The 144179-nt window shown below is 43.3% G+C and overlaps 1 protein-coding gene across 1 annotated transcript; it reads left to right on the top strand.

Annotated features, from left to right (window-relative positions):
* The first annotated feature begins 24185 nt into the window (after positions 1–24185).
* Positions 24186–129441, top strand: CALB1 (calbindin 1). Its single transcript, XM_069731589.1, has 11 exons — positions 24186–24371; positions 24605–24681; positions 31402–31476; positions 71405–71485; positions 85799–85855; positions 101138–101215; positions 111242–111297; positions 118038–118077; positions 118503–118556; positions 121641–121712; positions 126482–129441. Exons 1-11 carry the CDS (start codon positions 24293–24295, stop codon positions 126593–126595), a joined length of 783 nt encoding a protein of 260 aa, XP_069587690.1. The 5' UTR covers positions 24186–24292; the 3' UTR covers positions 126596–129441.
* The last annotated feature ends 14738 nt before the right edge of the window (positions 129442–144179 follow it).

Raw genomic sequence — 144179 nt, 5'->3', positions numbered from 1 at the left:
GTAGGCAGGGTAGTCACCTTCCTAGGGCGCTACCTTCTGCCTCCCTGAGGGGGGGAGCTCTTTGGGGAAAAAAAGTGACATGGCTGAATGCATGCAGCTGCCCGGCGCCTTCCTCTGGCCGCGGACACTCAGCACAGTAATGGCCGGGGCGTGGGCATACATGGGAGCAGTGTCACTCACACTGCTCACCCCCTTTCTCTCTGCCTGAATCTCAGCTGTCCCTCCATCCCTGCACTTAATTGTGCTTGCTTCTGTAAGATGTGAATACAATTGATATCAGTACTGCCCGGGACAGGAGCAGAGGAGCTGTAATCAGCCCTGCAGGAAAGTCCAGCAGAATGCAGGTCACTTCTGACCCGTGCTCTGCTGGAGACAGTGACGTAAGGGATGTCGGATGGCGCTATACGGTGACATCATTGCGCCATCCAGCGTCTACTGCTGTACCGGAAAGAAGAGGAGACGGCGACCGCGGTATACAGTGAGCCTGGATTAGGTGACTATAAGCCTTTTTGTTTTTTAGATATTTTGCCAATGATTGGGGGACATAAGAAGGTCTGGATGTGGGGGACATAGGAGGGGCTGGCTATGGTGGACATAAGAGGGTCTGGCTATGGGGGACATATGAAGGGCTGGCTGTGGGGGACATAGGAGGGGCTGGCTATGGTGGACATAAGAGGGTCTGGCTATGGGGGACATATGAAGGGCTGGCTGTGAGGGACATATGAGGGGCTGTCTGTGAGGGGCATATGACATATGAGGGTCTGTCTGTGGGGGACATAAGAGGGTCTGGCTATGGGGGACATATGAAGGGCTGGCTGTGGGGGACATATGAGGGGCTGGCTGTGAGGGACATATGAGGGGCTGTCTGTGAGGGGCATATGACATATGAGGGTCTGTCTGTGGGGGACATATGAGGGGCTGTCTGTGGGGGACATATGAGAGGCTGGCTGTGGTAATAAAAGAATAGTAGGAAATATAAATGGACACTCCCAATAATATCGATCCTACAAAAAACATGCAGTTTAGGTCCACAATATTATAATTAAAATTATTTTATTAAGTAATGAAGCATACAAAATATATCACAAAACGTGTATAAGCAAAGTAAAAAAAAAAAAAAAAAACAGAAAAAGGCTCAGGTATGAAGGAGATATACAAATCACCAAAGAAACCACTGGAGCACTAAGCAGTGGAGGACATGATTTTGGGAGGGGGGCCTTTAACTCTTGCAGTTTTGTTTGTATGGCGATGTAGATTTTAAGCAAGAGTTATGTTGCTTGAAGACGAAGGACCACAGTATGTCTGTGCCTGGTGTGTCACTGAGGAGGGTGATGCTTATGTAGAGGAGGTAACTCTGTCTCTCTCCCTCTTTCTCTCACCGGATGAATGAAGGCAACATCACCCACTCTCCCGTCCTGTTATAATCACTGCCCTAAAACATTTTAATTATTGCTTGTATAGTGATGAATGCTTTATTGTATTTTTTGAACTTGCCATTGTATATCTTGTACCAGGTGCAATTTTATCATGGCTATAAAGAGTTAACATTAGCACTAACCTCTAAGCCCAAGGGAAGGGCAATCCTTCAGCCATGGTTCCCTAGAGGTTTCCTCCACAGGGGTTTTTCCCTCTCCTGAGTGCTATAGGATTACTCTATGTGAGTCGGAGGTTTGCCAAGTTTAGTACCCTTATTGCTTTTGCCGGGACTTCTAGTTTAGAAGTTTACAAAAGTGATTTATTAAAAAAAAAGGCTAATAGTGTCAAATGTGACTTGGAGCTTATAACCCATCACAGCTTTGAGGTTTAGGAGTCAGGTGGAAGTTGCAGATAAATTAAGGTGGACTCATTTTAACTAATAGAAGGTGTAAAACCTCATGGTGGTGAAAAAGCTCGGATATGGTGGCCAGCCTCAAGGATGTTGTAATGGCAACGTCAATCAGGGGTGGTCATGGTGGTTAAGCACAGGAGTTAGGATAATAGGGTCATTGGTGCCCTGAAAGTTTACTGGCTCTGCTTGAATGGCAAGCCAGTGCGTGCCGCCCCTTTATGGCTGTCTGTCCTGGTGCTGTATGTCAGACAGCTGGGGTTATCACATGACGTGTGAATCCCAATGTACTAGCACTCCACCTGACTCCTACTGTGATTGTTTTAATCCTGTGATTTAACCCCTTAACGACCGCCAATATTCCTTTCAACAGTTAAGGGTACTTATGCCTCAGGGCCGCTGCTATGTGCCCAAAACAGTGGCTTTCCCCCATATACGGGGTATTGGCATACTCAGGAGAAATTGCGCAACAAATTTTGTGGTCCTTTTTTTTTCCTGATACCCTTGTGAAAATAAAAAAAATGGTTCCAAATCAAATTTTTGGTGAAAAAAAGTAACATTTTCATTTTTTCCATCCACATTGCTTTAGTTCTCATGAAGCACCTGAAGGGTTAATAAACTTCTTGCGTGTGGTTTTGAGCACCTTGAGGAGTGCAGTTTTTAGAATGGTGTTACCTTTGGGTATTTTCTGATATATTGACCCCCCAAGCTCACTTCAAATGTGAGGTGGTCCCTAAAGAAATGGTTTGGTAAATTTTGTTGGAAAAATGAGAAATCACTGGTCAACTTTTAACCCTTATAACGTTCTAACAAAAAGAAATTATGCTACCAAAATTGTGCTGATGTAAAGTAGACATGTGGGATATGTTATCTATTAACTAATTTGTGCGTCACCACTCTTTGATTTAACCCCTTAGTGACAGAGCCAATTTGGTACTTAATGACCGAGCCAATTTTTGCAATTCTGACCACTGTCACTTTATGAGGTTATAACTCTGGAACGCTTCAACGGATCCCGCTGATTCTGAGATTGTTTTTTCGTGACATATTGTACTTCATGTTAGTGGTAACATTTCTTCGATATTACTTGCGATTATTTATGAAAAAAATGGAAATATGGCGAAAATTTTTAAAATTTTGCAATTTTCAAAATTTGTTTTTTTATGCCCTTAAATCAGAGAGATATGTCACAAAAAATAGTTAATAAATAACATTTCCCACATGTCTACTTTACATCAGCACAATTTTGGAAACAAAATTTTTTTTTGTTAGGGAGTTATAAGGGTTAAAAGTTGACCAGCAATTTCTCATTTTTACAACACCTTTTTTTTTTAGGGACCACATCACATTTGAAGTCATTTTGAGGGGTCTATATGATAGAAAATAACGAAGTGTGACACCATTCTAAAAACTACACCCCACGAGGTTCTCAAAACCACATTCAAGAAGTTTATTAACCCTTTACGTGCTTCACAGGAACTGAAACAATGTGGAAGGAAAAAATGAACATTTAACTTTTTTTTGCAAACATTTTAATTCAGAACCATTTTTCTTATTTTAACAAGTGTAAAAACAGAAATGTAACCATAAATTTTGTTATGCAATTTCTCCTGAATACACCAATACCCCATATGTTGGGGTAAACCACTGTTTGGGCGCACCGCAGAACTTGGAAGTGAAGGAGCGCCGTTTGACTTTTTCAATGCAGAATTGGCTGGAATTGAGATCGGACGCCATGTCACGTTTAGAGAGCCCCTGATGTGCCTAAACAGTGGAAACCCCCCACAAGTGACACCATTTTGTAAACTAGACCCCTTAAGGAACTTATCTAGATGTGTGGTGAGCACTTTGAACCCCCATGTGCTTCACAGAAGTTTATAACGTTGAGCCGTGAAAATAAAAAATCACATTTTTTCTACAAAAATTATCTTTTTGCCCCCAAATTTTTATTTTCACAAGGGTAACAGGAGAAATTAGACCACAAAAGTTGTAGTGCAATTTCTCCTGAGTACGTCGATACCCAATATGTGGGGGTAAACCACTGTTTAGGCGCACCGCAGAGCTTGGAAGAGAAGGAGTGTCGTTTTACTTTTTCAATGTAGAATTGTCTGGAATTGAGATTGGACAGCATGTCGCGTTTGGAGAGCCCCTGATGTGCCTAAACAGTGGAAACCCCCCACAAGTGACCCCATTTTAGAAACTAGACCCCCCAAGGAACTTATCTAGATGTTTGGGCGCACGGCAGAGCTCGGAAGGGAAGGAGCGCCGTTTTGGAATGCAGACTTAGATAGAATGGTCTGTGGGCGTTATGTTGCGTTTGCAGAGCCCCTGATGTACCTAAACAGTAGTAACCCCCCACAAGTGACCCCATTTTGGAAACTAGACCCCCCAAGGAAATTATCTAGATGTGTGGTGAGAACTTTGAATGCCCAAGTGCTTCACAGAAGTTTAGAATGCAGAGTCGTGAAAATAAAAAAATATTTTTTTTTCCACAAAAAAGATATTTTAGCCCCCAAGTTTTTATTTTCACAAAAGTAACAGGAGAAATTGGACCCCAAAAGTTGTTGTCCAATTTATCCCGAGTACGCTGATGCCCCATATGTGGGGGTTACCCACTGTTTGGGCGCACGGCAGAGCTCAGAATGGAGGGAGCACCATTTGACTTTTTGAGCGCAAAATTGGCTGTCGTGTTTAGAGACCCCCTGATGTAACTAAACAGTGTAAACCCCCTAATTCTAGCTCCAACCCTAACCCCAACACACCCCTAACCCTAATCCCAACCCAATCCATAATCCTAATCACTAACCCTATCGATAATCACAACCCTTACCCCAAAACAACCCTAATGTCAACCCTAACCATAACCCTAATCAAAACCCTAAATCCAACACAACCCTAATCCTAATCTCAACCCTAACCTCAAACCTAACCCTAATCCCAATACACCCCTAATCACAACCCTAACCTTAACCCTAATCCCAAACCTAACCCTAATCCCAAGCGTAACCCTAATGCCAACCCTAACCCTAATACCAACTCTAATCCAAACCCTAAACCTAATCCCAAATCTAACCCTAACTTTAGCCCCAACCCTAACCCTAAAGCTACTTTCACACTTGCGTCGTTTGGCATCCATCGCAATCCGTCGTTTTGGACAAAAAACGGATCCTCCAAATGTGCCCGCAGGATGCGTTTTTTGCCCATAGACTTGTATTGCTGATGGATCGTGACGGATGGCCACACGTCGCGTCCGTCGTGCACTGGATCAGTTGTGTTTTGGCGGACCGTCGGCACAAAAAAGTTCAATGTAACGTTTTTTTGTATGTCGCGTCCGCCATTTCTGACGGCACATGCGTGGCCGTAACTCCGTCCCCTCCTCCCCAGGACATAGATTGGGCAGCGGATGCGTTGAAAAACTACATCCGCTGCCCACGTTGTGCACAATTTTCACAACATGCGTCGGTATGTCGGGCCGACGCATTGCGACGGCCCCGTACCGACGTAAGTGTGAAAGAACCCTAACCCTGACTTTAGCCCCAACCCTAGCCTTAGCCCTAACCCTAGCCCTAGCCCTAACCCTAGCCCTAACCCTAACCTTAACCCTAACCCTAACCCTAGCCCTAACCCTAGCCCTAACCCTAACCCTAGCCCTAACCCTAACCCTAATTTTAGCCCCAACTGCTGTTCTCCTGCCGGCCGGCAGATGGAGACAGATGGCGGGCGCCATTTTCTTTTGCCGGCGGCCAGGAGGAGCAGCAGGAGGACCCAGGGACACAGGTGAGTATGGCAGGGTCCCCGAATCCCCCTATTTCTCTGTCCTCTGATGTGCGATCACATCAGAGGACAGAGAATTACACTTTGACTTTTTTTTTTTTTTGCGGTCGCCGGTAAACAGTTAATTACCGGCGATCGCAAAACAGGGGTCGGTAAAACCGACCCCGATCATGCTCTTTGGGGTCTCGGCTACCCCCGGCAGCCGAGACCCCAAAGATTCTCCCGGGGCCGGCCGGCGGGCGCACTGCGCATGCGCCCGCCATTTTGAAGATGGCGACGCCCACCGGGAGCCACAAGGAGCACCGGGGGAGATAGGTGAGTATCGGGGGGCTATCTGGGACCCCCTTTCTCTGTCCTCTGATGTGCGATCACATCGGAGGACAGAGAAATTAAAAAGAGATCGCGTTTTTTTTTTTTTTTTTTTGCGATCGCCGGTAAACGGTTAATTACCGGCGATCGCAAATGCGGGGTCGGTACAAAACCCCCCGAATCATGTTCTTGGGGTCTCGGCTACCCCCGGCAGCCGAGACCCCAGAGAAAATCCGACTCTGGGGGGCGCTATTCACTTTTTCCACAGCGCCGTTAATTAACGGCGCTGTGGTTTAAGTACCCTTAGCGGCCGCCGTTAAAAGGCGTATCGGCGGTCGCTAAGGGGTTAAGGGTACAAAAAATAAAAGTTTGAAAATTGAAAATTTTTTGCCAAATTTCCATTTTTTTCATAAATAAACGCAAGTTATATCGAAGAAATTTTACCACTAACATGAAGTACAATATGTCACAAAAAAACAGTCTCAGAATCAGTGGGATATGTTGAAGCATTCCTGATCTATAACCTCATAAAGTGACAGAGGTCAGAATTGTAAAAAATTGGCTTGATCATTAAGTACCAAATTGGCTCTGTCACTAAGGGGTTAAATAAAGCTGTGGCCATTTTGACAACTAAAACAGCGTGTTTCGTGTATTTATTCCAGTGTCTAGGTTTACTATAGTTATGGTTGTTTAAAGATGGAGTGGGGGGTCCGTCCCATATCCAAAAGTCATGTAAACAGGATCAGGGAAAACTAAGCCTTAAGAAATGGCATTAGCCCCATAATTGGTAAAGACATAAAGTGATTGGTGCAAATAAAGTGCAGCACAATTGCCCAGAAGTGTCACTATAAAGTCACCAGCTCAGCCCTAAGCTAAATGTAACAAACATGCTTCCATAGAAGTAGCAGATAATACTAACTCCCTAATATATGAAAGCATGCATTGTGTAAGGTAAAGCATGGGCTAAGTCACATAAGAGGCATTATCAGGACAAAGGCCAGCTTACCCATAACATTGCCTGTGTGATGTGCAGTGCAGCCCCAGTGGGGTATCACCAAGACTTAATACTTGGTGGCATAACCCTTGTTGGCAAGCACAGCAGTCAGACATTTTTTGTAGTTGATAATGAGGTTTGCACACATGTCAGGATGGATTTTGGTCCACTCCTCTTTGCAGATCATCTCTAAATCATTAAGATTTTGAGGCTGTTGCTTGGCAACTCGGAGTTCCATCTCCCTCCATAAGTCTTCTATGGGATTAAGGTCTAGAGACTGTCTAGGTTACTCCATGACCCTAATGTGCTTCTTTTTGAGCCACTCCTTGGTTGACTTGGTTGTATGTTTTGGGTCACTGTCTTGCTGGAAGACCCAGCCACGACCCATTTTTAATGTCCTGGAGGAGGGAAGGAGGTTGTCACTCAGGATTTTATGTTACATGGCTCCATGCATTCTCCCATTGATGCAGTTAAGTAGTCATGTGCCCTCAGCAGAGAAACATCCCCAAAACATAATGTTTCCACCTCCATGCTTGACAGTGGGAATGGTGTTCTTTGGGTCATAGGCAGCATTTCTCTTCCTCCAAACATGGCAAGTTGAATTAATGCCAAAGACTTCAATTTCTGTCTCATCCGACCACAGCACCTTCTCCCAATCACTCACAGAATCATCCAGGTGTTCACTGGCAAACTTCAGACGGGCCTGCCCATGTGCCTTCTTGAGCAGGAGGACCTTGCGGGCACTGCAGAATTTTAAACCTTTACGGCGTAATGTGTTAGCAATGGTTTTCTTGGTGACTGTGGTCCCAGCTGCCTTGAGATCATTAAGAAGTTCTCCCTGTGTAGTTTTAGGCTGATCTTGCACCTTCCTCATGATCGCAAGGATACCCCACGAGGTGAGATTTTGCATAGTGCCCCATATCGATGTCGATTGACAGTCATTTTGTATTTTTTCCATTTTCTTACTATTGCACCAACAGTTGTCTCCTGACATCCTTATAAAGTTCTTTGGTCTTGCCCATGTTGTAGAGGTTAGAGTCTGACTGATTAATTGAGTCTACAGAAAAGAGTCTTATATAAAGGCGACTATGTAAGACAGCTGTTTTTAATGCCGGTAACGAGTTGATTAGGAGCATCTAACTGGTCTGTAGGAGGCATAACTCTTAGGGTATGTGTCCACGTGCAGTAAACGCTGCGTGTTTGACGCTGCATAGGGACGCAGCGTCAGACACGCAGCGTCCAGATGTTACAGCATAGTGGAGGGGATTTAATGAAATCCCGTCTCCACTATGCGTGGTAACACGCACGCGGCGGCCCTGCGACTCCGGACATGCTGCGCGTCTTTTCAGATCGCAGCATGTCCGTATATCTTGCGGCGACGCTGCGTCGCCGCAAGATATAGCACAGGGCCCTATGGTGGGGAGCGATGATGCCGGATGTGTGCTGTGAATACATCCGGCATCTGAGCGTCCCAGAAAGGGGGCGGGGCTTACCGCAGAGCGGGTTTGCCGCTCCGACGATACCGCCGGCCATCCTGAACGTGGACACGCAGCCTTAATGGTTAGTAGGGGATCAAATACTTATTTCTCACTGCAAAATGCAAATAAATGTATATTGTTGATGCAATGTGATTTTCTGGGTTTTATTTTTGATATTCTACCTCTCAATGTTAAAATTAACCTAACTTTAAAATTACAGACTGTTCATGTCTTTGTCAGTGGGCAAACTTACAAAATCAGCAAGGGATCAAATACTTATTTCCTTCACTGTATATACTGTATATATCTTGAAGAATATTTCCTTATGTGTAAGTTACATAGAGAATAGTGATGAGCGAATATACTCGTTACTCGAGATTTCTCGAGCATGCTCGGGGGTCCTACGAGTATTTTTTAGTGCTCGGAGATTTCGTTTTTGTTGCCGCAGCTGAATGATTTACATCTGTTAGCCAGCTTGATTACACGTGGGGATTCCCTAGCAACCAGGCAACCCCCACATGTACTTATTCTGGCTAACAGATGTAAATCATTCAGCTGCGGCAAAAAAAAAGAAATCTCCGAGCAGTGCACTAAAAAATACTCGGAGGTCAAACGATCATGCTCGGGAAATCTCAAGTAACGAGTATATTCGCACATCACTAATAGAGAATTGTGCTATCTAAAAGTTCATGTTAAAATCGCACTGCAGTTTGATCACATTCGCATGTAAATCAGATACTCGGTGTTAAAAATTAGATAGAACTAAAATCGCATGACCCTCATCCCACTTTTCTGGACCGAAATCAGACCTTTTTTTTTCACGGTGATGGGTATGAGCCCTAACAGTGTAAATTTGGCGTGCCGCCCTCTCAATAGCTCAACACACAGCCATTAATGTCTAAATCGCTGGCAACAAAAGTGAGTACACCGTTATACAAGCTGTACACTGACTACTTTACTTTGTGTCAAAGTTTCACATCTTCAGTGTTGTCCCATGAAAAGATATCATAAAATATTTACAAAAATGTGAGGGGTGTACTCACTTTCGTGATATACTCTTTGTGCCCATACACTTTTGCAAGACTTTTATTGGATTTTGCCTTTCACCGCGAGAAGACTCAGTGGATGAAACAAAATCTGCTTCTGTTCCTTATTAAGAAACATTGTGATGCCAATTATCAGAAAACAATGACGACATGAACAATAGTAGTAAAATGAAGTAGTGGATTATCTATACATAAACTGGTTGTCTGCTTTGACTAATCACTTTAATTGTCTGATACAATAAGATGAAGAATGTGAGGTTGTGTCCTGTTGCTGACAACTCCAAGGAGCTTAATTATTGTACGGCGCCAACTGAGGGCAAATGAAGCATTACATGTGCCCAATTTAGGTAAATAGACAGCACTTACATCTTTTATACTTAAATGAGAAATTTCACTGTGATTTTCAGTGATTCCTGATGTATCTAATGTGCCTGATCGCAACCGTTCCAGCAACACAACATGTCGGGCAAAGCGAACACGGCAAGAAATGCCAAGCGTTCTAAAGTTCAATATTGAAATTCCACCTTGGAATCCGCCATAACTGGCAATTTACCGTATTCGTTTTCTTCAGTGTGCTTCATGCGGGGATGATTCGCCATTCTATCGCTTTCCTACAGTTGTAGTATAATTGGGAGTGATCAGCGCATCCTAAATACATTGTTAATAGAACGCAAAAGCGAGGTTCACGGGACGTTTTAACCACGTCAGTGAATTTGCAGGGGTTTCCGCTAGACGACACACAGAAAAGCTGGATTATTTTTCATCAATGTCCACATATGTGAGATAGGCAAAAAAAAATCACACAGCCGACCACCTTTTTTGTGCCCACCTCAAAAAGGGAGACACTGCCGAAAATGAGGTCCGAGAAGTTAAAGTGACTCTGTCTGCTTCATTCTACTCAGTGATATCCATTTTTGGTTATCAACTCAGTCAATCTCTTGAATGGGCAATTTCTACCCACGAAATGGACTAAAATAAGGTATGTCTGTTTTTTTATTTTTTTTGAGGACCACCGGTTATCAATGAAAAGAACATTTTTATAATATATTGTGTCAGGTGCTGTCAATGGAAGATATGGACAACACAGGTCCAGCAAACATTGCTGAGTGATTAAGGTCTTGCATGTGGTTTGAGCTCAGCATGAGAAGTGAAATGTTAGAAATGACTGAGCACAAAAACACAGGAGACGCTGAGACCTTGTGCTGTCCAGATTATGGGATTTGCAAGGCTATTGAATTAGTGTGTAATCCATTAGTAACATGAGCAGTCATTGCAGATAACTGGATATATTGTAGCATGCTCTTACACGGGTGTTCCCACCTATGAATATCATTGCATATCACTAGTATATTATTATTTATTATTATAGCGCCATTTATTCCATGGCGCTTTACATGTGAGGAGGGGTATACATAAGAAAAACAAGTACAATAATCTTGAACAATACAAGTCACAACTGGTACAGGAGGAGAGAGGACCCTGCCCGCGAGGGCTCACAATCTACAAGGGATGGGTGAGGATACAGTAGGTGAGGGTAGAGCTGGTCATGCAGCGGTTTGGTGGATCGGTGGTAACTAGTGTTGAGCATTCCGATACCGCTATTATCGGGTATCGGCCGATACTTGCGGTATCGGAATTCCGATACCGAGATCCGATATTTCTGTGATATCGGGTATCGGTATCGAATCAATAGGGATGTGTAAAATAAAGAATTAAAATAAAAAATATTGATATGCTCACCTCTCCGGCGGCCCCTGGACTTCACACTGCTAACCGGGAGGCTTCTTTGTTTAAAAAGCGCGCCTTTCGGACCTGTGAATGACGTCCCGGCTTCTGATTGGTCGCGTGCCGCCCATGTGACCGGCACGCGACCAATCAGAGGCCGCGACGTCATTCGCAGGTCCTCAATTCCTAGAATTAGCAGTTTTGTGAATGAGAATGACGTCGGTCACATGGGCGGCACGCGGCCAATCAGAAGCCGCGACGTCATTCTCATTCACAAAACTGCTAATTCTAGGAATTGAGGACCTGCGAATGACGTCGCGGCCTCTGATTGGTCGCGTGCCGGTCACATGGGCGGCACGCGACCAATCAGAAGCCGGGACGTCATTCACAGGTCCGAAAGGCACGCTTTTTAAACAAAGAAGCCTCCCGGTTAGCAGCGTGAAGTCCAGGGGCCGCCGGAGAGGTGAGCATATCAATATTTTTTATTTTAATTCTTTATTTTACACATCCCTATGGATCCCAGGGCCTGAAGGAGAATTTCCTCTCCTTCAGACCCTGGGAACCATGAGAATACCTTCCGATACTTGATGTCCCATTGACTTGTATTGGTATCGGATATCGGTATCGGCGATATCTGATATTTTTCGGGTATCGGCCGATACTATCCGATACCGATACTTTCAAGTATCGGACGGTATCGCTCAACACTAGTGGTAACTGCAGGTTGTAGGCTTGTCTGAAGAGGTGGGTCTTCAGGTTCTTTTTGAAGGTTTCGATGGTAGGCGAGAGTCTGATATGTTGGGGTAGAGAGTTCCAGAGTAAGGGTGATACGCGAGAGAAATCTTGTATACGATTATGGGAAGAGGAGATAAGAGGGGAGTAGAGAAGGAGATCTTGTGAGGATCGAAGGTTGCATGCAGGAAAGTACCGGGAGACGAGGTCACAGATGTATGGAGGAGACAGGTTGTGGATGGCTTTGTATGTCATGGTTAGGCTTTTGTAGTGGAGTCTCTGGGCAATAGGGAACCAGTGAAGGGATTGACAGAGGGGAGAGGCCGGGGAATAAGGGGGGGACAGGTGGATTAGTCGGGCAGCTGAGTTTAGAATAGATTGGAGGAGTGCAAGAGTGTTCGAGGGGAGGCCACAGAGCAGGAGGTTATAGTAGTCAAGGCGAGAGATGATGAGGGCATGCACTAGGGTTTTTGCAGATTCTTGGTTTAGGAGTGTACGGATCCGTGAAATATTTTTGATCAGTGTCAAGGATTACCCCGAGGCAGCGAGCTTGTGGGACTGGGTAGAGTGGGCAGCCATTTACTGTAATGGATAGGTTCATTGGGGGGGGGGTTGCGTGAGATGGGGGAAAGACAATGAATTCTGTTTTGTCCATGTTAAGTTTTAGAAATCTAGTGGAGAAGAAGGATGAAATAGCGGATAGACATTGAGGGATTCTGGTTAGTAGAGGGGTGATATCTGGTCCAGAGATGTAGATCTGTGTCATCAGCATAGAGATGATACTGAAAACCGTGAGATTCTATGAGCTGTCCCAGGCCAAAGGTGTAAATGGAGAAGAGCTGGGGCCCTAGAACTGAACCTTGTGGGACTCCGACAGATAGGGGGCGAGGTGAGGGGGTGATGTGTGAGTATATATGAGTCTGACAACTTATCAGCATATATTGCAGCCTGCTCTTACATGGGTGTTCCCACCTATGAATATTATTGCACCACCCAAACTGTATGGGCCACATAATACTAGAGCTCAGACTCTAAAGCCAGAAATAACGATGCCTCGAAAGTAAAGGTACCCAGGCTCGGACTGGCCCATAAGGTAACAGGGGAACTCCCTGGTGGGCCCCTGTGCAGACCCGGGGCCCCAACACTAGACATGAGCAAATTTGCTCAGGCTCCCTCTTATTCGGCAAGCTATAGCGCTTGCCAAATAAGCTGCAGAGGGAACTCGGCTTCCTGGATCAGCTGATCGGCGCCGCAGCTGCATATGTCACAGCTGTGTGATTAAAAATGGCGAGTATATGACCAGGGGCATGGGACTTGTATTTAAGTGCCACTCCAGCAGTGAAAAAAAACAAAACGCTGGAGTGGTGCTTTAAAAATAAATCTCCCTCCTTGAAAATCGGAGTGCACTTGGATGTCATCTAAATGCCGACCTATGTTTTCCACGGACCCATAGACATGAATGAGTGAGTGTTATCCGCTTATCGGACAGAACTTGTGTATGCTGCGAAAATCGAATATATGTTCAGCTCTGTAAAATAACATGGCGACGAGTGCTATCTGTCAAAACAATGGATAGCCTCATCCAGTTATCATGGTCGTGTGTACGAGCCCTAACAGTGATATTGTAATGTCAGGGGGGCACGAACAAGCAGATTCACTTTGTTCAGGCGTTTAGATACAGGGATAGGGGCAACAAGTTGAACCTTCCCCCCTGCTCCACTTTGCTAATGCTAATCATGGGAATGCCCAAGTAACAGTACCAGTCACAAGTGTGCCCAGATATTAATTTCCAACCTTGTATTGTCTTGTCGGAGACAGTAAAGTCAGCCATGGTGGTGCTAAGGGGTATTATATATAGTAGATCCTTAGCAGCATTGCTAACTATAGCCACGTCCATTTTGTAGTAAGTAATTGTATTATGGAGGCTTTAGGATTCAGCGAGATGGTAATAAGGAGAGGAGGCCATGTCAAACTTGGTAAACTAATACATTGGAGAGCAAGCTGAAGACCTAATGAGGGTCTCACAAAGTATGGACCCACCTAGGACATAATGGTGCAGCCACACATGGGTCCAATACCTAAGGGGGTCAATTCTACCCCCAACGCTGCAAGCAGCTTCCATCACAAGCACACTATTGGACTACAAAGGGCCCATATATGTTTTTTGCGCAGGGGTCCTCTACTGTCTGTGTCCACCCCTGCCTACAATAGACTGTGGTCTACATCCCGTCACATACATAAGAACAGGACACAAGGATGTGACTAAAAATGGAGGCAACTTTTATTATACTAGCTATGAGTATTTCTGTTAACGATATGGTCTCATCATCACTTGTTAAATATCTGACCAATAATACATAGTAACATAGTAACATAGTAACATAGTTAGTAAGGCCGAAAAAAGACATTTGTCCATCCAGTTCAGCCTATATTCCATCATAATAAATTCCCAGATCTACGTCCTTCTACAGAACCTAATTGTATGATACAATATTGTTCTGCTCCAGGAAGACATCCAGGCCTCTCTTGAACCCCTCGACTGAGTTCGCCATCACCACCTCCTCAGGCAAGCAATTCCAGATTCTCACTGCCCTAACAGTAAAGAATCCTCTTCTATGTTGGTGGAAAAACCTTCTCTCCTCCAGACGCAAAGAATGCCCCCTTGTGCCCGTCACCTTCCTTGGTATAAACAGATCCTCAGCGAGATATTTGTATTGTCCCCTTATATACTTATACATGGTTATTAGATCGCCCCTCAGTCGTCTTTTTTCTAGACTAAATAATCCTAATTTCGCTAATCTATCTGGGTATTGTAGTTCTCCCATCCCCTTTATTAATTTTGTTGCCCTCCTTTGTACTCTCTCTAGTTCCATTATATCCTTCCTGAGCACCGGTGCCCAAAACTGGACACAGTACTCCATGTGCGGTCTAACTAGGGATTTGTACAGAGGCAGTATAATGCTCTCATCATGTGTATCCAGACCTCTTTTAATGCACCCCATGATCCTGTTTGCCTTGGCAGCTGCTGCCTGGCACTGGCTGCTCCAGGTAAGTTTATCATTAACTAGGATCCCCAAGTCCTTCTCCCTGTCAAATTTACCCAGTGGTTTCCCGTTCAGTGTGTAATGGTGATATTGATTCCCTCTTCCCATGTGTATAACCTTACATTTATCATTGTTAAACCTCATCTGCCACCTTTCAGCCCAAGTTTCCAACTTATCCAGATCCATCTGTAGCAGAATACTATCTTCTCTTGTATTAACTGCTTTACATAGTTTTGTATCATCTGCAAATATCGATATTTTACTGTGTAAACCTTCTACCAGATCATTAATGAATATGTTGAAGAGAACAGGTCCCAATACTGACCCCTGCGGTACCCCACTGGTCACAGCGACCCAGTTAGAGACTATACCATTTATAACCACCCTCTGCTTTCTATCACTAAGCCAGTTACTAACCCATTTACACACATTTTCCCCCAGACCAAGCATTCTCATTTTGTGTACCAACCTCTTGTGCGGCACGGTATCAAACGCTTTGGAAAAATCGAGATATACCACGTCCAATGACTCACCGTGGTCCAGTCTATAGCTTACCTCTTCATAAAAACTGATTAGATTGGTTTGACAGGAGCGATTTCTCATAAACCCATGCTGATATGGAGTTAAACAGTTATTCTCATTGAGATAATCCAGAATAACATCCCTCAGAAACCCTTCAAATATTTTACCAACAATAGAGGTTAGACTTACTGGCCTATAATTTCCAGGTTCACTTTTAGAGCCCTTTTTGAATATTGGCACCACATTTGCTATGCGCCAGTCCTGCGGAACAGACCCTGTCGCTATAGAGTCACTAAAAATAAGAAATAATGGTTTATCTATTACATTACTTAGTTCTCTTAGTACTCGTGGGTGTATGCCATCCGGACCCGGAGATTTATCTATTTTAATCTTATTTAGCCGGTTTCGCACCTCTTCTTGGGTTAGATTGGTGACCCTTAATATAGGGTTTTCATTGTTTCTTGGGATTTCACCTAGCATTTCATTTTCCACTGTGAATACCGTGGAGAAGAAGGTGTTTAATATGTTAGCTTTTTCCTCGTCATCTACAACCATTCTTTCCTCACTATTTTTTAAGGGGCCTACATTTTCAGTTTTTATTCTTTTACTATTGATATAGTTGAAGAACAGTTTGGGATTAGTTTTACTCTCCTTAGCAATGTGCTTCTCTGTTTCCTTTTTGGCAGCTTTAATTAGTTTTTTAGATAAAGTATTTTTCTCCCTATAGTTTTTTAGAGCTTCAATGGTGCCATCCTGCTTTAGTAGTGCAAATGCTTTCTTTTTACTGTTAATTGCCTGTCTTACTTCTTTGTTTAGCCACATTGGGTTTTTCCTATTTCTAGTCCTTTTATTCCCACAAGGTATAAACCGCTTACACTGCCTATTTAGGATGTTCTTAAACATTTCCCATTTATTATCTGTATTCTCATTTCTGAGGATATTGTCCCAGTCTACCAGATTAAGGGCATCTCTAAGCTGTTCAAACTTTGCCTTCCTAAAGTTCAATGTTTTTGTGACTCCCTGACAAGTCCCCCTAGTGAAAGACAGGTGAAACTGCACAATATTGTGGTCGCTATTTCCTAAATGCCCAACCACCTGCAGATTTGTTATTCTGTCAGGTCTATTAGATAGTATTAGGTCTAAAAGTGCTGCTCCTCTGGTTGGATTCTGCACCAATTGTGAAAGATAATTTTTCTTGGTTATTAGCAGAAACCTGTTGCCTTTATGGGTTTCACAGGTTTCTGTTTCCCAGTTAATATCCGGGTAGTTAAAGTCCCCCATAACCAGGACCTCATTATGGGTTGCAGCTTCATCTATCTGCTTTAGAAGTAGACTTTCCATGCTTTCTGTTATATTTGGGGGTTTGTAACAGACCCCAATGAGAATTTTGTTACCATTTTTCCCTCCATGAATTTCAACCCATATGGACTCGACATCCTCATTCCCTTCGCTAATATCCTCCCTTAAAGTGGACTTTAGACAAGACTTTACATAGAGACAAACCCCTCCTCCTCTCCGATTTTTACGATCCTTTCTAAACAGACTGTAACCCTGTAAGTTAACTGCCCAGTCATAGCTTTCATCTAACCATGTCTCGGTTATTCCCACTATGTCAAAGTTACCTGTAGATATTTCTGCTTCTAGTTCTTCCATCTTGTTTGTCAGGCTTCTGGCGTTTGCGAGCATGCAGTTTAGAGGATTTTGTTTTGTTCCAATCTCCTCACTGTGGATTGTTTTAGAAATGTTCTTACCTCCCTTCTGAGTATGTTTTCCTGGGTCGTCTTTGTTCGAGTCTAATGTTTTTCTTCCCGTCCCCTCTTCTTCTAGTTTAACGCCCTCCTGATGAGTGTAGCGAGTCTTCTGGCGAATGTGTGTTTCCCAGGTTTGTTGAGGTGTAGTCCGTCTCTGGCGAGGAGTCCATCATACCAGTAATTCACACCGTGGTCCAGGAATCCAAATCCTTGTTGTCTGCACCATCGTCTTAGCCAGTTGTTTGCATCAAGGATCCTGTTCCATCTCCTGGTGCCATGCCCGTCTACTGGAAGGATAGAAGAAAAAACTACCTGTGCATCCAGTTCCTTTACTTTCTTCCCCAACTCTTCAAAGTCCTTGCAGATTGTCGGTAGGTCCTTCCTTGCCGTGTCATTGGTGCCAACATGTATCAGAAGAAATGGGTGGACGTCCTTGGAGCTGAAGAGCTTTGGTATCCTATCGGTCACATCCTTGATCATCGCACCTGGAAGGCAGCATACTTCTCTTGCAGTTATGTCCGGTCTGCAGATGGCTGCTTCGGTGCCTCTCAGTAGTGAGTCTCCCACCACCACCACTCTTCGTTGCTTCTTGGCTGTACTTTTTGCTGTCACTTGTTGCTGTGTGCCCTTTTCTTTTTTGCTTGCTGGTATTGCTTCATTCTTAGGTGTGCCATCTTCATCCTCTACAAAGATTTGATATCGGTTCTTCAGTTGTGTGGTTGGTGATTTCTCCATGGTCTTCTTGCTTCTTTTGGTCACATGCTTCCACTCATCTGCTTTTGGAGGTTCTCTGACACTTTTTGCACCTTCTGTGACCAGTAGAGATGCTTCTGTTCTGTCTAGAAAGTCTTCATTCTCTTTGATGAGTTTCAAAGTTGCTATTCTTTCTTCCAGACCCCGCACCTTTTCTTCTAAAAGGGCCACTAGTCTACACTTCTGACAGGTGAAATTGGATTCTTCTTCTGGTCGATCTGTGAACATGTAGCACATGCTGCAGCTCACCATGTAGGTTGTCACATCTGCCATGTTGCTCCTAGATCCTGCTGACTTGCTGTGTGTTTTCCTTCTTGTGTAATCTACTCAGCCAAGCTCTCTTGCAATAATGTCCTACAGGCAAAAATTCACGCGCCGTAAGGCGCGCGGTTTGGTGATGCTTTCGAAGCAGCTGGTCCCGGCTGTATCCAACGATCTTCTAGCTTAGGGAGACTTCGCTTCTCCCAGAAGGCACCTGGAATATGCAAATTAGCCTCCTGAAGCTTGAATCCCTGGTTTGGTGATGCTTTCGAAGCAGCTGGTCCCGGCTGTATCCAACGATCTTCTAGCTTAGGGAGACTTCGCTTCTCCCAGAAGGCACCTGGAATATGCAAATTAGCCTCCTGAAGCTTGAATCCCTGGTTTGGTGATGCTTTCGAAGCAGCTGGTCCCGGCTGTATCCAACGATCTTCTAGCTTAGGGAGACTTCGCTTCTCCCAGAAGGCACCTGGAATATGCAAATTAGCCTCCTGAAGCTTGAATCCCTGGTTTGGTGATGCTTTCGAAGCAGCTGGTCCCGGCTGTATCCAACGATCTTCTAGCTTAGGGAGACTTCGCTTCTCCCAGAAGGCACCTGGAATATGCAAATTAGCCTCCTGAAGCTTGAATCCCTGGTTTGGTGATGCTTTCGAAGCAGCTGGTCCCGGCTTTATCCAACGATCTTCTAGCTTAGGGAGACTTCGCTTCTCCCAGAAGGCACCTGGAATATGCAAATTAGCCTCCTGAAGCTTGAATCCCTGGTTTGGTGATGCTTTCGAAGCAGCTGGTCCCGGCTGTATCCAACGATCTTCTAGCTTAGGGAGACTTCGCTTCTCCCAGAAGGCACCTGGAATATGCAAATTAGCCTCCTGAAGCTTGAATCCCTGGTTTGGTGATGCTTTCGAAGCAGCTGGTCCCGGCTGTATCCAACGATCTTCTAGCTTAGGGAGACTTCGCTTCTCCCAGAAGGCACCTGGAATATGCAAATTAGCCTCCTGAAGCTTGAATCCCTGGTTTGGTGATGCTTTCGAAGCAGCTGGTCCCGGCTGTATCCAACGATCTTCTAGCTTAGGGAGACTTCGCTTCTCCCAGAAGGCACCTGGAATATGCAAATTAGCCTCCTGAAGCTTGAATCCCTGGTTTGGTGATGCTTTCGAAGCAGCTGGTCCCGGCTGTATCCAACGATCTTCTAGCTTAGGGAGACTTCGCTTCTCCCAGAAGGCACCTGGAATATGCAAATTAGCCTCCTGAAGCTTGAATCCCTGGCACACAGGGCCTCATTTATGGAAAGTGTCTAAAAGGAACATTGGCTTTGTTGCCCATAGCAACCAATCACAGCGCAGCTTTCATTTCATAAACTGATCTGGTAACATGAAAGCTGCTCTGTGATTGGTTGCTATGCAAAGTGTAACAAAGAGTTTTCCATTTTGAGAGAGAAAAAAAAGAGAAAGGGAGCGTTCTCTGTGTAAAACCGCAGGGCGATTGGGGAGGTGATAGGATGTGAACCGCTCCCCTGGCGGAGTTCTGTGCCACCATCTCTGATATGTGTGCGAGACCAAACAATGGAAGGCTGCTGCTCCGGCTGCTGTAATCGCACCCAGCCGGTGGCGAGAAAGATCGAGGTTATAGGGAAGAAACAGTGGTAGTGTCCGGGCGCTGCCGGGGATGCCACAATGAACCAGATGTTGAAGAAACAAATTTGTGTTAAAAACAATGCGTTTCGGGCAACCTGAAGATGGAGTTGATTCAACTCCGAAACGCGTTGTTTTTAACATAACTTTGTTTCTTCACAATCTGGTTCATCGTGACATCCTCAGCAGCGCCCGCACGCTACCACCGTCTCTTCAACCTCACTGTTCCATTTAGACACTGTTGTAATAGTGAAAAAACTATAGGGCAGATTTATCAAAAAGTCCAATTTTTCATTTATCGCTTTTTACCATGATTTAGAGGCCTCTCTCCTACACCTTCCTGTCTTCCTACATTACTGTCTTTTTGTGATATTTAAATGTATTATTTATCTACACTTTTATTTTTCTTGATATTTTTATTACACAGTTTGTATATCGGACCAAAATGTTATTAATTATTGAACTGTACAATTAATAAAAATTGTCACAGCAATCAGCACCATACTGAATGTCAGAGTCCTCCTCTACCTTAAATGGGTCAGGACCATACATGAACCCCACTGCCCAGGAGTGCCCTAGTCATCACGAGAGGTAGTACAAATGAAGACTTTGCGTTATCTGTATTTCCATTAAAGTGTCTACTGTTATCACAGAAATCATCAGAGGTAGATGTACTTTGTGCAGTTATAAAGATTAATGAGACGAGGATTTAAAGTCACTGGTGATATGTTCATGGAAAAACAATAAAACGAAGAGGTTAAAGTTTGTGGTATAATTACTTTTTTCCAGACAGTCAGCAACCTTCACATGACAGTCAGCGATCCAGGAAAATAAGAGTAACCCAACCTGCAATATACGGGATCATTCATTCATAACTCTGCGCTCACAAGTTCATGTTGAAGAACAGGTTTTTCCAGCACTGTGTATTTTACTGCAATGTGCCGGCATGGAAATACTCAGAGCGCTGCCAGCATCCACTGGAGACATATATACGCTATATACTCAGCTTTATGTGTAATATCGCTCTTTCTACCAGGGGGAGGCGTTTGGTATCAGGGCTACGTTTCTGGGGTTCCATTTACAATAAAGGGAAACGGTCAGGGGATTTACTCCTGTCAAGTATTAGGACTAGAGATGAGAGGATCGATCTGGGGAAAATTAAGCTCGAGTCGAATTTCTGGTTTTATGCAAATGTAAACATTTTGAGATTTGATGCGCAGTTCGCAAAAAATGAAAAAACTTGCCCGGCTCCATTTCGCACACTGCTGAAGCTTCAGAGAGCGGGCTATTTGCATTGCCACGCGTGCCTCCCTATAATGCCCTGCAGGTATGACATCTATGATTATTATACCCTGTGCAATGGTGGTCAGTGCCTGGGACATCACAGATCAGCGGCTCCCAGTAAAGTACAGTTTCTATGGCAGAGTCCCTTTCCATCTCCAGAGTCACTGGGTAAATCTCTCTCTCCTGCAGAGTGTAAGCGCTCGGGATCTATTTCCTGTAGAGTGTAAGCTCTTATGGTCAGTGAGGTTCTCCCTCTCTGTCTCCTATAGAGTGTAAGTTTGTATAGTCAGCAGGGTCCTCTCTCTCTACAGTAGAGTGTAAGCTCTTATGGTCAGCAGGGTCCTCTCTCTCTCTACAGTAGAGTGTAAGCTCTTATGGTCAGTGAGGTTCTCCCTCTCTGTCTCCTATAGAGTGTAAGTTTGTATAGTCAGCAGGGTTCTCTCTCTCTCCTGTAGAGTGTAAGCTCTTATGGTCAGCAGGGTCCTGTCTCATGTCTCCTATAGAGTGTAAGCTCTTATGGTCAGTGAGGTTCTCCCTCTCTGTCTCCTGTAGATTGTAAGCTCTTATGATCAGCTGGGTCCTCTCTCTCTCTCCTGTAGAGTGTAAGCTCTTATGGTCAGCAGGGTCCTGTCTCATGTCTCCTATAGAGTATAAGCTCTTATGGTCAGTGAGGTTCTCCCTCTCTGTCTCCTGTAGAGTGTAATCTCTCATAGTCAGCAGGGTCCTCTCTCTACAGTAGAGTGTAAGCTCTTATGGTCAGCAGGGTCCTGTCTCATGTCTCACTCTGTTAGTCTCTAATATCTATTATTGATTTTTTTTGATGATATTCTAATTTTGTGAGATGCACATGTACGTATATATATATATATATATATATATATATATATATATATATATACAGTATACACTACCGTTCAAAAGTTTAGGGTCACCCAGACAATTTTGTGTTTTCCATGAAAACGCATACTTTTACTAATCAAATGAGTTGCCAAATGAATTGGGAATCTAGTCCAGACATTGACAGGGTTCGAAAAAAAGATTTTTATTTGAAATAAAAATTCCAGCATTGCTAACCTTTGGCATTCTAGCAGTTAATTTGCTGAGGTAATCTGGAGAACTGTCACCCTATGCTTCCAGAAGCCCTTCCCACAAGTTGGTTTGGCTTGATGGGCACTTTTTGCACCATATGGTCAAGCTGCTCCCACAACAGCTCAATGGGGTTGAGATCTGGTGACTGCGCTGGCCACTCCATTACAGATAGAATAACAGCTGCCTGCTTCTTCCCTAAATAATTCTTGCATAATTTTGAGGTGTGCTTTAGGTCATTGTCCTGTTGTAGGATGAAATTGGCTCCAATCAAGCGCTGTCCACAGGGTATGACATGGTGTTGCAAAATGGAGTGATAGCCTTCCTTATTCAATATCCCTTTTACCTTGTTCATATCTCCCACTTTACCAGCACCAAAGCAACCCCAGACCATCACATTACCTCCACCATGCTTGACAGATGGCGTGAGGCACTGTTCCAGCATCTTTTCAGTTGTTCTGCGTCTCACAAATGTTCTTCTGTGTGATCCAAATGCTTCAAACTTGGATTTGTCTGTCCATAACACTTTTTTCCAATCTTCTTCTGTCCAATGTCTGTGTTTTGTTCTTTTGCCCATATTAATCTTTTCCTTTTATTAGCCAGTCTCAGATATGGCTTTTTCTTTGCCACTTTGCCCTGAAGGCCAGCATCCCGGAGTCATCTCTTCACTGAAGACGTTGACACTGGCGTTTTGCGTGTACTATTTAATGAAGCTGCCAGTTAAGGACCTGTGAGGCATCGATTGCTCAAACTACGGACTCTAATGTACGTGTCTTGTTGCTCAGTTGTGCAGCGCGGCCTCCCACTTCTCTCTCTACTCTGGTTAGAGCCTGTTTGTGCTCTCCTCTGAAGGGAGTAGTACACACCATTGTAAGAAATCTTCAGTTTCTTGGCAATTTCTTGCATGGAATAGCCTTCACTTCTAAGAACAAGAATAGACTGTTGAGTTTCACATGAAAGTTCCTTTTTTCTGGCCATTTTGAGAGTTTAATGGAACCAACAAATGTAATTCTCCAGAGTCTCAACTAGCTCAAAGGAAGGTCAGGTTTATAGGTTCTCTAATCAGCCAAACTGGTTTCGGCTGTGCTAACATACTTGCACAAGGGTTCTCAAGGGTATTCTAACCATCCATTAGCCTTCTTACACAGTTAGCAAACACAAAGTACCATAAGAACACTGGAGTGATGGTTGTTAGAAATTGGCCTCTATACACCTATGAAGATATTGCATTACAAACCAGACGTTTGCAGCTAGAATAGTCATTTATCACATTAACAATCTATAGAGTGAATTTCTGAATCATTTAATCTTAGCTTCACTGGAAAATCTGCTTTTCTTTCAAAAATAAGGACATTTCTAAGTGACCCTAAACTTTTGAATGGTAGTGTCTACACACAGTTAACTGGAAATATATAGAATGTGCTGTATAGAGACACACACATTATATGTATCATTCTATATATTTTCAATCTTGTGTGTTTTGTGTTTATATATACACACATGCACACACTGTTCACTGTATGTATGTTCATGTATATTTATATATATATTTATGCATCTATATACACACACATTAGCATTATATATATCACTCTATTTAGCTCCAGTTAATCATGTGTGCATGTGTATATATAGAGAAAATAAGCATTTCTTTTATTTGCAATTATGACCATCACTGATCAGATAGCCAATAAGTGTCAGAACTGCATAGCAATTAATGTGAGTGAGCTTAGTTCTTCTATAAATTCTATATGATTTGTAATTTTCCATGAAGTTGTGAAAAGTTTCTCTTGGGTGAACCTTCCCTTTAGGGTCACCACAGGCAGGCAGAGTAAGGTGGAGGCTAGAGAGGAAAGGTGAAGTAGACATAAACCTGTCAGAGGAGTGGAATCAGGGAGTTTGGGGCGTTGCAGGAGGAGGGTTTCCTTTGGAGCCAGTCCTATATACACTGCTGGGTGCAGCTCCCACCACGAGTCACTCAGCCTGCACTTCAGCACCAAGGACAGCAGCCTCCCCAGCAGCAGCAGCCTCCTCCCCAGCAGCAGCAGCCTCCCCAGCAGCAGCAGCAGCACAGTGCACCATGGCAGAGACTCACCTCCAAGGAGTGGAAATCTCAGCCACACAGTTCCTGGAAATCTGGCATCACTATGATAAAGATGGTGAATATCTTCTACTCTTTACATGATAGCCTCTGCCTTTGTAACCATTTCACTGCCAGAGTGATCCAAAGCCCTGGCAAAGAAAAGGTTAAAGCTCTTTTTTCTTCTCACTGCTGTCATTTCCAGGCTGACTTCTGCCTTACTGGACTAATAACATCTAGTTAATATTTTTTTTTTCTATCCCTCTCAGTGCACTGGAGTGGATTTCATTGTGTGTTGGTATCTGTTTGCAGGCAATGGATTCATTGAAGGGAAAGAGCTGCAGAACTTTATTCAGGAGCTCCAGCAAGCCAGGAAGAAGGCTGGACTGGTATGTGTCTGCGTAATATACATTCGTGTAGCTGTACTGAAATGTGGATCCTTCCTTCTGATTAGTCAGGGATGTTATAAAGTGTTAGGGATTGCAGGTGCAGCAGATGCCCTGATGCCTAATGTCACCCTCCAAAACTGTCCACATCGATTTAAGTTGAACTGCAGGATCTACTTAAAGTATCACTTATCACTAGAATCCATCCTCCAGAGCTGGTGGAGGCGACACAGGAGCAGCCTGGAAATCTAATGATCTGGTGCAAAAAAAATAAATACTTTGCTCTGAAATGATTATTAGTTGGCCTGCAAGGACACTCACTGGTGATGATAATATTTCGTTACCAAAGAATTTATTTTAATTACTGACTGTAGACACAGACACTATTAGGGCGAGGAGGGCGAGGAGGGCGAGGAGGGCGAGGAGGGCTCAGGAGTCTGATCCCTGTGAGATGGTATTTTTAGCTGTGGCTTTTGATGCATTGTAAATCTGCAGAGAGAATGGCATGACTTTCACGACTGCTCTGTGCACCCATGTCCCCCATGTGTCCATGGGCTGGAGACAATGTTTGCGCTAAGTTACATTATTAAACTCACTTTATTTAGCTTCGGATAATTGTTTTGATTCGTTTCGTAGGTTTAAACAGATTTAGTCACTATTAGTAAATGAATTACATGATATGTTGTTAACTGATACAGACAGATAGACAGACTGATGGAAAAGAAAGAAAGAAAGAAAGAAAGAAAGAAAGAAAGAAAGAAAGAAAGAAAGAAAGAAAGAAAGAAAGATAGAAAGAAAGAAAGAAAGAAAGGAAAGAAAAATATGTGATATAGAAATAGATACATAGAAGAAAAATTTGTAATGAATATTGGGTGGAAAGCAAGGAACACCAATTAGATGTGTCAATACAGTGCTCCCACTTTCTTGTACACTTTATTTGGACTGCTACCTGCATTTTAGATAGATAGATTGATAATATATATATATAGACACTATAGATATATAATATAGATAGATGATAGATAGATAGATAAATAAATCGATATATAGATAATATAGATAGATAAATAATATAGATGGATAAATAATATAGATATATAGATAATATAGTTAGATAATATAGATAGATAGATAGGTAATATAGATAGATAGATAAGATAGATAGATAGATAGATAATATAGATGGATAAATAATATAGATATATAGATAATATAGATAGATAATATAGATAGATAGATAGATAGATAGATAGATAGATAATATAGATGGATAAATAATATAGATATATAGATAATATAGTTAGATAATATAGATAGATGATAGTTAGATAGATAGATAGATAGATAGATAGATAGATAGATAGATAGATAATATAGATAGATGATAGATAGATAGATAGATAGATAGATAATATAGATAGATAGATAGATAGATGATAGATAATAGATAGATAGATAGATAGATAGATAGATAGATAGATATGATAGATAGATGGATAGATAATAGATAGATATATAATATAGACAGATAGATGTGGATAGATTCAGAGAGAGAGATGTTATATATTATAGAAAATGTAACATGCTATCAGTCGGTGTTTGTTTCCTTTTATTTGATACAAGTTATAATCTGTTGTTGTGAAAACATTCCGCATTCTTTGTACATTCTACATTCTTTCCTTTATCATTATCTGATCTTGGGAATTGCTGCTGGGGGAAGACCAGGTTTAATTTTTGTCTTACAGGTTGGCGCGTCTTCATACAGAATAGTAGGTGTCCTCTGCCAATTGAGCCCTCTGTATACTTATGTATAAATACAATATTCCTCCTGTCAATGAGATTATCACTTAGAGGGGGATGGGAGGCTCCACAGTAGCGTATATTATTAATAAAACTAGAAATTCTCAATGACTGTATTTCAGTTGACACGAGTTCTAGCACATGTAATGCAGCATTTAGAAATGACGGACATATGTGGACACTTTCATGTTTCTCGTCTTCTAACTCTTCTCCTGGGACTTCCACCAAATATTACAACGACTAAGGAATATTTGTAATGAAAGTTACTTCCTCAAACTTCTGCGAAATTATTTGTGTAGCTCATGTGAAGGATTTTGCACGTTGAGGACCATTAAACTGTTCATTTAGATTCTAGGACTGTGACTGATACATATAGATCAGACATATTCAAGTACCAGATATGTACGGTAGATGGGTGACCCTGGTCTTCAGGGTGTTCAGTCTTTATTCTTTAGGCTCCCTTATTAGCTTGTGTTTGCTAATTTCTACTCTTGTAGGGGATCCATTGTAGATTAACTTTATTTAAAGCTGACTATGAATTGGGAGCCTTTTTAGGAATGTAATTCAATTGTCTATTTCTGGTCATTGTCTCCTGATCCTCTCACTCGTCCTTTCTTTACCTATTCGTCTTTGATGAGGATCAAATAATCTAATCATCAAGAAGTCTTTCTCATTTCATCACACTCTCATGTTTTTGGCTTGTACTATTTCCTACCAGTCTTTTACTTTTCCCTTCCCCATGTCTTTCCTATCCCATTCTACTCAATATATTCCCTCTAGCCTCCTTCTTGTCTTTCATTTTTTATTTTCCGTATCTTCTTTTTCTTCTTCTCATTTATCCTTCTTCTTTCCCTCCCTTACATACTATACTCTCCGCTCTCTTATCCATATTGTAGTCTCTCATCTACACCCCACCTTCCTCTTATTTGCCCTTCCTTCTTCGATGAATTCCCCTTCCCCCATTCATCCCTCTGCTTGTCTTCCAGGCCATCTCTTTTCTTCTCTCCCTTTCGTTTCCCACATGTATCTCCCTTATGATTCCCGCTGCTCTCCGTTTCCTCACCTCTACTTTCCTTCTATTATCTCATTTCTTTACTTTCTCCACTCCTTTTCCTTGTCTTTCCACTAACTCCCATCAATCCTCCTTTCATCCTTTACTATATTATCTCCATCCCCTTTTCTTCTCCCAACCTTCCTTCTTTCTCCTCCTCTTTAATGTATTTTTCCATTTTTCTTATTTCCTACATCCTGTCCCATTTCCACTTTGCTTTCTACCTCTGTCTTTTAATTGTGTCCTGTTCTCCATTTGCCGTCTCTTTTTCCAGTTGGTGCTTCCTCTCCACACCTTTCCTTCATTATGTTTCCCATTCCTCTCCACATTCATCCATTCTAGTTCTCTATCTTCATCCTTTGTCAAAGTCTTTTTAATATTGCCATTCTTTCCCTGTAATTTCTCCTTTCATTCCTATTCTACTTTTTTCATTTTTTCCTACCTTTGACCCCATTCCTCATGTTTCCACTGCTGCATCCATCATCACATATTCATCGTAAACTGTCATTCAGCATCTAGATAGAGGCCAATACAATAACCACAAAACATTGTTACACATTATCTGGTAACTATAACCAGTGCCCTTATTGGAAATTTCTGAGACATTTATGCAAAAACTGGATAAACTGAATCTAGCGTCTCATCTAATATATAATTGCCTAGAATACTACTTCCTGCAATTTGTGCCAACTTCCTGTCCGGAGCTAATGTCCGGAGCTAATGTCCGGAGCTAATGTCCGGAGATAAGTGACGTCAACAGTGTCCAGTGTCTGATTGGTTGCCGCCTGCTGTGAGCGACCAATAAGAAACGTGCCGTACTGTGACACACTCCGCCCGCCATTTTGGTGTGATTTTTGAATTTTTACCTCACAGCAAGTTTCTACTGCGTGGAGGCGGGCCCAGTGACGTTGCTCTTCAAGCTCCTGCCGAATTTCGTCAAAAAAATGATAATACCATTTACCAAAACTATATATATTTAGTTGTGAAGTGGTTCAGTGACATTTTCACACCAATTTTGAACTTTTGTTTGGTGTTTTCTCCATATACTGCCTATTATTTTTGTTCTTTCTTACTATTATTTATTAATTGTATTATTCTTACATTTGAATAAATAAAGTATATATGGATTCTAGACTCCCGATTCTTTAGAATCGGGCTGCCATCTAGTATAACAAATAATCCATGAAGAAATGAATGCTAAATCAGCAGTGCAAAACTACAGAATTCAAGGAAGAACTGAGGCTCATTTCCATCATCTTAAAATGAGAACCAATATGACTATCCATCTCATCTTGAAATCTTCTGCTCTGTACATGTCTCATACAATTGTTCCTGCACTTAGAAGTTCTTCAGAACATTGGCCGTTACAGGAAGGAATCTTGAGCTTTCATCTGTCCATGAATTACAATTTTTTTTTATCTTTTATGGTTTGGCGTTGACAATTTCCTGACCTTGTAGAAGAAAAGTTTGCTGCATTGAAAGTTTCTTGGCAATTTCTCTTATAAAATGAAGGTCACAAAATACAGTCACAATCCTGCAATACTTTCCAGTCTAAAATTGGACTGCCCGAGGGGACCGGAAATACTCTGTGCATTAAAGATCACAACCCTGATATTACGTTTGATAGCCAATGCCATTATATACTTGACTTCAGTTAAAAATTGTAATATACAGGGTGGGCCATGTATATGGATACACCTAAATAAAATAGGAATGGTTGGTGATATCGATTTCCTGTTTCAAACTTTTCAAGATGGGTGGTGACCATGGTGGCCACTTTGAAGTCGGCCATTTTAGATCCATCTTTATTTTTTCGAATGGGAAGAGGGTCATGCGACACATCAAACTTATTGAGAATTTTTGTTTTGCCCATTCTGCAAATTCAGCACGCTGATCTGGGCCATCCTCGTTGAGATGCAGTAGCTGGATTTTGTAACGGTGCCATTTGTGAATGGCTAATATCCGCCGAAGGGATGTTTGACTGATGCCAGATCGGCACGCTGAATTTGCCAAATGGGCAAAGCAAAAAATTGAACAGGACCCTCAGTTTACACAGAACATTATGTTCAGTGATGAGGCAAACTTTTTTGGGTTGGCCATTTATATGGATACACCTAAATAACATGGGAATGGTGACAGTTTCTTGCGTAGGGTGTCTTGCATTGAAATCTGCTGCAATGACATCAACACAATTTCTATCCGCTCCTCACGTGTTAACCTCTTCGACATGTCAATGGCTGTAAACAAAGAGAAACTTGTAAATAACTCATGGAAGAATAAAGTTACATTAAAGCCAAGCACACCATTGTTTTTCTTGTGAAATTCTCAATAAGTTTGATGTGTCACATGACCCTCTTCCCATTGGAGAAAATAAAGTTGGATCCAAAATGGACAACTTCAAAATGGCCACCTTAGGCTGGTTTCACATTTGCGTTTTTTGCCGCTGCGTTTTAGCGCAAAAAAAGCATGCTTTTTTTTCCTATACTTAACATTAAAAACGCATGCGTTTTTTGCATCTGTTTTGCCGCGTTTTGCCGCCGTATGCGTCTTTTCTATGCATGCGTTTTGTTGCAGAAATGCAACATGTAGTAATTTTTAGCGGTGTTTTTTAGGGTTAGGGTTAGGATCCCTTAGGGTTAGGGTTAGGTTTAGGATCCCTTAGGGTTAGGGTTAGGATCCCTTAGGGTTAGGGTTAGGATCCCTTAGGTTAGGGTTAGGATCCCTTAGGGTTAAGGTTAGGGTCCCTTAGGGTTAGGGTTAGGATCCCTAGAGAAGCTGGCTGGTGGTGGTGCCGGATTAGTCTCTGGCTATGGTCCTTGACTGGATTCTTCGCCTCTCTGAGGCGCTGGAGCATTTCAGAGATAAATACACCAGGCTGCAATTGTGCATTCAGGCTCTGACTAGTGCTGGCCATGGTTCGAGTAGCATGAATTAGATCTCAGGTTACCTTTAAATAAGGTTATCTCTGATATAAAGCAAGATATATTGTGGACTCACTTTGTCCCTTCAAATTTGCAGGTCTAAGCCAAAGAGTTTAAGGATTTGAACTCCTCATTACTGGGAATACCCAGCACAGTTCCACCATTAGTCTCTAGCAGACAAATGGTTGCACACAATAGACCATTTCACCGTCCCCTTGTAGCATATTGAACTCATCGTTGGACAAGCAGAGGTCAAGTTTGGGAAGTTTTTGTATACAGGCACAAAGTCTGCACTAGCAGAAAAAAAAGGATGAGGTCAAAAATAAGGTATACTGAATGGATGATCACCTCAGCAAAGTGTACCTTAAGTAGGAACCTTAGGAACTCAAGAAATGGGGGATAAAGAAAGGTTCTCAATAAGCTAGGCATTTGTGTCATATGGTCCTTTAAGAATCCGTTAGCATGCATGCGCGTGTAACAAACTGGCTTAGGAACTAGTAGGACTGGACTTCAGTGGTGCCAATCTGGATTTTGGGCACATATGCCCCAAGCAGAGGAGCAGCAAAGGAGAGCAGAGTGGTCGGCACAGAGGTTCAGAACTGGAATGTGGTAATGGTTGGGTATCAAGAACATCAGTTAGAAGCCCAAGTAAATCTAAATTACATAACCCAAAATCAACTGACAGTTAAAGTAAAGAACTCCCTAACAGTTACCATAGTACTCAATAATGGGCAGCAAAAATTATTTATTCAGTAAATAATTTGTAGTAATATTCATTGGGAAATGTTTTTTCTGGGGCAGACTGGGGATTTCATGGCGTACTCGTGTTGTCTTGGCATGACTAGTGATTTAGAAACAACATTTATTGTACACTAACATCAGAGATCCTCTACTATATCAGTGCAGTTGACTTGCACTTCATTGAATTCGCAATAATGTTTTGTTTTATAGGAATTATCAGATGAAATGAAAGCCTTTGTGGAGCAATATGGGCACAACAGTGATGGGAAGATCGGCATAGTAGAGGTAAGCTCTAATTTTTTCCACTTTTTTCCACATACACCATGGACTAAGCAGCTGTAAATGTACAGGAAGGGGCCCCAAATCAAAGAACCACCTTGACAGAATGCAGCATTAGTGCTGCACAATGTGGCTCTTTTAGTTAAACTTTAGATAAAAACACCGCGGTAGGTGGGGAGGGGTGACAGGTTCCCTGTAAGTAAATGCTCGGAAATATCATACACTGAGAAAGAAGGGCTCAATAAGAAATTCTTACAATTGCCCCTCTTTCTCTCCTAATATAATACTGAATCTTGTGCAGCCATGACCAAGTGAAATGCCCCAGTCCTTACTTCAGATTGAATTAATGAGTTTTCTGCATTGCAAGACAAAGTAGTCCACTTCCAGAATCTACATGTGGGGGAATCTCTGCCTGGAATACTCATATCACGAGCCTAAGGCAGTTGCACGTACTGCCCCTATAGTTGGCCAAGAGTGCCATGGACGGTTCAGCAACATTGTACATCCCCATACAACTTCTATGTCTCTTATCAATTTCAATGGTGTATTTAGGCAAAACCATGACCTCAGGGCTCAGAATATGCTTTTGTATGGTACTGCAGCAGGAAAAATGTAGTATTTAATGGTGCACATTAAAGCAAATTTAGAACCATGTAAACTTGATCTCATTGATTGAGTGCTCCAGCCCTGAAGTCCTCCATGTTGCCATTGAATCCTCTACCTCTTTCCACTATAGCTTTTATTTTTATAACATCCATTTGCTTCATAGAATTTATGGATGAGGGTTGTTAAAGGGTACCTATTGATTTTAACAATTTGTTATAAGTTTTTATCAGTAGGGGTCTGGACTTTAATACTGCCACTGTAAGGGTGCACTGTACGTGTAAACTTGGCAGCTTTTGATAATGGCCTCCACAGACAAACTTTGTGAAAGCCACTCCACTTACCTAGGATTTTGACTTATAATAGGGTCTCCTGGTTTGTGTCAATGGAATAGCTGCCAGTCGATTAAATGAGCTGGCAGAGAAAGGTGTAAACCAGAAAGGGATGATACAGGACAAAATTTGGTAAAAGGGATGAGATCAGGGAGGTAGCCAGAGACAGAATGCTCAGGCAGGTACATTCAATCCAATGTTAGCAATGCTAATCAAGCAACCAAGGACAGGTATCAGGCAACAGGAGAACTAACCAGTGTAAGTATGTACTAAAAACTAGCAACTCTCAGCAGTATCTGGGAGGTTAAGTAGGGTGTGGTGCTGCTTGGCCACAACAGGGAGCTAATTACTCCTGCTGAGTTGCTGGACACTAAGGCAGGCTTCACACTAGCGTTCGGCAGGGCTGCAGATGAAAGCCTTCTTCCTCCGTGAACCCCCGCCCACTGCCGCTCCTCTTCCTTCAGCTCCGCCTATGTCTGCATGCGTTCTGCGTACCCTATCTTTAACATTGGGTACGCAGGCCATGCGGATGTATGTGAATGCCTCCGCTTGCGTCATCTTGACGCTGCGCTGACCTGCGTCAAATGCAACATTTTAGGATTTTGTTGCTGTCAGCGCAGCTTGAAAACGACGCATGCAGAGGCATTCGCATACATCCGCATGGCCTGCGTACCCAATGTTAAAGATAGGGTACGCAGAACGCATGCCGACATAGGCGGAGCTGAATGAAGAGGAGCGGCGGTGGGCGGGGCTTCACACTGAACGCTAGTGTGAAACTAGCCTAAGTGGCACCACTGGACTCAACTACACATAATCTCTGACTAGACAAAGCCTGCCCAGCCTAGTGGTAATGGCCATGATGTCTCCTCCATCACCAGCGCTGCCCACGGAATGAACAAGCCAGCGCCGAATGACAGAAGCAGACCTAGCAGGAGAAGGTCCAGGTGTAGATGTGACTCCCACTAATCACTAAATGTAAAGGTAGAAGGGCTCAAGCGGAGCATTATGCAGCTTCATTTGTGATCAGCTCTCTTCTACTCTCTTCAGAGAGACGATTTGCATGGATCCATGAAAAAGCTAAAGAGAAATGAGGGGACTCAGTTGAGTGGTTGTGATTCTTCATTTTAGAGATTGTCAGGGTCTCGTCACCCTGACCCCCACCCATCAAAACTTCTCACATTTCACTATAGCATGGTAAAAGTATTTTAAAATGATAAGTATACTGTACTTCAACATATGTGAAGTGGATGAAGCTGTTAGGTACGTGCTAACCAGGACATATAGATATTCACATGGCCTTATAGCACTAAATAGAGGCACATAATAGGATTTGTCACCCTCCGTTACCTTATCTATTAATGGCTTCCAAGTCACAATAGAAAATAGTTTACAAACATTGCACACAGAAAAAGGGACATGAAAAGTGAGATACGGTAATTCAGATTTAATATAAAGATGCTGAACCGTGCTGTAGATTTGTGAATGTACAGGACCGGACTGGCCCACCAGAGTAGACGAGAATCCTCCATTGGGTTCAGGTTCTGATACATTACATTAGTGGACAATGAATACAATAGAGAACTACAGGTCCAGCAGAAGATAACCCCATTATTAGTTGACTTTGAGGTTAATTAATGTCCATAAGATCTATTTGTCTATTTTGTATGTGATGATTCAGAAATAACCCATTGACCTTACTGGTGATATGTCCTGTGTCGGATGGAGAACATATATATGTATATATATATGTATATATATATATATACCATGGTGGGGGTTCTTGTCCAAATCTTGCATCAGAGTCCATCGGACTCTATTAACGCCACTGCCTGTGTGTGTAATAATATTAGAAGAAAAAAGTCATAGGCGTGGAACTGAATGCCAGACGCTGCCGAGGGAAGGATGAATGGGTACAAAATACAAAGGATGATATACTGCTAAAATATATGAAACAACAAGTTTTGGTGCATTGATAACAGTAACGATCATAAAGAAATAAAACTGGAAGTTCTCTGTGCAGCTCAGAAAACCATTAAAGTATATAGTGAGGGACTTGTAATAACTGGATGCAGTGAAATGATAACAGATAACACTGTATAACAACTATGTATATGAATGTAGATAGCAATCATCAGCCAGACTACATAGCAAGCACTAATTCTACCCAGAAGCCTATGACAGACACTAGTGTTCTCTGGAATTGTACCTGTTATTTAGAGTCATATGTATACATTTAAAAATAGTCTTATAAGGATTTTCCATTAAAAAAAAAGGTACCGGGGGATAAATATGATAAAATAATGAAAGAAGCAGTTCTACCATGTTTGATACTATAACAGTCCAATGTCACTTTTCTGGTGCTTCCATTGCTGCTCCAGTTCCTTTTTTCCTTAACCAATGACATGCCATCCACACAAGTGACTACTGCAGCCAATCACTTGTGTCGTACACCACCAAAGCCTGTAACTGGCTACAGTGGTCATGTTCATCTAGTCAAAGGCAGATCTAGGTTTTCCAGCACCACGGGCAAAAATTAAGTTTGATGCTCCCCCCGCCTTTTCCCGCTCAAGCGGTTTGACTAGTCATTATGTGACCATCCATATGCGATTTGCACACTTGGGGCAGAGACAGACAGCCGTATTTCTCATGCGAGAATGTAAGTATGATAATCGCACGTGATTGGCCATGTGATGACTGCTCGAACCAGCGAGCAGAGCTGAATCCTGACAGGGAATATATTACACGCTGTTTAGGATTAAGCATGCTACAGTGCTTCATTTTGTAATGAAAAGGGTTGTCCAGGTTTGTGATGAAAGTCTGCAGTCACTTAGAGTAACTGCAGACTTCTGAATTCTCATAGTGCATACACTGCAAGCAGTAACAATTTGCTGGTGTCAGGGCCGGGAACATGACCGCAAGTTTGCGATATGACTACTCCCCGCTAGATTTCGACTAGACTGTTTCTGGCCTCATGCAATACATTTGCGGCGGCAAGAGTGGACAGTCATGTGAGTGCAAGTATGTGATTTCCACACTTCCGGCAACATTCCAATATGACGTGTCAGCCTCACTCAATTCACTTGTATTGAGTGAGGCCACACGTCAGCACATGACACTTTGCATGCAAATAGCATACTTGCGGTTTCGTGACCTTTCGCTCTCATCAGAGAATCCTGATAGCCTGCAGTGCGCAAGCTGTGAGTATTCAAAGTCTGCTGTCATTTCATCATTGGACAACACCTTTATGTACTTAACATAAACTTTATTAATATAGTCATGTATCACATAATCTTGAAGGTTATGGATTGTTATATATGTTCAGGATCAGAACTAATAACATCACAAGAACTCATCACCAGAACCACCATCAGTACAGAAATACATCACCAGAGACACCAGCAGTTCAGAAACACAGCATAACAACCCTCATCTGTTTAGAAATACATCACCAGAAACATCAGCAGTACATAAATACATCACTAGAACCCCAATCAGTACATAAATTCATCACCAGAACCACCATCAGTACATTAATATATCACCACTACAGTACAGTAATACATCACTAGAACCCCATCTGTGCAGAAACACTGCATCACTGCATCACACTAGTACTGAATCAACAGAACTATCAGAAGTACAGAAATACATCACAAGAACCACCATCAGTACATGAATAAATTGCCATAACCACTATCAGTGCATGAATATATCACCATAACCAGCAGCATTGCAGAAATATATAACCAGAACCACCATCAATACATAAATACATCACCAGAACGACCATCAGTACATCATGAGGACCACCACTCGTATAATACTTCAGCACCATAACCACAATCAGTACAAAAATACATTACCAGAACAACAATCATTACATGAATAAATCACCTGAACAACAATCAAGTTATGAATGTATCACCAGAATCACTATTTGCACATTACTTGTAATGTCAGGTCAGCCCTACATATATTTGTGTCACATGAACCTACAACTCCCAGTATGTCCCCTGAATGACGTGAGAACATTTGATTGTTGGGAGTTGGCATGCTACTTCTTCTGTGAGTCAGCTGTCAGCTTGATAGCTGGCTCAGAGAATGGCTGAATCCCATTACAGGGGAGTGGCAAAATTCAGTTGTTGGGGAGACACCTTGGACTGCTGCATCATACTACCCAATGGAGGCCCCCTGACGACTGCGGCCCGGGCAAGTGCCCCGTGTGTAACACCCAGATATAACTCAGATGTGGCAAAAATGCAGAGTGGCAGTATTGGAGTATCAGGAGATTTAATTAGTAAATACTGAATCTTTTCTTATTTTATCACACCTCACCATCCGTTTTTTTAAAAACTCCTTTAAGTCTTTTTGTTGTTCTGAAAATACAATGCAAATCGTAATTATTTGACGTTCATTTCCTTTTGAAGGTGGCCCAGATTAGCTGAAGGGGATTCATGATGGGGGCTGCCGCTTACTGTTTACAGAGAATGCAAATTTAATGTTGGGGATCGAACAACTTTGATCTAGAAGAAACTTTGATTTAGAAGAAGTCCAAATTCTGCCCAATTAAGTCCTGTGCGACTTTCCCAATGTTAGGTGTGTGTGATGCTTTAGCACAACTCTTACTGAAAACACATCGATATGTTTTTAATGAACTGGATCTGCAGCAAAGCACAGAGCCGCAATGACTTCGAGCAATGGAGTTTATATATGGATTCTACATGCCCTATGTAAAAAGAATTCTAGGAATAATACCGGAAAATATAGGCGCATCGCCAAATGTATTCTCGAAATTATATTATTATATCACACAGCAATATCAGATGTAAAATCCATCCATATCCTGCGCTGTAACTACAGAATGCTTGACAAGGTGCATCAATATTGCATATACATGTACATTGCAGGTCTCATGCATAATGTATGAGCTCATATTAAGGCAATGCGTCTGTATTTACATGACGTCCATCTCTCCTAATGAGCACTATAATATATAACGATTTTTATTATTTAACATACAATGCCTGCAAGCTAGTTTATATAATCCGGTTTTCTGTGGAGCCCTTACATTTAATGTAAATGTATACAAAAAATAACAGGAATAAAAATATTACAGGACCATAATATTTCAGATTGAGGGTACCCTTCTCAGTGGTCAAGTGCAGATCCCCTCCGTACTGGGACTGGGGGGTGTATCAAGAAGGATTCCCACCCAGCACTTACCATTTATATTAATTCTGTCTTCTTATGTGTTAGAGGGCCCTTCAAGCCCCCTCAGGTATTAGTGACCTTTTGCAACTACACCTTTACCTATACTTATGACTGGGACCCCTGATAAACTCATTGTACGAAAGAAACGAAGATTCAGGGCCTGATTCTTCATTTCTGTATTTTTTTAAGGGAATCTGTCAACAGGATTTCTCTCTCCAAACTATTTATATCTGCATGTAGGCTTGCAAAGACAAGTCCAGCAATATCTTTTCATGATCAGACCATTCCTTCATTACTGAGAAATCACTGTTTGTATTGATATGCAAATGAACCTGAAGTGCTATGGTAGATCTAAAGCCTCTGTCACTCCAGCTCTATTCCTTCTCTACTACTTGACTGTCGTCTTGTTTGCCTGAAGTCACGCAGCATAGAAGCAGCAGCTGTGGGCTGAGAATAGAGCTGGAATGACAGAGGCTTCAGATCTGCAAATAGTCTTTCAGCCTCTTTTACATATCAGTTCAAACGTATCTTGGGGTATTTGTTGATGTTTTTTGTGCCAAATTTTTCAAAACGGTTCATGAATTTGGTGCACAATAAAAATGTTCCTGTTCTACTAAAATGTCGCAAACTTTGAGCAAAAAAATAACTAAGTTAGACATAAAATGAGTCCGTGAGGGAATGGAGTAAATTTGCATACCTTTTAAAAAGTCACAATTGGTGAATCAAACAGAAAGATGTGGATATTACAAATAAAGAAGAGGAAAAATAACAGGAAAACACATACTGTGTAATGTGCAAGCCTTGAGCAGGAGGCAGAATAGAGAGGAAACAAGTGGAGAGTGTGACCTGAACGCGGGAAGTATGATAGTGGAGAGCGCAACCCGAGGGCGGGAAGTATGGTAGTGGAGAGCGCAACCCGAGCGTGGGAAGTATGATAGTGGAGAGCGCAACCCGAGGGCGGGAAGTATGATAGTGGAGAGCGCAACCTGAGCATGGGAAGTATGATAGTGGAGAGAGCGACCTGAACGCGGGGAGTATGATATTGGAGAGCGCAACCCGAGCATGGGAAGTATGATAGTGGAGAGTGTGACCTTAACACGGGAAGTATGATAGTGGAGAACGCGACCTGAATGTGGGAAGTATAATAGTGGAGAGTGCAACCCGAGTGCGAGAAGTATGATAGTGGAGAGCACAACCCGAGTGCGGGAAGTATGATAGTGCAGAATGCGACCTGAATGTGGGAAGTATGATAGTGGAGAGTGTGACCTGAACATGGGGAATATGATAGTGGAGAGCACGACCTGAATGCAGGAAGTATGATAGTGGATAGTGTTACCTGAACGCGGGAAGTATGATAGTGGATAGCGCAACCCGAGGGCAGGAAGTATGATAGTGGAGAGCGCAACCCGAGCGTGGGAAGTGTGATAGTGGAGAGAGCGACATGAACGCGGGGAGTATGATATTGGAGAGCGCAACCCGAGTGCAGGAAGTATGATAGTGGAGAGTGTGACCTGAATGCAGGGAGTGTGATAGTGGAGAGAGCGATATGAACACGGGGAATATGATAGTGGAGATCGCGACCTGAATGCAGGACGTATGATAGTGGAGAGTGTGACCTGAACGTGGGAAGTATGATAGTGGAGAGAGCGACCTGAACGCGGGGAGTATGATAGTGGAGAGTGCAACCCGAGCGCGAGAAGTATAATAGTGGAGAGCGCAACCAGAGTGCGGGAAGTATGATAGTGGAGAACGCGACCTGAATGCGGGAAGTATGATAGTGGAGAGCGCAACCCGAGTGCGTGAAGTATGATAGTGCAGAACGCGACCTGAATGTGGGAAGTATGATAGTGGAGAGAGTGACCTGAACATGGGGAATATGATAGTGGAGAGCGCGACCTGAATGCAGGAAGTATGATAGTGGAGAGCGCGACCTGAATGTGGGTAGTATGATAGTGGAGAGCGCGACCTGAATGTGGGTAGTATGATAGTGGAGAGCGCGACCTGAATGCGGGAAATATGATAGTGGAGAGCGCGACCTGAACGCGGGAAGTATGATAGAGGAGAGCGCAACCTGAATGCGGGAAGTATGTTAGTGGAGAGCGCGACCTGAATGTGGGAAGTATGATAGTGGAGAGCGCGACCTGAATGTGGGAAGTATGATAGTGGAGAGCGCGACCTGAACGCGGAAAGTATGATAGTGGAGAGCGCGACCTGAACGCGGAAAGTATGATAGTGGAGAGCTCGACCTGAATGTGGGAAGTATGATAGTGGAGAGTGCAACCTGAATGCGGAAAGTATGATAGTGGAGAGCGCGACCTGAATGCGAGAAGTATGATAGTGAACAGCGCAACCTGAATGCGGGAAGTATGATAGTGGAGAGCGTGACCTGAATGCGGGAAGTATGATAGTGGTGTTAATACAAGTGAGATCGCTTACCTGGGCTGGTTGCGCTAATGTAATAGAGTGCAGGGTTGAGTATGTCACCACGGAACAGACAGACCAACTGTTGAAGGGGATTTATTAACAGGGGTAAAATTCTCCTCGCAGGGAGTAAACAGGGGGTTAATAGAGACAAATCAAACAGTAAACAGTTAAGCGGAATCAAAAGAGTTAACGAGTGTTCTTGTAACTTATCAGCCCAGGGAGGTCCTGACTGGAGGGTCCTATTTCCAACGTGGGTACATTCACCAGCAGGGCTTGAGGTCCTGGTCTCTTCTCTGTCTCCTGGAAACTCTGGGGTTAAGTCTCTGCAGCCTGTTCTTCTCAAAGTGAAACTGGAACCAGGAAATAGCACAGTCTTGTAATGATGTCACACACACACTGGGCAGTTACTTATCACACTCAGGGATCTTTGCTTGTCACTGCGGTCACCAGGGCTGCACTCGAGTCACTGTCTCTGCACTGTCAGGGGAAGAGTCTTCTCAGATTATGGAGGCTTCCAAGTCCCCACTCTCACTCCAGCCTTAGTGCCCTCACGGGGAGCACTCTGTCATGGGGAGTGCGGTGCTGCAGCCTGCTTTCTTTCTGGCACGCTGTCCCCTCCGTCTGCCGCGCTCTGCTCTCCCGCACTTTTCTGACCACACCTACGTCTCTTCCTCCCTGCCCCAGCCATCACATGGTCCCTTATGTCCAGAGCAGAAAGTCTTCCCCCCGACAACCCAGCTGTCTGACTAAGTGGTTCCAGGTAAGGAGCAGGGACAGCAACCTCCTTACACTAAGTAGACACAAAACTAGTAGAAACTTTGCAGGTAGATGAGATCTTTGTCTCCAGTTTGTCGCTCGCCCGAGACGTATGGAGATGCGCTTGACCGGCGCAACCACGCATCTATGTGGATAAAAAGAAAGATGGAGATTCCGGAGGCGCTTCCGTCTAGCAGGCAGGATCCCAATGTCTCATGTCATGTTCAGACCGTACCTCCAGCTGTTAGCTAGAATGGAGAAAGCCTTTCAGATCACTGGTTGAGACCACGGTGCATCAAAAAATGTTGGAACTGTTTATTCCAAAAGGTTGTAGATACCAAAGATATACTGGATACCAAAAGAGGAGATTACATTAATAAAATATTAATAAAATGACAAAAAATAAACACTAAGGGAATCTTGTGAGAAGCGATTATATCTAGGAAGTAGGCTGGCTGGCCACTGTTGGGGATCTTTTTTTTTTATAGGGCTAAATATAGATCATTTTTGCAATTGGATTTCATTAAAAAAAAAATTGTGCCATTTGGTTTTTACAGGCTCTTTGTTTCCTTGATGCTGCCTGTGGTCAAATCTCAGATGAGAGGAGCTGAGGAAAAGAGAGATAAGAATTACAAGTTTTCCTTTCAGACTTAGCCCACTGATGGATTCACAGTTAACTTATTCTGTATCCAGTAGTGATGAGCAAGTATCCTTGTTGCTCGGGTTTTCCTGAGCATGCTCGGGTGTCCTCCGAATATTTTGGCATGCTCGGAGATTTATTTTTTGTCGATGCAGCTGCATGATTTGCGGCTGCTAGACAGCCTGAATACATGTGGGGATTACCTGTTTGTTAGGGAATCCCCATATGTATTCAAGCTGTCTAGCAGCCGCAAATCATGCAGCTGTGTCGACAAAAACTAAATCTCCGTACACGCCAAAATACTCAAAGACCACCCAAGCATGCTCAGGAAATCCTGAGCAACGAGTATACTCGTTTATCACTAGTATCCAGCAATAGACTGTATAACACAATGGCTGTAGAATAAAAAAAAATACAAAAATATTGAAAAAATATTTTTTTAACCCAAAATACATTAATTTACACACACGCAAAAAAGAAAAATTGTCACCCAAGGAGGATAGTCCCTTTAATTTGGAGATGTACGCAGGGATCAGTTTATGCATGGCCTTCAAAGTCGTTGTTAGCAATATTTATGTAGAGCATTATAATAAAGAGCTCATGATAAAATACTACAACGCCTGATAATGCATGCACACATTCATTCGTACTTAATACTTGACAGTTCTTATTGTGCAGACTTATCAAGCTATTAATCATTTTGACATGCCAACTTTCCTATCGATTGTTACTGAGGAGCCTGTAATTGGACTGCTGCGGGGAGCGTGATGGAGCCCTAGCAGAACATGTTATCTCTTCCCCATGGTCTATGAATCTTGTACTAGGGAAGATGCTTCACCCTGTGCCAGATCTGCTTAACAGCATTGCTGGAGACATCTGAATATCACATTTGTATCTGTCGGCTAAATGTTTCATTCATTTTAAGATGGCCACATATAGAAAGATCCAGCTGCTCGTCCAGCGAGCCAAGTGATCAGATCTATGTCCATTTTGTAGCTCATTTGTTTAGGCAGGATGCTTAAGTGGCATGGAACCTGAAGAGTGGCACCTTGGCTTCTGGGTCCACTGTGAGTGCTATGTTGTGGGTCTGTACAAATTGGAACATCTGCATAAGAGCCACAGTACAGGCCCCATGCCGCGGCAACCCCTTCCAAGAAGAGCGGATTTGGGTTGAGATACAAACGGTCTCCAGATCTGCCATTATTTGTCCAAATGAAATAAATACGATGCATCAGAGATAAGAAAATAAGACACAGCCAGTATCTATCAGTGTACAATTCTTGTCTGGTTCTCAGATGCCCATTCACAATGTATTACAACCACAAAGATAAGGAAAGTAGGGATGGCTTCTTACATTACATTACCTAAGAAAGAAGATATTTGAGTTATTGAGAATTATAGGCCAGTAAGTCTAACCTCTATTGTTGGTAAAATATTTGAAGGGTTTCTGAGGGATGTTATTCTGGATTATCTCAATGAGAATAACTGTTTAACTCCATATCAGCATGGGTTTATGAGAAATCGCTCCTGTCAAACCAATCTAATCAGTTTTTATGAAGAGGTAAGCTATAGACTGGACCACGGTGAGTCATTGGACGTGGTATATCTCGATTTTTCCAAAGCGTTTGATACCGTGCCGCACAAGAGGTTGGTACACAAAATGAGAATGCTTGGTCTGGGGGAAAATGTGTGTAAATGGGTTAGTAACTGGCTTAGTGATAGAAAGCAGAGGGTGGTTATAAATGGTATAGTCTCTAACTGGGTCGCTGTGACCAGTGGGGTACCGCAGGGGTCAGTATTGGGACCTGTTCTCTTCAACATATTCATTAATGATCTGGTAGAAGGTTTACACAGTAAAATATCGATATTTGCAGATGATACAAAACTATGTAAAGCAGTTAATACAAGAGAAGATAGTATTCTGCTACAGATGGATCTGGATAAGTTGGAAACTTGGGCTGAAAGGTGGCAGATGAGGTTTAACAATGATAAATGTAAGGTTATACACATGGGAAGAGGGAATCAATATCACCATTACACACTGAACGGGAAACCACTGGGTAAATCTGACAGGGAGAAGGACTTGGGGATCCTAGTTAATGATAAACTTACCTGGAGCAGCCAGTGCCAGGCAGCAGCTGCCAAGGCAAACAGGATCATGGGGTGCATTAAGAGAGGTCTGGATACACATGATGAGAGCATTATACTGCCTCTGTACAAATCCCTAGTTAGACCGCACATGGAGTACTGTGTCCAGTTTTGGGCACCGGTGCTCAGGAAGGATATAATGGAACTAGAGAGAGTACAAAGGAGGGCAACAAAATTAATAAAGGGGATGGGAGAACTACAATACCCAGATAGATTAGCGAAATTAGGATTATTTAGTCTAGAAAAAAGACGACTGAGGGGCGATCTAATAACCATGTATAAGTATATAAGGGGACAATACAAATATCTCGCTGAGGATCTGTTTATACCAAGGAAGGTGACGGGCACAAGGGGGCATTCTTTGCGTCTGGAGGAGAGAAGGTTTTTCCACCAACATAGAAGAGGATTCTTTACTGTTAGGGCAGTGAGAATCTGGAATTGCTTGCCTGAGGAGGTGGTGATGGCGAACTCAGTCGAGGGGTTCAAGAGAGGCCTGGATGTCTTCCTGGAGCAGAACAATATTGTATCATACAATTATTAGGTTCTGTAGAAGGACGTAGATCTGGGGATTTATTATGATGGAATATAGGCTGAACTGGATGGACAAATGTCTTTTTTCGGCCTTACTAACTATGTTACTATGTTACTATGTTATGAGTTGGGAATAACAAAGTCGTAAGTTATGGATTCTGCCAAACCTACAGTTCTTACTGTTGTTACATGGATAAAATGTGTTCCGGCAGTGTATGTAGGGTCATCTATAAAAGAGCATCTATGTTAGCAAAAAAATTGTCACTTAGCCTTCTCATTGCCTCCAAATATTGGGGTACATGGTTCAAAAAAAAAAAAAAAAATTCCGTTATAGGTCCAACTTTTGTTAAATGTGCTGATTTGTAACAATAGGAAAATGTTTGCCAACTCTATAGGGGAGAGTAATTATCTTAGGTGTGACTATATCAGTTGTAACACTGATGACATGGTCTTTGTATCTAAAGGCATTGAGTGCCAAGATCTTGTATATGAGAAAGGTTTTGAAAGGGTTGTCTAGTAGTTTAAAATTGAAGACCAGGATACGTGATTAAAAGATATTTTTCAAATTAAAAAAAATATGACCCCAAGCACATTGTACACATATAAAATAGCAAACAGCAGTTACTCACCTTATTCCAGGTGTTGTTTCTTTTTACAGGCTGCAGCTGTGACATAATGACTACAGGTCACATTGCTCATTGCTGCTGCAGCCAATCGCTTCTGATGTAGATGGCACAATCCACTGAGCTGATTGATTGGCTGCAGCAGTGATGTGACCTGTAGTTGTGATCCCTTGGCCCAGGGAAGGTGAACACCTTTTTAGGATATGTGCACATGATGTCTTGACGAAGCCGGTGCTACTGCTGGAGCTTCCCTAGGCGAAACTAGTTCAGGAAAAAGCTGGTAGTCTTCAGTTGTGCATTCATTTTCTGCTATTTAAACTATAACTAGTAACGTAAGACTGAATGCGTGTAAGGCAAGTCATTTTTACATTGCAGTATTTTCATTTTTTGCAGCAGTTTTGCAGCGCTTTTTCAGGTGGATGTCACAGTCATGTGCACATACCTTTTCTCTCGGTGATGTAGCAGAAGAGCCCAGCGCAGCCAACAAAGGAATAGTGAAGAATAGTGCAGTTTCTCTCTGTACAGATGTTGCATTAAAAATATAGTTTGCATGGTTGTTCCTGATGCCGGTCTACTCTTCCTACTTGAATTCTCCAGGTTAATTTTTATTAAAGCTGGCTTCACATGACCTAGATTCTCGGTCCCTGTACAGAGCACCATTCCTGGAATGATCATGGGTCTCCTGACCTACTCGAAAGCCTCATAGGGTTATATAAGGCTCTTGAGTTCAGGTCAGGTAACCAAGTGGATATCACAGTCTGTCCAGGGAGCATGAGACTTGGATGCATGTACCCAGCCTTAGAGTTATGTTATAGAATCATAGAATGTTAGGGTTGGAAGGGACCTCCAGGGTCATTGTGTCCAACCCCCTGCTCAATGCAGGATTCACTAAACCATCTCAGACAGATGTCTGTGCAGCCTCTGCCTGAAGACTTCCATTGAAGGAGAACTCACCACCTCTTGTGGCAGCCTGTTCCACTCATTGATCACCCTCCCCTTCAAAAAGTTTTTTCTAATATCTAACCGGTATCTTCTCCCTTTCAGTTTTATTCCATTGCTTCTCCTGTTTCCATGTGCAAATGAGAATAATGATGATCCCTCCACACTGACAGCCCTTCAGATATTTGTAGACAGCTATTACATCTCCTCTTAGTCTTTTTTGCAAGCTAAACATTCCCAGATTCTTTAACCATTTCTTGTAGGACATTGTTTACAGTCCGCTCACTATCCTGGTAGCTCTTCTCCGAACTTGCTCCAGTTAATTGTTTTAGTATTCTGATAATCCTCTGTATCCCACTAGTTTAGTAGTCTGTAGATATAATTATTCTCTTACTGCTGTAATATAAATCAGTTCTCCGTGCACTGTGCCTGTGATCGACTTATATTTCTAGAAAGTGAAGGATCAGGGGACGCAGAGCTTCTGGGTGAGGGAGGGGTCACCAGTCTAAACCAATGATAAAACAGGGCTGTGTCTCAGATCTCAGATTCCCTGTAAACACTGGATCTAAAGTCTGGGCACAGATCACACCATTATCCTCATTTATTTCAAGTAAAGCTGTAGGCAAACCTAAAGTTACCCATTTCTATCCCCTGAATGTTTAAAGGGAATGTGTCATCAGAAATGACCTATTGTTTAAATCTGGTTTATGTGTTAAATGTATAGGTAAAATATTTTGGCAATCCCCTATCTTTAATATTAAAGCTTCTACTGAGCACATGAGAGGGAGCAGGTGAGCTGTGACATCGCCTATTGTGATTGGTGGATCCTGTGTTATCAGCTGTGTATAGAGGTGTTACCTCTCTGTGTATTCTCTGTTTTAAATGATTAAATCAGACTTCTTCAAAACTCTTTCAGTATCCAGTGTGAGAATTGCAAGATTATATTTTTATTTAGTTTTTACTTATTTTTTTTAATAAAGAACATGAAGTCAAATAAAAAACCTCAAAATTTAAAAATAATATACATTTAAAGCAAAAAACCCAATTAAACCCATAGGTCATTTTTAATGACACATTCACTCTAATTGTCCTGCCTGTTAGGTGTGTAAACTGTGGAAATAAAAAGGATCCGCTCTACCTACCTCTACCTTCTCTATCCTATGAGAAACCATGCTTGGTCAATTATCTGTCATCAAAACTTTGTATTATAGTGCACCCCCTGTGCCGTCCAGTGGATAAGTGTCAGCAATACATGTTTCCTGTGTGTAGTAAAATACTTACGAGTGGCCGTCTTCTACCGATTCTGTGCCGCACCGGTCCCTTGTGATGGTAGTTCTGGCTGGAAGTCACAGCTAACGATTCGATCTCTCTTGATGTATCTCTGAGATTCTTGCTCTGACTCTCATAGAGTTACATTGAAAAGTGACTTCAGGTCATGACCGCTCAGCAAACACTGGAGTGATCAGACCAGTTACAATACCAGTCACTAGTGATGAGCGAGGATACTCGTTGCTTGGGTTTTCCCGAGCACGCTCGGGTGACCTCCAAGTATTTTGGCGTGCTCGGACTCGGAGATTTAGTTTTCGTCACCTCAGCTGCATGATTTATGGCTGCTAGACAGGCTGAATACATGTGAGGAATGCCTGTTTGTTACTGAATTCCCACATGTATTCAGGCTGTCCAGCAGCCGCAAATCATGCAGCTGAGGTGACGAAAACTAAATCTCCGAGCATGCCAAAATACTCGGAGATCACCCAAGCATGCTCGGGGAGACCCGAGCAACAATGTTACTCGCCCATCACTATCAGTCACGTTGTGCAGCGGAGGACCAGAATGGGTGACCAGTAAATATTTTGCGGCCTAAACTGTGGTAAAATAAAAAAAAAAACAGAGTAATACCTTAAATATGCTAGAAGCGTTACTTAAGGCTCCTTGAATTCAGTGCAGAATCCATACCATGAGAAACCTACCTGCCAGGTGACTTTTGGATCCCTTAGACTTGAGGTCCTAGCTGCTACTTTCACCTCTGACTCCCCTATAAATTGGAAGGTAGTTGCCGATCTCATCTGGCACAAAGCGGTCACAGATCGCTCCTCCTGGTGATTCAGTTTCTGTGATTCGATTCTGCTCTACTTTGTTGACAGGGCGTAACTGCAGAAATCATGCTGACTGACAGCCTGCTCCCTGCTGCCCAACAGCGGGGAGCCGTCCGCAGTCACACCCCATAGCTAGAACAGCCCGTTGACGTGGAGACAACTTGGTGCCGGTTTCAGGTTTAGATTTTAGACCCATATTAAAACTAATAAATAGTACTTAATTAATAGTACTTAATAAAGCATTTGTTTAAAAGCCCCCCGTTTGGAGGGTAGGAGAAGAAGAAGCTGTTCTGGGCAAAAAAAAAAAAGAACTTTTCTCAGTATTACCTTTACTTGAAACCCTTGCGGAAATGCAAAAAACTTTCCAAACCAACATCCAAGGCTTTTGTATTGTTATTTCTTTTTCTTCTTACATTTTGGCAGGACATGGTATATGTGATCTTCAGAAATAACGGTGTGCTAGAAATCATTTATTAAAGGTCAGAATAACAGCCGTGCCTGGAGGGTAATTAGAAAGGCTCCCTGTTAAGATCCGGTGCTCACAAATTAGGAGTAAAAGACTAAGGATCCAATGAATTTTTTTTCTTTTTGCACCTCTTTTGTCTACTTTTTGGAGTTTTGTTCACCAGTTTTTCATTCAAGTCTTATTCTTCATTTAACGTGTGCCTTTTAAAATCTACTTTATGTTTTTTTTTGCCTGGATTCTTATGTTTGTCTTTGAGGGTGAAGTTCCAGATGTTTCAGCTGTTTCATCAATTCTGATTTATTTATTTATTTTTTTAAATTGGCACAAAACGTACTCCAGTAACCTCCTGGAGTGATTGTATGTACACCAGACAGATAATTTTGGTGCAAATGTTGTGCCATTTAAATGGAACCTGCAACTTTTTTGTGCTAAAATGTCACACTACTGGTTAAATATAAAATTAAAGAATTTTTTTTTTTTTTTTTTAATTCATGAAATTTTGAAAGTTTTAAAAAGAAAAGTGACTTAAAAAAAATCACAAATGATGAATCGGGTCCCAAGTGGTAAATGGTTAAGTGAGTGCAGAAATCCAGGCTTCCCTCACAGCTATTGAAGCTTAAAATTGAATGAATTTGTAAGAAGTTCATTATATAGTCGGCAGTAATCTTTCTGGGACGCTGCGCTCTACAAGAAATCATCCTCGTTTAACTCTGTTCTGATTAGAATTCTGAAAAATAATGTCTCAACATAATCTCAAATTGGGAATTTTCGGAACAATGGCATTGGTCAACTTGTAATAATTATCCTCCATCATTGAGGGGTAGGGTGTCTGAAATCAGTTCATTAAAAACTAGAACTCCTTAAAATAAGCTTCTTATGTGTAAAAATCGCGATCATGCACTGATCTGCCACCATCCAAGGGAGAATATTGAGAGAACCATGAATAAAATGGAGGCGGATTGATGTCTTGGCATCCGGTGGAGCTGGAGAGTAAGGCCGGGGTCACACTACAACTGAATACGGCCGAGTGCTATGCGATAAAACATCATATAGCACTCGGCCCAGTGTTACTCTATGGGGCAGATCACATCTGTGATTATTTTCTCATGCCGAGTCGGCATTTGAGAACAATGGCAGCATGCAGCGATTGTCAGAGATACTCAGCTCTCTCCTAGACTTGTATGGGTGCGAGTGACACAACGTACAGCACTCGCATATCACCCGAGTGGGGTGCAATGTATGACGACGCCAGCAGTGGAGGAGATGGAGAAGTTACTTTCTCCGTCTACGCCGTAACTGTGCTCCGATCCTCTCTGTAGACTGACACTCGACTCCCACTCACGCAGAGCAGGAGCCGAGGATCATTAGCATATCGCCTCCAATGTGATACACTGGTGTGACTGCAGCGTAAGGCTAAGTTCAGACTAGAGCAGAACTTTGTGGATCAGTCATGTTTTCAGGTGAATCTCTAGGCGGAAAAAAATCTCAGCCCTTAGGTCCATGTGGAATTAACCTCAACATCTAGTCAGATTTAAAACGGTCGTCCACTACTAGGACAACACCTTCTTGATCAAAATGTTTGGCGCCAATAAAATGATAAAGCCTATACTCACCTCCCGTGCTGGCACCGTTCCCGCGGAGTCTGCATTTGCTCTCCCCGGGGCTTTCATTCGGTTGTTGTGACACATGATGCTTAATGCCTAATCAGCACTGGTGCCAATGTCTCTGCCTTTGGACAAATTGAACCTGAGGAGGAAGTCCGGGCCGCAGCTGATCTCGGACTTCCTCTTCCTGCTCAATTCAACAGGAGGCGGGGAAGGTGACGCCAGCGCTAATTGGGCACCGGCATCTCATGTCACAAGAACAGCACGGGAGCCCCGGGAGATGGAGTGCCGACACTGTGGGAACCGCGCCGGCACATGAGGTGAGTATAGGCTTTATTATGTTATTGGGGACAAGCAAGTGGTGGACAACTAATTTAAGGACCAGCCTTGTGCATAGAGATAGCAGGCGGCTCCTTCACTTGTCTGATTTGGCAGCACACACACTGAGCTGCGACTTGCTGATATCACTTATTCACAAAGATCCGCACTCATCTGAGCTTAGCCTTGGGGTTTATTTGGGGAGGCGCAAACATACAGCTAATTGTCACTGTATAAACAGAGTATGCCCCAGTCATTAGGAAATTCTAAAACTGATATAGTGTTTTTGATCTTTTTTATCTCAGTGTTTTACTAATATTTTGAATGATTTTACTGACAGATTCTCAGTTAGCTCTTTCTACAGCCAGCAATGTGCAGAGAAACAAAGATCCCGTAAAAGCCAACGGTGCAACATTTGTAATTAAACCAAACATTAAAAATTATTGCTAATCCAAAATGCATGAATTTAAGTAAAAAAAATCCTGAAGGGTTCCATATTCTTTAACCCTTCAAAAAAAATCCTGAAGGGTTTTAGATTTCACTAAATAATAGCATTATCTGTCCACCACTACATGACAAGGATTGTATATAGGTCACCCGAGCTCTCTGGATAGTAGATTTAGGTCAGGGCAATGTTCCATGCGCTGTATATAGGAATATGGGTCACTAGGCTCATATGATTCAGGGGACACTGGAATGTTCTTTATGTTTAATATTGGACACTGAAAGAAATTCCCATTGAATACATATCACGTTAGCAAGCAATGAGCACTAGGGATGAGCGAACGTTCTCGGATAAGGTGCTATCTCAGCATGCTCCGGTGATAACTCGGACCAGAAAGACCAGACAAACTAATGCACCAGTTTAGACCTGTGGGGTTAAAGTACAGGGTGGGCTATTTATATGGATACACCTAAATACAATGGGAATTGTTGGTGATATCAACTATCAAATTTTTCAAGATGGGTGGTGACCATGGCAGCCATTTTGAAGTCGGCCATTTTGGATCCAAATTTATTTTTTCAATTGGAAGAGGGTCATGTGACACATCAAACGTGTTGAAAATTTCACAAGAAAAACGATGGTGTGCTTGGTTTTAACATAACTTTATTCTTTCATGAGTTATTTACAAGTTTATGACCACTTATAAAATGTGTTCAGAGTGCTGCCCATTGTGTTGGATTGTCAATGCAACCCTCTTCTCCCATTCTTGACACACTGATAGCAACACCGGAGAAGAAATGCTAGCCCTGGCATCCAGTATCCATTGTTTCAGATGTTGCACATCTCCTATCTTCACAGCATAGACAATTGCCTACAGATGACCCCAAAGATAAAAGTCTAACAGGGTCATATTGGGAGACATTGGTGGCCATTCAACTGGCCCATAATGACCAATCAACTCTCCAGGAAACTGTTCATGTAGGAATCCTCAGACCTGACACTCAAGATGGTGCACTACCACATTATGGGTGTCAGGTCCGAGCATTCCTACATGAACAGTTTCCTGGAAAGTAGATTGGTTATCGTGTGCCAGTTGAATGGCCACCAAGGTCTCCTGATCTGACCCCCTTAGACTTTTATCTTTGTGGTCATCTGAAGGCAATTGTCTATGCCAGAGGTCCCCAACCGCCGGTCCGCGGACCAGGACCGGGCCGTTGAGGTTTTTCAGCCGGTCCGCGGCGCCACTGACAGCTAGCTTCGCGGCCCTGCGCCTGGTCAGAGCACGCTCTGTGACAGCTCGCAGCTCCCGGCAGAGAACATTATGCAGGACGGGGCGGGGCGTCAGGCGGGTCTTAGTGACGCAGCCCTCCTGCGCAGCATGGTGTGTTCCTGATGGGGTGGGGCGGCAGGCTCTCCTCACTGACACGCCCAGTGGTGTATCTAGGGGGGGGAGCAGCCGGGGTATTTGCCCCGGGCGCAGCCGGCAGGGAGGGGCGCAGTCGGGCGGTCCGGCGGTCCGCAGTGTCTCCCCCGGCGGCTGCATTCTGCCGCCCCCGGTCAGGGAATCAGCTGTTCTCTGTGCCGACTGTCAAGCTGACAGCCGGCACAGAGAAGCTGCAGAGCGCCGGCTCCCAATGTGTGCAGAGGTGGAGGGGTGGCTGCGACGGGCAGGGAGAAATCCCCGCAGCTCCGCTGCCCAGCGATCTGTCTTCCTGCTTCCTCTCACACAGACGCGCCGCTGGATGACGTCATCATTCAGCGGCCGGCTGTGTCAGAGGAAGGCAATGAGATGCTGTGGTAGAGTGCGAGGAGAGGTGAGAGGGGTGTGTGAATGTGTGTGTGAGAATGTGTGCGAGAATGTGTGTGTGTGTGAGAATGTGTGTGTGTGAATGTGTGTGTGTGTGAATGTGTGTGTGTGAGAATGTGTGTGTGTGAATGTGTGTGTGTGTGAGAATGTGAATGTGTGTGTGTGAGAGTGTGTGTGTGTGTGTGTGTGTGTGTGTGTGTGTGTGTGTGTGTGTGTGAGTATGTGTGTGTGTGAATGTGTGTGTGTGTGTGTGTGTGTGTGAGAATGTGAATGTGTGTGTGTGAGAGTGTGTGTGTGAATGTGTGTGTGTGTGTGTGTGTGTGTGTGTGAGTATGTGTGTGTGTGAATGTGTGTGTGTGAATGTGTGTGTGAATGTGTGTGTGAGAATGTGTGTGTGTGTGAATGTGTGTGAGAATGTGTGTGTGTGAATGTGTGAATCACATTCTCATTATAAATGTCATAATTACATGATAAGTATGCACTAAGCTCCACCCCTCCATAACCCCACCCCCATATGACCAGAGCCCCACCCCTGCCCCACCCCCACCCCACCGGGCCATGGAAAACTGGTCTTGCTTAAAGCCGGTCCCTGGTGCAAAAAAGGTTGGGGACCTCTGGTCTATGCTGTGAAGATACGAGACGTGCAGCATCTGACACAATGGATACTGGAAGCCTGTGCTAGCATTTCTTCTGTGGTGTTGCTATCAGTGTGTCAAGAATGGGAGAAGAGGGTTGCATTGACAATCCAACACAATGGGCAGATCTTTGAACACATTTTATTAGTGGTCATAAACTTGTAAATAACTCATGAAATAATAAAATTACGTTAAAGCCAAGCACGCCATTGTTTTTCTTGTGACATTCTCAATAAGTTTGATGTGTCACATGACCCTCTTCTCATTGGAAAAAATAAAGTTGGATCCAAAATGGCCAACTTCAAAATGGCCGCCATGGTCACCACCCATCTTGAAAGGTTTCCCCTCCCATATACTAATGTGCCACAGAAAGGAAGTTGATATCACCAACCATTCCCATTTTATTTATGTGTATCCATATCAATGGCCCACCCTGTACATTTCCCATCTATCTGCAGTACACTCCCTGACAGAAGTTATGTCGCTTATCCATGTTATGTAAATAAAAGCTTATAACCTGATGTTAAATTCATCCATTGGTTGTATAAATTATTCTTTTGAAAGCTGAAAGCCTCTGAAATGTGGTTTAGGTTAAGAAAACAATATTGGCATCAATGCAGAAATATTGATCAGTTAATGGACACAGAATGGTCAGATTTTGGCAAGACAAAGGTTTTGTCGCCCACAGAAAGTAATGTGATATTCAAACAAATAATTAAATTAAAATACAAATATATGTTGCATAACATTGGTGAATGAAGTTGTGGTGCTATTAGAGTCATATTTAATATTTTGTGTGACTTCTATGAGCTTGAAGGTCTGCATCCATGTGGTTCAACAATGATTCATACAATTTATTAATGAAATCATCAGGAATAGCAAAGAATGGGGTCTTACATGCCTCCCAGAGTTCATCTAGATTCTTTGGTTTTGTCTTCCAAGCTTCCTCTTTCATCCTACACCAGACATGCTCAATGATGATCATGTCTGGTGACTGGGCTGGCCAATCCTTGAGCACCTTGATCTTTTTTGCCTGGAGGAACTTTGTTGTAGAGATGGATGTATGAGATGGAGCACCATCCTGCTGCAGAATTTTACCCCTTTTATGATTTGGAATATAAGAGCTAGCTAATACTTATTGATATTTTAGGCTCTTGATATTGCCTTAGACCTTGCAAATGTTTCGCACACCCCCCATACTGAATGTAACCCCAGACCATGATCTTTCCACCACCAAATTGAACTGTTTTCTGGGTGTATTTTGGATCCATACGGGCCCCAGTAGGTCTCCTGCAGTATTTGCGGCTGCTCTGGTGTAATTCTACTGAAGATTCATCAGAGAAATCCACCTTCTGCCACTTTTCCAGCGTTCATCTGTTTAGCAGGCTGTAGGACTTTGCAAATGCCACACGGTTTTTTACTTGCCTTTTGTTTAGTGCTGGCTCCTGGGCACTGATTCGACCATGGAGGCCTTTTCGAGACAGAATCCTACAAACTGTTCTAGTTGACACAGGGATTTGAGGTGACCAGGCCTGTTGGAGCTCTGCTGCAGTGGAAGAGGGGCTTGCTTTGGATTTTCTAACCAACAAATGTTCCTCCTGAGCAGTTGTCTTGTCGGGTCTGCCAGACCCGGGCTTGTCAAACACATCTCCAGTCTCTTCAAATCTTTTTTTAATTCTTTGTACTTGACGCCGAGACACATAAAAGGTGCCAGCCACCTCTGCAGTGGATCTGGTCTTTAGCCTCTTGATAATCCAGGCTTTGGTCGCAGGGTGGATTTTTGTTATGTTGTCAGAGCTCAAGTTGCAGTTCAAGTGAAGGGCTGGGGTGCTGGGTTTCTTTTTATACACACACTAATTTTACCGATCATTTACTGAGCACAGGTGAGGATGTAAACTAGGATTGGGTGCATTATATGACCAGGCGACAAAACTTTTGTCTTGCCAAAATCTGACCATTCTGTGTCCATTAACTGATTGATATTTCTGCATTGATGCCAATTTATTTTCTTAACCTAAACCACATTTCGGAGGGTTTCAGCTTTCAAAAGAATAATTTATACAACCAATGGATGAATTTAACGTCAGGTTATAAGCTTTTATTTACACATAAGCGACATAACTTCTGTCAGGGAGTGTAGATCAGCTGATTGCCATAGAGGCTGCAATCTAATAGGGGTTGTCTCAGAAGTTTTATACCATGAGATCCAACTTTTATGCTCATGCAGATGACCACTTTCTTAATCCAAGTGCGACAAAACATCAGCTCGCACTCAGACCAATGTTATTCTTTAGGACCTTGCACATGTTTGCTTTTTTTTTTTCTTTTTTTTTTTTTTTGGTTGGAGAAAGAAATTGCAGCTTCCCCGATTTGGAGCCAATATTTTCCACACACTCGGCCATGCAAGTTAATGAGTGCGTCAAAAATATCGGACTGCACTCAGCTGACATCTGAGCGCCGTCCAATTTTAACGGACTGATAGATTTGAGAAGATGGAGATTTTCTTTTCTATTTTCTGCTCATCTGAGAAAATCTGACCACAGTTTGATTTGCAGAATTGGCTCAATTCAGAAGAGCTCTCGGATGGATTCTCAGTTAACACATTCTGCAGCCAGCAAAAGGCAGTATAACACAAAGGCTATAGAAGGCAAACGGTAATATTTTTAATGAAGTAAGATTGCAAAAATTATTTCTAGCCCCAATTACATGCAAAAATTGTCCACTTTTGGGAACATTGTTTTTCCTGTGTAACTGCATGTAATCGGATTAAAAATCATTTTTGTAAATGGGTTTTGTTAAAAATGCTGCGCCGTTTGCCATCAGTAGCCTTTGTGTTACGTTATCCATCGCTGGCTGTAGAGTGCACGAGCTGAAAATTCACCAGTGAGCTCATGTTGACAGGGACTGTACAGTGGAAAACTTTGCATCTTCTTTAAGTCTTTTCTTCTGAGCTACTTTTGTTTGATTTTTGACCACATCAAAGTTGAATTTCCAGAGACGCAAAGCCTGTAAAAATCTGGCGGTGCAAAATTTTCAATGAAATTGAATTGCAAATTGAATTGTTTTTAGCCCCAAATGCATTATATTAAAAAAAAAAATTGTCCCCAGATGAGCACATCTCCTTTAATATTCTTATTAACGTTTCCTTCCCATGTTGTGTGGCTTCCCTAGATTCGCACTCTTTCTTCCATCAGAAGCTCTCCATAATGATCCCGCTCTCCATAGTCCCTCTTCCTATCGGCCCTCTCCTCCATGCAGACGGTGGATGCTCTATAACAATGTTTGTCTTATACCGTATTTCAGATTCATAGATAATACATAGTAAGAGGGAATATATAATATATCAACCTGTTGATGTCTCATTAAAATCCATCATTAGATGCGGTGCCTAAAAAAATAAAAAGTCTCGGTTTGCAGAGAAAGTGACTTGTGAGGACACTGGAAATAGCCCCGGGTGATTTGTGCCTCACTCCAAGGCAGTCAGAGTCTAACCTTCCGTTCTGTTGGAAGAGGAGCGCAGATTTGGCCACTAATGACTAGTAGCTGGGGACAGGAAAAGTACAGAGTCATGAAATGAGGTCATAAATCTGCCATTCACTCCGGAGCACAAGAGGTGATTCAGGCCATTATTAGCTCTCAACCCACTAAGGGGAAGAAAAATAATTAAACTGTTGTGTGACCCTGGCTTTACAAATCTGCCGGCGGAGGAAAGGCCTCGCATGCAAATTATGTCGATAATCTAGTATCTATTTTCACAGGAAAAGGCAAAAATGCAAATGCTACAGAAACTGGTTGTTTGTCAGAAGATTGTGAATTTTTTCTCTAATTCGTTTTCGGGATGTCCCTTCCACAAATACGTTACACAGAGGTAGAAAGGATAGATGTGATGACAATTGTACATGATATAGTGAGGCAAAGCTAAAGCAGTGGTGGGGCCAATGGTGACCAACTGGATGGCTGCCTTCAAGTGTAATATGGGTATTATGGTGAGGATTAGTGATGAGTGAACGGGATCGGATAAGGTGTTATCTGAGCATGCTCGGGTGCTATCCGCGCGTCTTCGGCGTGCTTGAAAAATATGTTTCAGTCCCCGCGGCTGCATGTCTTGGGGCTGTTAGACAGCTGCTAGATTACCTGTTTGTTAGGCAATCCTTGCTTGTGTTGTGGCTGTCAAACAGCCGTGAGACATGCCTGTCTTTGGCACGGACTCAAACTAATTTTTCGAGCACGCCGAAGACGCTCGGTTAGAACATGAGCATGCTTATCTGAGCACGTTCGCTCATCACTAGTTAGGATCTTTCTTCCACTTTGCAAAATATGTAGCATTCCCAATTCTAGGATAAAATTGTGATGACTTCTGACAGACCCCCATAGACTTTAGTCACTGTCACTTCAACTAACTTTGCGTAAATCAATAATAGAAGCAAATATTAGAAACTTTGTAGTACATGTTATCAGGGAAATCTGCTTCTTTCTCTTATGAGACACTTGTTCTTCTCACTCTCCCTCTGGAACTCCTCATTCACTTTGAAAGAAAACAGCGCAAATGCTGAGAAATATTGAATGAAGGAGGTGAAGGGGAAGAATCAGAGAGACACAGGCAAATCATGCTACTGCTTTATCACAATACAGTGCTAGAGTCACAGCTACACTGCTCAGTACTGCTGTCTAATGCCCCCCATGTTATTGCTTCTGTCTGTGAATTAAATTGAGATAGAAGAGCAGTGATTCCAATGTCTCTGTGAGACATCATAGCAACTAGTCTTTATCCACTAGCTCAGAGATAACAGAAGCTTAAAGAAAGTGCACGCAGGGAGATTATTTCAAAACACTGCACATTAATATAGAATTAGACCTTTTTGTTGGCCACGGAAGCCTCCATACATCTGACCAGGCTTTCTATAAGATTCTGGTGTGTGTCTGTGGGAATTTGTGGCCATTTAGCCAAATGATCGCGGTCAGCCTCCATATCCCACTTTTCCAAAATGGACAGACAATGATTTGGGATAAGGGAACTTTCAGCGCTCCAAGTCATGTCATAGGTTTTCAGTGGGATCCAGGTCAGGGCTCTGTACCTAATGCTGGCCCTTCACAGTAGATGACTGTTGGCTGACGATGATTGTTCAGCCATCTCAGTAGATTCCTCCATACACAGTAGAGGAAGAAGGTTTGTTCCAGATCCTTGTAATAAAATCCAAACTGTATTTAGGCCATGTCAAAATAGTAAGAAAACTCCTATGAGAAAACACCCATCAAAGAAAGAAAGGCGCCGTGCTTCAATTGCAATCGTGCAAAACGTATCTAATCAGGCTCAGATTAAGATTGTTGGATCGCGATCGAAACGTGTCACCTTTCTTTCTTCGATGGGTGCTTTTTTCATAAGAGTTTTCTTACTATTTTAACCGGGCCTAAATAAATTTAGGATTTTATTACAAGGAGCTGGAACAAACCTTGCTCTTCGTTCGTTGCTGCTTACTGGTGATGAGTGAACGTGCTCAGATAGCGTCTTATCCGAGCATGCTCTGGTGTTATCCGAGTATCTATTATGTTCGACTCCCTGCAGCTGCATAATTTTCGGCGGTTAGACAGCCCGCATACGTGTGGGGATTTCCTGTTTGTTAGGGAATCCCCACATGTGTTTAGGCTGTCTAGCAGCCGCAAATTATGCAGCCGCAGGGAGTTGAACATAATAATACGAGCATGCCCAAGATACTTGGAAAACAACCGATCATGCTCGGATAAGACGCTATCTGAGCAAGTTCACCCATCACTACTGCTTACGTCTCATCTGAACAGGGTTCCACTCACCTGCCACATGTGAACATTTATTCGGTAAACTAGCTTTTATTTCCTTTTTCAGCTTGTTTAGTTCTTTCATACAGAGGAACATTCACTCGGCTAAGCGCTCTTTATGTGTTCTCATGTATGACATGTTAGCCAGCAGCTTATCTCAAAGAGAACAATGTGACAATGAGACCAGCAGACCATACCCAATCAATACCTCACCCAATGATCAGTCGTCTGGCGCCCCCCAAACATTAGATTGTCGGCTGAAACCTGTCAATATACAGTGGGGCAAAAAAGTATTTAGTCAGTCAGCAATAGTGCAAGTTCCACCACTTAAAAAGATGAGAGGCGTCTGTAATTTACATCATAGGTAGACCTCAACTATGGGAGACAAACTGAGAAAAAAAAATCCAGAAAATCACATTGTCTGTTTTTTTAACATTGTGTTTGCATATTATGGTGGAAAATAAGTATTTGGTCAGAAACAAAATTTCATCTCAATACTTTGTAATATATCCTTTGTTGGCAATGACAGAGGTCAAACGTTTTCTGTAAGTCTTCACAAGGTTGCCACACACTGTTGTTGGTATGTTGGCCCATTCCTCCATGCAGATCTCCTCTAGAGCAGTGATGTTTTTGGCTTTTCGCTTGGCAACACGGACTTTCAACTCCCTCCAAAGGTTTTCTATAGGGTTGAGATCTGGAGACTGGCTAGGCCACTCCAGGACCTTGAAATGCTTCTTACGAAGCCACTCCTTCGTTGCCCTGGCGGTGTGCTTTGGATCATTGTCATGTTGAAAGACCCAGCCACGTTTCATCTTCAATGCCCTTGCTGATGGAAGGAGGTTTGCACTCAAAATCTCACGATACATGGCCCCATTCATTCTTTCATGTACCCGGATCAGTTGTCCTGGCCCCTTTGCAGAGAAACAGCCCCAAAGCATGATGTTTCCACCACCATGCTTTACAGTAGGTATGGTGTTTGATGGATGCAACTCAGTATTCTTTTTCCTCCAAACACGACAAGTTGTGTTTCTACCAAACAGTTCCAGTTTGGTTTCATCAGACCATCGGACATTCTCCCAAAACTCCTCTGGATCATCCAAATGCTCTCTAGCAAACTTCAGACTGGCCCGGACATGTACTGGCTTAAGCAGTGGGACACGTCTGGCACTGCAGGATCTGAGTCCATGGTGGCGTAGTGTGTTACTTATGGTAGGCCTTGTTACATTGGTCCCAGCTCTCTGCAGTTCATTCACTAGGTCCCCCCGCGTGGTTCTGGGATTTTTGCTCACCGTTCTTGTGATCATTCTGACCCCACCGGGTGGGATTTTGCGTGGAGCCCCAGATCGAGGGAGATTATCAGTGGTCTTGTAAGTCTTCCATTTTCTAATTATTGCTCCCACTGTTGATTTCTTCACTCCAAGCTGGTTGGCTATTGCAGATTCAGTCTTCCCAGCCTGGTGCAGGGCTACAATTTTGTTTCTGGTGTCCTTTGACAGCTCTTTGGTCTTCACCATAGTGGAATTTGGAGTCAGACTGTTTGAGGGTGTGCACAGGTGTCTTTTTATACTGATAACAAGTTTAAACAGGTGCCATTACTACAGGTAATGAGTGGAGGAAAGAGGAGACTCTTAAAGAAGAAGTTACAGGTCTGTGAGAGCTAGAAATCTTGATTGTTTGTTTCTGACCAAATACTTATTTTCCACCATAATATGCAAATAAATTGTTAAAAAAACAGACAATGTGATTTTCTGGATTTTTTATTCTCAGTTTGTCTCCCATAGTTGAGGTCTACCTATGATGTAAATTAAAGACGCCTCTCATCTTTTTAAGTGGTGGAACTTGCACTATTGCTGACTGACTAAATACTTTTTTGCCCCACTGTATAAGAAGAAAAAGAGGAACGCACTCATCAAACTTGTAAAATCCAGTCCTTTAATTAACGCATGGACAGACTTAGCAGGAAGGAGTGTGGAGAATGGCGGACGACGGCCGTTTCGTCCACAATAAAAGGTGATACGAGTTTGTCAAGGTTTCGTGATTCCACCTGTGGTGTTCAGTCAGGGCGACCGACGCTGCTTAGGGGTCCGCTGGGGTGATGGAATGGCAGCTAGATGGTATACCTTCCCACAGGTGAAGTATGTCCCCAGGGCTTCCCAGTAAGGTGGATGGTGATGGTGTGAGGTGCAGTCAATAACGAGGACACAAGGTTGCAGTCTCTTTACCTCTTTACTGAAGACTTCAGGATCCTCAATCCAGAGCACGGTTAACAGGGCTGTCTGAGACCGGCCGGTCCGATGGCACATCCAGAGTTCCCTTTGCAGGTGGAAATCGTTGCCTACCAATATCGCCTGTGTGTTGTAGTGCTACCCTGCTGAGCATTCGGAATAGTCCTCACAACTTCTGTTCTCATTCGTTCGTTCTGTCTGATTCGTTCCAGATCTTTCTAGTTCTCCGTCCCCCAGGTATGTTATGGCTAGGACGCACCGGTTTGACGGGTAGGCTCGGAGCTCTTCCGGGACCCTAGAGATGCCCCTCTCCACGCGTTGCCCCTATGTCTGCTTAGGTGATGTAAGGTAAACAGCCAACCTATAATTAACTCCTGCGGAGTTTGAAGTAAGGCATAGAGTCAGTTACTTCCTCAGTGTTCCGGCCATCGGCTACGCGCCTCAGTAGGATGTTGCCGTTCTCTGGGCACGACTCCTACTGGCTCTCCTTTGTGCTTGATCTTGTTTCTCACTGTTCCACAATATCCTTCGCTTCGTCTCTCTTTCTTAGGATACCGCCGCGGGGTGTGCAGGCGCGGTTCCGTAATGTTCTATTCTGGTCGCTAGGTACCTGCCAGGTTCCCACGCCTGACAGGGATCCCCCTGAATCTTCTCCCTGCAACACCCCCTGCCACGGGATGTTGCCTGAATCCAACCCAGTCAGCTTCTGACTAACTTCCTATCCAACCCCTAGTTTTACCAGTGTGAGGAGTGGCCTAGTAAATAAAACCTTTTTCTCCCCCTAGTGGCCGGAGTGTGAAGTGTAATGTGTGGTGGTGATACCTGGTCAGATGAACTCCTTCAGTGCCATCAGACGTACCATCACTCCCCTTAGTGGCAGAGCGTCATACTGCAACGACCAGGTCTCTGGGGCGCTGCACTTACACTCGAGTTCCTCCACAACAAACCCATCTATTATTGTAACAATGTACAGAGCCCACATCTCATTTTGAGCAGTTCTACGGGACACTCATGCATTGCAGACACAGGGTGTCCCCGCTGCAGACATCTTAGTTGTGAATGCCCTTTACCCTAGACCAAAAGCTAATATTGCACAGAAGTTTCCTGCTCTGCTGTTCAGCTATGTACATTGTTTGGCCAGATACATGGACTGTCTATATGCAGAGCTTTACTGAATGTAACCCTGCAATATCATTGTAATATTTTCTTCCCAAGCAGTTATGCAAATTTCCTACATTCATTCAGTTTACACAAATGTTTTGGAAATGAGCTTTGTCACACTGGATTATCTTCCCGGATCCTAGTAGTATTTCATTCAAATATACCATTTGCAAAACTAATGTCATTCAGCCATGATCTGCTAATGAGGATAATGATGAAGCAGTCCTTTCAGGGATTTCCTCCAGTGACTTAAAGCGTCCAAAGAGAAATAAGTTTAGCATTTTTTGGGCAAGAATGAGATAAAGTAGAATGACAAACGTTGTTTTATGGCCTGGTCTGGGCTTCCATTGATGGGACCCAGATCTGTCGTTCAGCATGGTCAACTTTTCAACTACAGCAGCCAATAAAGACCCCAAAAATCCAACAGCAGATCAACGTTTCTACAGATATCTGCCATTTATTCGATCACATAAATGTGTCGATGATTGGCAGAAAGCGGTCTGATATTGCCTTTTCAGTGGTCTAAAATGACTGCATTGTGTCTGGCCACTTGACATTGACTCCAAATTCCAATACTCATCATTTATCACTGTCCACATTCTAAATTTATTTCATATATAAAATAGTAGACTCAAAAATGTAGCAAGAAACAGAATAGCGCTTGGACTAATAATTACAACCCCTGGCAAAAATTATAGAATCACCGGCCTTGGAGGATGTTCATTCAGTTGTTTAATTTTGCAGAAAAAAAAGCAGATCACAGACAAGGCACAAAACTAAAGTCATTTCAAATGACAACTTTCTGGCTTTAAGAAACACTAAAAGAAATCATGAACAAAAAATGTTGTAGTCAGTAATGGTTACTTTTTTAGAACAAGCAGAGAGAAAAAATTATGGAATCACTCAATTCTGAGGAAAAAATTATGGAATTATGAAAAACAAACAAACAAAAAAAACACTCCAACACATCACTAGTATTTTGTTGCACCACCTCTGGCTTTTATAACAGCTTGCAGTCTCTGAGGCATGGACTTACTGAGTGTCAAACAGTAACAGTACTCTTCATCAATCTGGCTCCAACATTCTCTAATTGCTGTTGCCAGATGAGCTTTGCAGGTTTGAGCCTTGTCATTGACCATTTTCTTCAACTTCCACCAAAGATTTTCAATTGGATTGAGATCCGGACTATTTGCAGGCCATGCCATTGACCTTCTGTGTCTATTCTCAAGGAATATTTTCACAGTTTTTGCTCTATGGCAGGATGCATTATCATCTTGAAAAATGATTTCAATATCCCCAAACATCCCTTCAATTGATGGGATAAGAAAAGTGTCCAAAATATCAACATAAACTTGTGCATTTATTAAAGATGTAATGACAGTCATCTCCCCAGTGCCTTTACCTGACATGCAGCCCCATATCATCAATGACTGTGGAAATTTGCATGTTCTCTTCAGGCAGTCATCTTTATAAATCTCATTGGAACAGCACCAAACAAAAGTTCCAGCATCATCACCTTGCCCAATGCAGATTCGCGATTCATCACTGAATATGACTTTCATCCAGTCATCTACAGTCCACAATTACTTTTCCTTAGCCCATTGTAACCTTGCTTTTTCCTGTTTAGGTGTTAATGATGGCTTTCATTTAGCTTTTCTGTATGTAAATCCCATTTCCTTTAGGCGGTTTCTTACAGTTCGGTCACAGACGTTGACTCCAGTTTCCACCCATTCGTTCCTCATTTGTTTTGTTGCGCATTTCCTGTTTTGGAGACATATTGCTTTAAGTTTCCGGTCTTGACACTTTGATGTCTTCCTTGGTCTACCAGTATGTTTGCCTTTAACAACCTTCCCATGTTGTTTGTATTTGGTCCAGATTTTAGACATCTTTTGCAACATTGCGTGATGATTTACCCTCTTTTAAGAGTTTGATAATCCTCTACTTTGTTTCAATGGACAACTCTTGTGTTGGAGCCATGATTTATGTAAGTCCACTTGGTGCAGCTGCTCTCCAAGGTGTGATCACTCCATTTTAGATGCAGAATAATGAGCAGATCTAATTTGATGCAGGTGTTAGTTTTGGGGATGAAAATTTAAAGGGTGATTTCATAATTTTTTCCTCAGAATTGAGTGATTCCATAATTTTTTCCCTCTGTTTGTTCTAAAAAAGTAAGCATTACTGACTACAACATTTTTTGTTCTTGATTTCTTTTAGTGTTTATTAAAGCCAGAAAGTTGCCATTTGAAATGGCTTTAGTTTTGTGACATGTCTGTGATCTGCTTTTTTTCTACAAAATTAAACAACTGAATGAACATCCTCGAAGGCCGGTGATTCCATAATTTTTGCCAGGGGTTCTATACAACTTATCCTAAATGAATGTACCATATCAATGAAATCAATGGGATCTACGAGATCTATGAGGATTTCTAGGACATGGTTATGAAAAGAAGCCATGATGCTAAAATGATCAAATGTCAAAAATAAAGTGCTACTTCATTTGATGCTAAAATGATCAAAGCTTTTTCTCATGGAATATTTTCCAGACATAATACAAGTTTAACAAATCCTTCTTCTGAATGGAAACCAGAAAAATTCCTATCTAAAGTTCCATCTAATGTTCCATCTTGAAATTGGTAAGGAACTGAAGCACAAAGGGGTCATCAACATTGGCATTTTCTACGCTTCATCACTGATAAGTCATCTGTCACTAAGTTTTGATACTGTGATTATGTCCAAAACGTGATTTTTTGCCTTGATTCAATATTTTTTTATGTATCTGGAACCTTTTAAGCTGTGCCAATAAATTGATGAAGTTTTATATCCAACCGGCTGGATACCTTTGTTTGTTTTTACTAGGTTTTTGCTACCTTATCTGAGAGCAGAATGATGTAGGGATAGAAACCCTGATTCCATCACTTATATATACTGTATCACTAACTGACCTGCTTGCTTTAGTTTTGATAACATCATCTGCATTTCTCTGAATTCTGAGCTCTGAATAACGACACCTACACCACTTTTTGTGTACACTGTGCATAGGCAGAAAGTGGACAATCAGTGGTGGGTGGGGCTATACAGAGCTCATGAATATGGAGGACTACATAGCAGCAGGTTTACTAGTCCTCTAGTAATAAAGTCGTGCTGATATAACTGTGATTTTACCCAAACTACGGCAAGTAGCCCAGTAAATGACACATTACTGAAATCAGTTATTCTCTACACTGTGCTGTTCTCAGATTAGGTGGTGCGAGATTCTCTTTAAATTAGTTTATCAGCCGCCACGGCTCTTGTCATCCTGCTGGTCTTGCTGCCTTGGCTAGCAGTGATGATGTGTTTGGCATGTTCACATGACCACTGCAGCCAATCATTGGCCTCAGCAGTGATGCCTGTGTGTGCAGGTTCTGAGGCCAGTGATTGTCCGCAGCTCTCAAGTGTACATAGTTAGTTGGTTAGTCATCCCTTCTGGACAAGTCAAGAAGATCGCTTAGACCTCCAGAGAGGTGACTCTGGAGTGGTGGGACTTTTATCTGGTGACTCAAAGGTATTTCGCATGGCAATTCCTCATTTCTTAGGAGACCCCTAAACTATGGACCTCGGGAAGAACTTGAAAAATATTCAGGCAATAGTCGGGTGGAGCGTTTATTAAAAATGAGCGTTGCGCACAACTACATACTGTTGAATCACTCCTGTACAGTTGTCGTTGTTTGCTGGCCACTAATATGTCAAAGGGGCTACTTGTCCTGTTTTCTAGGGAATGACTTTCTATTAAACGTGTCCCCCTGCCGATCAGGAGCATAAGGGGAGGTCAGAATGGTCAGAACCTCGGGCAGTCGGGCGTTCAGATGGATCTTCGGAAACATGACGGCAGCTTGTGTTTCACTTGCACATCTCGAACAATATAAAGTATAATTGAGCAGGCAGGAAAAGCTTCCCAGATGTTCGTGCAGAGGGATTTTACATTCATTCTCATTTATGTGAACTGTGAATGGCTTTTTGCATTTCGCAGCCTTCCTAAAATATGCCCAGGTAGAGGGGGAATCTTCCAGTCGCAGAGGAGAACAGATGTCATCTCACTCTCTGAAAAGACTCATTAGTTGCATCATCCGCGCCTCCTAATAAATTCACTTAGTAATGTTTCTCTTTATGGCACAATCCATGTGTCGTCTTTTCTTTATATGTCCCAAAGTGTGTCATAAATTGTCTCGTATGGGCGACATTCCTCAACGCTCTGACATCTCATATGACAAAGCAGATTCCCATAGTTATATAGCCATTTTATGGGCACACATAGGTCCTTGAGTCGCCCTCTTCTCTGACACTCGTAGACGCTACTGGAATGTGATGGGACAAGTTCAGCATGGCTACGATGACCCATCGGGGTTGGGCTGTATGATAAATTAGATTAGTTCTGCCCTTTAGCAGAGATGAACAGAAGAGGACCCCTGTGCAAGAACTGTATATGAGGGTCCTTTGTAGTCCAACAGCTCATCGTAATGCACAATTCCACCTGAAATGGGCCCCTAACCTCTTGGGCCCCAGGGCGATGCACAGGTTGCATCAATGATATGTCTACCCCTGTAATAACTGTCAACACCTGTCCGCTACAGTTGTCAGTCATTGAACCTTCCCACATAAAAGTAAAAAATTGGTTAAAAAATTGTTACCCATGAATGGGAAACTAAAGAACTTTGCAGAATTTTTTTTTGCTCCATCTTTGGGGATGAGTGAATTATGGTTTTTCGTTACTTCCAACTAGTTTTTGAGTGTTCTTTCAAACTAGTTGAAACCAAAGATATTGTTGAAGTGGTCCGGAAAGACTTATTATTGTGGTTTTTGCCAGACTTTTGCCATTAGATGAACCAGAATTTTATTGCGATTCATTCTAGACAAACTTATTAATGAAATGGATCACATTTGTCACATTCTACATTGTCTAAAAAAGGAGGTGGATGTGGTGCTGCCAAATGGTAAAATGCATCACACTTATTACTGGAGTGTGACACATTTTAGGCATATTCATCAAGTGCTTATTCCACATCACTAGTTATGCATCAGTATTTGTAGCCCAAACCAGGAATGGAAATTACAGCGAAAAACGATCATTGAAAGATTTACACCTGTTCTGTGTTTTGGAGACAATGCTGGTTTTGACATACAAATACTGATGACGAGATACTGATGAAAAATACTGATGTGTGAATAAACCGTAAAGTACAGTATACAACTGTGCAAAAAAAGGAAACAGAGTCTGATATGCACCAACGATGCACCAAATCTATCCGATCTGTGCACACTGTTTGATAGATTTGTCACGTCTTCTGTCTCACCTACATTTATGATAGACAGCATTAATAAATCTGCTCCACTGTCTGTGCTGTCTCTCATTTCTTCTAACTTAATGGATTATTCCCAACATTGCAAGTTATCACGTATCCACAGGAAAGATGTTAAAGGCAATGTGTCCACAGGTTTTTGCCTTTGATTTCAGTAATGTGTCACTTACTAGCTTATATGATGCTGTTTCAATAAAATTAGTATTTAATTTGCAGAAGAATATCACTATAAGACTAGGTGTCTTGTACCTCCTAGTCTACTGCTCTGTACAATCCCACCCCACCACTGATTTACCTCCTAGTCTACTGCTCTGTACAATCCCACCCCACCACTGATTTACCTCCTAGTCTACTGCTCTGTATAATCCCACCCCACCACTGATTTACCTCCTAGTCTACTGCTCTGTACAATCCCACCCCACCACTGATTTACCTCCTAGTCTATTGCTCTTTACAATCCCGCCCCATCACTGATTTGCCTCCTAGTCTATTGCTCTTTACAATCCCGCCCCATCACTGATTTGCCTCCTAGTCTACAGCTCTGTACAATCCCACCCCACCACTGATTTACCTCCTAGTCTATTGCTCTTTACAATCCCGCCCCATCACTGATTTGCCTCCTAGTCAACTGCTCTGTACAATCCCACCCCACCACTGATTTACCTCCTAGTCTACTGCTCTGTACAATCCCGCCCCATTACTGATTTACCTCCTAGTCTACTGCTCTGTACAATCCCGCCCCATCACTGATTTACCTCCTAGTCTACTGCTCTGTACAATCCCACCCCACCACTGATTTACCACCTAGTCTACTGCTCTGTACAATCCCGCCCCATCACTGATTTACCTCCTAGTATACTGCGCTGTACAATCCCGCCCCATCACTGATTTACCTCCTAGTCTACTGCTCTGTACAATCCCGCCCCATCACTGATTTACTTCCTAGTCTACTGCTCTGTATAATCCTGCCCCATCACTGATTTACCTCCTAGTCTACTGCTCTGTAAAATCCCACCCCACCACTGATTTACCTCCTAGTCTACTGCTCTGTACAATCCCGCCCCATCACTGATTTGCCTCCTAGTCTACTGCTCTGTACAATCCCGCTCCATCACTGATTTACCTCCTAGTCTACTGCTCTGTATAATCCCGCCCCACCACTGATTTACCTCCTAGTCTACTGCTCTGTAAAATCCCACCCCACCACTGATTTACCTCCTAGTCTACTGCTCTGTATAATCCCACCCCACCACTGATTTGCCTCCTAGTCTAGTGCTCTGTAAAATCCCACCCCACCACTGATTTACCTCCTAGTCTACTGCTCTGTACAATCCCGCCCCATCACTAATTTACCTCCTAGTCTACTGCTCTGTACAATCCCGCCCCATCACTGATTTGCATCCTAGTCCACTGCTCTGTACAATCCCGCCCCACTACTGATTTACCTCCTAGTCTACTGCTCTGTACAATTCTGCCCCATCACTGATTTACCTCCTAGTCTACTGCTCTGTATAATCCCACCCATCTCTGATTTACCTCCTAGTCTACTGCTCCGTACAATCCCACCCATCTCTGATTTACCTCCTAGTCTACTGCTCTGTACAATCCCACCCATCTCTGATTTACCTCCTAGTCTACTGCTCTGTACAATCCCACCCATCTTTGATTTAGCTCCTAGTCTACTGCTCTGTACAATCCCGCCCCATCACTGATTTACCTCCTAGTCTACTGCTCTGTACAATCCCGCCCCATCACTGATTTACCTCCTAGTCTACTGCTCTGTACAATCCCACCCATCTTTGATTTACCTCCTAGTCTACTGCTCTGTACAATCCCGCCCCATCACTGATTTACCTCCCAGTCTACTGCTCTGTACAATCCCGCCCCATCACTGATTTACCTCCTAGTCTCCTGCTCTGTATAATCCCACCCCACCACTGACTTACCTCCTAGTCTACTGCTCTGTATAATCCCACCCCACCACTGATTTACCTCCTAGTCTACTGCTCTGTACAATCCCGCCTCATCACTGATTTACCTCCTAGTCTACTGCTATGTACAATCCCGCCCCATCACTGATTTACCTCCTAGTCTACTGCTCTGTACAATCCTGCCCCATCAATGATTTAACACCTAGTCTACTGCTCTGTACAATTCCACCACTGATTTACCTCCTAGTCTACTGCTCTGTATAATCCCACCACTGATTTACCTCCTAGTCTACTGCTCTGTACAATCCTGCCCCATCACTGATTTACCTCCTAGTCTACTGCTCTGTAAAATCCTACCCCACCACTGATTTACCTCCTAGTCTGCTGCTCTGTGTAATCCTGCCCAGCTACTGATTTACCTCCTAGCCTACTGCTCTGTATAATCCCACCCCACCACTGACTTACCTCCTAGTCTACTGCTCTGTATAATACCACCCCACCACTCATTTACCACCTAACCTACTGCTCTCTATAATGCCACTCCACCACTGATTTACCTCCTAGCCTACTGCTCTATATAAACCCACCCCACCACTGACTTACCTCCTAGTCTACTGCTCTGTATAATCCCACCCCAGCATTGATTTACCTCCTATTCTACTGCTCTGTGTAATCCTGCTCCACTACTGATTTACTTCCTAGTCTACTGCTCTGTGTAATCCTGCCTCATCATTGACTTATCTCCTAGTCTACTGCTCTGTATAATCCCACCCCACCACAGAATTACCTCCTAGTCTCCTGCTCTGTATAATCCGGCCCCACCACTGATTTAACCCTTAGTCTACTTCTCTGTGTAATCCTGCCCACCACTGATTTACCTCCTAGTCTAATGCTCTGTATAATCCCACCCCACCACTGACTTACCTCCTAGTCTACTACTCTTTATTATCCCACCATACTACTGATTTACCTCCCAGACTACAACTCTATATAATCCCACCCCACCACTGATTTACCTCCTAGTCTACTACGCTGTATAATCCTGCCATAGTACTGATTTACCTCCCAGACTACTACTCTATATAATCCCACCCCACCACTGATGTACCTCCTAGTCTACTGCCCTGTATAATCCCGCCTCACCAGAGATTTACCTCCTAGTCTGCCCCTACATTGTGCTGCTTATATATTACATAGCAAAATCTGCTGACAGATTACATTTTAACTTGGTGAGGGGCCAACTACTAGCACCACTGTCAATCTCGAGACTGAGTCTGGTGTTGGAATGCCCTGTCAGATTGAAGAGGTGGTCGCATTGTTTATAGGGTTGCCGTAGAAAGCAGAGCGCTGCATTTTTCTATCTTCATCAGTCTCATGAATTTTGAACGGGGCACGAGGAAGCGTGATATACCAGTGCTCCATTCGAACAGGGAGGGATTTTTTTTTTTCTTTTTGCTCTTTCCTGACAAATATACAGTGATGTGTATTATCCTAACACAAAAATTTAATCCAGTGACTCTCAAAAGTGAACCAATCTGTAGATACAATACCGACTTTCCCAACTGTTTTCTTCATATTGGTGTCATGGCTTCCATTATTAGGATCGCTGATGTTACAGAGCCTAATACCAAGTATACATTCTCAATATAGCAGCATAGGCTTAGAGCCAAGTTTCTATAAAGTTCCTCTTTTGCAAGCATTACGCCATGATGTATTAATGTGCATTCAGCGCTTTCAATTCTAGAGTTTCTAGAGTTTACGATAAGGGACAGTAACTAGGAAGAAACATTCATCCATAGCAGAGAAATTGTATGCTCTCTCATGCGCCTCTTTACCTGCACAATGTAGAACTGTGGAGTGAAAGCTCTCTGGTAATAAATGCATCTCATTTCCATTATCTGCCTTCTTTTCAGCTCGCCCAAATCTTGCCGACCGAGGAGAATTTCTTGCTGTTCTTTAGAGAGCAGGTGAAGTCAAGCGAGGAGTTCATGCAGGTACGTCCGAACTGTGCTGAGAACATACAGACCTTCAGTCTGATATTCAGATGAGCTATGGGGGTCACTAACGATAAGAAAACATGCTGCCTATAATAAATGTATGTCACATGTTCGGAGGTCTGATCTATCTAGCCTATGTTCACATGCGTCCATTCTAAACAGACATCAGATCCTTCTTCACATGGTGGCCAATGGACCTCAGTGACTTGTCACAGAGCTTCTTGGGTTCGGTCGAGGTGTACTTCATTTTTCCTATCAAAAACAACCGAATTGGTAACGGAGGCTCCTAACACAACCTCCAATGCAGATGTGAGCATAGCCTGAGTCCTGGACATCCATCCAGGGTCTGTACATGGCAGTGGTGTCCAACCTCCTGCTCCCAAGTAGTTGCCAAACCTCAACATATGTTGTAGCTTGCATTTAGTTTTAGTTACCGTAGAGTTATTTTATCTACTAGATAAGATAATATGAAATAAAAATTCATGAGAGGATATTGAAGCATTATTGGGGTCTCTAGTTAAAAAAGAATATACCATAAATTAAAGGGTTATTCTCACCATTCTAAATTGTTAAATTTGCAAAGTATAAAAAAAAGCAAATTGGCAAAAATGGAGGGATTTCTAATTGTATTGTTTGCTGCTTGTTGCGGTGATAGACTTGCAGCGGTGATAGACTGCGGCAGTTGCCAGTCTCCTAGTCAAGGAGCTCAGTGCTTACTTACCAGTTCTTTGCATTAGAACTTACAAGCTGGCCACCCCAGTTTCAGTGGTCCGGCGCTCGTCCGATGCTGCAGAGGGCAGGATTCAGTGGTGCGGTGCGCGTGAAGACCAATGATGAGAACAACCCTTTAAGGATTTGTGAGCTAATATAGGGACAGATACAAAGGTCACCTCTCACTCTGAAGGACCCAGCCCAGCTATCCATCACATGAACAGTCCATTTTTTGTAATGATTTGTTTTCCACTGGATGGCACTGCAGTGGAATTACTACCAAATGCTTTCAGCTGATTGCTGGGGAACCTTGCAGCAGGAAACCGTATGATCAGCTTATTGTTAAATGAACCTTCTTAAAAAAGCAATTGTCAAAATCAGACTACCCTTTAGGCTTTGCACACATGGAATTTGAGCCCCATGTTTGCAGTATACTGTGTTCTGTATCCATCAGGCTCCATCCACTCAGCAGAGCCCACAAGAGCATCATTCAGGCTGGAAAACATTATCTATTTATATAATTACCTTAAATTGTCTGTCATCCACCTCCGTCTTGACGTCCTCGAATCCCACAATCCACCGCGCCGCAGCGGAAGTATGCCGACCGCCATATTGGAATACCCAAGTGATGGGTATTCCAATATGGCACCCGCTTGTGGTACCAGACCCTTGCGCAGTACCACCAGTGGGTCATCGCCGGACCCCGCGCTGCTGGGACTCCCCCGCCGCAAGAACCCCATGCCACAAGGACCCCTGCACACCGCTGGGATCCAGGCCATCGCTGGGATCCAGGCCGCCGCTAGGATCCCAACGGCCACTGGGATCCAGACCACCGCTGGGATCCTGGCTGCCGCTTGGATCCAGACCACCGGGCACCCTCCCCACCGGGCACCCGTAGGAAAATGATTCACTGCGCAGGCGCAGTAAATCAGACCGCCATCTTTGTAGAGGCAGATGACGTGGCGGGCACATTAACTGCGCATGCGCGAAACCAGGGAGCGCATGCGCAGTTGATCTATCTGTTTATTTATGAACTGCGCCACAGCATGTCATTGTTTGACAGATGCTGTGACGTGCATGCCAGCAGCCCCTGAATTGGTGGAAGTTTAGACTCAACTAGTTTCCCCTTGCTTTACGTCCATCAGGACGTCACCACCCTCCCAATGCGATAGCATCGGGCCTCCATCTAGTATATTATAGTTACTGTATAAAAGTGTGCACTAGTTGACCAGACCTTTCTATATAGATTCCTTTTCTCATGTTGAAAGCAAATCCTACACATTATACCTACAGGAGTTTTTTTACATTCTCTAGTAAATCCATAGAAATTAAATATGAAGTCGGTACCTCTGAAGTTACAACAACTTCCACTCTTCTCGGAAGAATTTCTATAACATTTTGCAATGTGTCTTTTAGAATTTATACCCATTCATCCAGAAGAACATTTTTGAGGTCAGATAATGATGCTGGATGAGTGGTCCTGGCTAATAATCTCCATTCTAGCTCATCACAAAGTTCTTCAGAGTTGCCAGTCAAGTTCTTCCACACCAAGGTCACCCAACCCAACCCAACTGGGGCGCAGTCATGATGAGCATAAAAAGGGCCTTCCCCAAACTCTTCCTACAGAGTACAGTTGTCCAAAATGCCAAGCACGGTAAATAATAATTGGCGAGGTTGGTAATATTATGTTACCTCCATCCCCAGTTCCTTGTCACTTTTGTTATTGCTAAGTAAAATGTGGCCTGTCTTAAGATATCTTCCTCCAAATCATGCCTTTTTACATTTTTCTTATGGCCACTTACTATTCCATTCTAAGTTATTATTATTATTTATTTTTAGAGCACCATTGATTCAATGGGTACTGTACATGAGAGGGGGTTACATACAAAACACAAATATAAAATATGGTGAGCAACTAACAATAACAGACTGGTACAGAGGGGAGAGGACAGCCTTTGCCGGCTTAGGCTAAGTTCATACTAGGCGTTATTGCAGCGTTCTTTTGATGGATTTTTAATGCAAATTTTCAGCTGCTTTTTACAGTACCAGCAAAGTCTATGAGATTTCAGAAACCTCCTGCACACACCTTGTTTTTTTGTCATCAGGAATTTGTGCTTTACATGTTTTTTTTCACAACGGAGCATGTCACTTCTTTCAGCATTTTTCAACCATTGAAATGAATGGGAGGTGGAAAAAACGTAGGTGTTGGGTTTTGCTGCGCTTTTTGTGCCAAAACCTGATTCTATAGAATAGGACTTTTTTTCAACACTAAACTTTATCAGCATGCACAAGAGACAAATCTAGCGTGCCAAAACAGCAGCAAAAAAAGCAAGGAAAACCTGCTTTCTTTCTGAAGCTTCTTTCCTGCCAAGAGATCAGGTTTCTCTGCGAAAAAAAAAAACACTGAAAAAACGCCTAGTGGGAACTTACAGTCTCCAAGCTATGAGAAGGTGTTCATTTCACAAAGGTTTCAGTAAAGAAATGTATGAGATCACTCGATTCACATAAATTCTTTAGAAAAGCTTTCATTATAAATACTAGAATAAAGACTATAGATAAGAAACTTCTGTAAAGGTACCTTCACACATAACGATTTCGTTAACGATATCGTTGCTATTTGTGACCGAAATCGTTATGCGTGACAGCGACCAACGATCAGGCCCCTGCTGGGAGATCGTTGGTCGCTGGGGAATGATCAGGAACTTTATTTGGTCGCTGATCACCCGCTGACATCGCTGAATCGGCGTGTGTGACGCCGATCCAGCGATGTCTTCACTGGTAACCAGGGTAAACATCGGGTTACTAAGCGCAGGGCCGCGCTTAGTAACCCGATGTTTACCCTGGTTACCATTGTAAAAGTTAAAAAAAACAAACAGTACATACTTACATTCCGGTGTCTGTTCTTCGCCGTTAGCTTCCCTGCACTGTGTCAGCGCCGGCCGGCCGTAAAGCAGAGCACAGCGGTGACGTCACCGCTCTGCTTTACGGCCGGCCGGCGCTGACACAGTGCAGGGAAGCTGACGCCGGGGGACAGACACCGGAATGTAAGTATGTACTGTTTGTTTTTTTTAACTTTTACAATGGTAACCAGGGTAAACATCGGGTTACTAAGCGCAGCCCTGCGCTTAGTAACCCGATGTTTACCCTGGTTACTCGGGGACTTCGGCATCGTTGGTCGCTGGAGAGCTGTCTGTGTGACAGCTCTCCAGCGACCACACAGCAACGCTGCAGCGATCGGGATCGTTGTCTAGATCGCTGCAGCGTCGCTAAATGTGACAGTACCTTAACAAATGTACCACTTCCCAGTCTTCAGAGTGACCAATGTCTAGGGCAGCACGGTGGCTCAGTGGTTAGCACTGCAGCCTTGCAGTGCTGGAGTCCTGGGTACAAATCCCACCAAGGACAACATCTGTAATGAGTTTGTATGTTCTTCCCGTGTTTGCGTGGGTTTCCTCCAGTTTCCTTCCACATTCTGAAAACATACTGATAGGCAATTTAGATTGTGAGCCCCATCAGGGACAGCGATGATAATGTTTGTAAGTCGCTGTGGAATATCTTAGCGCTATATAAAAATATAGATTATTATTATCATGCCTCAACCCGTCACATACTTTGGACTAAATTGCGGTTATCCTGATGTTCTCCACTGCTTTTTATGTTTTAAAAAAAAATGTCCCAGCATAATCTAAAAATAAAAATGACAGTAAACTCACTTTCTCGTCATTGCTGCTCTGATACCACTGTTCTGGTCCCCCACCTGCATCTGACCTTCATATTCTGTACGTAGGAGCATGTGACCATGGTCCCAAATGTTGTCACATACCCATCGCTGCCGGTGAAGGATGCTAGGAGGCCAGCAGGTGACCCAGGCAGTGCCACACGATGAGCAGCAGAGGACTGGTATTTGAGTTTAGTGTATTTTTTATTTTTAGGCCAAGCTGGGACGAGGCCTCTAAGAACATTGATTTTCATAGGCACTATGTGTAGCTTTCTTTTTATCACACAGGATACTGATACCAGTCCATAAGTAATAATAGAACAACACGGCACTCGTAGTAGTGTATAGAGTAGGTGCTCAAGTAGGGTAATCCAGCCCAACAAATCCAAATCTGAAAAAACTTGGCACTCTAGATGAATAATTATCATATGCAAAAGGTTTATTGATGTGCATCCATAAAGGCAAGTCGAACTTTTTCGGTCCACATCCGGACCTTCATCAGAACAAATAAAAGAGATATGGTGCAGGGAGAAACGTTAATCCTGTCTCTATAAATTCTAATATTGGTAGGGTAGCCTGGATGCAGCAAGAAGTCGTGTCGTAGGCACGATTGCCTTGTGCAGGCGTGTACTACGGAGGACAGAGAATGAACTTCAATCCAATATTGCAGCCAGCATGCAGGCAGCGGGTAAGGAAAGGGTGAATCAAACACCCGAAAACCCCCGCCCCTATGGCTGAAGATTGTTCCCTCCAAATTCAGGTGACAGAGTCCCTTTAAAAAACAGAAAAAAAATTCCCCATTCCCATTTTAGCCATTTATTCCCATAGAAATAAAAGTTATACACACCTATCTGCTATAATTCCATAATAAAGAGGTCTCACGACGATCCCCAACTCTGCTACATCCGGATGGGGTGGTGAGCGGTGACATCAGTAACATGACACCTCACTACATCAGCCAGAACACAGTGAGAGTATCGTGAGAAATTTCCAACTGCAGTGATGAGCGGTGACGTAATTAATGTTACCACAGGTCACAGGCAGCGATTCTCACAGTAACCATTGAACTGCTTTAACCTTACTGACGTTACCGCTCCCAGGGTGTGAAATCGCAGGGAAAAATGATGAGAGTTGGATTCAGCACCCGGCGCCTGGGAACAGCGCTAACTGTGCTGCTTTTCCCAGACACCAGTACGCTTCATATTGATAGTGCACGGATGGCACACGGATGTTACTTACGCACACGGATAACACCGATACCGTTTTTTCCTGTACCAGAAATATCAGGATGTGTGAAAGAGGCCTTAATACATATTTTACAAATCTAAAAACCGTGACACTGAATTTTCTAAAAACAGAAAAAAATGGCAGTTTAGTATCTCTTAATAAAGCGGTGCTTTTTTATTACAAATATTTTTAAAAGTGTAGGTTTCTCTAAAATTCTTGTTATTATCCACAATCAAGGAATGGTTATCCAAATTAAAATGATCAAATCCATGATAAACTTGATAGAATTAATTCTATTTCCTCTATTTTGGACCATTTCCAATACTCAAATGCAATAGAGCTCTGTCTCTAATTAGGCAGTACAATTAATTTACCCCATACAGGGTGGAATTTATAATGACTGACATTTTAGATGCCAATCTTAAAAGTCATCTGGTGTAAGATGTGCCAGATTGATTAAGAAGTGGACACATTGTGCTGCCATGGGCTCTCCGTGTGTCATAAACAGAAATGTCCGTCATCTTCCATTGATTTTCCTATTATTTACACCAGTTTCTGGAACATATACACTTACAAGGCTGCGGTTTGACGTGTCTCTTTGATATAAGCCTCACCCACTTGTCAAAAATTGGCAAGAATGCCTTGTGATATTGTTTTGTTTTTTTTTAGTAAAATGGATGTTTTTTCCAACCAAAATTATGGCCCACAGCTTTTGATTAGTTGCTCTCATAATTACTTAGAACTATATACTACCCATCAACTATCTTATACAATTAGCTAGGATTATCTCACCTCAACACTGCTCATCTTCAACACATGGACATTTTCCTACACTAATTATAACAACATAAGACACCGCAACCAAGGGCGTAACCATCGCAGTCGCAAATGTTACGACTGCAACCGGGCCCATGCCGGAGGGGGGCCCGCCAAGGATTCACGTCCAGCCGGTGTATTGCAGAGAAAGGTCTGCATGCATTGCAATAATCACCGTCGGCCAATCAGAGGCTGGCAGCTGATGTTGGGGTGCCAGGTAATAGCGTCGCATGCGCTATCATAGCAGGCAAGACGATGTCTACTGATGGCCTCTGCGCCGGCAACAGGAGAGGACGCTGCACATCGTGGGATTGGAGGAAGGTGAATAGAATGGGGATTTTTTTAATGCAGAGGCAGAATGGGGACATGTATACCAGTAAGAGACCTACGATGGGTGACATATATACCTAGAAGGGGCCCAAGATGGGGATATATATACCTAGACGGGGCCGAGGATGGGGGACATATATACCTGGAAGGGGCCCAGGATGGGTGACATATATACCTAGAAGGGGCCCAAGATGGGGACATATATACCTAGACGGGGCCGAGGATGGGGGACATATATACCTGGAAGGGGCCCAGGATGGGGTATATGTATACCTGGAAGGGTCCCAGGATGGGTGACATATATACCTGGAAGGGGCCCAGGATGGGGGACATATATACCTGGAAGGGGCCCAGGATGGGAGACATATATATACCAGGAAGTGGTCCAGGATGGGGGTCATGTATACCAGGATGGGTGTCATAAATTTCAATAGGGGGGACATATATACCAGAATTGGAGACATATATACCAGGATGGGGGACATATATACCAGGAAAGGGACCAAAATGGGGGACATATATACCTGGAAGGGGCCCAGGATGGGGGACATATATACCTGGAAGGGGCCCAGGATGGGAGACATATATATACCAGGAAGTGGTCCAGGATGGGGGTCATGTATACCAGGATGGGTGTCATAAATTTCAAAAGGGGGGACATATATACCAGAATTGGAGACATATATACCAGGATGGGGGACATATATACCAGGAAAGGGACCAAAATGGGGGACATATATACCAGGATGGGGCCCAGTATGGGGGACATAGAAACCAGGAAGGGTCCCAGGATGAGGGACATATGTACCAGGAAGGGAACCAAAAATGGGGGACAACTATACCAGGAAGGGGCCAAGGATGAATGACATATACCAGGAGGGGGTTAAGGATGGGGGTCATATATACCAGGATGGGAAACATATATACCAGCATGGGGGACATATATACCTGGAAGGGGCCCAGGATGTGTGACATTACTACATAATGAAGGGGGGGCTCAACATTGTATCACTAAACTTTCCTGAAGTGTTCACGTACAGACAGGATTTTCTTTTCTTCACCTGGAGGAAGCACTCTTAGATAGGTGTTGTAGACTTTTCTTTGCCTTCGTATGGTTGAATAAACTTGTTGATAGAATCTACTCTTGCACCATTTCACGATTGTCATAGCATTTCTGTGCAAACATTATTTGTGTTAGAAGATAAAGCTGTTACTAGTGCAAAACTATTACACTATCCAAACTCCAGCAAGTTTTATTCAATATACTTATAGAATTAAAATAAAAATTAATTTATCATAAAATATGTTTAAAAAGTGATGCACTTTCCACAAGCTTGACCCAGGGTTTCGCCTCACTGCTACCTCTGGGGGCATAAAGGAGTGTCCTAATCACTAAATGAAATATGTTAATAGATTAGGACACACCTTCATGCACCAGACAAAGACATGAGGTGAAACCCTGGCTCAGGCATGTGCAAGTTATGCTGTTGGTTTTTTTTCATGTTTTATGCTGTATTTGGATTCTAATCTTGTGGGTATACTGAATAAACCTCATCATAAACCCGGTATTGTAATAATTTTGCACTGAGTACAGCTTTAACAACTGAGTTTTGCCGAGAAATCCCACTAAGATCCTGAAAGGAAATGGAAAGGTGCGAAAACTGATTTCATTGAATTTCATTGGAAATCATTTCAAATTCGAGTTCCTAATCCCCACCAACTCGATTGATTGCTCCACGGTCCTGGTTTATATAATTTTGTACAAAAATTGTTGGTACATTTTCATACACCCCTTATGTTATCTCACTAAAATACTATGGATGTGTTCATTCCTGCACATATTCACAAGGCTTTTTGAACAGATATGTGTTTCCTATGTACATATTCATGTAACAATCGTGTTTGTTCTCAATCTGCACATCGTAGCAGCTGCAATGCAAAATACATGAGCGGCCAAAATATGCAAACTGCTCCACTCAGGTGCGAATGACCTTTCCTACATCGGTACGTCTATTGTTCAGCAGAAATCTTTATTATCCCATTGGTATTACTCCTTACCTTTCTCTAAGTCCCTGCCCATATTTTATGTAGAATATATTGAATAGAACTTATAAAGAAATATTGCCAGTTATTCCATTCATCACACTGGTCTCTAGACCAGGGGTCCCCAACCTGGAGCTCGAGAGCCACATGTAGCTCGCGAGCCCGTGATGTGTGGCTCGCAGCTTTCTGCCATCTTGGTGCAATCGCACCAGGTGTAGCAAACAGCTACAGTAAATGTCTAAATGGTGACTTTTCTGTGTAGCCCTGCACAGAATAGTAAATCTGAATGGGGTAAAATTGGAAACCCTGGACCTTGGCATACTGATTTCAGTGGAAAAGCTTTGGCTGTCATTATACCGGTAATAAGGGCCTTGGGTGTCACTACTGTGAATGGGGGGATGTGGCTCGTGACCCTCTCTCTGACCTGGATGTGGCACGCGACCCTCTCTCTGAGCTGGATGTGGCACGCGACCCTCTCTCTGAGCTGGATGTGGCACGCGACCCTCTCTCTGAGCTGGATGTGGCACGCGACCCTCTCTCTGAGCTGGATGTGGCACGCGACCCTCTCTCTGAGCTGGATGTGGCACGCGACCCTCTCTCTGAGCTGGATGTGGCTCGTGACCCTATCTCTGAGCTGGATGTGGCACGCGACCCTCTCTCTGAGCTGGATGTGGCACGCGACCCTCTCTGAGCTGGATGTGGTACGCGACCCTCTCTCTGAGCTGAATGTGGCTCGTGACCCTATCTCTGAGCTGGATGTGGCACGCGACCCTCTCTCTGAGCTGGATGTGGCACGCGACCCTCTCTCTGAGCTGGATGTGGCTCGTGACCCTCTCTCTGAGCTGGATGTGGCACGCGACCCTCTCTCTGAGCTGGATGTGGCACGTGACCCTCTCTCTGAGCTGGATGTGGCACGCGACCCTCTCTCTGGGCTGGATGTGGCATGTGACCCTCTCTCTGAGCTGGATGTGACTCGCGACCCTCTCTCTGAGCTGGATGTGGCACGTGACCCTCTCTCTGAGCTGGATGTGGCTCGCGACCCTCTCCTGAGCTGTATGTGGTTCACAACCTTCCTTCATAGCTGAATGTGGCTCCCAAGGTCACAAAGGTTGGGACCTCTACTCTAGATCAATCACATCGGGCTAATGAATCCTGGTTTCTGTTGCTCATTTATCATCTTCCCTGTTTAGACTTGGACAAGATGAGGCAAATGATTTCATTATTATTATTAGAAGGTAATTAGGGAATAAACTCAAATATCCCTGGGTCAACATGTAATAAGCCAGGCAAGGGCAAGTAGTCTACTTTAATAACTTTAATTTACTAGAAAAGGAGAAGGAATATTTTTGATATTGGTTGCAGTGGTTGAAATATTAAAGTTTTTGATTAGGGGCATAAATTTGCCAATGTTCGTACATCCACCTCTCAAACTTCTTTTAAGGATACATTTCCATTACTTTTCATTATATTCTGTATAAAAAGCTATGGAACATGTCAGTGCTGTATCATTACCAGAGATCATGTGGATTCAAAGATTTCTCAGAAACCTCTTGAGACAGGTCAACCAGAATATAACCATGGATTAATGTTCTTTTTTTAGCTCACTGCATTTTCCACGTTCTTATTCTGTAAATACTCAGAAAACAGATATTTATTGATTTTTGCTTTTTAATGACTTTCTATGAGAGATGTTGAGATATTGCTATGAGAGATATTTCTTTGTAAACAATATATATCGTGACAAAGTAACTGGTAAAATGCTGGAGGGGAGATATTTTTCACTATGCCTAATGGCGTCATTGATACAGTACAGACCAAAAGTTTGGACACACTTTCTCATTTAAAGATTTTTCTGTATTTTCATGACTATGAAAATTGTACATTCACATTGAAGGCATCAAAACTATGAATTAACACATATGGAATTATATACTTAACAAAAAAGTGTGAAACAACTGAAATTATGTCTTATATTCAAGGTTCTTCAAAGTAGCCACCTTTTGCATTGATGACTGCTTTGTACACTCTTGGCATTCTCTTGATGAGCTTCAAGAGGTAGTCACCGGGAATGGTCTTCCAACAATCTTGAAGGAGTTCCCAGAGATGCTTAGCACTTGTTGGCCCTTCACTCTGCGGTCCAGCTCACCCCAAACCTTCTCGATTGGGTTCAGGTCTGGTAACTGGGGAGGCCAGGTCATCTGGCGTAGCACCCCATCACTCTCCTTCTTGGTCAAATAGCCCTTACACAGCCTGGAGGTGTGTTTGGGGTCATTGTCCTGTTGAAAAATAAATGATGGTCCAACTAAACGCAAACCGGATAGAATAGCATGCCGCTGCAAGATGCTGTGGTAGCCATTCTGGTTCAGTATGCCTTAAATTTTGAATAAATCCCCAACAGTGTCACCAGCAAAGCACCCCCACGCCATCACACCTCCTCCTCCATGCTTCACAGTGGGAACCAGGAATGTAGAGTCCATCCGTTCACCTTTTCTGCATCGCACAAAGACACGGTGGTTGGAACCAAAGATCTCAAATTTGGACTCATCAGACCAAAGCACAGATTTCCACTGGTCTAATGTCCATTCCTTGTGTTCTTTAGCCCAAACAAGTCTCTTCTGCTTGTTGCCTGTCCTTAGCAGTGGTTTCCTAGCAGCTATTTTACCATGAAGGCCTGCTGCACAAAGTCTCCTCTTAACAGTTGTTGTAGAGATGTGTCTGCTGCTAGAACTCTGTGTGGCATTGACCTGGTCTCTAATCAGAGCTGCTGTTAAACTGCGATTTCTGAGGCTGGTGACTCGGATAAACTTATCCTCAGAAGCAGAGGTGACTCTTGGTCTTCCTTTGCTCCTTTCCTGGGGCGGTCCTCATGTGAGCCAGTCTCTATGTAGCGCTTGATGGTTTTTGCAACTGCACTTGGGGACACTTTCAAAGTTTTCCCAATTTTTTGGACTGACTGACCTTCATTTCTTAAAGTAATGATGGCCACTCGTTTTTCTTTACTTAGCTGCTTTTTTCTTGCCATAATACAAATTCTAACAGTCTATTCAGTAGAACTATCAGCTGTGTATCCATCAGACTTCTGCACAACACAACTGATGGTCCCAACCCCATTTATAAGGAAAGAAATCCCACTTATTAAACCAGACAGGGCATACCTGTGAAGTGAAAACCATTCCCGGTGACTACCTCTTGAAGCTCATCAAGAGAATGCCAAGAGTATGCAAAGCAGTCATCAAAGCAAAAAGTGGCTACTTTGAAGAACCTAGAATATAAGACATATTTTCAGTTGTTTCACACTTTTTTGTTAAGTATATAATTCCACATGTGTTAATTCATAGTCTTGATGCCTTTAGTGTAAATGTACAATTTTCATAGTCATGAAAATACAGAAAAATCTTTAAATGAGAAGGTGTGTCCAAACTTTTGGTCTGTACTGTATTAAACCCAGAGTTTTTCCTCCAGCACACTAAGGGTATGTGCACACGCTGCGGATTTTGCTGCGGATCCGCTGCAGGTCCGCAGCGGTTTCCCATGTGTTTACAGTATAATGTAAACCTATGGGAAACGAAATCCGCAGTGCACATGCTGCGGAAAAAAACGCGCGGAAACGGGTCCTGTAGAAGCGCTGTTTCAAGCGCTGTTTCAAGCGCGAAACGGCCGTCGTCTCTTCCTGCACACTCCTCTCACTGCCTTGTTCCCCCGAACCGTGAAGATGTCTTTTCTACATGTTTAAATAAAGAAACTACTGACTACAGGATCGGTGAATGCTGCCGCGTTTGTTCTATGATTTGCAATGATTTGACTCTTTATATCACGCGAGCACCTCCGTTTATTCATCGGGTTACCATTGATTGAAAGTCTACATTTGGCGTCTCTCTAGACATTGTGGCTGTGCGGCTCGCTTTTTCTTTTTTGATTCATTGGAATCTGCAATAGAAACCGCGATAAATCCGCAGGAAAAACCGCAGCGGTTTTGCACTGCGGATTTATCAAATCCGCTGCTGAAAAATCCGCAGCCCTCACAGATACGTGTGCACATACCATTAGTGTGGTGAGGGGTTAAGCTAACTTTTATAATGGGCTAGCTTTTATGTGGACAGCCATAGAGCGGGTAGTAGGATGTCCACCTTATTTCCACCTCAGGGTGTAATCTGGGGTTTAAGTAACTGGCCTTCAAACGCAGCAGAGTTCAGTGTCTGGAAAGGAACATTCCAGAGAGTTATTTGTGTTTTGTTTATGCCTGAACCGTGGGTCTTGCTAACCCTAAGTGGGCTGATCCCCACTAATACAAGGACTGCTCCTAGTGCTACCGTTTTGTTTTTTTTTGTTTTGCTGTTTTGCCCAGAGGGCCGTGTTTTACTTTGTGCTTCACCTTGGTTTATGATGCATCTACAGTAAATAAATCAAGTACATTTCTAAAGCCGAAGTGTTCCCGTGTCTACCTCCATGTAGGGCCAAGTGAGACTATCTACCACAATACATACATGATTGGTTTGGTGTTTATTGTAGCCTGCAACATTTTGTGGAGATTAACTAAAAAAAAAAGTGTTATCTTTCAAATGCAAATTTTGGCAATAAATAAGATGCATACTATGCACAAACTGTTTTGGGACTTTTAAAACTTTATGCATCTTCCCAAATATCTTCATGCTAGCCACCTTAGGGAGAGACCCAAGTTGGGCTAAATGTAGCGGGACGAAAGAGACCGAAAAGCCCTCTACTTAAAGGAAATACATAGAGGATGTATTCCCAAATATCTTCTGAATGTTTTCCCTGTTTAACCTATTCTCTTCATCTTTTGATAAATTAAAAAAATATTATTAATGTTACTATTATAGAATTCATTAAGTCTTTCAGTGGGAATTCATTATACTGTAGGATAATTATTGGGCAAGTGAATATTTTGACCATAATCATTGTTATGCAGATTTTCCCACTGCGCTGTATAAACTTGAATGCTTATTGGATGAAGCAGATCAGGTGATGTGTATTTGTGTAATAAGGAGTGAGTGACCTAAGAATACAACACTCTTTACCAAGGTGTTCAATATTATTAGACAGCTTGTTTTCCTCAGTCAGAAAGGGCCAAAAAGAGACTTAACTGACTCTGAAAAGTCAAACATTGTTATAAGTCTTACAGAAGGATGCAACATTCTTCGAATTGCTATGATATTGGGACACGATCACAGAATCATCAAAAGTTTTATTGGAAATAGACAAAATTTGACAAAAAATTTAAATTTGATTTTCAGTAGATTCCATCATCTCTATCTTCAACCAGATGTTTTTTATTTAAAATGAATGGTACCTTTTTAGCAGTACACATGCCACAGAAAATCTGTATTGCAGTGTAGGATTTATTAATATATGTTATTCTAATATATAAGGTGAATTGTTATTTTATTTTATATATTACATTCATATTACATTTATTATTATTCTTATTTGTCTATCTATTCTTGTAGACATGGCGGAGGTATGATACTGATCATAGCGGCTTTATAGAAACAGATGAACTTAAGGTAATGTAAATATATACTATAGAGACTTACTAGTTGGAGCGGTATGTGATGTAATTTAAAGTGATGTCTTCTGCCTTTAGGTAGAAGTAAATGTTTATATAATAATCAGCCATGATCAGCCGAACCAGACCTCTTGCTTTGCACTGAGCAGGGAAAATACCCCAATTTCCTAGAGGAGCATTGCATGGCCTATAAGTCTCCTTACGCTGGCATGTCAAGCATGCCACTTGCCACAAGGAGAGACATTATCCCTTAAGGTACCGTTACACTAAACGATTTACCAACGATCACGACCAGCGATACGACCTGGCCGTGATCGTTGGTAAGTCGTTGTGTGGTCGCTGGGGAGCTGTCACACAGACATCTCTCTACAGCGACCAACGATCAGGGGAAAAACTTCGGCATCGTTGAAACTGTCTTCAACGATGCCGAAGTCCCCCTGCAGCACCCGGGTAACCAGGGTAAACATCGGGTTACTAAGTGCAGGGCCGCGCTTAGTAACCCGATATTTACCCTGGTTACCATTGTAAAAGTAAAAAAAAAAAACACATACTCACATTCCGATGTCTGTCATGTCCCCCAGCGTCAGCTTCCCTGCACTGTGTGTAAGCGCCGGCCGTAAAGCAGAGCGGTGATGTCACTGCTGTGCTCTGCTTTACGGACGGCCGGCGCTGACACAGTCAGTGCGGGAAGCAGATGCAGGGGGACGTGACAGACATTGGAATGTGAGTATGTACTGTTTTTTTAACTTGGTAACCAGGGTAAATATAGGGTTACTAAGCGCGGCCCTGTGCTTAGTAACCCGATATTTACCCTGGTTACCAGTGAACACATCGCTGGATCGGCGTCACACACGCCGATTCAGCGATGACAGCGGGTGATCAGTGACCAAAAAAAGGTCCTGATCATTCGCAGCGACCAACGATCTCCCAGCAGGGGCCTGATCGTTGGTCGCTGTCACGCATAATGATTTAGTTAACGATATCGTTGCTACGTCACAAAAAGCAACGATATCGTTAACGAAATCTTTATGCGTGAAGGTACCTTTAGACTCCAGTCAGAGGCCTGTCATACAGCCAAATCAGATATCATGCTTTGCACTGAGGTGAGCGCAAGACCCCGAAAAAAACGTGTCTGTAGAGTTGAGCGACCTTGACCTTTTTAGAGTCGAGCCGGGTTTCGCAAAACCCGACTATCTCAAAAGTCGGGTCGAGTGAAATCGGCCGATTATGACGTAAAGTCGGGATCGACCGAAACACGAAACCCAATGCAAGTCAATGGGGCAGCATAGTCGGCAGTGAGTGGGGGCCAGGAAAACACCTAGAGTGCCCATTTTAATTTCAAAACCATCCATTCTTCTTAATGAAGCTTGTCAATCTTAATTTCCCTTATAATAATAGTTAGGCATTGGAAATTGGGGGTCATTTGGCTAAAGTTGTGGGGGGTAGGGCCGGTTCAAGTATTTAGTGGGCCCAGTAAATCTGGACCACGTCACGGCAGTGGAGCAGGGAGAGATAAGTATTTCAACTTTGCAAGTGCTGTGATCCTGAGCAAGCAGGGAAGGGCCCCCTCATTGGCATTGGCACTGGCACAGGGCCCCTCAAAGTACAGCGGTGTGTTTGCACGGCGGGGGCGCCTCCCTCCGGCAGCAACACTTTTGCGTACTATGAGAGGCCCTGTGCCAGTGACGTCGCCAACGAGTATTCCTCCCCCCACCTGATGAAGGAACCTGCACCTTCATCTGCACCTTCCTCTTTGTCCCCGTGTAAGGTGGTATGGTATGCGGGAAGGGGGACCTGACTTTCAGCAGGGTCACAATCTTGCAGTGTAGCGTGCACGGGGAATGTAGCGTTCTGGGTCAATGTACCAGCAGACTCATCTATCACTGGCTGGGCTATGGGCAGGATGAGGAGGAAACACATATATAGGCCCAAAGAATAAAGTGGGCTAAATGCAGTTCAAAATTGGTAACAGGACTAACCAGGGGGCATTGTTTTGTTCAGTGGAGGACAACTGGAATGAGAGGCTGACACAGAGAGTAGGCCCAAATCTGTAAGTAGTCTAAATGCAGTTCAAACTTGGCAAGAGTAGTAAACAGGCGGCACAGCTTTGTTCACTGTAGGAGAACAGCAAGGAGCGGCAGACACAGATAGAAGGCCCCAACCCAACTAGTAGGCCCACTGCAGTTTTAAAATCCCGATAGGCTGAAAACCAGATAATTGTAGGTCATTTTTTGTAAAGAGGACAGCTGTATTGAGTGGCGCAGCCAGACACTACAAGTAGGCCTTAAACCACAAAGTTGGCTCGACGCTGGTTTAAAAAAGGTTACATGGGTACACGTTCTGCATTGTTGTGCTCAGTGGAGGACAATTGGAAGGAGGGACCGCAGAAAGACTTTGTAGGCGTAAAATTACAAAATTGGCTCTATGCAGCTTCGATTAGGTGGCAACCTGGAGAACACCTTGGAGCGGCAGACAAAGTCTCTACGACCCAGACCCAACTTGTAGGCCTAATGTAGTGTTGTTTCAACAACTACTTAAGACGAGCATGAAGATTGAAGCTATGGAGAGGAAACCTGGAGAACACCTTGTAGCGGAAGACACCGTCTCTACAACCCGGACCCAACTTGTAGGCCGAATGCAGTGTTTTCAACAACCACTTAAGAAGAGCCAGAAGATTGAAGCAATGGAGAGGCAACCTGGGGAACACCTTGGAGCGGAAGACACCGTCTCTACACCCCAGACCCAACTTGTAGGCCGCATGCAGTGTTGTTTTCAACAACTACTTAAGAAGAGCCAGAAGATTGAAGCAATGGAGAGGCAACCTGGGGAACACCTTGGAGCGGAAGACACTGGTAGTAGGCCCCAACCCAAGTACTAGCCCCACTGCAGTTAGATTAAAAAGACTACTAAACGAGAGCCTGAAGATCAAAGCTCAGAAAAGGCAACCCGGAGTACACCTTGGAGCGGCAGACACAGGTGGTAGGCCCCAAACCAAGTACTAGCCCCACTGCAGTTAGATTTAAAAAACTACTAAACGCGAGCCTGAAGATCAAAGCTCAGAAAAGGCAACCCGGAGAACACCTTGGAGCGGCAGACACTGGTGGTAGGCCCCAAACCAAGTACTAGCCCCACTGCAGTTACATTAAAAAGACTACTTAACGAGAGCCTGAAGATCAAAGCTCAGAAAAGGCAACCCGGAGAACACCTTGGAGCGGCAGACACTGGTGGTAGGCCCCAACCCAAGTACTAGCCCCACTGCAGTTAGATTAAAAAGACTACTTAACGAGAGCCTGAAGATCAAAGCTCAGAAAAGGCAACCCGGAGAACACCTTGGAGCGGCAGACACTGGTGGTAGGCCCCAACCCAAGTACTAGCCCCACTGCAGTTACATTAAAAAGACTACTTAACGAGAGCCTGAAGATCAAAGCTCAGAAAAGGCAACCCGGAGAACACCTTGGAGCGGCAGACACTGGTGGTAGGCCCCAACCCAAGTACTAGCCCCACTGCAGTTACATTAAAAAGACTACTTAACGAGAGCCTGAAGATCAAAGCTCAGAAAAGGCAACCCGGAGTACACCTTGGAGTGGCAACACAGGTGGTAGGCCCCAAACCAAGCACTAGCCCCACTGCAGTTAGATTTAAAAAGACTACTTAACGAGAGCCTGAAGATCAAAGCTCAGAAAAGGCAACCCGGAGAACACCTTGGAGCGGCAGACACTGGTGGTAGGCCCCAACCCAAGTACTAGCCCCACTGCAGTTACATTAAAAAGACTACTTAACAAGAGCCTGAAGATCAAAGCTCAGAAAAGGCAACCCGGAGTACACCTTGGAGCGGCAGACACAGGTGGTAGGCCCCAAACCAAGTACTAGCCCCACTGCAGTTAGATTTAAAAAGACTACTTAACGAGAGCCGGAAATCAAAGCTCAGAAAAGGCAACCCGGAGAACACCTTGGAGCGGCAGACACTGGTGGTAGGCCCCAAACCAAGTACTAGCCCCACTGCAGTTAGATTTAAAAAACTACTAAACGAGAGCCTGAAGATCAAAGCTCAGAAAAGGCAACCCGGAGAACACCTTGGAGCGGCAGACACTGGTGGTAGGCCCCAAACCAAGTACTAGCCCCACTGCAGTTACATTAAAAAGACTACTTAACGAGAGCCTGAAAATCAAAGCTCAGAAAAGGCAACCCGGAGTACACCTTGGAGCGGCAGACACAGGTGGTAGGCCCCAAACCAAGTACTAGCCCCACTGCAGTTAGATTTAAAAAGACTACTTAACGAGAGCCTGAAGATCAAAGCTCAGAAAAGGCAACCCGGATAACACCTTGGAGCGGCAGACACTGGTGGTAGGCCCCAACCCAAGTACTAGCCCCACTGCAGTTACTTTAAAAGGCTACTTAACGAGAGCCTGAAGATCAAAGCTCAGAAAAGGCAACCCGGAGAACACCTTGGAGCGGCAGACACTGGTGGTAGGCCCCAACCCAAGTACTAGCCCCACTGCAGTTACATTAAAAAGACTACTTAACGAGAGCCTGAAGATCAAAGCTCAGAAAAGGCAACCCGGAGTACACCTTGGAGCGGCAGACACAGGTGGTAGGCCCCAAACCAAGTACTAGCCCCACTGCAGTTAGATTTAAAAAGACTACTTAACGAGAGCCTGAAGATCAAAGCTCAGAAAAGGCAACCCGGAGAACACCTTGGAGCGGCAGACACTGGTAGTAGGCTTTAAAACAAAAATTTGGGTCAATGGAGTTTACAAAATGTTCCAGGGGTACACAGGCATCATTGGTGTGGTAAGCGGAGGACAATTTCTATTTGGGACTGCAGACAGACTTAATAGGCTGTCCCCTGTGGACCATGCATCCACAACATTAACCCAGTACGCCGTAATGGACATGTAACCTTTCGTGGACATGCCTACTGGTCCATGCATCTGTTGTCAGGTGCACTTTTCTACTATTAGATAGCCTGAGAGCATGGACAATGCGGATTTTTACATGATGGTGGAGGGCTAGGATGGCTTTTCTCGCAAAAGAAGTGACGACTGTGTAGCTCTTACCGTGGTACAGCGTAGTCCATCTGGTCTTTAAAATTATAATATAAAGGAAAAAGTTGGTTGTATGCACTTTAAAATAGGTTCCAGGGGTACACGGGCGGCAGTGTCCAGGTCGCTGGAGGACTAGTGGAAAGAAGGGACCGCAGACAGGCTTCGAAGGCCTAACATAATAAAATTGGGCTGTAGGCACTTTTAAATTGCTTCAAGGGGTACACGGGCAGCAGTGGTCTGGTCAGTGTAGGAGTAGTAGAAAGAAGGGACCGCAGACAGGCTTCGAAGGCCTAACATAAAAAAAATTGGGCTGTAGGCACTTTAAAATTGGTTCCAGGGGTACACGGGCAGCAGTGGTCTGGTCATTGGAGGACTAGTGGAAAGAAGGGACCGCAGACAGGCTTCGAAGGCCTAACATAATAAAATTGGGCTGTAGGCACTTTAAAATTGGTTCCAGGGGTACACGGGCAGCAGGGGTCTGGTCAGTGGAGAACTAGTGGAAGGAGGGACCGCAGACAGGCTTCGAAGGCCTAACATAAAAAAATTGGGCTGTAGGCAATTTAAAATTGGTTCCAGGGGTACACGGGCAGCAGTGGTCTGGTCAGTGTAGGAGTAGTGGAAAGAAGGGACCGCAGACAGGCTTCTAAGGCCTAACATAACAAAAATTGGGCTGTAGGCACTTTAAAATTGGTTCCAGGGGTACACGGGCAGCAGTAGAATGGTCAGTGGAGGACTAGTGGAAGGAGGGACCGCAGACAGGCTTCTAAGGCCTAACATAAAAAAAATTGGGCTGTAGGCAATTTAAAATTGGTTCCAGGGGTACACGGGCAGCAGTAGAATGGTCAGTGGAGGCCTAGTGGAAGGAGGGACCGCAGACAGGCTTCTAAGGCCTAACATAAAAAAAATTGGGCTGTAGGCAATTTAAAATTGGTTCCAGGGGTACACGGGCAGCAGTGGTCTGGTCAGTGGAGGCCTAGTGGAAGGAGGGACCGCAGACAGGCTTCTAAGGCCTAACATAACAAAAATGTCAATACAATGGTATTGTCAGTGCCAGGCTTTTAAGGATGTCAGCTCATAGACTAAACATTGGTGGAGCTGTGAGAGATAATTTTGCAAGTGGTAGAGCACTGTTTGAGCTGGGGGGGGGAACTCTCTTGTGGCCGGCGGGACAGGCCCAGGGCCCCTCATGTTACAACATTGTGTCTGACGTTGGGTGCGCACCACCACCGCCAGAGACACTTTATTGTACTTTGAGGGACCCAGTGTCAGTGCCGTCGACCAAAAGCGGGCACACCCACCTCTTCAGACAAACAGCACTCTCACGGGTGCTGGCGCCAAGTGGCGATACCACGGCCCCGTGTGGGGAGTTTGGCCATTTAGTGAGGTGTAAACATGTCGTATGCTGGACAATCAGGTGCTGCAAATTACGAGATTGGAAAAGGCATTCAGAATAGTCCACAGGCAAGAATTTTTCATAGGAAAGCTAGGTGTCGACCGGGCAAGGTGGGGCAAAAGATTTCGAAATCCAGTTGTTGTTCATTTTAATGAAGGTTAGATCATCTACATTTTGGGTAGCCAGACGAGTCCTTTTTTCGGTTAATATTGAACCTGCAGCACTGAATACTCTTTCGGATAGGACACTAGCTGCCGGGCAAGCAAGCTCCTGCAATGCATATTCTGCCAATTCTGGCCAGGTGTCTAATTTGGATGCCCAGTAATCAAATGGGAATGACGGTTGAGGGAGAACGTCGATAAGGGATGAAAAATAGTTAGTAACCATACTGGACAAATGTTGTCTCCTGTCACTTTGGATTGATGCTGCAGTACCTGTCCTGTCTGCGGTCATAGCAAAATCACTCCACAACCTGGTCAGAAAACCCCTCTGTCCAATGCCACTTCTGATTTCTGCCCCTCTAACACCTCTGGTCTGCTGCCCCCTGCAGCTCGTGTGAGAACGATCACGCGCGCTGTGTGCTGGGAATGCCAGAAGCAAACGGTCAACAAGAGTTGATTGTTTGGTTGCTAATATTAGTTCCAAGTTCTCATGTGGCATTATATTTTGCAATTTGCCTTTATAGCGAGGATCAAGGAGGCAGGCCAACCAGTAATCGTCATCGTTCATCATTTTAGTAATGCGTGTGTCCCTTTTGAGGATACGTAAGGCATAATCCGCCATGTGGGCCAAAGTTCCAGTTGTCAAATCTGCGGTTGTGCTTGGTTGAGGGGCAGTTTCAGGCGCCACGCCACCAATTTCCAGTGGCCTCGGAAAAGCTTCCTCATTAAAAATATAATCATCCCCATCATCCTCCTCGTCCTCCTCCTCCTCGTCTTCGCCCGCTACCTCGTCCTGTACACTGCCCTGGCCAGACAATGGCTGACTGTCATCAAGGCTTTCCTCTTCCTCTGCTGCAGACGCCTGATCCTTTATGTGCGTCAAACTTTGCATCAGCAGACGCATTAGGGGGATGCTCATGCTTATTATGGCGTTTTCTGCACTAACCAGCCGTGTGCATTCCTCAAAACACTGAAGGACTTGACACATGTCTTGTATCTTCGACCACTGCACACCTGACAACTCCATGTCTGCCATCCTACTGCCTGCCCGTGTATGTGTATCCTCCCACAAAAACATAACAGCCCGCCTCTGTTCGCACAGTCTCTGAAGCATGTGCAGTGTTGAGTTCCACCTTGTTGCAACGTCTATGATTAGGCGATGCTGGGGAAGGTTCAAAGAACGCTGATAGGTCTGCATACGGCTGGAGTGTACGGGCGAACGGCGGATATGTGAGCAAAGTCCACGCACTTTGAGGAGCAGGACGGATAACCCCAGATAACTTTTCAGGAAGCACTGCACCACCAGGTTTAAGGTGTGAGCCAGGCAAGGAATGTGTTTCATTTAGGAAAGGGAGATGGCAGCCATGAAATTCCTTCCGTTATCACTCACTACCTTGCCTGGCTCAAGATCTACAGTGCCCAGCCACGACTGCGTTTGTTTCTGCAAGAACTCGGACAGAACTTCCGCGGTGTGTCTGTTGTCGCCCAAACACTTCATAGCCAATACAGCCTGCTGACGTTTGCCAGTAGCTGCCCCATAATGGGAGACCTGATGTGCAACAGTGGCAGCTGTGGATGGAGTGGTTGTGCGACTGCGGTCTGTGGATGAGCTCTTGCTTCTGCAGGAGGACGAGGAAGAGGAGGAGGGGGTGCGAACGGCTACAGCCAACTGTTTCCTAGACCGTGGGCTAGGCAGAACTGTCCCAAAATTGCTGTCCCCTGTGGACCCTGCATCCACCACATTCACCCAGTGTGCCGTGATGGACATGTAACGTCCCTGGCCATGCCTACTGGTCCATGCATCTGTTGTCAGGTGCACCTTTGTGCTCACAGATTGCCTGAGTGCATGGACGATGCGCTCTTTAACATGCTGGTGGAGGGCTGGGACGGCTTTTCTGGAAAAGAAGTGTCGACTGGGTAGCTCGTAGCGTGGTACAGCATAGTCCATCAGGGCTTTGAAAGCTTCGCTTTCAACTAACTGGTAGGGCATTATCTCTAACGAGATTAGTCTAGCTATGTGGGCGTTCAAACCCTGTGTACGCGGATGCGAGGCTAAGTACTTCCTTTTTCTAACCATAGTCTCATATAGGGTGAGCTGGACTGGAGAGCTGGAGATCGTGGAACTAGCGGGGGTGTCGGTGGATATGGCAGACTGAGAGACGGTGGGAGATGGTATTGTTGCCGCCGGTGCACTAGATGCAGTGTTTCCTACTACGAAACTGGTGATTCCCTGACCCTGACTGCTTTGGCCTGGCAAAGAAACCTGCACAGATACTGCAGGTGGTGCAGAAAATGGTGGCCCTACACTGCCGGAAGGGATGTTGCGTTGCTTACTAGCTTCATTGGCCGAGGGTGCTACAACCTTAAGGGACGTTTGGTAGTTAGTCCAGGCTTGCAAATGCATGGTGGTTAAATGTCTATGCATGCAACTTGTATTGAGACTTTTCAGATTCTGCCCTCTGCTTAAGGTAGTTGAACATTTTTGACAGATGACTTTGCGCTGATCAATTGGATGTTGTTTAAAAAAATGCCAGACTGCACTCTTTCGAGCATCGGATCCCTTTTCAGGCATTGCAGACTGAGCTTTAACCGGATGGCCTCGCTGTCCTCCAACAGGTTTTGGCTTTGCCATGCGTTTTGTCCCATCTACGGGCCCGGCAGATGGAACCTGTTGCGATGTTGATGCCTGCTGCGGCCCCTCCTCCTCCGCTTCAGAACTACTGCCGCCTGCACCCTGTTCTCCCAATGGCTGCCAATCAGGGTCAACAACTGGGTCATCTATAACCTCCTCTTCTAGCTCGTGCGCAACTCCGTCTGTGTCACCGTGTAAGTCGGTGGTAGAGCGTTCGTGACGGGGCAACATAGTCTCATCAGGGTCTGATTCTGGATCAGTACCCTGCGAGGGCAATGTTGTGGTCTGAGTCAAAGGACCAGCATAGTAGTCTGGCTGTGGCTGTGCATCAGTGCACTCCATGTCAGATTCAACTTGTAATGGGCATGGCCTGTTAACTGCTTCACTTTCTAATCCAGGGACGGTATGTGTAAAGAGCTCCATGGAGTAACCCGTTGTGTCGCCTGCTGCATTCTTCTCTGTTGTTGTTTTTGCTGAAGAGGACAAGGAAGTGACTTGTCCCTGACCGTGAACATCCACTAACGACGCGCTGCTTTTACATTTACCAGTTTCAAAAGAGGAGGCAAAAGAGCTAGAGGCTGAGTCAGCAAGATAAGCCAAAACTTGCTCTTGCTGCTCCGGCTTTAAAAGCGGTTTTCCTACTCTCAGAAAAGGGAGCGTTCGAGGCCTTGTGTTGCCAGACGACGAACCTGGCTCCACAGCTCCAGACTTAGGTGCAATATTTTTTTTCCCACGACCACCTGAGAGGCCTGGATGTCTTCCTGGAGCAGAACAATATTGTATCATACAATTAGGTTCTGTAGAAGGACGTAGATCTGGGGATTTATTATGATGGAATATAGGCTGAACTGGATGGACAAATGTCTTTTTTCGGCCTTACTAACTATGTTACTATGTTACTATGTCACCTGATGCTCCACCACTACCACTACCCTCATTACCAGCTGACAATGAACGCCCCCGGCCACGACCTCTTCCACCAGACTTCCTCATTGTTTTAAAAACGTAACCAAACTAACGGTATTTGTTGCTGTCAAACAACTTACACGGTGAGCTATAACTTCAGTATGATTTAGATACCCCTTTACAGGTGGGTGAGACCGCAAGGAAAATCAGGCACAATGTTACACACTCTGTTTTTGGTGGCACCAAATGAGAGAGATGCCACACACGCAGGACTGTCACTGAAGCACAAATGTAAATATTAATCTCCCACTGTTTTTTTTAATTTTTTCAGGGAGAATTTAGAACCCCCCCAAAAAAAAAAAGATTTTTTTTAAGAAGAATTTAGAAAACGAATAAAAAAAAGTGATGTTTTCAGAGAGAATTTAGAAACCAAATAAAAAAAAAAAAATAGGCTTTCTATGGCCCACTATCTGAGAGAGAGAGATGGCACGCTCAGGAATGGCACACAAGCCGAAAGGCCAATATTAATCTCCCACTGTTTTTTTTTTCAGGGGAAATTTATAAACCCAATAAAAAATAAATAAATAGGCTTTCTATGGCCCACTATTTGAGAGAGAGATGGCACGCTTAGGACTGGCACACAAGCCCAAAGGCCAATATTAATCTCCCACTGTTTTTTTTTTTTAGGGAGAATTTATAAAACCAAAAAAAATGAAATAAATAGGCTTTCTATGGCCCACTATTTGAGAGAGAGATGGCACGCTTAGGACTGGCACACAAACCCAAAGGCCAATATTAATCTCCCACTGTTTTTTTTTTTCAGGGAGAATTTATAAAACCAAAAAAAAAAAAAAATAAATAGGCTTTCTATGGCCCACTATTTGAGAGAGAGATGGCACGCTTAGGACTGGCACACAAGCCCAAAGGCCAATATTAATCTCCCACTGTTTTTTTTTTTCAGGGAGAATTTATAAAACCAAAAAAAAAAAAATAAATAGGCTTTCTATGGCCCACTATTTGTGAGAGAGATGGCACGCTTAGGACTGGCACACAAGCCCAAAGGCCAATATTAATCTCCCACTGTTTTTTTTTTTCAGGGAGAATTTATAAAACCAAAAAAAATAAATAAATAGGCTTTCTATGGCCCACTATTTGTGAGAGAGATGGCACGCTTAGGACTGGCACACAAGCCCAAAGGCCAATATTAATCTCCCACTGTTTTTTTTTTTTCAGGGGAAATTTATAAACCCAATAAAAAAAATAAATAGGCTATCTATGGCCCACTATTTGTGAGAGAGATGGCACGCTTAGGACTGGCACACAAGCCCAAAGGCCAATATTAATCTCCCACTGTTTTTTTTTTTCAGGGGAAATTTATAAACCCAATAAAAAAAAAAATAGGCTTTTTATGGCCCACTATTTGTGAGAGAGATGGCACGCTTAGGACTGGCACACAAGCCCAAAGGCCAATATTAATCTCCCACTGTTTTTTTTTTTTTTCAGGGGAAATTTATAAACCCAATAAAATAAAAATAAATAGGCTTTCTATGGCCCACTAATTGTGAGAGAGATGGCACGCTTAGGACTGGCACACAAGCCCAAAGGCCAATATTAATCTCCCACTGTTTTTTTTTTCAGGGAGAATTTATAAAACAAACAAAAAAATAAATAAATAGGCTTTCTATGGCACACTATTTGTGAGAGAGATGGCATGCTTAGAACTGGCACACAAGCCCAAAGGCCAATATTAATCTCCCACTGTTTTTTTTTTTCAGGGAGAATTTATAAAACCAAAAAAAAATAAATAAATAGGCTTTCTATGGCACACTATTTGTGAGAGAGATGGCACACTTAGGACTGGCACACAAGCCCAAAGGCCAATATTAATCTCCCACTGTTTTTTTTTTTTTCAGGGGAAATTTATAAACCCAATAAAATAAAAATAAATAGGCTTTCTATGGCCCACTAATTGTGAGAGAGATGGCACGCTTAGGACTGGCACACAAGCCCAAAGGCCAATATTAATCTCCCACTGTTTTTTTTTTTTCAGGGAGAATTTATAAAACAAACAAAAAAATAAATAAATAGGCTTTCTATGGCACACTATTTGTGAGAGAGATGGCATGCTTAGAACTGGCACACAAGCCCAAAGGCCAATATTAATCTCCCACTGTTTTTTTTTTTTCAGGGAGAATTTATAAAACCAAAAAAAAAAATAAATAGGCTTTTTATGGCCCACTATTTGTGAGAGAGATGGCACGCTTAGGACTGGCACACAAGCCCAAAGGCCAATATTAATCTCCCACTGTTTTTTTTTTCAGGGAGAATTTATAAAACCAAAAAAAATAAATAAATAGGCTTTCTATGGCCCACTATTTGTGAGAGAGATGGCACGCTTAGGACTGGCACACAAGCCCAAAGGCCAATATTAATCTCCCACTGTTTTTTTTTTTTCAGGGGAAATTTATAAACCCAATAAAAAAAATAAATAGGCTATCTATGGCCCACTATTTGTGAGAGAGATGGCACGCTTAGGACTGGCACACAAACCCAAAGGCCAATATTAATCTCCCACTGTTTTTTTTTTTTCAGGGGAAATTTATAAATCCAATAAAAAAAAATAAATAGGCTTTTTATGGCCCACTATTTGTGAGAGAGATGGCACGCTTAGGACTGGCACACAAGCCCAAAGGCCAATATTAATCTCCCACTGTTTTTTTTTTTTCAGGGAGAATTTATAAAACCAAAAAAAAATAAATAAATAGGCTTTCTATGGCACACTATTTGTGAGAGAGATGGCACGCTTAGGACTGGCACACAAGCCCAAAGGCCAATATTAATCTCCCACTGTTTTTTTTTTTCAGGGAGAATTTATAAAACCAAAAAAAATAAATAAATAGGCTTTCTATGGCCCACTATTTGTGAGAGAGATGGCACGCTTAGGACTGGCACACAAGCCCAAAGGCCAATATTAATCTCCCACTGTTTTTTTTTTTTCAGGGGAAATTTATAAACACAATAAAAAATAAATAAATAGGCTTTCTATGGCCCACTATTTGTGAGAGAGATGGCACGCTTAGGACTGGCACACAAGCCGAAAGGCCAATATTAATCTCCCACTGTTTGTTTTTTTTTCAGGGAGAATTTATAAAACCCCAAAAAAAAAACAGAAAAAAAAAATTAGGCTGTCTATGGCACACTATTTGAGATGGCACACACAGGGATGGCACTCGAGCAGAAATGCCAATCTTAATCTCCCACAGCTTTTTTTTTTAGGGAGAATTAAAAAAAAAAAAAAAAAAAAAAAAAAAACAGGGACTGTCCTACAATTAGGCCATGTTCACACGTTGCGGATTTTGCTGCGGATTTTTCCGCAGCGGTTTTGGAAAATCCGCAGTGCAAAATCACTGCGGTTTTCACTGCAGATTTTCACTCGGTTTCTTCTGCGGATTCCTCTGCGGGTTTTCAACTGCACTTTCCTATTGGTGCAGGTTGAAAACCGCTGCGGAATCCGCAGAAAGAAGTGACATGATACTTCTTTTTTTCCGCAGCGTTTCCGCGCGGCTTTTTTTGTGAAATTCAGGATCATGTGCACTGCGGTTTTTGTTTTCCATAGGTTAACATTGTACTGTACACCGCATGGAAAACTGCTGCGGATCCGCAGCGTCAAATCCGCTGCGGATCCGCAGCGAAAACCGCAACGTGTGAACATACCCTTACTATCTCCCTGCAGTAATCCCAGCCAGGTATGGCAGGCAGCAATAAGGAGTGGACTGCTGCACAAATTAAATAAAAAGTGTGGACAAACAAACAAGATAGCTGTGCAGAAAGGAAGGAACAACAGGATTTGTGCTTTGAAAAAAGCAGTTGGTTTGCACAGCGGCGTACAGACAGCAATGCAGCTATCAGGGAGCCTTCTAGGGCAGCCCAATGAGCTACAGCGCTGAGGAAAAAAAATGTAGCTTCCACTGTCCCTGCACACCGAAGGTGGTGTTGGACAGTGGAAATCGCTACAGCACAAGCGGTTTTGTGGTTAATGGACCCTGCCTAACGCTATCCCTGCTTCTGACAAAGCGGCAGCAACCTCTCCCTATGCTCAGATCAGCAGCAGTAACATGGCGGTCGGCGGGAACTCCCCTTTATAGCCCCTGTGAAGCCGCAGACAGCAAGCCAATCACTGCAATGCCCTTCTCTAAGATGGTGGGGACCAGGACCTATGTCATCACGCTGCCCACACTCTGCGTCCACCTTCATTGGCTGAGAAATGGCGCTTTTCGCGTAATTGAAACGCGACTTTGGCGCAAAAGTCGCGTACTGCATGGCCGACCCCGCACAGGGGTCGGGTCGGGTTTCATGAAACCCGACTTTGCCAAAAGTCGGCGACTTTTGAAAATGAACGACCCGTTTCGCTCAACCATACGTGTCTGTAAATTGAGATTCTGGTTTGGCTTTTATCCTAAGTCATGTGGCAAGGCTTGTTAAATGGTCAATAATGACTATTAGGATTCTTTACTTCCAATAGGTGGCACTAGAGGTCAAGTCCTTTGCCTATGGACTGTGCCACTCTTGTCCATAGGCCGTTTCTGGTATTACAGCTCAACTGTATTCATCTGAATGGACATGAGCTGCAATACCACCCACAGATTATGGACTTCATTCGAAACCAGGATTCAAAAATAGTATGTGACAACAGTATGTAGATTATGCCAATATGTCAAGCAAAAAATGTTTTATTAATGACTGAGTAATTAAAAGTAATAGAACAAAAAGAGCTCGTGTTCTCATTTGATGTACAGTGCCATTAAATGATATTATTTGCATTCACTCTGAGGGTAAATTGTCCTATATCATATTCAGATTTTCCCTGCAGGTCCCATAGATCTTGTACTGAAGTTGTAGGGTTGGAAATTCAGATATAATATAATCAGACAGATATAATAATTCAAAGACATAGCGCCGAAAACTGCCTGACCAGCAGGGTTCTAGCCAAACTACTGTAATATTTCTTGGGCTTTCGTACTGGCTGGCCTCCAATGCAAAATGTGACCTTACTCACCTGTGGTGAATCAATCAGATGCTTATTTTCTGCTCCTTCATAGATAAAGGTTTATTCCTCTGAAATATGTGTTATTTGTCCCAACAGAGTTTTCTTAAAGACTTGTTAAAGAAGGCAAACAAACCATACGAAGATTCGAAGCTGGAGGAATATACGGAGACTATGGTGAGAATCAACTCAACTCTGTATGTGAACTGCCCCGTCTCCCGTTCTTATGGCCCTAGTGTCAGCACTGATTATTTATTGTCATAGACGGGTCACTGGCACAGGCGATCTGCTGCCTGTACTGCACTCCTCTCACCCCGAACATACACCGGACAATCAGACACTCGCCCCACTGGGTTGGCTCGGCATGTACCACTGTTGGGTTGCTGCTTCTTTGGGAGTCGGTACAGAGTTGACTTTGCAGAGTGAAGACAGACAGGTGGGAAAGAAGTATGTGCAGGGAATTACTCCTTTTCAAGTCAGGAACAGTACATTATCCTTAAAGGGCTTGCACCGTACAAACTATGAAAAAAAATTACAGACAGTGTCGAGCAGAAAAAAGCATACATTTTTGGGCAAACTGTAAATTTACAGACAGTTGTGATTCCAGAGCACACTAGGCACATGTCTCTATAGAGGGCACTGGAAGGCCATGAGCAGAGGTCCTGGTCAACCACTATTGATGAAACATAGTGTGGATTTTTCAAAATGGGAAACATATCGGAAAGTTGAGAGATTAATGACCCATTAAGAAGACTTTTTTGGCCACTGTTAACCCCTTTCTCACCTCAGACAGGATAGTACGTCCGAGATCAGATCCCCTGCCACATGTGCCCAAAATAGCGGCGGGTGGAATCATGATTCACCTGCCGCTATTAACTAGTTAAATGCTGCTGTCAAACTCTGACAGTGGCATTTAACTAGTGCTTCCGGCCATCGGGCTGACCCCATCACGTGATCGGGGGTCAGCGATGCGTCGGCATGACAACCAGAGGTTCTACTACATAGGAGCGATCTGAGCTTCGCTCCTATGTAGCAGAGGCGATCGAGTTGTCCCATGGAGGCTATTGAAGCATGGCAAAAGTAAAAAAAAAAATGTTTTAAAAAATATGAAAAAAAATATAAAAGTTTAAATCACCCCCCTTTCGCCCCATTCAAAATAAAACAATAAAAAAAATCAAACATACAGATATTTGGTATCTCCGTGTTCAGAATCGCCCGATCTATCAATGAAAAAAAAGGATTAACGACCAGAATTACGTTTTTTTGGTCACCATGACATTGCATTAAAATACAATAACGGGCGATCAAAACAACGTATCTGCATCAAAATGGTATCATTAAAAATGTCAGCTCGGCACGCAAAAAATAAGCCCTCACCTCACCCCAGATCATGAAAAATGGAGACGCTACGGGTATCGGAAATTGGCACAATTTTTTGATTTTTTTAGCAAAGTTTGAAATTTTTTTTACCATTAAGATAAAAAATAACCCAGACATGTTTGGTGTCTATGAACTTGTAATGACCTGGAGAATCATAATATCAGGTCAGTTTTAGCATTTAGTGAACCTAGCAAAAAAGCCAAACAAAAAAACAGTGTGGGATTGCACTTTTTTGCACCGCACTTGGAATTTTTTTCCCGTTTTCTAGTACATGGCATGCAAAAACCAATGATGTTGTTTAAAAGTACAACTCGTTCTGCAAAAAATAAGCCCTCACATGGCCATACTGACAGAAAAATAAAAAAAGTTATGGCTCTGGGAAGGAGGGGAGCGAAAAACAAAAAACCCAGGTCATGAAGGGGTTAAAGAAGGCATGATTGTGCTATAGGGTAAAGGGTGTGAAATCTGGACTTGTGAGTACATCTACTTTTTTCCAAAGGAAATCACAAATGATCAGATTTAGAGAAAAGGAGGAGGCTTTCAGCAATTCTTATGCTTGAAGCCATTTCATCTCAATTCAAAACTCTATCTTTACTGTCAAAAAATCTTTCAATGCCCGGCAATATGTCTAAAAAAAAAATTAAAAAGATTCCTTTATTTCACATTATTAAAAGCATGAAAAAATGAAAGAATCCTAGAGATTGAAAAGATTCTTTGAAAGTTTCCTGTTTTTCTGCCATGGAGTTTTTTATGTGCACCGTCTACAATATGAAGTGTGCTGTCTTTAATCTTAGTGGGTGAGCTAGGCTGACTTTTTCTATTTTATTGGTTCTGTCTTTATTCTGGTATACTAGTTTATAAATTCCCTCTTCTTTAATCATGAGAGTAATACCAGTGGAACACATGGTAAAATATTTCACTTCCATTGCAGCATTTTACTTATTTAATTGTTGTGATGCCAACCAGGGCAGAGATTAGTCTCGATCGAGGTCATACAAGAATTGGATCAGTGAGGACTTGGCAGAGAAGCTACAGATATTTTCTGCGCTGCTTTAACCCTGCTGTTGTCTTCGGTCAAAAACGACCGACCTTGAACTTCAATATTCTTTAAAATATTCAAGATGCGGCTCTGAAACCCGTGGCCGACCGACCCATCCTCATTTAAGTCAATCAACCACAAGTTTCAGAACCGCATTTTGAACACCCCAAAAAATACCAAAGTTCAAAATCGGTCTCCCCAGACCGAAGACAACAGCAGGGTTAAAGTTTAAAAAAAGAATACGTAATAAAAATAATGAAAGGGAACCTGTCGTGTCCAGAAATGTTTTTTAGCTGAAGATATTGTGATGATTTGCAGGTAAATAGTGTTGAAATCATGTCTGGTTGGATTACTCGAGCAGCAGCTACAGAGAGAAAATTAAGCTATATTCTCCCTGTAGCTGCTCACTTCCAGTCATCAGGGCGGTGTAGGCAGCGGTTACAGTTACCACTCACTATGCTCATTGTTTGACAGCTTGCTCTGTAGTATGTGTGCAGCGTGTGTGTGCAGAGCAGGCTATCAATGAAATGGTTGTTGATTGTTTAGCCGCATTCACTTTGTAGTGAGCGGTGCCTGTAACAGCTCACAGCACCGCCCTAATGACTGGAAGTGAGCAGCTGCAGGGAGAATATGATTTATTTTCCTCCCTGTAGCCGCTGATCCAATAAGCTTGTCAAAAGGGATTTAAGCTTTATGTACCTGCAGATTACCACTATATATGCAGCTTTATAGGGTTTCTGCACATGATAGGTTCCCTTTTAAATATCCAGATAATTTAATGATTGACTTTTGACATTTGTTAGAAGGGTTCATTAACAATGAGCTAATCACATTGTGGCTGCCCTTGTGATAGCGAGAGAGATGCCCTCTGCAACCACTTGTTCCTTTCTATTGTAGAATATCTGACAGTGGTTTTCTAAACCAAAGGTAAAAGACAATGAATATTGACAAGTCACATTTCAGACACCATACATAACCACAAAGCAGGAGTGTCAGCCTTGTCTGCACACACACTGATCAGAATGGGCGGGGAAATCAGGACTCTCACTGTCCGTCTTAGGAGTCCTGACAAGATTCACTTCTTTATTCAGAAGTTCTGCATCAGACCATAAACTATATATCAAATTTATCAAGCAGATCAGCTCTTTTCACCTTTATCAAATCCTTCTCTCAGTTTTCTGACAGCTTTGCCTTCTGCTGACACTACACTTTAGTATAAAGCAGGCAAATACATGAATTGGGGGATCAGCAGTCACCCTAAGGTGTAGCCAGGAGGAAAACAGATTGAATTAACGTTGATGTCTACGGGGTCGCTGTTTGAGGTCTGCTGGTAGATTGGGAACTATTTAACCTAACCACCATTGAGCAACACTAACACTTTTTCAATATTCATTCCTGGTTTCATCCACATCCCAGGAGCAGAACATTTATTTTGGGAACTTAAAATCCTGGTGACAGATTCCCTTTGAGACCTAATCTGAGAGCATCATGATGTTGTGACTGTATCATGTGTCGCTTACGGGGCTGCTTATTGTAGTTTTCAAAAAAATGACTGTTTTATCAGCAGTTGATTATCACTGGAGGACTAGTAAAGCTGCCATGTAGTCCTCCATATTCATGAGTTTTGTATAACCCCACCACTGAAGGGCAGCTTTCTGCCTATGCACAGTGTACACAGAAAGCTGCTAGTCAGTGATGTGGTGGGGGTTATACAGAGATTAGCACTCAATGAACTGGTAGATCTGCAGCAAACAGTGATTATCTCAAAACTGCAGCAAGCAGCTCAGTAAGTGGCACATCACTGGAATAAGGGTCTCTGACCCTGTCTAACACTGCTCTCAGATGATGTAGCAAAAACCTGATGACAGATTCCCTTTAAGCAAGAACCCTGTGAAAACCTCGAGAAGAGGGATAAGACTAAAGAGGCCAGTTTAAAACATGAACATTTCCTGATTTATACTACAAGTCCCCTATGAACAGTATATAACAAGAAAAAAAATCACTCTCATCCAGGCCATCATTTTAAAGATTTCCCAGGACCATTGTTCAAAGCTCATTATTAACCCATAATTCAGTGTATTTCATTCTGCTTCATTACCATCTCATTTCGAGGTTTCCTGAGTCCTTGTGGTTGTGTTTCCTGCTCTCAGTGGTATCTTCACACTAGACACAAAATACAGGGCATAGCTACTATAAAAATATAGTATTATGAAGGACATGACCAGTAGAATTCACTGTGTTAGTCTGATTGATCCGGATGGTGTAAATGGTAGATATAAGTGGGTAGATTAGACACTTGTCTCTAGGTTTTGAGTGACTGCACAATAAGTAGCTATACCGTCGTAGATACAATCCAAAATGTAAAGTAGAAACAGAAATAAAAAAAAAACTTGATATGAGAAACCAAACTCAGCTTTGCTGCCCTTGACCAATTCTTAGCGGCACGCCGAAGCTAAAAGATAAAGAATATACTTGCGGGTCCTCGTAGACTGCTAGGGAAGAACTAACAACAAAATGGCACAAATGTCCGTAAAATGAAATGTGACTTCGAAATCTATGATAAAGGTGGATACATGTTATTGGGTCAGGGTTTTTGGTAGCTGTACATGTATCTTGATAAAGTGATAGGTAACAGCCATAATGCATTGCTTTTAATCAGATGTGATCAAATGATCAAAGTTCTTGATTCCGTGACATGTCACATTTCTATAGAAGTTTGCACCATAAAAGTGCCAATTGTTCTCTGCTAAAAGTCTTCCAGACCCAGCCAATTCCTCCTATATCCTTTAGCTTTGGTGAGTCGCAGCATACAAGGGAAAGAAGTACACGCCCCCAGTGAAAACTGTCTGATAACGCCCACTTGGATTTAAAGGGGTTGGGGTACAAGTCTGCAGTCACTCTATGTGAGGATTCTCCAGTGTCGGCACCGGGAACGGCGGGCGCTTTAGCGCAAGTATGTGATTTGCATACTTGCCGATTAAACGTGTAGAAACTGAAGTTTAATCAACTATATATTGAAGTTGATATTAATGAAGTTGCTTGGTGCACCCTCAGCGTGGCCAATAGGCTCAGTTTACCGTTCCGTCCACTTGTGCTACATGTTTTACTAATCAGTCCTCACCTTACAAGCGATGGCGGTCACATTCCCCCCCAGTGCAGCCCCTCATTGCATCTACAAGCCCCGTGGTTATCCACGGTTAGTGTTGGTGTGATAAAGGTCTATAATGACCGAAACGTTACCTATAGTATATGCACCATCTATGGACCACTGAATTAAAACCAGTTTCTTTACCTTATCTACTTTTGAATGCCGAATTCACCTTATTACTTGACTTTGACTGATCGGGATTCTACCGGAGCACCTCCAAGTTCCTAGGAGAACCATATTCTTTTATTAGTCACTACAGACTTTGATATCCCTCTCTGAAAGGCGCGCTGCTGCGATTAAGTGTCCTAATTCTTAATAACTAAAATGCATATAATTTGAATAGAAAGGTTTCATCCGAGAATCTGCCGGCCTGTGAGCAATCAGGTCAGAAGCTCCATTTCTAGCATAATCAGTATTTGGATCTGCCGGAGACCTAGTTTCTGGCACTTATTAGTTTTTATTATTGCAATAAATTTCATTAGAAATGTTCCGACTTATTTACATGTGAAAAAAAATCTAATTCCAGTATCAAGGTGTTGAGTCTGTCTCGGTAAGATGATCGTTCTCCTGCACGATACACTCAGTCCCATTCCAACTGTTGTAATACTGAGGCGCGTTATCAGCTACTTAGCAGCCAGACGTGCTCCTTGCATAAACATGAGCAGTCTGTGGCTGGAGAATACAATGGAGCTTTCCTGCAAGGTGGCTCCCGTCTCTTTCATTTATTGATATTCTGAAGTTTTCATTTTAAGTGCTATTCAGAAGTGGTTCATCCTCTCCGGTGGCAAGTGATGCGCGTTCAAAAGCGTGCCTCTTCAAAGTCGCTGTCTGTCGAAATCCAGCCAAGTGCAGACGGGTTCGCCATGATTCTTTTCACATTGAAATCATGATGTGATGTTACTGAGCTGTATGAGTTCGGGCGTCAGTTAATACCACCTGAAATGATAAAGAGAAAACAACCTGAGAAGAAGAATACTGCATCTTTGTTCTTTTGGAAGTTTCCTTTGCTACAATGAAGAGGTGCAATTCACTATCAGGGCTCAACCAGACGATCATATATATATGGACACGTGCTTGACCAATGTACACTGACCATTGCAGACTGACCAATGCAGACTGACCAATGTACACTGACCAATGCACACTGACCGAAGCATCCTGACCAATGTACACTGACCAATGCACACTGACCGAAGCAACCTGACCAATGTACACTGACCAATGCACACTGACCCATGCAGACTGACCAATGCATACTGACCAAAGCAACTTGACCAATGCACACTGACCAATGCAGACTGACCAATGTACACTGGCCGATGCACACTGACCAACGACACTGACCAAAGCAACCTGACCAATGCACACTGACCGAAGCAACCTGACCAATTTACACTGACCAATCCACACTGACCAATGCACACTGACCAAAGCAACCTGACCAATGCACACTGACCAATCCACACTGACCAATGCACACTGACCAAAGCAACCTGACCAATGCACACTGACCGGAGCAACCTGACCAATGTACACTGACCAATGCACACTGACCAATGCACACTGACCGAAGCAACCTGACCAATGCACACTGATCAAAGCAACCTGACCAATGCACACTAAATAAAGCAACCTGACCAATGTACACTGACCAATGTACACTGACCAATGCACTCTGACCAATGCACACTGACCAATGCACACTGAGCAATGCACACTGACCAATGTAATTTAAAAGGGCTGTTCAGTTTACAATTTTTTCACACGGGCCCAAAAAAATTGCAGCATGGACAATTTTCTTCTGTACAGTATATCGGATGGGACACACCAATTCATGTCTATGGGGGCGCAAAAAGAATTGAATCCTATAGAGAACATCCGTATTGCATACGATTCTTAAGGATACATTGCCATTAGTAACCAAGGAAACTGTAATTGATTGGGTGCATTTTAAACTCTTGATGTATAAATGCGGATGCCACATGGGCATAAAATATGGACACATGAATAACAGATAAAAATTGTCCTAGTTTTATGGATGAAAATTGAACTATTGTTCATGCCTTATGGCATGTTCACACAAATATTTTTTGGTCTTTGTTCTGTCCATGGACGTAACGGTCTGCACACGGGCCAATTGTGACTTGAGTGTAATAGTATGCAGGTACTGAGTATGTCACCACGGAACAAACAGACCAACAGTTGAGGGGTTTAATAACAGGAATCAGGTTCTCCTCTCAGCGAGGAAGCAATGGAAAATAACTAGCAATAAAACTGCAAAAATATGGGAGTCAAACAGTGTAACAGAAGTAAGCAAGATTTCTTGAGAAAAGAACACTTATCAGTCTGATGAGGACTTGCTTGAAGGGTCGTCTTCTCCAACGTAACAGCAGCACTTGTCGTCCCTCTGTTGTCCGTGGGCTGAGTAGTCTCTAGGAGCCCGCTGCCTGGGGTTTCGGGAGTTAATGTGATATGCACAGGCTCTGAGTCTTTAGCTTTTACAGCACAGCCTATCCTGGGAAAACGATGGTCAGTCTATTGTTAAGTCTCTCACCAGGAATCAGGGGCTCTGCACTGATACCGTGGGTACCGGGGTCACAGTCTCTGTACTGATACCGCGGGTACCAGGGGGTCGCAGTCTCTGCACGGGCCAATGTCTCTACACAGGTCTCAAAGTGCCCCTCTCCAGTCACAGCAGAGTCCGCCTTCATGTACTCACAAGATGCAATCTTTCTGGGCAATCTCCCTGTATTTGTCCTCTGACCGGGAGCTCTCTCTCTCCCGGAGCGCAGCTGCACCCTGCTCTGACCGCTGCTCACGCTGCTCTGTTCCTTGCACGCGCGCGTGCCTGTCCTGCTCCCTGCCCGGCTTCCTTCCTGTCCCAGTCTCTAAGTCTGCCCCCTGGGGAACCTGTAGCACAGCTCAATGGTTCCAGGCACAGAGCCGAGAAGGTAACCGCCCCCAGACTCTTCTTGTGCTTCACCTCCTTACATGTGCACATGGGAATTTGTGCACACAGACTGCATGGAAAAAAATCGTAACAACAACTTGCACAGAGCTGTACACAGAGACAGTCACTTCCATAACCTACAGAGGTGACCAGTCCAATAAAGTCAGGGCTCGTCTAAACTTAGCTTGGACTTTTAGCAGTGCCCTGGATAAAATGTTCATCTGTTTTTGGTCCATGTGTGTGTTTTCTTCCATCCATTTGTCATTCTTTTTACTTTTACGAAGAAAAGAAATAATGGAGGTTCCCCAAGCTTGTCCACTCCAAGCAACCGGTTAGCGAAAACCAGGCAGCAAGTGGATGAGACACAAATGGCTAACATGAGCTGGGGTTTTTTAGCACACCCACTCACTTGGACAAGTGAGTTTGGGCCCTTAATTTGATGTACAGCCTATATACTGAAGATCAAAACTGTGCATTTGCCAGCTTTGTAAGGCCTTATTCACATGTCAGTTTTTTCACACACAAAAAAAGTTTCATCAGTGATTTTCATCAGTTTCACCAGATTTTCATCCAAGTTTCATCACAGTTTGGTCAGAGTTTAATCAGCTTTTCACTGATGGAAAAAGTCAGTGAAAAATGGACAACACATGGATGGCATGCAAGTGTTATGTGATTTTTTTCATGGACCAGTAGACTTGCATTGCCGATTTTGAGCCACTATTTCAATCAATATCGGTCATGTCTCTGCTATTTTGCATGGACCACTCAGTCGAAGGGAAAAAACGGGCATGTGAACTACCCCATAGAGTGTTATAGGTAGAAGTGTTATCCGTGAAATACAAAGATAGTACTCGTCTGAGAAAAACTGACATCTGAATGAGGTCTAATGGAGAAGCTTCAATGATCCTTATGGGCTCCACAAAAGTTAAAGCGGTTTTCCAAGACTTAATCCTTTTTTTACGACGGGCCTAAGAACTAACAGGCAGGTAGTTAGCTACTGGTCTACCTGGTGCTCACTCAGATCAGTCATGGACCGCTCCTGCTGGCGATTCTGCTGCTCACTCCAGAGTGATATCTTAATATAAAGAGATAAGCAACTGCTACTGAACAGTTTCTAAATAACTAAACAATGGCAAGTATGAATTATTTTAATCATTACCTCATCATATGAAGACAAATAAAAGTTACATTTTAATGTCCCGAGAGAGGAGTAATATTCAGTCGGGCTCTGCCCTTCAAGTTTTTGCATATAAATTGGAAAAACACCAACTATCGACATATTGTGACCTGCATATTCTGCTTGGATCAGGGAAACTCAAATTATGGGCCTCCTGATTCTCCTCTGACAATGTCATCATAGGAGAGAAGGATCTGGCCTGTCGTATGGGGAGATCGGGGTAGATACTGTAGCTGACAGCTGAACACTCATTTGGTTGACAGCTATCTCATGTAATGGTCTCCTTTCCACCCGTAGAATTGATTGGTCCAGCTTACCCTAAAAAAGTTCTGTAGGTGGAACTGGGGTTCATCAGATTGCAGCCTTTGAGTTTCTTAGAGTTGGATTTCGTAAAAATAATTGGACAGATTCACTTATTAAATTCCAAGGTCTATAAACCCTTTTGTTATATTACATGTCAAATATTGTAAAAGAAAATTGTTCCAACGCAATTTTTGTTTCATTTGCAGCTTAAAATGTTTGATTCAAATAATGATGGGAAGCTGGGACTTACAGAAATGGCCAGGTAAGTGGTCAATCCATTGCACGTATCGCTGCACTAATATAAATGGTGAGGATGAAATGGATTTTGTACCACGTGGAAAGATCATCTTATGCTCCCACTAGTTAGTACTAGCGAGCTTACAAACTGATGCCACTATGATCAATTTTTGATCAGAATAATTTGACCATCCTTCTAGAATGTGGAGAAAATGGTTGTGTAACCCTACACTTGGGCTTTTTTTTCCCGTTTAGACCTGCATCGAAATACTCTGGCAATGGCAGAATCACTTTTTGTGGCTCCAACAATTGTCTGGGGCACATAGAACACCAGCCCGGTCCATTCCACACCTCTGCCTTTAAAGGGCGGCCTGTGGGCAGGTTTTTCCTAGGTTTCTCTGGCTTAGAGCAGGAAGCAAGGGCCTGCCCACAGTCCCACCCCGGATCATGGGCATATTATTAACTGAAAGCTTCTAACACTGATTACACAAGAACCACAAGACGGACCTCTTCACCTCAGGTATCATTTTAATCAGTGTAACAGCATCAACATGACAATGCCTGTAGTTTACTTAGCAAAATCCTGCTGACAGGTTCGCTTTAAGTGCAAAGCGTTGAATCCTGTGCTACAGGCATCCGCATGAGATAAACTGCGTTTATAGAAACAGATCTGGAATACAAGGAAATCTTTTTTTGACCTTGTTAGAGCTATTTATGCTGTCAACATAATACCCCGTTAAAACCATTGAAATGCTAATCCCAGCAAGTGAGGAAGTAGAAATCTTTACTAGATATCACTATGGATTAAACAAGCCTCCCTAGTGATTATCTACAGAAATGGATGACTTTTGAGGGCAGTGACAAACATCCCTGATGACTTAATATAACGTCTTTACTCCTGTACCTCGCTCTGGGTGGCAGGTTATAGTGAGGTCATGAAGGGGGTTAAGAACTGGCCGAAGGGTGAAGCTAAGGGAAGAAATGTACTTATGATGGGTATTAGCTGAGGTTATGGTCAGGAAAATCTGCTAGTATTTAAGCAATTACATGTCCGGCAATATTAGCAGAAAGCATTTCCTGCTGGGCAGTCTGCTGTAAACATCAATTTATAATCTTTTACATTAAGTTGTAGACCAAACCTATCAACTGGAGCAGATAATTCATGTTATAACCCACAGAGTAATTTGGAAATGATGTGCTGGTCATACAGTCCACAAATGTAGAGTTATATTGAAGAGGTTTTCTGTAATGAGAAATAGACTATCTAGTAAGGTTTTTTTGTTATCTTACATAACCTAAGAAAACCAAAATGAACAAATACCCTGTAGTAAGTAAATAGTAATAGTAGATGTAAATAACATAGGGCACTTGGTTAACATTATTTTGATTAAAAAACAGCATCAAAGCCATCCCATCACGACAAGGTGTACCCAATCAGGACGGTACCCAACTCTTGTAGTTCAATTTTTTTGGTTTTGGTTTAGTTTTTTGTACTTTGTACAAATGAGGGCATGTCTCCCTTTTTTGGGCCGTTCATTTTGTTTACATAGCTTTCCCCGGGCAGGTGTTGGAACATAAATCGAAATAATTCGGCACTTGAATGGGGGTTTGTGGTGAAATCAGATGAAAAATAAATTATGTGGTCCAAACTGTGTGTACAGTATGTGACGTTTCGTTCATATATAGACTTTTGTCGAACATCCACACTGATGATCCTGAGCAGAGGTGTATCTAGCTCTTCCTGCACCCGGGGCAAAGGATCAGTTTGGCGCTCCCCTCAGATTTCTGCTCCCTATAATGTCCTCAGATTTCTGCCCCCTATAATGTCCTCAGATTTCTGCCCCCATAATGTCCTGATTTCTGCCCCCATCCCCTCCCTTCCCGGGTGCAGTTGCATGCGGTGGAGAAATCTGAGGAACACAGTAGTATACAGCACTGCTCACATAGTAGTATGCAGCACAGCCCGCTTAGTAGTATATAGCACAGCCCGCATAGTAATATACAGCATCGCCCACACAGTAGTATACAGCACCACCCACACAGTAGTAAACAGCACTGCCCACATAGCAGTATACAGCACTGTCCACATAGTAGTATACAGCACAGCCCACACAGTAGTATACAGCACAGCCCATATAGCAGTATACAGCACAGCCCACATAGCAGTATACAGCACAGCCCACATAGTAGTATACAGCACTGCCCACTTAGTAGTATACAGCACAGCCCACAGAGTAGTATACAGCACTGCCCACATAGAAGTATGCAGCACTGCCCACATAGTAGTATACAGCACAGCCCACACAGTAGTATAGAGCACAGCCCACATAGTAGTATACAGCACAGCCCACACAGTAGTATACAGCACAGCCCACACAGTAGTATACAGCACAGCCCACACAGTAGTATAGAGCACAGCCCACACAGTAGTATACAGCACTTCCTACATAGTAATATATAGCACAGCCCACACAGTAGTATACAGCACTGCCCACACAGTAGTATAAAGCACAGCCCACACAGTAGTATACAGCACTGCCCACACAGTAGTATATAGCACAGCCCGCATAGTAGTATACAGCACCGCCCACACAGTAGTACACAGCACAGCCGCATCTCTCCTTCTGGCAGTTTGGTGTCTTCAGCTCCAGCCTCCATTACCCAGCCGTCTGGAGCTGGAGCACTTACCACAAACCGTAAGGGTGCCTGTGAAGAGCCGGCGAGTGACGTCAGCAGCATGATCATGTGACCTGATCATGCTGCTGGCGTTTCACTGATGCAGAAGGGCCGGCGGTGGTTAGGGCATAGATCAAGGGTACTAGCGTCTGAAGACGCTAGTACATCCTTGGGAATCGACGCGCAGCACTTTCTCTGAGCCGGCTGTCAATTTGATCTATTTTTACATCTGCTTGCACATAGTGAGGTGAACTACGAGAGATAGGTATGTCACAGTCTGGGTACGCCTTGTCATGGTGGGATGGCTTTTATGCTTTTTTGATCAAAGCAGTATAAACTAAGTGCCCTATGTTATTTACATGTACTATTACTATTTATTAGAGGGTTTTTGCTCATTTTGTTTTTATCTTAGGTTCTGCTTGTTATATGGTCACAGTGTGAGTGCACACCTATGCACTGCACTTATACCAACATATGCTCTGACTCAAAAAAATTTGGATAGTTCTTCTTTTCCTAGTGAGTCATTACCTAGCCACAGTATAGGTCATATATTGCAGTTCCCGGGGTTCCCACAGCTGGGACTTCTACTGGTCCCTAGAATGAGGCTAAGAATTAACTAGTGGTGGTGTGGATCGAATTACAGGACCTGGTCCATCGGCCTCTTCAATGTTCTGTGACCAGTGAATGAGAACCCTAAGTATTGTCTCCTACCTCCTGGCATCCACTGCTCTTCTTTTGATTAGCCAGCCTAACGCTTCATCGTAGTAGCGGTGTGATACACATGTGACATCATGCATGGCCGGCTAATCAAAAGAGTAGCCACGAATGTCGTTAGGAGGCAGTTCTCACCAATGACCATAGATTATTAATGTGACCACTGGATCAGTTGCTGAGAATGGACTTGCACCATCTTTAGAATTAACCGATTAAATGGAGCATAGGCGGTGCATGCGCTTAGCAACTTCACTCATTATCTATGGGACTGCTGGAGATTGTAAGCTCTGCAGACTCTTCATTGTTTTCCTTGATTAGTCTATCTGGACATTGTCTAATTAGCTGCTGGTGTTGCAATGTATGAATTGATCTGACAGCTAGGTGTTTTCAATCCCCTTATTATTTGCATTATTTGTAGGGTTACACTAAAAAAAAATATTTCAGGTATATTATAGCTGAAAGATAATTTACCAGTAGGAGTTCAGACACCAAAGTACTTATATCTGCATGTAGCGCTTTCAAAGACAAGTCCAGCAATTACCTTTACATGGCCAGTGCATTCCTCTGGTACTTAGCAATCAGAGTTTCTATTGATATGCAAATGAGGCTGAAGAGCTAGTGTAGATCTGAATCCTCTGTCACTCCAGCTCTATTTCCTGCTCAGTGCTGCGTCCTCCATGACTGACAACTCCTTTGCCTGAAGTCCCACTGTCAGTCAGGCAAACGGAGGCAGCACTGGATAGGGATTTCAGCATTTCAATAGTTTGTAGGGTAAAATCCTTCTGACAGATTTCCTTAGCTTAATTACCGTTATAGCATTTTATAAACTAATACTCCTCCTGACGAAGGCATTAGCGCCGAAACGCGCGTTGGGGTGGATGGAGCCTGGGTCCCATACTACATTTTGTAAGTTCCTGTAACTTAATTATTATTATAATTCCTTGTGACCCCGTGATTACCACCGGCTCTGCACTAATTTTTAAGTGCCTATTTACATTGCCAGCAAATAATTTATGATTGTATCCTGCCTATTACTTCACCATGTTGCTATATATTTTTTTTACGAGTTCACTTTATTTTTTAGTCACTTTTTTTTTAATTATTACTGTGTTGGTGACATTCTATCTTTATTTATTCAGTTTCACTACCTGCACTGCAATTTATATATTGTTATTGTTGGATATTATGTCCTCTAAGCACTTAAAGTATAGGCCTTTTTTATCACATGGTGCTTTGCAGGTGTATAATTTTTATCTGAGACAGCGCCGTGACATTCCTGTGAATTTTCCCTTTACCTTGTTTTTTAATATTGTAATTTATAAAATAAATCTTATTTTATGTGGATTATATGGTCGGCTCTGGTGCTTTTTCTTTGGTTGTTCAACTGATCTCCGACTATCCAGACCCTTATTCACTGGTCCAGTCTCGCGGGTATCGTTCACTTACTCCGTCACTTTGAGGTATATATATTTTTCACGTGAGCACGTTCTTTTTGCAAATTCTCTTATTTTATAATAAGTCTTGACGTGCTTGAAAAACATGTTTGAGTCCCCACGACAGCGTGTCTCACGGCTGTTCAACACCCGCAACACATGTAGAGATTGCCTGATTGTTAGGTAATCCCTGCATGGGTTTGCGGCTGTCGAACAGTCACAAGACAAGCAGGCGCAGAGACTCGAACACATTTTTTGAAAATGCTGAAGACGCTCGATGGGTCTCAGCAAGTTCCGTGTAAAAGCAGGTGTAACCATTAAAGTGCATGTGCATAAAAACTTGAGCGCAGGTCCACACGGGTTCATGATGGGTAAGTGCATCTTCTTATATAGCACTTATTTTTACTTTTTTTCATTTTATACATTTTCATTTTTACTTCATTACTTGTGCTTTGCATCAAGTTTCAATTATTAAGTGTGGTGTACTACGGTCTTGCTTTATGTTTCCAAGTTTTTATGCACATGCACTTTAATGGTTACACCTGCTTTTTACAAGGAGCATGCTGAGACTCTCTTACACTTATATGGTGATAATGACACACTACTCTGCCTATACTACACATTCCATGTATATAGGACTTACACCATCCACGCCCAGTATTTTTTAGTGTGACACTGTGCTACCAACACCTGTGTTATTGTAATTCTGAAGACTCTCATCATTTTTTTAACCCTGTCTGTTATTCGTTTGCCTGTTCGTGTAACATTTTGCATTAATAAAATATGATATATTTGTACATATATGGACTGGTACTCCATGTATCTTGTAGGATTAAATAATATATCATTATCTAAAATTAAAAGGTGAATAGAGTTGTTTGGTGGAAGATTGAAGATTTTAATCGTTTATACAGAGTTGTAAGGACAGACAAAATTTACCTTTATTGATATAATTAAAAAAAAAGGTTTTGGTACCTTGTTACTTGAAAAAAGATTGATTGTTCTCAGTGAGAGAAACAAATTTACGGTAATAATCTTATAGTTCTGATACCTTTTAATGACTAACAAATATAAGATCAGTGATGTTACAAAGCGAGCTTTCCAGATTACTTAGGTCTCTTCATCAGGCATGGTATAACAAAGTATCTGAAGAAACACAAATATATACATAAAAAGAACAGAGACATGGCGTAATAAATGGACATTTAAAAAAAAAAATTACTGAGCTATTTTACTTATGGAAGAGCTGGAGCCCGAAGGAGTAATAACTGAAATACTGAGTGTCTACGGGATGGCTGGGGTACTTTATAGTGGTCATTAGGATAAGAAGAGTTGGAAAAAATATTATATAGTTGGGATAAGACCTCCTAGGGTACATGAGGGTATCCACATATAGTAAAGAGAAAGCCAGCTCACCTAGTACTTGAAGTCCAGCTTGCACGGAACCAAGTGGATCCACACCAGATAATATACTCAAGGAAAAAAAAATTGTTGTTCCAGCGTCTGGCAAAATAGTTCTTTCTTTATTTTAAGTCCATTAACAATCTACAAAAATTATCATGGTTGCATAGACAGGGCAAGTGAGCAAGATGCGTTTTGAAAGCTCACTTGCGTTCTATATCACAGCTTGATATGATATTATGTCACGCAATCCCTGTGGCTAATTAGAGACCACTTCACCCCCGTTCTTTGGTCAGAACACTCTTCGTACTTCCTGACATAACAATGTCACCCAATTTCTGAGAGAATCAGTGCCGACACCCCTGGAACAGCACAGGCTCGGGATGGAGTATAAAGTATAAGTGTTATTATTATTTTACTGGGGGGGGAAACATAGGGGTTGTCCGAGTAGTGGACAACCCCTTTATTCTGAGTACATTCCTTTTCTGTATTATCCCAAGAATGTAATTACTAATATTAAAAACTTTTTTTTGTTCCTAAGATTGCTGCCAATCCAAGAAAACTTTCTTCTAAAATTTCAGGTATGAGTTCAGTTCATAAAAATCTTACCAGTTTCAGCTCTAATCCGATATGAGAATTCTCCTTCTCATCGATATCTATATTTACAAGAATTTTCTTTTTGCTCCTTTTAGCCCCTAAATTGCCAGTACCATAAAGACCTCCCTTTAATGCAAGACTCACCTGCCCCGATGCAATTCACAATGACCCCTATGGCTCCCAGGATGGCACTGGGTTTGTTCTATTAGTAGTGGCTGTCAATATAACACGGGATGTTTGGGAAATTCCAGCCACGTAGTATATACCCCTCCTAAGCATTTTTAGGTGCTGAGATGACCTCACAATTTCCTTTGCACATATTATTGCAGATTATATAGACTATTTATATTACTGCAGACATCACATTATTATTATTATTATTATTATTATTATTATTATTATGTTATAGGGTGTTAAGATGTGTGGCAAAGAGTTTAACAAAGCCTTTGAATTATATGACAAGGTATGTTACTGATTTTTATATAGATCTTGTCCTGTGATATGTTTCCCATTTATTTCATTACATGGTAGCTTAGCTAAATATATATTATATTTTTTGGACTTTCAGACAAATTAGAGAAAAAATGTAAGCAAAAAATGTGGTCAATTCTGTACTAACATCCCCTATCCTGGTTTATACACTGCTTAAAAAAATAAAGGGAACATTAAAATCCCACATCCTAGGTATCACTAAATGAAATATTCCAGTTGTAAATCTTTATTCATTATATGGTGGAATGCATTGAGAACAGTAAAACCTAAAAATGATCAATGTAAATCACAATGAATATCCCATGGTGGTCTGGAGTTGGAATGATGCTCAAAATTAAAGTGGAAAATCAAATTGCAGGCTGATCCAACTTTAGTGAAAATGCCTCAAGACAATGAAATGATGCTCAGTAGTGTGTGTGGCCTCCGCGTGCCTGTATGACCGCCCTACAACGCCTGAGCATGCTCCTGATGAGGCGGTGGGTGTTATCCTGAGGGATCTCCTCACAGACCAGGATTAAGGCATCAGTTAACTCCTGGATAGTCTGTGGTGCAATGTGGCATTGGTGGATGGATCGAGACATGATGTCCCAGATGTGCTCGATTGGATTCAGGACTGGGGATCGGGCGGGCCAGTCCATAGATTCAATGCCTTCATCTTGCTGGAACTGCTGACACTCCAGCTACATGAGGTCTGGCATTGTCATGCATCAGAAGGAATCCAGGGCCAACTGCACCAGCATATGGTCTCACAATGGGCCTGATGATCTCATCTCGGTACCTAATGCCTGTCAGGGTACCTCTGGCGAGCACATGGAAGGCTGTGTGATCCTCCAAAGAAATGTCACCCCACACCATTACTGACCCACTGCCAAATTGGTCATGCTGATGGATGTTGCAGGCAGGAGATCGCTCTCCACGGCGTCTCCAGACTCTGTCACGTCTGTCACATGTGCTCAGTGTGAACCTGCTTTCATCTGTGAAGAACATAGGGCGCCAGTGGCGAATTTGCCAATCCTGGTGTTCTGTGGCAAATGCCAAGCGTCCTGCACAGTGTTGGGTTGTGAGCACAACCCCCATCTGTGGACGTCAGGCACTCAGACCATCCTCATGAAGTCGGTTTCTAACCATTTGTGCAGACACATGCACATTTGTGGCCTGCTGGAGGTAATTTTGCAGGGCTTTGGCAGTGCTCCTCCTGTTCCTCCTTGCTCAAATGCTGAGGTAGCGGTCCTGCTGCTGGGTTGTTGCCCTCCTACGGCCCCCTCCAAGTTTCCTGGTGTACTGGCCTGTCTCCTGGTAGCGCCTCCAGCCTCTGTACACTACGCTGACAGACACAGCAAACCTTCTTGCCACATCTCACATTGATGTGCCATCCTGGATGAGCTGCACTACCTGAGCCACTTGTGTGGGTTGTAGAGTGTGTCTCATGCTACCACGAGTGTGAAAGCACAACCAACATTCAAAAGTGACCAAGACATCAGCCAGAAAGCATTGGTACTGAGAAGTGGTCTGTGGTCCCCACTCCTTTATTGAGTGTGTCTTGCTAATTGCCAATAATTTCCATCTGTTGTCTATTCCATTTCCACATCAGCATGTGAAATTGATTGTCAAACAGTGTTGCTTCCTAAGTGGACAGTTTGATTTCGCAGAAGTTTGATTTATTTGAAGTTATATTATGTTGTTTAAAGGGACACTGTCACCTGAATTTGGAGGGAACAATCTTCAGCCATGGAGGCGGGGTTTTGGGGTTTTTGATTCACCCTTTCCTTACCCGCTGGCTGCATGCTGGCTGCAATATTGGATTGAAGTTCATTCTCTGTCCTCCATAGTACTCGCCTGCGCAAGGCAAGATTGCACCTTGTGCAGGCATGTACTATGGAGGACAGAGAATGAACTTCAATCCAATATTGCAGCCAGCATGCAGCCAGCGGGTAAGGAAAGGGTGAATCAAAAACCCCAAAACCCCGCCTCCATGGCTGAAGATTGTTCCCTCCAAATTCAGGTGACAGGGTCCCTTTAAGTGTTTCCTTTATTTTTTGAGCAGTGTATATCTCCCTCTATGTAGATAAGAGCAGAGCAGGATGGGGGCTCCAAATGTTAAGACACCTGCCCATGGGAAGCTATATAGATGAAATGCCTAGATCAGAAGAGGGGGCCACACTCCTGTTTGTACAAGGGGAAAGAAACTTGTAGATGTTGTCCTTGGTGGGATTTGAACCCAGCACTGCTAACTATGGATTAGCGGACCTGTGGAAGTTTGGGATGTGGCACTCAACCTAAACTTTATTCCAAAGTTCTGTTTGGGTACCAGAACTTGGATCAGAACCCAAACCTCATTAAAAAAAAGAGGACCTGGACTTTTGAACCAGAAAATTCTCTCTCTCTCCACCTCTGCCATAGACTTCCCCTGAAAAATCCAAACACTGCAACGGATTTCTGGGGAAAATCTGTGTTCAGCATTAAGCATCAGGGAGTGACTGTCCGTCACGAACGTCAAACTTTAAAGTTTGGGTCCGCTCATCCCCTATACTAATCACTCAGCCACCATTCTGCCCAGTATCTACAGAGTGTGCAATGACAGACACTATTGACAAGGTGAATTGCAATGGCCAATTATCAATTTATGGACAAATTTTCAAGAGGTATTAAAAGAATGGGATACTTTTAAGAAAATCAAAAATGTGTTCAAGAATTGATAGTTTAAGCATTTGCATGTTTCACGAACCGTGCCATTCCTACAACCAGCCATGGTCCTAATATCCACCGATGATGAGTTGGTCCTTGGCTTTTGTGTTCTTGATATTTGCTTTACCAGTCACCATTATTTTATCATTTCTGCTGCTGCCTTATACTAGTTCCAGCTCACTGATAATCTCAACTTCCAGACTATAAAAAAAAACCAAGAAAAACTCCATTAAACTTAAGAATTCATTAAGTAAAAAAAGTCAGTAAAAATTATTCATTGACGAATTTGCATGAAGCGCGGTCTCGGAGGCAGCGGCCCAGCACATTAAACGCCTGTCTTTCTCTTGACGACTTCTCATTCATCATACAGGATAACAGTGGCTACATAGATGAAAATGAATTGGACGCCTTACTGAAAGATCTCTGCGAGAAGGATAAAAAGGTAAATCTCTGGCTTTATTTTTGGAAGGGATAATTTGATTTTAAATTAGATTTAAAAAAAAAAATTGGGCTAATTTATAAAGGCGGATAATAGGAAGAAGTGTCAATCCTGAGCCAGAGTCATAAGAATACGGGGACAATGTAGAAAAACCTATAAAAGTAATTCCGCAATAGAGTGTAAAAGTAAGGGCGGGGTCGCACTAGAGAGAAATACGGACGTATGAGAGGCGCAAAAACAACGCATTGCACACGGACCAATGATTCTCTATGGGGCAGCTCCTATCTGCCGTATATTTCACAGCCGTATTTTACGGGCTGAGAAAAACGCAGCACTCTGCGATTGTCAGCGTACTGCACAAGATATCTGCCAATAAAAGTCTATGGGGGCGAGAAAAATACGGATTACACACGGACCATGCGTGTGACTTGCGAGAAATACGCAGCGGTGTTCTATAGAAAAGCCGGCAATTCAGTGCGGTGTACAGTAAAATCACACTGACAGGTTAGAATAGAATAGATAGAATTAATGTCTACACATAGAATAGGGGTATATATATATATGTCAGTGATATACACACATATATATATATATATATATATATATACATATATATATATTTATATTTAATACAGAGCTAGATAGCATAAAATTCAATTACCGGCTTTTCCTCTCTCCTTATCAAACCCGACAGGATATGAGACATGGTTTACATACAATAAACCATTTCATATCTGTTATATTTTTACATATTCCTCACTAATAATGTTAGCAGTGTCTGTGTGTAAAATTTGGGAGCTCTAGGTGTTAAAATAAAGGGTTAAATCACAGAAAAAACTCCGCGCAATTTTCTCTGCCAGAGTAGTAAAGCCAGTGACTGAGGGCAGATATTAATAGCCTGGAGAGGGTCCATGGTTATTGGCCCCCCCCTGGCTAAAAACATCTGCCCCCAGCCACCCCAGAAAAGGCACATCTGGAAGATGCACACACAGACACTACTAACATTATTAGTGAGGGATATGTAAAAATATAACGGATATGAGATGGTTTACTGTATGTAAACCAAGTCTCATATCCTGTGGGGTTTGATAAGGAGATAGGAAAAGTCGGCAATTGAATTACCGGCTTTTATGCTATCTAGCGCTGTATGAAATATTAATATATATACAGGTCCTTCTCAAAAAATTAGCATATAGTGTTAAATTTCATTATTTACCATAATGTAATGATTACAATTAAACTTTCATATATTATAGATTCATTATCCACCAACTGAAATTTGTCAGGTCTTTTATTGTTTTAATACTGATGATTTTGGCATACAACTCCTGATAACCCAAAAAACCTGTCTCAATAAATTAGCATATTTCACCCATCCAATCAAATAAAAGTGTTTTTTTAATAACAAACAAAAAAACCAACAAATAATAATGTTCAGTTATGCACTCAATACTTGGTCGGGAATCCTTTGGCAGAAATGACTGCTTCAATGCGGCGTGGCATGGAGGCAATCAGCCTGTGACACTGCTGAGATGTTATGGAGGCCCAGGATGCTTCAATAGCGGCCTTAAGCTCATCCAGAGTGTTGGGTCTTGCGTCTCTCAACTTTCTCTTCACAATATCCCACAGATTCTCTATGGGGTTCAGGTCAGGAGAGTTGGCAGGCCAATTGAGCACAGTAATACCATGGTCAGTAAACCATTTACCAGTGGTTTTGGCACTGTGAGCAGGTGCCAGGTCGTGCTGAAAAATGAAATCTTCATCTCCATAAAGCATTTCAGCCGATGGAAGCATGAAGTGCTCCAAAATCTCCTGATAGCTAGCTGCATTGACCCTGCCCTTGATGAAACACAGTGGACCAACACCAGCAGCTGACATGGCACCCCACACCATCACTGACTGTGGGTACTTGACACTGGACTTCAGGCATTTTGGCATTTCCTTCTCCCCAGTCTTCCTCCAGACTCTGGCACCTTGATTTCCGAATGACATGCAAAATTTGCTTTCATCAGAAAAAAGTACTTGGGACCACTTAGCAACAGTCCAGTGCTGCTTCTCTGTAGCCCAGGTCAGGCGCCTCTGCCGCTGTTTATGGTTCAAAAGTGGCTTTACCTGGGGAATGCGGCACCTGTAGCCCATTTCCTGCACACGCCTGTGCACGGTGGCTCTGGATGTTTCCACACCAGACTCAGTCCACTGCTTCCTCAGGTTCCCCAAGGTCTGGAATCTGTCCTTCTCCACAATCTTCCTCAGGGTCCGGTCTCCTCTTCTCGTTGTACAGCGTTTTCTGCCACATTGTTTCCTTCCAACAGACTTACCATTGAGGTGCCTTGATACAGCACTCTGGGAACAGCCTATTTGTTGAGAAATTTCTTTCTGGGTCTTACCCTCTTGCTTGAGGGTGTCAATGATGGCCTTCTTGACATCTGTCAGGTCGCTAGTCTTACCCATGATGGGGGTTTTGAGTAATGAACCAGGCAGGGAGTTTATAAAAGCCTCAGGTATCTTTTGCATGTGTTTAGAGTTAATTAGTTGATTCAGAAGATTAGGGTAATAGGTCGTTTAGAGAACCTTTTCTTGATATGCTAATTTATTGAGACAGGTTTTTTGGGTTATCAGGAGTTGTATGCCAAAATCATCAGTATTAAAACAATAAAAGACCTGACAAATTTCAGTTGGTGGATAATGAATCTATAATATATGAAAGTTTAATTGTAATCATTACATTATGGTAAATAATGAAATTTAACACTATATGCTAATTTTTTGAGAAGGACCTGTATATGTGTGTCTGTATCACTGACATATATACAGTGGGGCAAAAAAGTATTTAGTCAGTCAGCAATAGTGCAAGTTCCACCACTTAAAAAGATGAGAGGCGTCTGTAATTTACATCATAGGTAGACCTCAACTATGGGAGACAAACTGAGAAAAAAAATCCAGAAAATCACATTGTCTGTTTTTTTAACATTTTATTTGCATATTATGGTGGAAAATAAGTATTTGGTCAGAAACAAAATTTCATCTCAATACTTTGTAATATATCCTTTGTTGGCAATGACAGAGGTCAAACGTTTTCTGTAAGTCTTCACAAGGTTGCCACACACTGTTGTTGGTATGTTGGGGCAGATCTCCTCTAGAGCAGTGATGTTTTTGGCTTTTCGCTTGGCAACACGGACTTTCAACTCCCTCCAAAGGTTTTCTATAGGGTTGAGATCTGGAGACTGGCTAGGCCACTCCAGGACCTTGAAATGCTTCTTACGAAGCCACTCCTTCGTTGCCCTGGCGGTGTGCTTTGGATCATTGTCATGTTGAAAGACCCAGCCACGTTTCATCTTCAATGCCCTTGCTGATGGAAGGAGGTTTGCACTCAAAATCTCACGATACATGGCCCCATTCATTCTTTCATGTACCCGGATCAGTCGTCCTGGCCCCTTTGCAGAGAAACAGCCCCAAAGCATGATGTTTCCACCACCATGCTTTACAGTAGGTATGGTGTTTGATGGATGCAACTCAGTATTCTTTTTCCTCCAAACACGACAAGTTGTGTTTCTACCAAACAGTTCCAGTTTGGTTTCATCAGACCATAGGACATTCTCCCAAAACTCCTCTGGATCATCCAAATGCTCTCTAGCAAACTTCAGACGGGCCCGGACATGTACTGGCTTAAGCAGTGGGACACGTCTGGCACTGCAGGATCTGAGTCCATGGTGGCGTAGTGTGTTACTTATGGTAGGCCTTGATACATTGGTCCCAGCTCTCTGCAGTTCTTTCACTAGGTCCCCCCGCGTGGTTCTGGGATTTTTGCTCACCGTTCTTGTGATCATTCTGACCCCACGGGGTGGGATTTTGCGTGGAGCCCCAGGTCGAGGGAGATTATCAGTGGTCTTGTATGTCTTCCATTTTCTAATTATTGCTCCCACTGTTGATTTCTTCACTCCAAGCTGGTTGGCTATTGCAGATTCAGTCTTCCCAGCCTGGTGCAGGGCTACAATTTTGTTTCTGGTGTCCTTTGACAGCTCTTTGGTCTTCACCATAGTGGAGTTTGGAGTCAGACTGTTTGAGGGTGTGCACAGGTGTCTTTTTATACTGATAACAAGTTTAAACAGGTGCCATTACTACAGGTAATGAGTGGAGGAAAGAGGAGACTCTTAAAGAAGAAGTTACAGGTCTGAGAGAGCCAGAAATCTTGATTGTTTGTTTCTGACCAAATACTTATTTTCCACCATAATATGCAAATAAAATGTTAAAAAAACAGACAATGTGATTTTCTGGATTTTTTTTCTCAGTTTGTCTCCCATAGTTGAGGTCTACCTATGATGTAAATTACAGACGCCTCTCATCTTTTTAAGTGGTGGAACTTGCACTATTGCTGACTGACTAAATACTTTTTTGCCCCACTGTATATATAGAGAGAGAGACTATATATATATAGACTATATATATGTTTTCATATATGAGCCCATGGATCCATTCTATGTCCATTTTGGAAGCCGGCGAGAAAATTTTGCCGTATGGATGTGAAATGGATGCCATACGGAGATGTACATGCGTAAAATACGCTGCCACACCCTGCCAATGGATGACATACGGATCACTGTTCAGGAACCTTTCTGCGCATCTCAGCCATAAGAAACGGACGGCATTTTTATACGTTATGTCTGACCCCGGCCTAAGAAGTGAAGCGATGTGTGACATTGACCGCTGTGTATATTGGGAGGGTCACGTGGATTTCCAATTGGATTACAAGGTATTATCTCTTCTTTAAATAGGAACTAGACATTAACAACATCTCAACCTACAAGAAAAGCATCATGGCCTTATCAGACGGAGGGAAGCTGTACAGAACGGAGCTGGCTCTAGTCCTTTGTGCCGACGAAAACTAGCCACCTGTCTGCTGCTAACTATCTCACAAGCACTAGGAGAATTAGGCTCTAACACTTACCTTCTTTTATATCTGTAAATCTAACGGCGTAGACAGAATTAGCCAGAATGTGCTGCAAATTATTCTTTTTTTTTTCCTTTTTAATTTGTTTCTATACTGTTTGTAATGTACAGTTTTTGTAACTATAGGGGAGAAACATAAGAATGTCTTCGCAAGAGACATAAAGTATGTTGGCAAAGAGAAGTAGTGGGGGCTATGCGCTGAATATGTCCCTAAAAATCCCTAGAAGCACTGGTGAAATCAGAGCCAGGCAACCCATAGATCTCTCACTCCTATGGAACCACAAGTCACAGCAAACCCTGCCTCCAACGGCCTCGGGGAAGCTGCAGCACAAGTTACTGAAGGCTAAACTGAGGCTGTGACGCACAATTTATGGCAGGGTCATTATCTTGGCACATGTATGATCTTTCTTTTATTGTGTTTTGCAGTTATTTGGTTTTGGTTTCTTAAATGGAATCCGTCAGCAGGTTTTTGATATGTAATCTGAGAGCAGCATGTTGCTGGGGAAAGAGAGCCTGATTCTAGGGTTGTGTCGCTTACTGGCCTGTGTTTTGCCATTTCAGTACAATCAGTGTTTAATCAGCAGGTGATTATCACTACAGGACAACTGGCCCCGTGCCTTTTAGTCCAGCAACACCCCCAGCACTGATTAGCAGCTTTCTCTCTCTATTGTGCAAAAGAAGAAACCTCAAATTGGACCACAAACAGCCAAAAAGCATGAATTTTAGAAATGACACCATGCTTATATATTAGTATTCACGTATTGATGCATTTGTAATTGTTCATGTACTGTTTTTTCGTATGTTATATGCATGTCATGAATCACGATCTCTGTGATTGGAGGTTACTTTTAAACAGGATATCCCATGATTCCTTGCTATACTCTATGACTAAGGGCGGAAACGCCAGAAACGCATCAGAGTAACTTTATCTCCTCCTGTCATAAATAATTTTAATCCATTTAATGAAATGGAATAATGCATTTAATATTTTTATGCACACCTTCCAAATCCGGACCTTCTTCTTTTGCCCTACTGTTACTCAACGGTCTTTTCAGATTGAAGTGGTTTGGGATTTGAGCGGTTTCCCCACATATTACATGGTGAGGCAGATTTTTTTCTGCCTCTATACAGTGTACACATAAAGCAGCCAATCAGCGGTGTGGGCGGGATTATATAGAGCTCAGCATTCAGAGCTCTGCTAGATCTACAGCAGAGCAAGCGGTGATTCTATCACAACTGCTACTCCCAGGAAACTAAGTGATACATCGCTGGAATCAGGGTCTCTGTCTCTTGCTGCTGTTAGATTATATAGCAAAAACCTGCTGGCAAATTCCCTTTAAAGTAAACATACTGTATGGTCTGAGGGCAGCAGGCCGTAAATCAGGAGGAGCTGAGCAAGCTGATGTGTATATATATATATATATATATATATATACTGTATATATACTGTATATATTCTGTATATATATATATATATATATATATATATATACGTATATATACATATATATATATATAAAATTTATTTTTACCTTGGTTTGAAAGCATTCAGTGTAACTTGTCACGTTTAATTCTGCTCATTTTAAGTTTAGGAGTCCAGAGGGCGGCACTTCTCTGCACTCAGTAATTAACAGACCTCCCACTTGACTCCTAAGTACCGAGGTATAGAAAAAACAGGAATTACATAAGTTAATTAGATGTTATATGGAATATTTCTCCCCACAAAACTATATATCTCATGCTCAGTTCTTCTGCCTTATAACATGTTGCCTGCAGATCGCACTGCAAATTTAATAAGACACTTTCCATTTAAAGGGACTCTACAGTATTTAGTTTTCTGGATTTGACTTTGTCATTTAATCTCAGGGAGGGCGGTTCTATGGACATGCTGAGTTTATTCACACACGTCCACTAAACCTATTGTACACATTATGGTGAATGTCCACCCTTATGTACCTATAGATCTAGAATTCTGAGCACATATTTCATCATTTTTCTATAGGGGGAAAGGAACTCAGGTTTCCTGACAATTGAAATTCCAACTCTGTGCATAGACTTGAAGGGGTTGTTCACTGCTTGGACACCCACTTCTGAATCCCGATGTTACCCTTCTAGTAAAATAACAACAATTGTGTTCACCTCTGGTGTTGGTGCTGTTCCAGCGGTGCTGTTCCAGCAGTGTCGGCACTGGTTCCCCCGGGGTTTGCTTGACATGACAGTGTCACTCAATCCCTGCTGCCAATCAGCACTGGCTTTATTATATCCAGAGGAAGTGATAGAGCCGCAGCATAAGTGAACCGGTCTCATGAAGCATGAAGTCTGATCTATTAGGATCATGTTTTAAAGCTGGAGGAACTAAGCAAATTGATATATAGGTTTGTGGGAAAAGACTCAGCATTACTTGTATTTTAAATCTCTGCTTATTCTAGGCTTAGGAGTCAAGTGGGCGGTCCTAATGAATAACTGACAGTTCGGGTCAGACACAGACGCGGTTCCTCCACACAACCACAACCCTTGAGATCTCAGCTCTGCGACTTCATTTCCTAATCTGGTAAACTGCACATTAGTACAACTTCTAGCGTTCAGTAACGAAATGCTGAGTCTTGTGTCTCTTGAGAGCTGAATATGAGACTAATAATGTATCTTCTAATAAACATACACTTGTGGCCAGTGACGAAGACAAGAACAATATATAAAAAACTGTACAGTATCAAGCTGCAAGCTGCCTTGGTCTTTTATTTTGAAGTCAACTAAGAAGTTGCATAATTAAACCATTTATTGGAAAGCACGGCGTCTGTGGTCATTCAGGCTGGAGGTGGATGCATGTGATTGGATGGGACGGGAAGGAAAATCGCTATTCAAGAGGTGTGGCGTCCGCTCACTACAAATAGTGGTCACCATTGGCCTGATGTCCCTTGATTCTTGTTGAGGTCCATTAATTTCGGAGCAGATAACATCAGATAGAATTCATGAGGTCGCCTTTTACTTATAGCTGGGGTTTTCTTCATCCGAGATTCACTTTGCTGTGGTCAGATGGGCTAGTTAGTACTTAGGGAAGAAACCCCTACCAGGACACCCCTACCTCTCCCTGCCAATGGAAAGCCTAAGTAGTTAGATAGACTTTATTTAAAGACTGTCCACCCTTTAATGAAAAACGGAAATTTATGCCCAAAAAATAATGTATACTCACCTTATCAATTTTGGACACCAAGATGGTTGGCAGCAGTAGTAATGGGTTGGTTGGACGATGAGGCATGGAGACCAGTGGGGAACCTGGGCAGAGCTGTAAAGGAGCGGCGGGGGACCGGTAACGGTAAGATGAGTGTACATATTAGGTATATTGCGCATTTTAATGCTGTCCAACCCATGAAATGTAATACAGCATCATTTTCCTGATATTAGAAGTCATCCTGGTGATTCAATAAGTTACATTGTTAAAGGGATTGTCCACTACTAGGACAACCCCTTCTCGATCTGAATATTTGTCCCTGTAAAAATAAAAACACTTATACTCACCTCCTATGTCGGCGCCTTGCCAGCGGTGTCGGCGCTCGTGTTCCCGGGGTTCACGTTCAGTTGCTGCCCAATCAGTGCTGGCGACACTGTCCCCGTCCTTTGGATGTTTAACTAATTAAGAGGTGGCGAGAGCTACGGGAACAGTGAAGCCAGTGCTGATTGGGTGCTGGGATCATGTGACATAACAGCCACACATGAGCCCCGATAACACCAGTACTGACAATGCTGGAACGGCATCGGAATGGGAGGAAGTTTTATTTTCACAGGGGCAATCATTCAGCGTCAGAAGGGGTTGTCCTAGTAGTGGACAATCCCTTTAATCTACGCTGCTATGGTTCCAATGTTAAAAAACTATGTTCGCTTCAGCAGCCAATTTTTTAATTGGTTTTATTGCTTATATGCATCTAAAATGTAACTTTAATTTTCATTAAGACACAATTCCAGTTGATGTCTGCAGCTCCTATGCAGACCTATATACCTCTGTGGCATTAGACCCCTGTGTTATCTGCAGTCTTTCTCTCTTTCATTTCTCTCCTTCCTTGCGTAACTACCATATGGATGTGTATATGAAAGAAATTCCCACAACCCCATTGTGTAAAATAAGCCATATATTAGAAAATCGTTAGCTACAGAAGTAGCAAACATTTTACTATAATGTCTGAATTACTGGGCATTTTTATAATAGGAATGTGTCTTCAGAAAATGCAGTATTATTTAAATAGGGCTTTGTGTTACACTCACATATATACAGGGTGGGCCATATACAGTGGGGCAAAAAAGTATTTAGTCAGTCAGCAATAGTGCAAGTTCCACCACTTAAAAAGATGAGAGGCGTCTGTAATTTACATCATAGGTAGACCTCAACTATGGGAGACAAACTGAGAAAAAAAAATCCAGAAAATCACATTGTCTGTTTTTTTATCATTTTTTTTGCATATTATGGTGGAAAATAAGTATTTGGTCAGAAACAAACAATCAAGATTTCTGGCTCTCACAGACCTGTAACTTCTTCTTTAAGAGTCTCCTCTTTCCTCCACTCATTACCTGTAGTAATGGCACCTGTTTAAACTTGTTATCAGTATAAAAAGACACCTGTGCACACCCTCAAACAGTCTGACTCCAAACTCCACTATGGTGAAGACCAAAGAGCTGTCAAAGGACACCAGAAACAAAATTGTAGCCCTGCACCAGGCTGGGAAGACTGAATCTGCAATAGCCAACCAGCTTGGAGTGAAGAAATCAACAGTGGGAGCAATAGTTAGAAAATGGAAGACATACAAGACCACTGATAATCTCCCTCGATCTGGAGCTCCACGCAAAATCCCACCCCGTGGGGTCAGAATGATCACAAGAACGGTGAGCAAAAATCCCAGAACCACACGGGGGGACCTAGTGAATGAACTGCAGAGAGCTGGGACCAATGTAACAAGGCCTACCATAAGTAACACACTACGCCACCATGGACTCAGATCCTGCAGTGCCAGACGTGTCCCACTGCTTAAGCCAGTACATGTCCGGGCCCGTCAGAAGTTTGCTAGAGAGCATTTGGATGATCCAGAGGAGTTTTGGGAGAATGTCCTATGGTCTGATGAAACCAAACTGGAACTGTTTGGTAGAAACACAACTTGTCGTGTTTGGAGGAAAAAGAATACTGAGTTGCATCCATCAAACACCATACCTACTGTAAAGCATGGTGGTGGAAACATCATGCTTTGGGGCTGTTTCTCTGCAAAGGGGCCAGGACGACTGATCCGGGTACATGAAAGAATGAATGGGGCCATGTATCGTGAGATTTTGAGTGCAAACCTCCTTCCATCAGCAAGGGCATTGAAGATGAAACGTGGCTGGGTCTTTCAACATGACAATGATCCAAAGCACACCGCCAGGGCAACGAAGGAGAGGCTTCGTAAGAAGCATTTCAAGGTCCTGGAGTGGCCTAGCCAGTCTCCAGATCTCAACCCTATAGAAAACCTTTGGAGGGAGTTGAAAGTCCGTGTTGCCAAGCGAAAAGCCAAAAACATCACTGCTCTAGAGGAGATCTGCATGGAGGAATGGGCCAACATACCAACAACAGTGTGTGGCAACCTTGTGAAGACTTACAGAATACGTTTGACCTCTGTCATTGCCAACAAAGGATATATTACAAAGTATTGAGATGAAATTTTGTTTCTGACCAAATACTTATTTTCCACCATAATATGCAAATAAAATGTTAAAAAAACAGACAATGTGATTTTCTGGATTTTGTTTTCTCAGTTTGTCTCCCATAATTGAGGTCTACCTATGATGTAAATTACAGACGCCTCTCATCTTTTTAAGTGGTGGAACTTGCACTATTGCTGACTGACTAAATACTTTTTTGCCCCACTGTATATGGATACATCTACGGTAAATAAAATGGGAATAGTTGGTGATAACTTCCTGTTTGTGGAACATTAGTATATGGGAGGGAGAAAACTTTTCAAAATGGGTGGTGATCATGGCGGCCATTTTGAATTTGGCCATTTTGGATCCAACTTTATTTTTTTCAATGGGAAGAGGGTCATGTGACACATGAAACTTATTGAGAATTTCACAAGAAAAACAATGCTGTGCTTGGTTTTACTGCAACATTATTCTTTCATGAGTTATTTACAAGTTTATGACCACTTTTAAAAATGTGTTCAAAGTGCTGCCCATTGTGTTGGATTGTCAATGCAACCCTCTTCTCCCACTCTTGACACATCTCCCACTCTTGACACACTGATAGCAACACTGCAGATCAAATGCTTGCACAGGCTTCCAATATCCGTTGTTTTCAGATGCTGCACATATCGTATCTTCACAGCATAGACAATTGCCTTCAGATGACCCCAAAGATAAGAGTCTAAGGGGTTCAGATCAGGAGACCTTGGTGGCCATTCAACTGGCCCACGATGACCAATCCACTTTCCAGGAAACTTCATGTAGGAATGCTCGCACCTCACACCCATAATGTGGTGGTGCACCATCTTGGAGGGCCATCATACTCTGTGTGGGACGGCTGTGGGGGAGATCATACTGTGTGTGCCAGGGCTGTGAGGGCCATCATACTGTGTGTGTGGGAGGACTGTGAGGGCCATCATACTTTGTGTGTGGGAGGGCTGTGAGGACAATCATACTGTGTGTGGGAGGGCTGTGAGGGCCATCATACTGTGTGTGGGAGGGCTGTGAGGACCATCATACTGTGTGTGGGAGGACTGTGAGGGCCATCATACTGTGTGTGGGAGGGCTGTAAGGGCCATCATACTTTGTGTTTGGGAGGGCTGTGAGGGCCATCATACTGTGTGTGGGAGGGCTGTAAGGGCCATAATACTTTGTGTGTGGGAGGGCTGTGAGGGCCATTATACTGTGTGTGGGAGGGCTGTGAGGGCCATCATACTGTGTGTGGGAGGGCTGTGAAGGCCATCATACTTTGTGTGTGGAAGGGCTGTGAGGGCCATCATACTGTGTGTGGGAGGGCTGTGAGGGCCATCATACTGTGTGTGGGAGGGCTGTGAGGGCCATCATACTGTGTGTGGGAGGGCTGTGAAGGTCATCATACTTTGTGTGTGGAAGGGCTGTGAGGACCATCATACTGTGTGTGGGAGGACTGTGAGGGCCATCATACTGTGTGTGGGAGGGCTATGAGGGCCATCATACTGTGTGTGGGAGGGCTGTGAGGGCCATCATACTTTGTGTGTGGGAGGGCTGTGAGGGCAATCATACTGTGTGTGGGAGGGCTGTGAGGGCCATCATACTGTGTGTGGGAGGGCTGTTAGGGCCATCATACTTTGTGTGTGGAAGGGCTGTGAGGGCCATCATACTGTGTGTGGGAGGGCTGTGAGGGCCATTATACAGTGTGTGGGAGGACTGTGAGGGCCATCATACTGTGTGGGAGGGCTGTGAGGGCCATCATACTTTGCGTATGGGAGGGCTGTGAGGGCCATCATACTTTGTGTGTGGGAGGGCTGTGAGGGCCATCATACTTTGTGTATGGGAGGGCTGTGAGGGCCATCATACTGTGTGTGGGAGGGCTGTGAGGGCCATCATACTTTGTGTGTGGCAGGGCTGTGAGGGCCATCATACCTTGTGGGTGGAAGGGCTGTGAGGGCCATCATACTGTGTGTGGGAGGGCTGTGAGGGCCATCATACTTTGTGTGTGGAAGGGCTGTGAGGGCCATCATACTGTGTGTGGGAGGGCTGTGAGGGCCATCATACTTTGTGTGTGGCAGGGCTGTGAGGGCCATCATACTGTGTGTGGGAGGGCTGTGAGGGCCATCATACTTTGTGTGTGGAAGGGCTGTGAGGGCCATCATACTGTGTGGGAGGGCTGTGAGGGCCATCATACTTTGTGTGTGGAAGGGCTGTGAGGACCATCATACTGTGTGTGGGAGGGCTGTGAGGACCATCATACAGTGCGTGGGAGGGCTGTGAGGGCCATCATACTGCGTGGGGGAGGGCTGTGAGGACCATCATACAGTGTGTGGGAGGGCTGTGAGGGCCATCATACTTTGTGTGGAAGGGCTGTGAGGACCATCATACAGTGTGTGGGAGGGCTGTGAGGGCCATCATACTGTGTGGGGGAGGGCTGTGAGGGCCATCATACTTTGTGTGTGGGAGGGCTGTGAGGGCCATCATACTGTGTGTGGGAGGGCTGTGAGGGCCATCATACTGTCTGTGTGGTGAGAATGCTTTTGCTGACATAATATATTGTGAACTTAAAATAATTGGGTTACAATCGTACAATGTATTGTGAGCAGTATTCAAGTACTTAGTAGCTAAGTGAGCCCACATGGAGTCCTGGAAGTGAAAATCTGGCTCCCAAAGAGCCCTGATCTCAACATCATTGATTCTGTTTTGAATTACAATAAAAAAAAAGGATTTGCTCAAGCCTACATCCTCAGAAGATCTGTGGTTAGTTCTCCAAGATGTTTGGAACAACCTCCCTACTAAGCTCCTTCAAAACCTGGGTGCAAGTGTCCCAAAAAAGAATTGATGCTATTTTGAAGTCAAAGAGAGGTCACAACAAATATTGATATGATGTAGATTTCTAATTTTGTCATTCACTTTGCAATTTGTTAATTGATACAAATAAACTATTACTTCTACTTTTGGATGCATTCTTATTTTAGAAAAAATTTTCGTAGACCCATAGATCCAGTCATAGGTCCATACACAAGTCCATAGGTCTATCCATAAGTTTACTGTATAAGGTGCACTCATAGGTCCTACCTGTAGGTATCTTCCTAGGTTAATAATTGTGAATACATACTGTATAGAGTTCCAGGCAAAGGGGAATTTTAGATAGGAAATTAAATATAGATTAATAATTTTTGGTGAAAAACAATTCAGATGTTTTTTGTAAACATTTTAAAAAGGTATGGCAAAGATGAGATGAAGATTTCAGAGTCCTGTGTGAGGCTGAGCACAGGGCCAAAAGCAAGAATATATCCAGCTCAGACCCAACATTTCTATTTAGAAAAGACAGGTGTGTGTTTTAGAGAGAAGCTTCAATTCAGAATCTGGGCCATAAATATCTATGGATATTACATTACAACTTATGTTCTGTCCTCACTAGCTGAGGCAGGCTCATACGTAGCTATACAGTCAGCTAAACTGCTATACCGGGGTCCAATAAGGAGACTGTGGTTGAGTCTGTGCTTTATTAAACGTAGTGGTATATTGATGCGGTGAAACTGTGAACAATGATATACATAGAATCAGTGCATGGTATAGAACAGATACATAATACACATGATATACATTATGCATAACATTTAGAAAGCTAGTGACTAAACTGGGAGTACAACTGGCTAGGCTAGGCTAATATGGAGCAGAAATATCTACGGAAAGCATAAAGACATACCGGCAATGCAATCGCAAGGGGGATGAAGTGAAGCGTCTTTCCTTGAAGGCAGACTGAGGAAAGTGAAAGGAAAAAATGGAGGGAAATGGAGGCTGAGCTACCATAATACATTGCAAAGGAGGAGGAGAATCATACATGGATAATACAAAACACAGAAGATTGAACTGTCAACATAACTCTGACCGCTAGAGGGAGCCAAAGCACTAAAAACAAATAAGATATGAACATCCTTACTGAGAAACCTGCAATTACGCAAACAGATAATCAGGGTAACAATATTAGATGGCGGAGACAGAACACTCCCCGTCTGGCATCAACGGATGTCACTACTCCTTTCTTCCGAAGGCAACAATAGGACCAGTTCAGATACAGGTCTGGAAAATGTCTTAGGTTCATTCCCTTTAGTCATCCTTAGCTCAACTTTGCGGACGTTGCCGTCCTTGCTCGGGAACGTTGCGGTAACTAGACCAAGTGGCCACTGGTTCCGATGAATTTGACAGTCTTTCACAATAACAAGGTCACCTATGTTCAGATTAGGTTTAGTAGATTGCCAGTTCATCCGTGGCTGCAGGGTAGACAAATATTGTTTGCGCCACCTGTCCCAGAAAGTATTTGCAAGACTTTGTACCTGTCTCCATTGGCGCTTGACCAGATTGTGGTAATGTTGTACGATTAGGTAGGCAACGTGACATTTTCCGGGAAGTATAAGAGGGAATTTCTCCACAAACTCCATCTCAGCTTCTTTGAGTCGGCCTCCTACTCTCAGTAGGCCGCTGTTGTCGATGAATGGGTCGAGTTTTCTCAATACGCTGCTCACTGGTATTGGAGCTTTGTTAATAAGACATTGGATTTCTGCAACGTAGGTTTCTCTTTGAACAGTGAGGATGATGTGATTTCTAGAGAACTCTAAGTCGGAAGTAACGTAGGTATTTTTACAAAGATGCCAACCTTTACATTTTTCTGTGCCACAAGTTCTGGTAGCTATGAATGAGCGAGCTATATGTGTCAGGCAGGTAATGGCTCGAGTAAAGGTACCGTCACACTTAGCGACGCTGCAGCGATACCGACAACGATCCGGATCGCTGCAGCGTCGCTGTTTGGTCGCTGGAGAGCTGTCACACAGACCGCTCTCCAGCGACCAACGATGCCGGTAACCAGAGTAAACATCGGGTAACTAAGCGCAGGGCTGCGCTTAGTAACCCGATGTTTACCCTGGTTACCATCCTAAAAGTAAAAAAAACAAACAGTACATACTTACCTACAGCCGTCTGTCCTCCAGCGCTGCGCTCTGCACTCCTCCTGTACTGTCTGTGTGAGCACAGCGGCCGGAAAGCAGAGCGGTGACGTCACCGCTCTGCTTTCCGGCTGACCGACGCTCACAGTCAGTGCAGGAGGAGAGCAGAGCACAGCGCTGGAGGACAGACGGCTGTAGGTAAGTATGTAGTGTTTGTTTTTTTTACTTTTAGGATGGTAACCAGGGTAAACATCGGGTTACTAAGCGCGGCCCTGCGCTTAGTTACCCGATGTTTACCCTGGTTACCAGTGAAGACATGGCTGAATCGGTGTCACACACGCCGATTCAGCGATGTCTGCGGGAGATCCAGCGACGAAATAAAGTTCTGGACTTTCTTCCCCGACCAGCGACAGCACAGCAGGGGCCTGATCGCTGCTGCCTGTCACACTGGACGATATCGCTAGCGAGGACGCTGCAACGTCACGGATCGCTAGCGATATCGTCTAGTGTGACGGTACCTTTAGTGACTTCCAACTTGAGAATCTGTCGAACCTGCAAGATCCAAGCTGGATAACAGAGGTCATTGTATGTAGTGTAGACACCTGAGGGCGGATTTCAGCATCTGAGTCCTCTCCTACAAGTTCGAAGGTGTCTGGAAAACATTCCTCAATGTACAATAGTTTTGGTCCCGAGAGCCACGTTGTGCTTCCTAGTCGACTTGCATCAACTGCTCTAGTTGCATGATCTGCGGGATTCTGGTCTGTGGGTATGTAATGCCACTGCTTTGGATGAACTGATCTTCTGATTCGTAGCACTCTGTTATTGACATAAACGTAGAATCGCCTGGTTTCGTTGTGGATATATCCCAGGACTACTTTGCTGTCTGAGTAGAACTTGGCCTGTGTCAGGTCGATATCCATTTCGGATGCGATGAACTCCGCTAACTCAACGGCTAAGACTGCGGCACAAAGCTCTAACCTGGGTGTAGTGTGCTCTGGTTGTGGTGTGAGTTTGACCTTTCCCATGACGAAACCAATGTGGCACTGACATTTGGAGTCTCCGGTTTGGAGGTAGGCAACAGCGGCAATTGCTTTGACAGAAGCATCTGCAAATACGTACAGTCTTTGGCTCTGTATCTCAGTAGATGGCACAGGGGTGTATGGTCTTGGCACATGCAGGTTGGAGAGTGCCGCTAACGAGTTCTTCCACTCTTCCCACTGGATCCTCTTATCAGGTGGCAGAGGTGCATCCCAGTCAGATGTTTCCCTAGTTAAGTCTCTTAGTAGGGCCTTGCCTTGTATAGTAACAGAAGCTACGAAACCCAAGGGATCGTACAGACTGTTGATGGTAGACAGGACGCCTCTACGTGTGAAAGGCCTTTCTTCCTGGCTGACCTAAAAGGTGAAAGTGTCTGATTGTAGATTCCAGAGAAGCCCGAGGCTACGTTGCATTGGTGCGGGGTCTGACCCCAGGTCCAGGTCTCTGAGACCATTACATAGGTCCTGAGATGGGAACGCTTGCATGAGTTCTTGGCTGTTTGAGGCTATTTTATGAAGCCTAAGGTTTGAGCAGGCAAGCATGTCCTGGGCTCTCCTGAGAAGACTGATGGCAGTCTCATTTGAAGGCATGGCTTTTAGACAGGTGTCGACATAAAAGTCCTTTTCTATGAATTGTCTGACATCTGCTCCGTATTCTGCTTCTCCTTCCTGAGCCGACCTTTTGAGTCCGTAAATGGCGACTGCAGGTGAAGGACTGTTGCCAAAGATGTGCACTCTCATGCGATACTCTGTGACTTCTTTAGTAGGATCATTGTCTCTGTACCAGAAGAATCTTAGGAAGTTCCTGCCTCTCTCTCTCACAAGGAGACAATGGAACATTTGCTGGATGTCCGTGATGAAGGCAATGGAATCCTTACGGAAGCGCATAAGTACACCCAATAGTTTGTTATTGAGGTCTGGTCCTGTCAGTAGAACGTCATTCAAGGAGACATCATTAAATTTAGCACTGGAATCAAACACGACTCTAATCTGGCCTGGTTTCTTAGGGTGGTATACTCCGAACATGGGTAGGAATCAGCATTCTTCAGAGTCTTTGAGAGTGGGATCTAGTTCTGCGTGAGAGTTTTCAAAAATCTTTGACATGAAGAAGAAAAAGTGATCTTTCATCTCTGGTTTCTTTTGCAGATTACGAATGAGAGAGGAGAAACGTTGTAATGCCTGATTTCTGTTGTTCGGTAGACGTGGTCTGTGGGTTTTGAAGGGAAGAGGTGCGACCCAGCTGTTGGTCTCATCTTTAACGAGTCCCTTGTCCATTACCTCTAAGAACAACTTGTCCTCTACCGACATTGCCACTTGGTTGTCCTGCTTAGTTCTCTGGAAGACTGTGCACCCTAACTGATCCTCATAGCTTCCCGACACTATACTGCTGTCGTGAGTAAAGTCCATTAGATGATCAGGTAGTTGGATGCTGTGTGGCAGTTCCCTGACATGGAACTCATTGTTACAAGGTTGAAACAGAGATGGACGTCCTTTCTCCAATGTATTTGTCAGCATGCTTGTCACAGAAGATGGGGCGTGCATGTGTCCCAAGCATACGTTGCCAATTATGACCCATCCTAGGTCTAGCCTTTGGGCATAGGGAGCATTGTGGAGTCCATTGATATGACGTCTCACTTTATGAACCTGCAGGATATCTCTCCCCAACAGCAGAATTATCTGGGCCTGATGGTCGAGTTCCGGTATAAGGTGTGCTATTCGTTTTAAGTGAGCGTGATAGATTGCTACATCTGGTGTAGGGATTTCAGATCTGTTGTCTGGGATCTGGTTACATTCGATGATCGTAGGTAGCGGTAGGCAGAATTGTCCGTCTAAAGACTCGATCTGGTAGTCAGTAGCTTTTTCTGCCTGCTGTTGTCACAGTACCTGCACACGTCTTTAAGGAGTAGGGAGTGCTTGGCCCTTTGATGTTGAATAGGTCAAAGAACGTTGATCTAGCCAAGGATCGATTACTTTGATCATCCAAGATAGCATACAGTCTTACAGCTTGGTCTCTATGGCCCTTCGGGTATACTCTGACGAGGCATATTTTTGAACAGGACCTACTGTATATTGTCCCTTTGCAGACCTCGGTACATTGTGAAGTGATCTCCGGCGTAGCTGTATCAGTGTTCCTTTCCTCCCCGCCATGCTCACTGTCAGCTGGCGTGTTTTGTGTGCTCCATGGAGCTGGGCCAGGGTGTAGAGCAGTGTTATGATCTGTTGTGCCACATTCTGTGCATTTTACACTGACCTTGCAATTCTTGGCGAGATGAGCTGTGGACGAGCAGCACTTGTAGCAGATACCGTTTTCTTTCAGGAAGCTTCTGCGATCTGGCATAGATTTTCCACTGAAGGCTTTGCATTTCAGGAGAGGATTAGGCTTCTGATGAAGTGGGCACTGCTTGTCAGGGTCCTGCACCTTTGTCTCTGATTGGGAGCAGCCAGCAGACCTGTAATTAGAATCTGAAGAAGAAACATAAGTCTTGTGTACTGCCACAGATGTTCTGCGTGGATTTGCAGGTGGTGATGGTGTGGCATATGGTATTGCAAAGTCAAAGCTGGGATCGTTTCTAATTCTCGCTTGTTGGTGTAAGAAGTCTACAAAAATGGAGAAGGGAGGGAATGGAACACGGTGTTTGTATTTGTACGTGGAACCATGTGTGAGCCACCTCTCCTGTAGATTGTAGGGCAACTTCTGGACTATAGGATTAACACCTCTGGCTGTGTCGAGAAATGTAAGTCCCTGTAGGTCGTCCTCGTATTTGGCAACTTGGACTTCCTTTAGCAAGTCGCTTAGCTCTCTAAGTTTCTGGAGACCTTTGTTAGATATTTTAGGAAAGTCATCGATTCTTTTGAACAAGGCTCTTTCTATTACTTCTGCTGAGCCGTAACACTCATCCAGCCTTTTCCAGATCTCTTTGAGGCCAGTCTCAGGGCGGTTTATATTAATGTCTCTGATCCTTACTGCGTGTTTGACTGACTCTTCTCCCAGGTATTTGACTAACAGGTCTATCTCTTCCCTGTGTTGTAGCCCCAAGTCTCTAATGACATTTTGGAAGGAAGCTTTCCAAGCTCTGTAACCTTCAGCTCGGTCAGTGAATTTCATGAGTCCCTTGGCAACCAGTTCACGTCGTGTGAAGAACTTGGCAAATTCTGTCGTGAACCAGTTGTCAGCAGAGTATACTGGTGATGGGTCGCCCTGATAATGATGTGAGGTGCGTTCGTACCTGTTAGTGTCCTCAGGGTGGCGCCAGCCGGTGTCGTATTGCTTCGGCCTGATGTACGGTGTGTCAGCAGGGTGATCCACGTTGGTTACCTGATAAGGGGCAAGGTAGTCATTAGCAGAGTTGTTTCACCTCACATTTTCGAGCTTGTTTCTGTCCTGAGCCTCGTGACGACTCTCGCTCACTTCGCTGGAGGTGTCGTATTCTGGTTTTGGTACTGGTTCAGGGTTATAGTTTGGATCAGGAAGGTCATTAACATACTGAGATGTGCGTTGTGGTGAGTCTTGCAGTGGAAACTCCAGACTCGACGTACTGCTTTGGCTATGCAGCTTGGGATTTTGCGCGGCTTCTAGCGATTCTGCTTCGGCGAGGGCTGCGGCAGCTTCCCTTTTTGCTGCTAGGCTTTCTAAGGCGGCATCCACACGTGCCTTCTCTAACTGCGTTCTTCTCTCTTGGTCGGCTCTCTCTAACTGCATTCTTCTCTCTTGGTCGGCTCTCTCTAACTGCATTCTTCTCTCTTGCTCGTCTCTCTCTAAGCGTGAGCTTCTCTCTTGCTCGTCTCTCTCCAAGCGCAACCTTCTCTCTTCGTCATCTAGGCGTGCTTTTTCTAATTTAAGTTGCATCTCTTGGTCAGCAAAGCTCGCTCGTATTTTGGCGGCTTCAGCATTTGCGCGGGCAATGGCGACCGCGCTGCTGATGGATGTTGTCTTTGAGGAGACGGAAGTAACAGATCTTGTCCTATGTGATTTGTGAGACATGGTGTCTTGGGAAAGTGCTTGGCTGTGCAGAGATTGCTGCAGCTGTATTCAGTCTCTGTGTAGCCGGTGACTTGAATCCCACTAGTTGGATGGCTGCCGTTTCACTGTTCTGTCCTCACTAGCTGAGGCAGGCTCATACGTAGCTATACAGTCAGCTAAACCGCTATACCGGGGTCCAATAAGGAGACTGTGGTTGAGTCTGTGCTTTATTAAACGTAGTGGTATATTGATGCGGTGAAACTGTGAACAATGATATACATAGAATCAGTGCATGGTATAGAACAGATACATAATACACATGATATACATTATGCATAACATTTAGAAAGCTAGTGACTAAGCTGGGAGTACAACTGGCTAGGCTAGGCTAATATGGAGCAGAAATATCTACGGAAAGCATAAAGACATACCGGCAATGCAATCGCAAGGGGGATGAAGTGAAGCGTCTTTCCTTGAAGGCAGACTGAGGAAAGTGAAAGAAAAAAATGGAGGGAAATGGAGGCTGAGCTACCATAATGCATTGCAAAGAAGGAGAATCATACATGGATAATACAAAACACAGAAGATTGAACTGTCAACATAACTCTGACCGCTAGAGGGAGCCAAAGCACTAAAAACAAATAAGATATGAACATCCATACTGAGAAACCTGCAATTACGCAAACAGATAATCAGGGTAACAATATTAGATGGCGGAGACAGAACAACTTATAAGAGCTTTATAAACTCATAACACAGTTGCTCACGAGTCCTTTAAAGTTGAAAAATACACTAATCCAATAAAATCCCAAAAAAACTAAAAACCCAATGAAGATGATACTAATTGCCCCATATTAAGGGAAAAAATCCTTCCTCATTCAAGATACAGCTGTCAAACTGGTGCCCTGGGTCAATGTCCCATCTTCAAAATCTAATACCCATAAACTGTAATATTACATTTAACAATGAGGGCATCCAGGACTTTTTTGATATTATATAGTGAATCATCATCATGTGGCAGAGTTCTACTCAGTCTCGCTGTAGTCTGGATCTGGGAATGTTTATCTGTCTACAAATATCTGAAGGGATGTCACAGTGTAGATGGATTATCATTTTTCTCATTTGCACATGGAAACATGAGAAGCAATGGGATGAAACTGAAAGGGAGAAGATACAGATTAGATATTAGAAAAAACGTTTTGACAGTGAGGGTGATCAATGAGTGGAACAGGCTGCCACGAGAGGTGGTGAGTTCTACTTCAATGGAAGTCTTCAAACAGAGGCTGGACAGACATCTGTCTGAGATGGTTTAGTGAATCCTGCGTTGAGCAGCGGGTTGGACACGATGACCCAGGAGGTCCCTTCAAACTCTAGCATTCAATGATTCTATGCTTGTACAGTAAAGAACCCATAGTCTCACTACTTGCACAGTAAAGAATCGCCATCTGTTCTGATTAAATCTTTTTTACTCTAGATGTAAATGATGCCTATTCTCATTGGGGAAAGCATAGTTGTAAAAAGATCATTATACTCACCTCTGTACTGTCACCCTACAGTGGCATGTAAAAGTTTGGGCACCCCTGGTCAAAATGACTGTTATTGTGAACAGTTAAGTAAGCTGAAGATGAAATGACCTCTGAAAGGCCTAAAGTTAAAGATGACACATTTCCCTTGTATTTTAGGCAAAAAATATGTATACCATATTTTTGGACTATAAGACGCACCTAGGTTTTAGAGGAGAAAAATTGAAAAAAAAATGGAAGCAAAAAACACACTGTTATGGAGGGATCTGCTGCTGACACTGCTAAAAGGGTAATATCCCCCAATTCTGTACTAATATCACCCATCCTGCCATATATATGTCCCCTATCCAGCTATACATGACCCCCTCATCCCCATCCTGGTATAC

The sequence above is a fragment of the Ranitomeya imitator genome, chromosome 6, assembly GCF_032444005.1.
Source record: "Ranitomeya imitator isolate aRanImi1 chromosome 6, aRanImi1.pri, whole genome shotgun sequence".
NCBI lineage: Eukaryota > Metazoa > Chordata > Amphibia > Anura > Dendrobatidae > Ranitomeya > Ranitomeya imitator.
This window is presented reverse-complemented; position numbering and strand designations above follow the sequence as displayed.

What these genes read in the sequence shown, in the direction of transcription:
- CALB1 (XM_069731589.1), top strand. Translation starts at nt 24,293, where the DNA reads ATGGCAGAGACTCACCTCCAAGGAGTGGAAATCTCAGCCACACAGTTC. An exon ending in TAGAAACAGATGAACTTAAG is followed by an intron (nt 85,856 to 101,137) that starts GTAATGTAAATA and finishes TTGTCCCAACAG; the next exon opens with AGTTTTCTTAAAGACTTGTT. An exon ending in TCTGCGAGAAGGATAAAAAG is followed by an intron (nt 121,713 to 126,481) that starts GTAAATCTCTGG and finishes TTCTTTAAATAG; the next exon opens with GAACTAGACATTAACAACAT.